This window comes from Acartia tonsa, chromosome 11 (assembly GCF_053477335.1).
Source record: "Acartia tonsa isolate MP-2025a chromosome 11, ASM5347733v1, whole genome shotgun sequence".
NCBI lineage: Eukaryota > Metazoa > Arthropoda > Copepoda > Calanoida > Acartiidae > Acartia > Acartia tonsa.
This window is the reverse complement of record NC_137270.1, coordinates 28,720,252-28,849,443: the sequence shown is the minus strand read 5'-3', so window position 1 is coordinate 28,849,443 and position 129,192 is coordinate 28,720,252. Positions and strand designations below refer to the sequence as shown.

The window sequence follows — 129,192 nt, the reverse complement described above, 5'->3', positions numbered from 1 at the left end:
AATATCTGTTAAAAAGTATTGTTAAATTGGACGGTTTTAATGTAAACATGATATAAAAACTATTTAAAAAACCCGTTATACTATAGTTATTAAATTACTAAAAATATTTTTATAAAAAGTATCGTTAAATTGGACGGTTTTAACGTAAAGACAATATAAAAAAGGATTAAAAAGACATTATTCTATATCCATTAAATTACTAATAATATTTGTTGAAAAGTATTGTTAAATTGGACGATTTTTAACATAAAAACAACGTGTAAAACGATTCTAAAGCCATTAAATTACTTACAATATTTGTGCCAAATTGTCTGTAATATGATGCATTTCAGTATGGCAGAGAACCAATTATAATCTAGCGGATATAGCCATATAGGTTTATAAAACTTTGGGTACCAAATGTAATTTACAGTCCAATGTTTACTAATGGTTATGAAACTTTGGGTACTGAGTGTAATTTACAGTCCAATGTTTACAAATGGTTATAAAACTTTGGGTACCGAATGTAATTTACAAACCAATTTTTACTAATGGTTATAAAAGTTTGGGTACCAATTAGTCCTGATTTAATATTGTTTGCCTTATTTATTATAGGTTTATTAATAGAGAGAAAATTGCCTGTAATATGATGCTTTTCAGTATGACTGAGAACTGATTTTAATCTAGCGGATATTTATCCGTTGCAAAGCTGTACTGAAAAAATAAAAGATCCCTCATTTATGGAAATATTTACAAGGTAGAACATGTTGTATAGTTAGGTTGCTAATATGGACCTCATTTATTGGTAAGGGGTAAGGGGTATACCCACATGGCAGGATTTATGCTAGTTTTCATTTACTAGGTTTAAATTTCGGATCAATTACTTTTTTCCTGTAACAAAATTTACATTAACTTTTGGTGCAAAAAAAAACCCACTAAAATTAAAGAAAGGAGTCTGAATTTTTTTGTGTAGATTCCTTAGACAAATAAGAATCGCAGTTCTATTATGCTTTGTGCCCGATTTTTACGTTAAAACCCCTATAGTTATGTAATCTTTGTCCGTAGGTTTTTCGTTTAAAGGGCGAATATAGGTTTGATATAATATGAGCTTATTTCAAAGGTGCCATTATATAGATTATAAATAACTTAAGGATATTGACATATCTAATTGTATAAGTCTGTTTATAGCTTAAAACCTTTCTAACTCAAGATAATATTATGTAATAAGTGTGGTTCCCTAAGAACTCAATTACCCTAGCATCACACAAGGCTTCGTAGCAAGGTTGAATTAAAAAGATTTTGTTAAAGGATAGTCGTAATAACGTGGAAACCAATTAATCAGGGGTAAATATACCCATCTTCTACCTTAATACAAATTATATAAAGTAAAATATTTAAAAGTTTAAAAAAACATCAAATAATGTAAAAAGTAAAAAAAAATAATTGATAAAATTTTCTTGGAGGAAGAATGATTTCAAATCCCTGTTTTTTTAAGGTTCGTGTGTGTGTGTGTTAAAATTGCGTACATCAGGGTTTTTATATTTTCCAGAATTAACCAATGATCTTTGTACAGAAAATAAACTTTAAGACGTATTATTTACCCTAGTCAAAACTTTTACGCAAATTATTTCTACGCTTTTTAAAAATTGAATTAAATAGTATATAATCTAAAATAATAAACATTTAAATTATCATTTAAGATGCGTGCCATTGTAATAGTCAATCAAACTTAAGCAAAATAGTCAAAAAAAAAAGTCTTGTAAAGGGCTAAAATAAACCGTTTGTCGTCAATCTCATTTATCATATGTTCAGTTGAAACAGAAAATTGCAAAATCTACTTAAGGATTTTTTTGAATTTTTAAATTTGGCATAGATATTCTAAAAGTATGAAATGGCACCTTTCATATAAGCTCATATCATATCGAACCTATATTCGCCCTTTAAATTTCGGATCAATTATTTTTTTCCTTTCACAAAATTAACGTTAACTTTTCGTGCAAAAAAAAAACACTTAAAATAAAGATAGGAGTCTGAAATTTTTTGTGTAGATTCTTTAGACAAATGACAATCGCAGTTTTTTCATGCTTCATGATCGATTTTTACGTTTAAATCCCTTTAATTTTGCAATCTTTGTCCGTAGGTACTACATTTAAAAAAGTCTTTTTTTATACTATTAAATAAAAAATGTTGATTGTCTTTGAGTGTCGTTAACTCGTTGGCCTTTCAATGTAGATCGATGAAATTTTAAACATAGCTAGTTAAAGTAGTTGGTAGTCTCTGTATGAAATTTCATTAATATCACATGAATACAAAAAAACTTATTACAATCGTAAAAAACGACACTAAAAACCAAAAACACCAAATGAAAATAAAAAAAACATTTTTAAAATAAATTATTTAAGACTGTTCACGTTATCGTCAGCTAAGGGGTTAATACGAGCCCACTTATTGAAACCATTTTTAAGATTTTTCATGAAAGCGAAAGTGTTCCCCATTTTCAGGCCATAAAGGGGGAGAGGGAAATGGCCACAAACCGGTTTCAACATATCCAACACAATATAGAATTAATCTATACTCAATCGGCTGGGGCATCATAAAGGGAGAGGGGTTTATGATAGGGATTCCTAAATCTTTTACTTAAAAGATAGGAAGAGTTTTTATTAATCAGCTAAAAAATCTCTTAATTAGTAAAAACAAGATTAAGATTAAGGGAAAAAATGTAGAAAACTTAAAATAGAATATACAGCCTCATGATAATTTTTAACGCCTCTAAGTCTAATGAAACTTTTCTTATATAACCCCAATTGAAAGAACACTAAGGGACGGGGGGGGGGGAGGGGAATGGTGAATGTTATGGCGGCTATTCATTGGGGGGGAATCGTTTGAAAAGGGTAGATGTGGAGGGGGGGCTGGCAAAGGAAGACAACTTAGAGTACCTTATATTGATATGATAGGTTTATGTAAGGCTAAAGTATTCCTATCAAAATCTTTACCTAAGCTTGACATTACTAAATTTAAGGGTAGACTATCTCCCCTAAACTAAAGTAAGGCTAAAGATACCCTTATTTTTAAGGGGTCCCTAATAAACCGTTTGTGATTAGCTTTAATGTTTTTTTAATTTATATGTATGATGTGTTCCTTTCAATTAAAATTATTTGTATTTTTATCATGTATGTTTTATTCCAAAAGATGAATAAATCATTTAAACACTTTAAAACAATCAAATGGGCACCTGATAATATAAAGGATGTTAGAAAAACCAATCGCTTCACTTTTTTCAATATAAACCCTACACTTTGGGTCAAAACTAATAAAAAATGTCAAAGTGAAAACAATGTTGAATTTTTAATCTACCCACCTCTCTAGAGTACTACAGCTAGAGACCTAGCCCTAGTAAAGAATTTTTGAATCATGGAAAGAGAACGAAGTTGAGGGTTTCATTGTAGCATCTGATAGGTTATTTTAGGTTATGTTAGGTAAATGTTAATGATCGCCCCGCAGAGTAAGGAAATTGGTCCCACAGTAATAGAGCTCCCCGCAGGGTTTAGGAAAAAAGCTACTGTGAAAATACAATGAAATCTGCAACTTTGTTCTCTTTCCATGATCCAAAAAAGGGCTAGGTTACTCTCTTCGAAATTTTACTCTACATGGAGATTAAAAAAGAACAAAACGTCTTAAGTACTTAAACATTGTAGTGTAGACAGACCCCATATTGCTTAACGTTTTTTATGGGGCATGTAAAGATCTTTCTGTAGACACCTGAACAAGGTTTCTAACACAATCCTAGCCAATTTGGCATAAAAAAAAAGACCTGTCAAACATAGAGAACTAGACAGAGCTGTCATGTCTCAATATTTGAAGGGTCTGTCTTTTTGATGATTAATTTGAAAGGATTGAGTTAGAAACCTGGTTAAGGTAACTATAGTAAGGTCTTTACATGCCCCATCAAAAACTTTAAACATTATGAGGACTATCTTCAAGATTTTAAGTAGATGGTTTGTTCTTTTTTCATCTCCTATCCACAAGGACTAGGTCTCTGGAGAGTTAAGTAGTTTCATAATTAAATATTGTTTTCTCATTGTCATTGCTTGAAAATGAATTGGATTATTTTTTTGACCAAAACTCTAGGGTTTATATTGGAAAAAGTATTGTTTTTAAAAACACCCCTTGGAAATGATTGACCTTTTTAAATATCTATTCTCTTTATAATCATTAATATATTCTTTTGCTTCACACTTTTCTATAATGAACATAATTGTCCTTGTTTGAATGAAAGAAAATATAAATTTCCTTGACGCCAGTAATACGTGTAAGACAGACGGACAGACATGTGTAAAGACATATGTTAAGTACATCTGGACTAGATATTAAAATTTTAAAAATTTAAAAATCCATATTTAGTATTTCTACATAACAGCTAAATATTAAATATTATGATTATTTTAGAGGCAAAGATATTCTGACCTTATAATAAGTCGGTAGGTCTGTCTAATTCTATCAGTAATGCATATTTAACCTAATTTTTACAAATAATATTGAATTGCGAAAGGGGTGTGATGTATGGTGTCAACAGTAACAAACGCCCTTCTTAAAATTTAAATGCCACTAATTATGGTCATACCTTAAAAAAATGAAAATAATAATTGGCATTTCAAAAGTAAACTTTCAACTTTAACGATGTTACTTGTGGCAGCATAGCTTTAGATAGAAAATTATAAAACATCACTTTTGTCTAGTAAAGTATAATTTTATGAAATGTTAGAACATATATGTACATTGTACACTGATACAGCTAAGCACATAATTACTTTTACCTTTTAAAGTTTTTATATACATTTGCCTATTAGTTAGGTTAATATATTGCAGGTGTTTTTTTTAGAAAAAAATTACAACAGATATCATAATTATAAAACAATTATAATAACAGGGATAACTTCATCCAAAGCAGCTAAGCTCATTGACAGATTTCAATTATTCAATGCCTAGAATTTTAAGGTAGTGAGATGGATCAAATAATTGATAAAGAATATAAAGTTGCTACTCCCCTAAGTAATATCATTTCTAATTTTGAGATAAATTTTGACGTACTTTATATATGTAAAATGCATTGCTCTTGATAATTATTTAAATTGTCGTTTCCTTAATTTTAGAATTATCATATAAGTACATGTAGGTTAAAAATGCCTGATCCTAAATCTGTGACAACAATGAGATTCAATTAACTTATTTTTTTTGCAACATATAGGCTGAAAAGTTCAATATTAAAGTAATAAAAGGTTAAATCAATGTCCGCATTGGAGATTTTTTACATATTTTCTTTTTTTGGCTACATGCACAGAGCTTTTTGGGTTCCTCGGAAATTAGTTTTTTCTATTTCTCTATTGCAAAGGCATTTTTCATAAAAAACCTCTTTTAATTCCATGCGCATAAAATAAAATAAAATAAATAAAACAAGTCACTTTTTAATTCATTTCAATATCTTAAAAAATAAAATGAAAATGTCGTTAAAAGTGCTTCTATTTATATCATATTAGATTAATATGTCAAACTTTCAAATCAAAAGGGATTAAGAGATTAGAAGGGGAGGGGTAGGAGGAACGGTTATGAGAGCATAATTGAATGATCATGATTGAATCGTAATTAAAGCAAAAATAAAATTGGTTATTTATTCTTTAGAAAAGCATTATTGAATTAGATTTTAAATGTAATTATTAGAATATTTGGTTGAGCATGCTATAATGTCGTTTTCAAGTAAAAAGAAGAATTTAATTGGACGTTATAGCCCTAAATTCTACAAGAATAAAGCAACACACATACATTTTGAATTCTTTAAGCTCTAAAAAGCGATATTGTTTTAAGAGATATTAAAAAACACCTTTTTATAAAATTGATCCATATTTTTATAGAGATTAAGAATATATAATTATTTCTTTCATACTCCTACTGGTTGTTTCCCAAAACTAGAAAACGCAGTTTTATTTGAAACACCTTGTATAATATAAAATCAATGTTAGTTTACTTTTTCCTTTATATAAAACTAGCGGCTACGCCCCTAGAGGCCTCTAGGGGCACTTGAGGAGAGAGTCGAATTTAATAATTCAATTTCTTATTTTAGATTTTAAAAGAAAAAGTAATAAAAAATTTTGGGGGGGGACGAAAAAAAAAAAATTTTTGTGGGAGGGGGGTGCCCCCCCCTCATTTTTAATTTTAGTTCAAAAAAATTCAAAATTTTTTTTTTTTTTGTGGGGGGGTATTTTTCATTTTTTGGAGCTTGGGGGTGTCCCACCCCCCCAAAAAATAGTTGTAAACCTTTCTGGGACCTATGAGAAGCTACCCTGCAAACACACAGACAAACATCCTGTTACTTTATTATAAGGACTAGCGGCTACGCCCCTAGAGGCCTCTAGGGGCACTTGAGGAGGGGGGAGTCGAATTTGATAACCCAATTTCTTATTTTAGATTTTAAAAGAAAAGTTTTTTAAAAAAATGTTGGGGGGTGGAAAAATTTTTTTGGGGGGTGGTTGCACCCCCCCCCCCCCCTCCCCATCATTTTTAATTTTAGTTAAGAAATAAAATTTTTTTTTTGGGGGGGGGGATTTTTCATTTTTGGGGGGGTTGGGGGTGTCCCACCCCCCAGGAAAAAAGTTATAAACCTTCCCGGGACCTATGAGAATCTACCCTGTTAAGGAGAACCCGATCGGTTCAGCGGTTAGCGAGATCCTTCGCTACAAACAAACAGACAAACAAACGAACACCGTAATAGTGTCTGACAAATTATCTTAGTGACGTAAAAAAAATAGGATGTGTCGATACTACTAGGATTTTTAAGAATTGTTAATAAAGGCCTGAAATCAAGATTTTTTGTGCTTTTAAAAAATATTAAAAATATTTCTAAAGATTCTTCATTATTTTTGCTCACTTTTAAAAAACAAAATCAACTTTTTTTTATTTTTTTTATAAAATTATCTTTCAAAATTGAAATAAGATCTATCAGCTGATATTGTACTTCTTACATAACTCAAGAGTTGACTTACAATGTGTAAATATTTTATAGATTATTTAGCAAAATAATAAAAAACCTAGATGTAATTTCGTGATTAATAATTGGCTTAATCTTACATTAAACATTGAATGATTTTAAATAATTTTCAAATATTTGCTTTTATAATTATACTTATTGTATAAACCCCTCATAAGTTAGCGCAAAATGCTATATATTTTATCACACATGAGCTATTTTTTAAGCCAGCTTTTTAGTCAAAATTTCAAACCAATAACAATTAAATCAAAAGATATTAGCTTAAAACTATATATAAACGAGAGTAAAGAAATAAGATATTGCTATCAACAACAACAAAAAAGGGTTTTGTCTAGTTTTTGGTAAAAATAATGCATATTTATCATTTTAAATTAAAGCTATCTTTTCAAGATTACATCTATAAATTCGTCTGTATTTTGTAACCTATACCTGTTACCATGAAAAATCAATTGATTTTCCATAATAATTTTATTTCTATATTAAATTTAGAGACAGCTAATTTTTCTTTAAATATAATGAGATGTTTATCAGAAATTTTTAATTAAGCATAATAATGTATATATAATAAAGACAATTACGAATAAAAACAAAACAATCAATTATTAGACTATTTATATCAATAGATTTAACGGAATTTGAACGTAATTGTTAAAAAAGCTAGCTTAAACAGTTTTGCCATTAAAAAATAACCTTCTTTATGAATGGTACATTCTAACAAGGGTAATGGTATCCAGTAGAGCAACATATTTAACAAATATGTCTTTAAATAATCAGTCTATTTAACAAATATCTTTTTAAAATGCATAAGTTATATTACCTCTCACAAGATTGTTTAGTCCTTTGACACTGTACATAATTACTATTTGATTGATCTATCCTTGATTTTTATTCATATTCAATTTTATTGTTTGTATATGAATATTTAATACCTGTATTATAATACGGTTATTATTTTTTTTTGCTATGTTTTTATAAAATAAATATCTAAGCAAATGTAACCAATTCTTATAATTATCTGGAATTGAAAAGAATTACTTTCATTCGGTTGCTAAAAAGAGGAGAAAAAGAAATGTATTGAGTCAGATAGTAGCCTTAACCTGTACAGCTTTACATTTATTTCATAGATAAATTGAAATTGAAATTAGATAAAATTATTAATTGATTTTAGATTATTAAACTGTTTTTAACCTATTTTTGAATGGGGGGTCAAAAATATACTAGGACACCTATAGAATCAGACTGCAGAGCCCAAATTTGAATTAAGTCCCCAATAAACTTTTTTGGGGGGATTTAAAAATTAATTTTTAGTGTTGCTGTAATCATTTTGACCGAAGCAAAAGCTTTTTTTTTACTTCGGGTAATATTGTGGCTTACAGAACATTTTTATACAATTCACTTTATATTGATACAATAAAAAAACATTACTATGTTCATTGGAAATATTTTTTTTTCCAAAACAATTAATTTCATTGAAAAATCTAACATTTACAATAAAACAAATAATTCTGAAATCTAACCAAAAAGAAGTCTTGTTTTATATAATTCTTTACAATTCAAAAAAAGAGTGTTTTCACAAAGTGACGTATTTCCAATGTAGTTAAATATTTTTTATTTAATTAAAATGAAAAGAATGAAAACCATACACATAAAAGATACATACTTTTTAGAATTATTTTAAAAAATAAGTTTGAATAATCTTATTTTATAACACATTTGTATATGGGACAAAAATAAATTTGTTGTATTGCATAAACATTTGTTGTCATTTAACCCTTTACAGCCATTTTTTATGTTTTTAAAATAAGTGAGAGAACACAAACATGTCAATGTTAATTCGTTGATATATTATAAAGAATTAACTTTTTAGTGAATTTTTATAGTAAAATCATCAGGCCTAATTTTACTCTATACCAGAATACAATATTTATGAAGCAAAACACTCTAAAAGCTACGAATTTTACCCAAATAAAAAAAGACCTTTTGCTTCGGTCAAAGTGATCACGGCAACAGTAAAAATTAATATTTAAATCCCCCCAAAAAAGTTTATTGGGGACTTAATTCAAATTTAGGCTCTGCAGTCTCATTCTACTGGTGTCATAGTATATTTTTTATATACATTTAAAAATAGGTTAAAAACAGTTTAAACAAGACATGTTAGAATTATCCTATCAATTTCAAACTCTTCATGATGATTCCTATGACAGTTAGGTATAATTTAGAAAGCAACTCTATCATTGTTAACAGAAAGTCAGTACGTCCATTTAAAACATGCTTTGTGTGTTTTTTTGGCTGCTATTGAAGAAAGACAACTGAAATTTTTAGTGAAAATGTCTTTTAAGAGGTGTTTTAATGTATTGTTTTTACAGTAGCTTTTGATGGATTATTTTAGGTTAGGTTAGGTGATTGCCCTGCAGGGTTAGGAAAATGGCCCCGCATGGATAGAGCCCCTCCCCCCCCGCAGTGGCTAGAAATAGGATAAAATCTACTGTGAAAATACCAAGAAACGTCCCTTAAGAGGCATTGTCATGAAAGGGACTATACCCAAGATATATGTGCATCTACTTAACGACTTCCAAAATTTGAGGGTGCCCTCAAGTAATTACTTCTTCCCCCCCCCCCCCTCCCCTGCATCTACTCTATACATTATTTTGTCTGTCTGACTGTCGGTCATGCTTAAAAAACCTTATTGTTGGAGAAATGTTATTTTCACAACTGCTTTTTTAGATAGCCAGCTGTAAGTTTTAGTCAAGATACCTTATATTTATACAGGTCTGCTCCATATATTTATTGTCTGTCTGTCTGACAGATATAAGTTTAAAAGAACAATTTAGTTTTAAAAGAAAAAAATTTTAAAAAATGTTGGTGGTTTTTTTTAAGCGCGTGAGGGTGCAGGTACCCTATCCTAAAATAGTTATAAACCTTCCCATGACCTATGACCTATGTCCCTGAAAAGGAGAAGCATATTAGTTAGGAAGATCCTTCCATATAAATAGACACACACACACAAACATTCTTTTACTTTAATATAAGGATTAGCATTTTGTTACTGTATTCTATTACTAGCGGCTACGCCTTAGAGGCCTCTTGGGGCACTTGAGGAGGAGGATCTTGTTAACCGCTGAACCTAAAGGGTTCTTCTTTACAGTGAAGCTTATTATAGGTATAGAGAAGTTTATAACTATTTAGGAAGAGGGCTCTCCACTCTCCAAAAAAAATAACACCTAGAAAAAAAGTACCATCTCCGCAATTTTACTTCTTTGTTTTAAAACTTAAATTGAAAATTGGAAGAGTGAACTTTCCCCCTTACCACCCTAAAAGCTTCTAGTGATGTGACTGCTAGTGATAATATATTATAGTTTTTATCAACATAATATGCGGATTTTAAGAAAAATTTAATCAAATATGCGGACTTTTTTCAACCTTTTTTTGACAACATTTATTAGACATATTAGAATTATACTATTGATTTCAAATTTTGCACGGAAGTATGTCCTTTTACTGTATGCTATATTTACGCAATTTTGCAACAAATGTATGTGCAATTTCATTTAGACTTCAAAATTAATATTCTGCTTATTAAGTTCTGACACTCAGTGGCGTGCGAACCGAAGGGGGCATTTGGGGCAATCGCCCCCCCCCTAGCGACCAAAACGCCCCCCCTGCCCCCCCTAGCCACCGCCCCCCCTGCCCCCCCCTAAATGTTGAAAAATGCCCCATTTTGCCCCCCCCTGGTCAATAAAATGCCCCTTTTTGCCCCCTACCCTACAAAAAGCAAAACTATCCCAGTTTCAAAAAAAAAGATCAAGAAATACTCCAAAAAAAAATTTTTTCACTGAACATAACAAACCAGGTAATAGGAAGTATTTTATTTTGTATAATATAAACTTTTTACCAAAGAAATTTTGTACATCCCCAATGATGATACACAAAATCACAAACCCTTATTTAGATTACAATTAGTGGATGAAATGTATGGAAACTCGACTTAATTAACCAACGAATAAGAAAATTTTATATGAAATATTGGGGACTAGTGTAATAAATAGCCCAAAAATCCCTCCCTTCCTGCATATTTGAAGAAAAAAATTTGCGCTTCGCGCCCTTCCAAACGGTTTCTGCTTTTTATCACATTGCATTGTATATTGTGTTTTTATTTCTTTAAAAACATGTGTAAACAACAAATATTTAATCAAAAAGTTATTTTATACATTATATAAAAAAGAAACAGCGTTGATATTTATCTAAGCCTTTTTCTCAACACTGTATGTCTGTCTAAATGAATAACTATATATGATGTCATTTTATTTTCAGGATAAGTTTATCATTTTTTTTGTGTACATACCCTTACAAAAAGACATGTTTTTTATGGCAATTTTCATTAAAAACCATTAAAACTAACTACACTCTATATTCCTAACCTGATCAAATACGCCACTCTTGTTGTCTTTAATTGATTCTAGTTCAAAGGGGGAGTAAATATTTTAGGTGCGCTTCACGCACCGCCCTTATAAATCCTTGGAAACACCACTTAATCAAAAATTAACAGAGTTTTAAAGTGCCATTTAAAGAGGGTAGGATATGTTGATATTACTTTTTAGCTTCTCTATAATTCACTATGGCTGTCAGTAAGTAATGCTAAGGGGGAAATGTGATTTTTTCAACTGCAATTAAAGATAGAAGGCTAAAACTTAATGTTAACATTCCCATCATTATGGAGTATAATTAACTATTAAAAATTCATGGAGGTTGGACTGCTTTTCAGGACGTTTTTGGCTATTTTTGTATCTTTTAAATTTCAGGTATAGTCCCTTTTGTGATATTGCCTCTTAAGGTGCATTTCATCGTATTTTCACAGTAGCTTTTCACCTATTTATAGCTCCTACGGGGCCAATTGCCTAACCCTGCAGGGAAATCACCTGACCTAACTTAACCTAGAATAACCTTTTAAAAGCTACTATGAAAATACGCCAAAATGCCATTAAGAGGCGTTGCCACAAAAGAGACTATACCCTATATTTCTAAGAGATTTTTATATCTGTAGATGAAAGGACAAGTAATTTTTTGTGGATTATAATATTTAAAAAAATAAAATTTCTCGCTGATTCGAGCATCCAGTATGTAATTTACTTTGACTGTCATCACACAACATACAGGAAAAAGGATTTGTGACTTTTTCTACCTAAAATACATATATATTCATTTCAACAGATGCTCTTTAAATTTACTTGTCTGTATTCTTATTCATGATTTTTTGTGCTTTGCTACTTAAAGATGTTGTCATCCTTGTTTTCATACAATAAATAAATATTTAAAATCAGTTTTACATATTAGGTTAATTTTTGGTAAATTATTTCCAAAATGAGTGTTTTTATCTCCCCCCCCCCCAAAATTTTTTTAATGAGGTTATTCATCCTTCCTGCTGAGATTTTATAACATCCCCTTCCACCCATAAAAAAATTTTGTGGTGGGGGGGGGGGAGGTTAAATTATTTTCTGTACTTTTTTTTCAAAGATGCTTTCTAGCTCCCTTCCCTTCGGTCATTGCAGGGTGGGGAGAAGGGATGGGGGAGAAGAAATGGGGGGGGGGAAAGATGTGGGATATAAATGGGAAAAAGGGATGGGGTAAGGGATGGGGAAGAAGGGATAAGAACTAGAAGGCCCATAATCAAATAATCCCACCCCTTAAAACGCCCTTATTTAAAACTTGTATATATAATCAAAATGCCCCCCCCCCTAAAGCAAAGTGCCCCCCCGGGGCACTTTGATTTAGGGGGGGGCAAAATTTTACAAAATCTTAAAAATGCCCCCCCCCTAGACAAAGTGCTTCGCACGCCACTGCTGACACTCTAGCTATTGTGCGTTTGTTCTACCTTCTGATTTTTGTGCTTCGTTTTTATGGATGTTGTCATCCTTGTCTAGAAAATACAAATTAATTAATCTATGGTAGAAAGTACAGAGAGTATAAATTATTTCCTACATTTTCTTTATCAATTATCAATTATCAATCACCTCTATTATCCATCTCTTTTTTAGGGGTTTCCTTTCCCACCTCCCCTCTAATCCCTCGTTTTTGTTACGTCACTAAGATGATTTGTCCGACACTATTACTGTGTTCAAACAAACAGACAGACAGACAGACATCGTTCTACTTTGTATTATAGACTAGCGGCTACGCCTGGAGATGCGACATCCAAATTTCAAAATCTCCATACCGTAACTTTTGGACAAGCGCCCCATTCGCACTACCACGCCCTTAGAGGCATCTAGGGGCACTTGAGGAGAGAGTCCAATTTAAAAATTAAATTTCTTATTTTAGATTTTAAAAGAAAAAGTAAAAAAAAATTTTGGGGGGGGCGAAAATTTTTTTTTTTGGGGTGGGTGCCCCCCCCCCCCCCCCTCTCATTTTTAATTTTAGTTAAAAAATACAAAAATTATTTTTTTGGGGGGGGTGTCCCACCCCCCAAGAAAATAGTTATAAACCTTCCCGGGACCTATGATAGCTACCCTGTTAAGGAGAACCAGATCGGTTCAGCGGTTAGCGAGATCCTTTGGTACAAACATACAAACACACACACAAACACACATCCTGTTACTTTATTAAAAGGACTAGCGGCTACGCCCCTAGAGGCCTCTAGTGGCACTTTCAATGCTTTTTTTTATTTCAAATATCTAATTAGAGAAATAAAAATAGTTGGTTTATGTTTCGATGAAGTCTCTTTTTTGGGAGGGGTAATTTTTTTCAAGGGGCCATTTCTCTTGGGAGGGTGGTGATACCCTCCCCCAAAATAGTTATAAACCTTCCCGGTACCTATGAGAAGCTACCAGGTTAAGGAGAACCCGATCGGTTCAGCAGTTAGCGAGATCCTTCGGTACAAACACACAGACACACAGATACACAGACACACAGACATCCTGTTACTTTAGTATAAGGATAAGGATTAAATTAAGTAACAGAATGTCTGTTTGTTTGTACCGAAGGATCTCGCTAACCGCTGAACCGATCGGGTTCTTCTTAACAGGGTAGCTTCTCATAGGTCCCGGAAAGGTTTATAACTATTTTCTTGGGGGGTGGGACACCCCCATCCCCCCCAAAAAATGAAAAATACCCCCCCAAACAAAAAGATTTAAATTCTTTGAACTAAAATTAAAAATGAGGGAGGGGGGCACAGTAACAGGATGTGTGTCTGTGTGTTTGTGTGTTTGTACCGATGGATCTCGCTAACCGCTGAACCGATCGGGTTCTCCTTAACAGGGTAGCTTCTCATAGGTTTCAGGAAGGTTTATAACTATTTTCTTGGGGGTTGGGACATCCCCCCCCCCCAAAAAAAAATTTTTTTGTTACTTTTTCTTTTAAAAATCTAAAATAAGAAATTGGGTTATCAAATTCAACTCTCCCCTCCTCAAGTGCCCCTAGAGGCCTCTAGGGGCGTAGCCGCTAGTGATTATAAATAGAAACAATTAAGATTAATTCGTTAGCTAAACATTTATTAGTAATAGTTTTAAATATATGCAAAAATATTATTAAATAATTACACATGATATTGAATAGCAATCTGGTTGCACAAATTGTAAAATGCATTATCATTATAGCGATCCCTCCACATGTATTTATCCAAATAACTAAAAAGAGTGGGAGGAGATTTCCTGGTCTAATTTGGTTCAAGATGAAGGAAGTTGTTTGGGGGTTTGAAGTTCTTTAGAAATGCCTAAAAAGCTTATTTTCAATAAAATTATAACTAACATTGTCTGCCTATCTCCTTTTTTTTTATCTCTCTTTACATGTTACTTGTAGGTTACTTTTTCACCCCCCAAAAGTTTTTTTTAACTTTTTTTTAAAGTCTAAAATAAGAAATTGGGTTATCAAATTCGACTCCCCCCTCCTCAAGTGCCCCTAGAGGCCTCTAGGGGGCGTAGCCGCTAATTGTTAATATTTTGATAGCATATTCTTATATTTATAAAATCACGAAACCTATTACTAGCCAGATTCAACAAAAACGCAAAATACAGAGAAAGAGAGGATTTTGTTTTTAGCGTAGCTTGTACCTATATATTTTACTTAGACAGTAGAATATTCGATCCTTGGGTAAATTTGTCATCTACAAAAGGGAATTTCATAAATAGACGACTTAAACTTTTTGTATGAGTTCCTTTCCTATTATTTACTAAGTATATTTGCGATAACTTTTATTTAATACAGCATGACCCTCGAAAAAGTATTTTTAAGCATCTGCAGCCCTTATTTCTCAATGAATTAATAAAAAATGCATATGTCCTTGTTCTCCATAGTATTCCACGTAAGTAGATATAAAAATATTTTTTTTTACCTCAATTAACACCGGAGATTTTTAGAGCTAAAGTTTTGAAAAAGTGACTGAGAAAAAGAATTTTTTTTTGTTATTCTTATTTTTTGGATGGTTATATTATGTTTTTCTGGCAATTGAATAATGAGACACAAAGAAAAACAAGTTAACTAAATATTTCTTTTTTATTCCACCAAAAAATATCAATTTTTAATGGCAAAAAATACTACTGAATGAATTGATTATTTGCAAATTTTAGGTTATTTATTAACCCTTGTTTATAGAAAAGGATTAATTATGACAGTTGCTCCGCCTACTTTTCTGACATCTCAATTATTTAATAAGGGGTAAATTAAGCTTTTTAAACTAAAAAATCATTATGTTTTATTTTTATTTTCTTTATAACTTTTTTGTTATTAAAGTTAGGATTGTGAAACAAAAACAATTTTCCTGCTATATTCATAGAGATTTATTTGGTTTTTTAATCTTAAACAATTTTGCCTAATAAGTAAGTTTTTCAAAATATCACTAAACTAAAAAGACTCAAAAAATATGTGTAAAAAAATGCTTTTTACTCAAAAACTAAATTTTTTATTTCATTTTTGTATAAAGTTTCTGCTAGTAACAAAAATAAAAGGATTTCTAGCTTAATTTTGCTAAAAAAGTCGTATCATGTTAAAAGTTACTTTTTCCTCAGTCACTTTTTCAAAACTTTAGCACTAAAAATCTCCGGTGTTAATGGAGGTAAAAAAAATATTTTTATATCTTCTTACGTGGAATACTATAGAGAACAAGGACATATGCATTTTTTAATAATTCATTGAGAAATAAGGGCTGCAGATGCTTAAAAATACTTTTTCGAGGGTCATGCTGTAGATTCTTCCAATTTTTAACATTTACAAAACAGCCTGCTTTATTGCTTCAAGATCCATGTCAGATCTGTATAGGAAATAAATGTCTATAAATGAGCTCAAGTTTTCCAAGAAATAAATGTTCAAAACTCATAGTGCTCCAATAATCCTCATTAAACTCTCATTGACCAAAGCGATAAAACCCTTATTCTATTTGTTTATGGAATGAATAAAGTTTTTCAATCCATGTTGATATTTGAATTACATTGAAATATTTAATCTTGATTTAATAAACAAAAAATATACGTTCATAATATAGAAAATCAAAGAAAACTCTGTTTTAAAAGAATTCGATTGTGGCGACACTTCCGTAGTGTTCAAATATTAAAACTAAAATTTTAATTATATTAACCCTTTGGTGATGGTAATGTAACTAAAAAATATAATTGAAGAAATCTTTTTAAAATCATTTAAAATATTAAATATTTACTTCTTTCTTTTAGATAGTAATGGCGAGGGAGGAAAATTGAAATAGATAAATAGATATGTACTTATAGTAAACTAGCCAATAGTGAGATAGTTATATCGAGCCAACTCTCGTATTATATAAAGTAGTAAGCTTTTTTTGTCGGTACCGAAGGATTTCGCTAAACCTTTAAACCGATATGATTCTCCTTTACATTAAAAGTACAGGGAAAGTTTTTAAATATTTTAGGGAGGGTAATACCTTCATTTAAAAAAATCTAAATATATAAACTGTTGCAAATTTTCTTTTTCATTTTCTTTTTAAATTCAAATTTAAAATGGGTAGGAAGTAGAGTTTCCCCTCTTGCACTAGAGGCACTAGAGGGCCGCTAAGTAACAATAAAGCAATGAGCATCTACTTTACATTTCACCTAAGGTATATATCATTTTCTCAGCAGCTACCTAGGATATGCTCCTAAAATTTCTTATCAAAATGATGAGCATCTGTTATAAAAATCACATTGACCGTTCGACTGTCTGTCTGTTTTAAGAGGGCAAATAAGGATTACTATGAAGCTGCACATAAGATAGAACTCTAAAATTTCTTTTGCAAAAGGAAAATTAGTATGAAATATTTTTTTTCTATGCATTTTTAATTCTTTTTTTCAGACAGCAGTCCGCTCCACTTCCTTCTCTTTTTCATTTTTCTTCACCCTCTCCTTGAAAATCAGTTTTACCCCTCTATTTTTTTCACAAGTGTGTGTCTTATCAGGAATCTGAGGGGATAAGACAATGGGCGATAAATTGATATACACCCACAATAATAATACAGAAAATTACCCCTTCTGTAGAATACAATTAGTAGTTTAAATTTTTGGTCACTCAAGATAATAAACAAACCAATCAAATTTCAATGAAAGTTTCCAATGTTGTAAAGTCAACAAATAAGATAACCTTATTTTGAAACTTTTGGGACCAGTGTAATATTAAGCCCAATGTCCTCTCCTTCCCTGGTGTCGTATACTTTTCTTTTTTTCCTTCCCTATTTCACTAAACAAGTTTCCTCCTTATTTCCAATATGTGCTTTCTATTTCAAAAGATAAATGCTTTCTTTATCTCAGGGGCAACACATTTTTAATCTGAACAAAAAATAAATCAATTCATTAAATGTTCTAAAAGATCATAATCCTTGTATAAAAGTAGCAGGATCTGTGTCTGTGTGTGTGTCTGTTGTTTGTACCAAATGATTTCGCTGATCTCTGGACCAAAATGGTTCTCCTTTACAATGTAACTTCTCATAGGTCCTGGGAAGGTTCACAACTATTTTGAGGGATGGTAACACCACCCTCCCAAGATGAATTGCCCGAAAAAAAGTGCCATTAGGCGGGACTACTGAATTTCTTACTGGACTTCCCTTCCTGAATGAGTTGCAAAACTTTTTTTGATAAAACTACAATTGAAAGTGGGAGAGGTCATCTTCCGCCTCCCTACACCACCTCAAGTGTCCTTAAAGGCCTCTAGGTATGTAGTCACTGGTTACAAGATATAAAAGTAACAGAATGTGTGTCTGAAAGTGTGTAGCTTGAAAACTACTAGAAAATTATGGTTCTTCTTTACAGTGAGGCTTCTCATAGAATTAGGGAAAGTTTAAAACTATTGGAATAAAAAGAATCTACCCACTACTTTATTTTGCTTTTTTGGTACTAAAATTGAAAAAATGGAAGGAAAATCTAACCCACCTCATCCCTTCCCTCAAGTGCCCATATTGGCCTTGAGGGGTATAGTTGCAAATAATAATATAAAGTATTAATTTTTATATATTTAGGATGTAAAAATTAGAGAAACACAAAATTGGAAATGATATTTTTTATATTGTAGAAACCTGAAACAATTAAAAGAAGGGAAATTATCTAATCCTCTATATCCCACTCAAATCTTTGTTTGTTTTTTCAAACTTAACTGAACTGCAAACTTAAAGAATTACCAAAAATTATTATACCTATTCTTTTTACATGTAAAATATCATTGCAATTTAAATCATAAAATGTCTTACTGAATATGATTCATTCAGCTGCTACTAGAGAGAGAAAAAGCTTGAATTTTTAAAAAATACTCTGATAAATGATCATCATCTGGTCTTTCAGTTCATCTGTGCTCTAGTAGATATCAAATTTGTTTATGACAGATGATTTGATTAAACAAATAAAGTTAAAAAAACGTATAAAATTGAAATGAATGTTTTAAGAAAATTTTATATAATTTATTTGTCACATCAAGAAAAAAACTTAAATTAGGTAAAGCAAACATCCTTAAAAGCAAAAATCTGATGGCAGAGCAAACATTACAATCAAAACTGTTAGTTAAATTGTCTACAAACTAAAAGTGTAAAAAGTAAGATAAACTAGAAATTAAATGTTTTTATATGTATGTGAACTTTAATAAGATTTTCTCGTATTCATTCGAATCCGGTGGATAGGAACCAGTTCTCATTCATATGAAAAAACTATGTCTAGCACGAATATAAAAATGTACAATCATATGATTAAAACCAGTTTTAGCTGGTGCCTTCGGCACCTTGGGGCTAAAAAAACTAGTTTTAATCTTATAATTGTATATTCTATATCTGCGGAAAGCTGTTTATAATACGATGCGAGAAATAACTATTACATAAAACTTTAACACTTATTCCAATTTTTTGGCAGTTTCTTAATTTTTCAAGTTGATATATATGTATTATTGTATTTATGTTAGTTTTCTCCATGGTTAGTTGGGTTATTTCTTGCTGATTATGATGATTGTTTGATTACTCCCATTGATTGATTGGATAGGAGCCAGAGATTATAGATACAACAATAGAACAACCAACAAAATTATATTTTGGTTAAAATTGTCTTTTAAAGATATTTATATTCACAATATTTTTGATGTACAATTTTATTTATTGTATTAGTTTTTGTCTGTTAGAGTTTTTATTTAGATAAAAGTAATGACTGTTTCTTATTAATCAAACCGTGCAATAAACAAAAAATTACAACAAACTATGTTGTCGATATGTCAATTTTATTTCAGCAATGACCATTATTGTTAATACCTTATAGTTGCCATAATTATTGTTAGAAAAATAGCATGTTGATATTATGTCAACCACAAATACTTTTAACTTAAGCCTCATAGTCAACATATACCATTATATTTGCATATCAATATAATTTTGATATGAGTTTTTCAGCAATATACAAGAAAGAAAATTAAGAATAGAAAAGAACCTTAATATTAACTCTATTACTTAAAGATATCAAAAAATGTTTTGTATTTTGAACACTCATCAATTCCTATGAGAATATAGAAGTAATTATTATTCTTATCAGTATAAGATAGGGATTCAATAGAGAAATATAAATTATGTGTCATCAGGCAATTTTATCATGAGTGTATTTTAGACATTAAAAGCAGGGATCTAAAGGAATAAGACAATGAGCAATAAATTGATGTACATCCCTGATGATGAAAACAAACCATCTGCAGATCACTATTAGTGGTTGAAACATTTGGTCGCTCAACTTAATGAACCAAACAACAAACAAGAAAGCGTTATTAGAATACTTTGGGTCTAGAGTAGTAAACAGCCTAATGTCTCCTACCTGCATAAAAGTCTATTCATCAGAGAAGATATTCTATTTAAAGTGTGTCCACTTGTCTGTACTTGATGGCATGGTTCTTTAATTCAGGCTTTTAGGAATGTCCTGTAGAGTTAGAATTTATTTGAAGATTCTTTTTTTAACAAATCATTAGCAACCAAATAATTTTTTTTTTGTTGTCAAAAATATACAATTTAAAAAAATCTTATATTAATAACCCTTCCAAGAATTTAAATTTATAAATTAATTTGTACAAAATAAATTGTGACTTCAAAGCGATGCTTAATTTTTAAAAACATAGGCTCAAGTTGAAAGTTAAAAAAATATTTTACAAGAAAAACCCCAACCATTTCCTATTTGCACCGATTTTCCTAGGGCAATAAAGTACGAAATTTAAATTCTTTAAAGGTAAGACTATTTAAAGGTAAGACTATTAAAAGATCCCTTTTTATGCATTTTTTAAACAAGAGCAAATTATATCTAGAAATCAAAAAACTTCATTCAATTCTAACTTTGCACGCCCCTGAACTCCCCCCTATTTTCTTTTTTATTCGTATTTAAAAACAAATGTGCTCTCTTTATTAATTATCAGAAAAGGTGTTTTAATCGGCATCAAAAGTCTAAAATAAAAAAAATTAAAAAAGATTGTTTCTTTCCATAGTTTTTTAAACGTTTTTTTAAATTTTTGTAAAACTTTGCTAGTAACTTGTTGCATCAAGAATAATTACCCCTTTTGTTTTATAACTTCTGTATATTAATCCGCCAACCCCTCTTTCCGTAAATTGAGAATATTTCTGCCTTATACTTCCGCCCTAATCTATTGGGAACGTTTTGGCATTCCTGCAAAATAAATATTGGCTCAAAGTTTACTTTTTAGAAGTTTAATTAAATAGGATACATTGACAAAAAAAACGGATAAATTTTTCTCTAAATTGCGTTGTGCAAGATTCTGCCATTGGTAGGATACATATATGTGGGCGAGGAAAGAATTGTTGATTGATTATCGTTATTGTTCTATCATTAAGATGTTTGGTTTAATTAGTTTTAAAGTTAGATCTAAATTTTGTTTAATTGTATAAATCCCTTTTTGCAAATCCCCCTATAAAGTCCAAATGTACAACAGATGGAAATATGCTACACAGGGGGCGTTTAATTGTGAGGGGAGGGGAGGATTATTCCGTATTCTATCTCATATGCAGGAAGGCGGCTTCAGCAGACCTACCCCTCCACCCCCATTATATTGTCTAGTTCCTAATATTTGCTTATCCTCCTGTTTCTAAATAATTATATATAAGTATTCTCCTTTTCTTCCAATGAAGTTCATACGAAGTAAAAGAATATTAATAAAGAATTCATTCTGCGAATTGTTTCATATTGTATATATTGTTTCAAAATGAAACACTTATGAAAAGACGGTCGGACGGACAGACAAGTATTTGGGAAAGGGGAATTGGACGATGGAAAAGTTGACTAAAGCATATTAATACAGTACAACAAGTCACCCGCCGCGATAGATAAGGGGTACCACCCCTCCCCCCCCCCCCGAAATATTTAGAGAGAGAAGCATCATATTACTATTAGGGAGAGGGGATAGCTTTTGGGGAGAAATTTACATTTGATAACTTGCGGCTAGAAAGACATACAAAACGGAAACATGAAATGAAAAAAGCTAAAAAATGAACAAAAAATAGCCAGAATAAATTTTCATTGATTATGAGATTTCATGAATATTCAAAAATTATAACGCCAGCATGCAAATATTATTATGTAATAAATTTAAGGCTTCCCATTTCTCATTTTGGTAAGTTTTTGATTTTGCAGACTGTAGTCAAAATGTCATTATATGTTAATGTTATTATATTTGGATAATTTATCAGCCACGGCCACTATTATCTGTTATTATTTTTATAATTCCAGTAGAAAGAAGGCAAAGTCATTAATTTTAAAAAAAATAAAGTCGTCAAAACTATTGAAGTCTAACAATTATTATTTTTATTTAACCATGAAAATTATGGGGAAAAAAGCTATTTTATGTTTCTAGAATTTGTGACATCCTATGGACACCGTGGCTTTAAAGGCAAATACATCTCTGAGAGGCATATATAGGGAGAAAATGGAGACATTCCCATACACTCAGAGAAGCATAGAAAGTTCTACACGGACGGACGGGCGGATAGAGCGTAGCTATAGAGCTGGGAATGGGGGGAGAGGAGGAGGGGGGGGGGGGTAATTATAAGGGAGAAATTTATAAATAGGAAAGTAAGCCATAGCGACTCCGAAGGGATAAGAAACTGGAAGGGGAGCGGGTAGGGGGACGTCTCACGTCGGAGATTTTTTAGGAGAAGGAGGAGGGGGGGAGACAGAATCAGTTTACACTTTACACGTGTAATAGGCCAACACTTCACACACACTCACACACACACGCAGCAGTATTTTCTAAAATTTTTAGTGCATGCATATATTTATATTATTTTGCTTGCCTACAGCTGGACAACCACACGGGAGAGTGATATTACAATAGTAACTCATACTAACCTAACCTAGCAAGTATAAAATCATAAATTTAAAAAATCACTAACTCAAATAAAATTCATTCAGAAGAACGTTTTAAGGATCAGTGATAAATTGCATCGCATAAAAAAATTGGACAAATCTCGCCACCAGAAAATTTGCACACAAATTAAAACTGATGTAAACTAGATAATTAACAAATACTGTTTTCAAGAAACTTATTTTATGTTTATGTTATAATAAACTGCTGAAAACAAGCTTATTATTGTGAAAATATCTTAAAAGAAATGAACTAATATAAAAAGAAGATTTTTCAAGAGTTTGAAAAAGAATCTGAATCGTTGATTTGAAGCAAATACTTTTTTAACGTGACATCAAAAGGTAAAAATTTTTTTTACTACTCTAACTTAATCTTGTTCGTAGATGGGATAAGGGATGGTGTAACTGACGCTTAAATATTTTACAACATTTCTTAGTACACAAAAATGACAATAATTTCTGATGTAATAATTCAAACAAATGTTAATGTAAAAAATAATGTTTAGTAGTAAAGTTGTTGTTAAAATGATTTATTCAACTTATGGAAAAAATCATAAAAAATAATAAGAAAAATACAAACAATTAACTAACAAAATGATACACAGATAGCAAATAATCATTAGTACAGTAAGTTAATAACAATGTTAAACAATCTCACAGTGAGTTAGATAGGTTCAAAAACGATAGATATGATAAGTTAGTTATGAGATTATTAGCAACATAATGTTATAACATATATAATATAATGACACATAGGTTATAATATGGTTAATATCATGATATAATAGTTAATGGATGATAGAAGTTAATGTTTTAGCAGCTAGATTCATATTTCCTCATTTATTGTAGATATTTATCCACTGACAAATGAAGTTTACTATTGTCACTTTTTACACTATATACATAATCCACAAAGACAAATGTCATTGCTTCTCGGTGCTGATTTCTTCTGCAGTATTACCATGACTTGAAATTTGAAGAGGAAGGTGTCAGGAAACTGCAACTCGTCGACAGCAAGACGCCAAAGTTTCAATTAAGAAACCCTTCATCCATAAATAAAAACGGCTGACGCCTGGCATGGATGTAACCAAGAGATTCATACTGAAAAATCAGGAGATATGTCAAAATAAATTAGTCATCTCCAACCTAATTTATTTAAATGTCCAAGATTTACCCATTGTGTGCGTTGTAGTGTTGTGGAGTTTGGTGTCAAATAGCACGCCAATTTGAATTGTGCGTCGGTCAGACTAGAGGGAAGGAAGGTAGGCTCAGGTTAAGGGAAGATGGGGAATTTTTGTAGATAGGGTGTATAGGGTAGGTGTAAATTTAATCTTCTTAGGCGGGAAAGAGATTTTTTCAATTTGAAAAAAAGCTGGCGTTTATTGAATGGCTTTGGTATGTGGAAATTTCTTCATGATGGTTTCAGTATTCTCACAACTCTATGCTTCACTGGGCTCTTATACATTTATTCAGCCCATATTAATTTTGAGCTGACTGCATAAGTAAGACTGAAAAAATTCAGTAATTCAGTCTTTCACTGGATAAGGTTTGTCAAGACGTCCACACTCCGCCATAGATGCGACATAACTCGTTTAGTAGTAAAGTATTTTGTCTGCCGTGCTAAGGATTTCGATAAGATTTTATTAAGTCTTATGATGGTTTTGACCTATTTTTCCCTTTATTACCCTTTCCAAAACAGAGTGTCTATGAGGGGCGCATCCGCTGAAGGTATTAATAATAATTAAAATTTACGCACAAACGATAAATAAGAAGCGCGTAGTTTTCTTCTTAAAAAGCAATTTCCATTGTCTTAAGTTTATTGATATATAAATAAGGAGAAAATATTTTATGTTATTTTGTTTAGATGGGCTTTAACTAACTTGCTTTTTTTATTGGTAGTTTTAAATAATCATTGACTGTTTGTACTTTACAGTATTAAAACAGTAGCTTGGTATTACTGAGCTACTTATGGACATAATTTTTTTTTTTTTAGTGTTTTCTTACACCATAAAAATATTTTTAAAATATAAAGATTTAAGAGCCATCATATATTTAAATATATTGAAACTATTATAATTAGAAGAAAATAAGATGCAATTATATTATATAAGTATAATAAAAATAATACTTGTATGTAAATACTTATATATAGATCAATAATTCATTATTTTCTCTTGAAACACCTGTTACTTGACTACTATAGCATTTATACTTTCCGCTATAAAATGAAGCAAGAACAATTATGTCCATAAACTTGCGGAAGGGTGGTGTATGGGTGCCGAAAATCCCCTCAAAAGTTAAATTTAAAGGCCAACCCCTTTTTTACGTATTATGTATTTTTCAAGAAATCCTACGAACAAAAAAACATTTCTTGTTGAAGCAATTTAGGTATTAAATGTTTGAAAACTGCTTAAAAACTAAAAATAACAAATAAGGCAAGAAATATTTATTTAAACTTTAGGGTTAAAGGTCAATTAACATAAAATTACAGATTTTATTACTTGGCATTTTAAAAAATAAATCACTATCTATTCTTTAAGCTATATAAGATTAGGGCTGCTTAAATGCTTAGGTTAGGCAAGATCCTCTAGATATAGTGTCCTGTATGATTTAGGTAACACTCATAGTTAGAGATCCAAGATGGATGTAAAATTTCAATATTGCTTTTAAACCGGCTGGATTGGAACCAGTTTTTCACGGATATTTAAATAGATATCATAAAATTAAAACCAGTTTTGTTTACCTGGGACTTCGGCCCCTCGTGGGTAACAAAACATAATTTTTCATTAATTTTATGTTGTATTTACAGCTATGCTAATGCCTGCCGCAAGCGTAGACAGTTCCCCCGCCCTCCTGGCCGCTCCTCCCGGCGGCGTAGGACAGGCCACCACAGTTCTCACACCCACATCGGTCAGCACTCTGCCAGCGGTCACCACCACCATCCAGGTAGGACTTACAGCTAACCGTTCGGCGAAGCTGTTTATAGTGTTTATTAAAAAGATGACGTCATACAATATAAATGACAAATGATAGGCCAATACTCAGACTAAATTACGAATGACAGGCCAGTATACATTTTAATTGACCAATGAATGTCTTATGTCGACATTTTTTATTGACACTATAAAAAGCTTCACCGTTCGCCCATATTTTAGTGAACGATAGTAGCTGGAAAATGTTATATTTTAAGTCAGAGAGGGCTAGGATAATTGCGACAAGATGACATTTTTGCGCATATTTTCCGTAAAGGCATGTGTTTCAAGACTTTAAAACAGGAGTAGAATGCTAAAATTTGTCACGAAAGTTGCTTTAAAATGGTACAATATAGACCTGTGAAGAAATGGCCAATTTTTTTTTGTGCTAAATTCGTCAAATTTGAATGATTCAAGACAAACTTATTTTAATAATTCTCCCTTTATCTAAAAGGTGGTTTATTATTTATCAATCTTGCTTCGCAATTTTGACAATATTATCCTTGTCTCATCAAGTAATTTATAATTATAAATCAAAATTTATAGAAATTTGCTTTGAATTTTCACTTTGAATAATAAAATTAGCTCTTTTCAACGTACATAGAATTTAATTTGATTTAAAATCTGTCATGTATAATGATACTATAAACATACTCTATTTAATTTGAAAATGTTTTTGGTGTATATGTATTATGTATGCATGTTATTTTAAAATTTAAAATGCTGTTTCCTTTTTTGATGCAACATACGTTGGGTTAAAATTGGACAAATTACATCAAGACATAATTATTAGCGAAGATGCTCTAAATGCCAGAAACTATGCGGCGTGTTTGTAAATAAAGTTCTTTAAAATATCTAATAATAGTTTAGGCTTTATAAAAATAAGATAGCAAAGTGTAAGGTAGTGATGATATATGATCAAAGAACGAAAGACAAAATGAAAGATATATTTTTAACTTCCCAATTATGATGAACTTATTTTTTTTATAAATTCAAAATGTTGGAAAAAATTTGAAAAAGTTGGACTTAATTCAACCCATATTTAATTAAAGTACCAATTAATTTAACGATTGAGATAATTTGTTAATAAAACGTTGAGCATCAGTAGAATTATGAGTCAACTGTCCCCTCCCTGCCTGCTTTAAGCGCATTCATGCATCCTTTGCTTTTCATCTCTTGGCAGATATTTTTATTTATACATACAAATTTATCTCAACAATTTAGGGATTAGAAAAATTATTTTGTCTATAACTTTTACTTAAAGTAAAACTTAAAGTTAAATAATGTTGTTTTTTACCATCTCTGATATAAGAATCACAATAGCATAGTATTGTTCTATAAGGTCACATATTGTTTTCAAAGAGACCATTCCAACATCCCTGAAAAGGAGATACATACTCAGTTTCTAAATTAAAGCTTTTAAGATAATGAAGTGAGCGATGTATTTAATTCATATGCTTCAATATCCCCCAAATAGATATTTTGGTCCCTATATCTACCCCCCCCCCCTTAAACAAAATTACATACATTCGAATCTTCATTTAGCATACCTAGTGTTTTACGTTTTAGAAGGGCACCATAAGGGTTAGATTTCCCTGCAGGGCCAAGAAATAAGTTTTTGTATAAAATATGAGGGGGTGCATGTTACAAAGATTTATTAAATAGATGTTACCCATACGTTTTAAGCAAAATTTTCTCACCAATTCTATTTAGAATCTTTTGAATAAATATACTTTGTTAATAGATTAAAAGATTACTAAATTTAAGCATATTTCGTAGTTATGAGCAAAGCCATTTTACAAGTCTTTTTTACTGTATTTAGTACATGTAAGATATGTTATATAACCTATGCTTTAAAGAAAATTACACTGTAGATGTAAACAGAGAGAGAGGGGACAATAGGCTAGTCCCCAAAGTTTTATTATAACTTTTTCTTATTAGTTGACTTAACAACTTTGGGGTTTTAAGTAAATTTTGATTGGTTGGCTAATTAGGTTGAGTGTTTAAACGGTTCAACCACTAATTCTGATCTATAGAAGTGGTAATTTTGTGTATCTTCATTGGGAATGTACATCAATTTATCGGCCACTGTCTTATTCCTTTTGATCCCTGAGATGTAAATGGCCAAATCAAACTTTAATTCAGTGTATTCTACCTTTTAAAAACTTTGCTTATTTGTCATAATTTCTTACTTATTATCAAAAAGTATTTTCATTAGACATTTTAAGTATGTACAATATGATATTTTATTTGATTGTTTCTTATAACATATACATATAATATAATGAAAGAACATAAGAAACATAAGGATTATAAAGATTAAGTAATTACCCAACAATAGCGGGGGTGCTACCATTTCCCCCAAAATTATAAAATCAATAAAACCAGAAATTAGTTATACATCTAAATTGCCGTTTCCTCTTTTTGTCAATATCATATTAAATAACTATAAGCAAACGATCAATGAGTATTTTTGCGATTATTAAACATATAAAAATATGCGGAGGTAAAGGTATACACTATAGGGATTTGTTTATATTTACAAAGAAAATTAATTTATATTAACAAAATAACATTGTATAGAATTAACATGTTTGTTTTTTATATTCTTTAAGATCATTACTTTTAATCAATACTTATTAATACATCCTTATATAAAGAAGTAAGAGTTTTTTTGTCAGAAGCAATTAGGAGCTCCTTAACTATTCTCTTCATTTTAGGTAAGCTTCACATATGCATTTTGATGGTTTCAGTCTATTTTATTTTCAGATTTAAGTCTTGGAATGGTTTTAAGCTATTTTTATATCCCCTCTGGAATTCAAAGCCCCCTAGAGGGTAGGAACAAAGTCGCTCGTATTTCTAAAAAATGCCCTTTCAGTGATACAATTTCATTTACAAAAATGTATCTACATATAACTACCTGATAGATCAATTTTGATCATTTTTGATCATTTTTATTCCCGGTACATTTTCAGAATATTCAGTCAGGAATTTTTATATCATATTCACAAAATTTTCTTTCGTGGATAAGGATGCCAACAAATTTAAAAAAAATAAATATGTTTCCTATTATATAAAGTAGTAAGCTTTTTGGTTGTTGCAAAGGATTTCGCTATCCGCTGAACCGATATAGTTTCCCTTTACAGTGAAGATTCTTATAGTTTCAGGGAAGGTTTTTAACTATTTTGGGGGATGGTATCTTCAAAAAATGCCCCCCTTCATCCCCCCAAAAAATTCCTTTCTTTCCTCTTAAAACGTAAATTCAAAATAAGAGTGTGTACTTTCCCCAGCCCTCCCCCCCACCATATATGACCATAGAGGCTTCTTTTGGCGAAGCCTTTAGTTTTAGTATATAAATCAATAATAACTGTAAATTAAAGTAAAATTAAATATACCAACACCTAAGAATGAAAGAATGTTACATATTTACATAGAAAAGTAAAGTATTTGAAGGTATAGCCAATAAATAACTAAATATGATAATTTAAAAGTTTTTTTAAATTTGGTATAACATTGGTTAACTTAGTTATATGTAGAGTAGCGCCATTTTTATGCCTTTTTGTAAAAAAGGCATCTGGTGTCCGGTTCTTTCACCAATTCTATTGCCTTGGGGACTTATTTTATATAGGTACCCAAAAAGTTAGTTTGTGTGAGTGTGCCTAAAAAGACAAAAGCCTTATTATTTCAGTTAAAAAAGCATCAGTTTCATTAAATCTATTCTTGTTTTCTTTGGCAACCTTGCTCAAGGGCAAAGTTTTGATAATTCTCAAGTGTCAGAACACATATTCAACTTTTTTTTCTTTAAATACCATTTTTACAACTTTTTTGACATAAAACAAGATATTAAAATAGATATAAAATAGAATACTTTGAAATTAACTAATTTCTTACTGATATACAAAAAAGTAGAGTTATTTATCGCATCGTATTGTAAACATCATTAGCGGGTATTTTTTGCTATTCCTAAGATGCCGAAGGCACGGTCTAACAAAACTGGTTTTAATATTATGATTGTACTTTTTTTATATTCGTAGAAAACTGGATATAATACGATACGAAACATAATTTTTCAGAATGGCTTAAATTTTGTTAACTTACTTTATCAAAATTTAGAACTGAAAAATAGTAACGTACAGCCATTCGAGAAATTTTAAGGAGAAAAACAATAGTTCATGCAATCGTTATCTTAGCAGCCAACAAAATTTAATAGTTAAATTTTATATTTTTTGCATTTTTCTGAGTTTAATATGTGTATGTGATTTACAACAATTTTATTTTTGATATATTGCGAGTTTTTTCAGACAGATAAAAGAGGGATAAGTTATCAGCTTTTTTGTGGGTTTTGGTTAATTTGTCAAAATTTAGTAGTTCAATTTAGTAATTTAAAAAATGGCTTTGTACCAATTTTTGTTTAATTATTTTTCTCGTATTCATTCGAATCCGGTGGATAGGAACCGGTTCTCATCCATACGAAAAAACTATGTCTAGCATCGTATTATATCCAGTTTTCTACGAATACAGAAATGTACAATCACAAGATTAAAACCATTTTTTTAATCCGCGGAAAGCTGTTTATAATACGATGCGATAAATAACTAATGGTGTATTATTACAAAATCCAATTACCCAATTTTTAAATTCTAAAAAAGTACAAATTGTGGAAAGATTAATTCATTGTTCAATGTCCTATCCCTGAAATATACTACATTTAAGATATCAAGAGGGGTAGAAATGGAAACGGGGAGGGGGGAGACAATGGGATGAGCAAAGCTTCCTCCCGGAGACGTGAAAGATAGGGGGTGGGCTTTTTGTAAAACAGCAAAAAATAAAGATAGTAAATTTTAAAAATAAATTACAGATCTAACCTAACATTTGAATAGTTTGCTTTAATCTTAACTGTTGTTTTCTCAGCTTCCTTATAGCATAATTTTACTCTTTTCCATTAATCTAACGATGTGAAAGTCTATGTTGCGCTATTATCTGTTGAAATACATTATGAAAGGAACACTGAAGGAGAAGGGGTTTAAAAATAGGAAGGGTAAAAGCCAAGTTGATAACAATTGATGAAATTTGACACTATACAGCTAAATTGTTACAAACCAGGAATGTGGGATAATGATTACAAAAAAAAATTAGCGCCAACTTTTCGGCAGCAAAATCTGCATTTTTCATTATTGTCTTTATTGGTATAAGGCTCTAAAAACATCGGATCATGGAAAGAAAGCGAAGTAGCGGGTTTCGTCGTAATTTCAGAGTAGCTTTTGATAGGTTAGGTAAATGTAAATGATTCCCTGCAGGGTTATACATTGGTCCCGCAGAGTTACCCCCCCCCCCCTAAAGAATAGAAGAAATAGGAGAAATGCTACTGTGAAAGTACAACGAAACACGCTACTTCGTTTTCTATCCTTGATCCAAAACATTTATTTTTTGCTTAATGATAAATAGTTGGGGCAGAGAATGGTAGGCAATTCATAGTTTTTCTTGAGATAAAATATTCTTTATCCCTGGTCGCAAATATATAAATATACATTTTAAACTGACAAGGGTTATATTCTTTAAGTATTTTTTACTCAGACCATATTCTTCAAAATTCATTTCTAATAATTGATTTATTAACTTTGTCTGGGGGTTTATTCCTGGATTTTTTTTTTTTTGGGGGGGGGAATTGAATTCTAAACATCTGTTTCGCCAAAATTTCTCAGCTGTTCTTTAAAAATCTATCAATCTAGCTAATCTACATTTAAATCTATTTAGTAATCTTAAATCTATATTTAATATGATTATACACATCATATATAATTAATTTTTGTTAAAAAATGTGGTTTATTTATTATATTTATTAAGTGTAAGTAATAACTTTTCTCGTATTCATTCGAATCCGGTGGATAGGAACCGGTTCTCATCCATACGAAAAAACTATGTCTAGCATCGTATTATATCCAGCTTTCTACGAATATAGAAATGTACAATTATAAGATTAAAACCAGTTTTTTAGCCGGCGCCTTCGGCACCTCGGGGCTAAAAAAACTAGTTTTAATCTCATAATTGTACTTTCTATATCCGCGGAAAGCCGTTTATAATACGATGCGAGAAATAACTATTATTTTATGTTTGTAATAAGTTTTCCATTTGCTACTTATGAACTTATTTATACTTGGCAAAGTTATCATTTATTTTTTAGTTTTAACTTAATTCAAAAATAATATTTTCTTATATTTGCCAAGACAAAATAAAAAAGATAAAACTTTAACTGATATTTTTGTAGACGTGCTAAGGCTAAAGCTTGGATGGAAGGGGGTGGGGGGTAACACTTGTTACAAATACTAGTTCAATAAGCGTTGCCATGGAGGGAGGGGGTTCATGAAGTGCAACCACCCCCCTACCTATAACGATTTCACAAGGTTAAAATCCCAAGATTCAGGAATTTATTTTCAATATACATCTAAAAACATTAATCTAAATTTTAGACTTTAGAAGGTGGCAACGACCCAAAGGCCCTCTTCAATCGCACGTCTCTGATTTTTTGTTCTAATCTTTTTTGAAAAAACTGCACATTATGTTTATGTTTGTATAGAATATAGATAGTTAGATATACAATACACGCTTTTTACAAAATAACCAACAAATATAAAAAGCAATTGAATTAGCCAAGTAATTTCGCTTACTTTTAGTTATTTCTTTACAACTTCAAATATTTCTTGTGTTATTATTGTATTAACATAAGACTGTAGTCATAATGTCTTTGTTAGATAATTATTTTCTTGTAGATATAGGATTCTATTAGTAACATTAATGTAGGCCATTAATCCTATTATAAAAAGCAGTGAGAGCTTTTATTTGAAGCTTAAGATCTCCATTTTATGTAACCTTCATTTAGGTCCTGTGATGGTTTTAGGCTATTTTATTTTCATATTTATGTCCTGGGATGGTTTTAAAATGTTTTTTTTTCTAGGCCCTCTGCCTCTTTGAATAAAGAGCTCTAGATGCCAGAACAATTCAGATATTTGAAATGATATTCTGTTAAAGTTATTTTTACTGTTTTATAAAACTAGTGATAGACATATGAGAATGATGAATAGACCGGAGCATAAAACGAATAAAGAAAAGTATTCTAGAAATCAATTTGTAGAAAACATTTAACTAAAGAATGATTTGTTCTTTACATATGTTGTTTGAACTCATGCATTTGCATTTTTATTGTTATTTTCAGAAATGGCCACTTTTATCTAATTTTATTTTGTCAAAATTAAGTTATCGTAAAAAAATATTTTTTGGTATATCAGCCATATCAAGTATTATTATATTATTTTTCCAAGTCTTTCTCTCTGTCCGTGGGTAAGCCAAAAAAATGAGATTGTTTTTATTTCATAGCATCAAATTTCTTAGACTTTAAAATATTTACAGAAAGAGTACATTAGTGGGGAGGGAGGAGGGGTTAAGTATCCAGTTCATATGAGAGTTCAAGCTTTAAATTTATGATTTAATTTGAAATCTTTAATAAAAGGTTTTATTAAGAAGAAACATTAATAAGCCAAAAGAACTACAAATAAAAATAGGATTTTTTTACAATTCTTATCTTTTAATAAAAGTTTTTTTGCAAGAAATTTGATTGAAACACATTTTTGATGACATAAAAATTTATGTTACATTTATGATTTCAAATAAAATAAAAAGTTATATAAAATATCATCAAGCAAATTTTAAACTTTTTATTAGAAAAAGTTGGGATAATTATATAATTTGATGTTAAAAAATTAGCTTATTTATATGAACTCTAAAGTTTAAAGTTATAGTTGTAAAATCTATCTAAAAAAATCACCTGTAAAGCATAAAAAACACTTGATCGCCATATCTTTTATTAGTTTTAGATCTTATGATAAAGTATAAATTTTATTTAATTAATTAGCTGATTTTTTCTTTTATTGAACTAAATAGGACATGTGGACATATCTATGCTGAAATATTCTGCCTTGTTGGCCTTAATCACCCTTAAAATATCATATATATATATATATTATATAATCATAAGAAAATTGATGAAAGGGGGGTGGATAAAAGTAGTATGTAATCTTTTTGAGGGAGTGGGTATCGCCCTCTCCCCCCCCCCCCTCAAAATCTTTAAAGCCCACAAAAGCTTTGTTATAAATGTCATTTATAAGTTTATTTAACTAAAGACTACGAAACATTGCTTTAAAAAAATACAAGTGATTAAATTAAATATACATATATATAATCATATATTTTATTAAAATAAACGAAAGATAAGAACATTTAATAAATATTTTTAATGGAATTTGGCTTGATATGAAAATATACCGGCCGGCAATTTATACAAATGTTTTTTTCATTTATAATTTTTTTGACTATTGACGTGTTATTCAGTCATAAAGGAATATAAAAAGTAGTAAAAAATTCGGATCATGAAAAGAAAACGAAGTAGCGGGTTAATGTTGATGTAATTATTAGACGTAATTTTAACACGGTGTACAGTACAGGCATGTTTGAATTTTAAAAAATTAAACAATCCTGAATAAACTGTTATGTTACACTTTAGAAAAATATTTTTAAAAGAAGGTTCTATCCTTCTAAAATTAGCCAATTCAGGTGTTTAGGTGCATGGGTGTGTGAGTGTGTGTGTGTGTTTATGGTGTGTGTTATCTGTATTTGAGACTTGCAAACACCTGTTTACATTATTTCACGAGTGGCCTATACAAATCTAAATCTGTGAAGGTTTTACAATGTTACAAAAATTAATTAGTAGGAAAACAGCAGATATTAAATTGATTACTCTTTCTATCAATATTTATCCTATAGTTTTTTAATATTTGGGACGTCTCATTGACAGAAATTATTGGTTTATTTACTTTTGAATCCAGTGAGAAAATTTTGGGAGAAAGGAATAGTTATAGATTAATTATCTACCATTGTATTTCCCTCTTTTGCATTTTATGTTTTACTATTTACATTTATGAGCAATTTTGTAAAAACACTCTACTTTCCTATCTGCTTGTATGCAATAGAGGAAATATAAAAATATGGGGGTTTCAGAAATAATTACCTCTTTATAAAACAGCTGTCTTTTTGTTGCAGCATTTTTTCATCAATCTTTTATAATTTAATGAAAACTGAAAAGAAATTTAAATTTTAATTATAATATGTTATAAAAATAAATGTAATTAAGTCTTTTAGAAATCATATTTTAAATAAGTGATATATGATTATAACAAACACGTTAAAATTAAAAGGAAAACTAGATTTTATAATATAATGTATTAATTTGTTCATAGACGTTAAAATCTTATGTAATATACCTAATGTGGACTGCAACTATAACTTTTTAAAGATGCAATTAATCAGCTTATTTTTTTCATCTTTCCATTTGCATTTTTAGAGATAAGTTAAATAAGAAATATAAATATGTAGCTTCTTAGTTTATTATTTATACATAACATCAAATAAAATTGTTTTAAATCAAAGTATCTGCCCAATGAAAATGGCATATTCAGTATTTTTTAGCAGTATCTGCTTTGCTTATTTCAATTAAATATTTTTGTTATTAATCTACTTTTAATTTACATCTTCCTTCCTTTATTTCTAATTATTTTATTGCATCTGCATTTACCGTATCTTCCTATCACCCCCCCCCCCCCTCCTTTTTTTTAAACTCCCATAACCTCTAATTTATATTAAAACCCCTATATATGTAGAACTAGAGTTGGCTCGATATAATTATCTCCCTATTGGCTAGTTTTCTATATGCATATCTATTTCTCAATAAATCTATTTTCCCGGCATTACTATCTAAAAGAAAGTAAATATTTAATAATCTAAATGATTTTAAAAAGATTTTTTAAATTATATTTTTTTCTTTACATTACCATCACCAAAGGGTTAATGATGATGATTACAATTTTAGTTTAATATTTGAACACACAAAGTGTCGCCACAATCGAATTCTTTTAAAATAGAGTTTTCTTAAATTTATTATATTATAAATCTAAATTTTCTTTTTTATGATTAGAAATTAAATACATTGATATAAGGTAAATAGCAACATGAAATTAAAGAAAGGAATTTATTTTTAAAAAAGTAAAATAATGGGTCTTATCGTTCTGGGCAATGAGAGTTTATTATGGATTATTGGAGCACTATGAGTTTTAAACAAATATTCCTTGGAAAACTTGAGCTCGTTTATAGACATTTATTTCCTATATAGATCTGACATGGATCTTGAAGCAATTAAGCAGGCCGTTTTGTACATGTTAAAAATTGGAAGATTTCATTAAATAAAATTTATCACAAATATACTTAGTAAATAAGGACAGTTTTAAATCTTTACTTCCGGTAAAATTGTAGCAGTAATCTAGTATTAAATACACAATTAAAATTTAAATTATTATTTCTAGTGTCATACAAAACCAATTTTTTGGAATAGCTAATGAATATTTTAAAATTTAAATAATTATTTCACGTATTTTTTTCTTTTTTGTAATAGTCTATTGATAGTTCATTTGTTTTTATGTTTTCTGAACCTTCCTACAACAAGACTTCACTGTTCTTTAGCATAAAAATATGGAGTATAATCCCTTTCGTGACAACGCCTCTTAAGGGGCGGTTCGTCTTATTTTTACAGTAGCTATTTCCAGCTCCTGTAGGGGGGGGGGGGGGGCTCTAATCCTGCGGGGCAATCACCTAACCTAACCTAAACTAAAAAAAAACATATTAAAAGGTACTGTGAAAATACGACGAAACGCCACTTAAGAGGCGTTGTCACGAAAGGGGAAAATCACTAAATATTTTTTTCTGATACAAAACTCCCCAGCCCAATGAAGAAATTAAGATATATATTATTAATTTCTGTCAATGGCAAGTGGGTTAAATTAAGTAATATTTTTGTCCTATTAAAAAAAACACCCTGTATTTTTAAAAGCGAAGCTTTTCTATAATTAGGGTCGGTCCGTACGTCCGTCCGTCCGAGATAGTTAGCTTTTATTCGTTAATTTAGGCATGTTAGAATTGTCCTATCGATTTCAAACTTTGCATGGAGATTCCTGTAGTAGTTAGGTACAATTTAGAAAGCGTAGCAACTCTATAATCGTTACCAGAATGTCCGTATGTCCATTTTAAACATGTTGATTTTTTTACTTTTTTAATAACAATTTTTATGTGATAAAATCATCCGATTAGTCTGATTTTTTGATTACTGATTCATATTACAACAAGGTACAATATTATGAGCGAAGCATCTCTATAATCAAGTATTAAGATGTCAGTATGTCCTTAAACAGAATTCTGTATTTAAGAAGTTTTGCAACACATTTACGTATAATTTTGTCAAATCTTATATTTTTATATTTTGTATATTCAGTTCTGACACTCAACAAAAGTTAATGTTCGTCTGTCATATCGTTTCAGAGCTTCGCTTTTATGGATGTTGTCATCCTTGTTTAAAAATAATTATAAAATTACTTTTGATTGATTAATTTACAAGTATTGTAAAGGCGTTTACGTTTTAAAAAAATCAATAAATAAGAAATTATCCACACACGCATAATCATAAAAATAAACATAAGAATAATGAAAAATTTTACGCCAATATTTCTATTAAAGAGGGAAGGGAATTCCCGAAAATATGCATGCATACTGGGTCAATTTCCATCAAAGTTTGTAGCGAATACAGAACCCCCCCCCCCAAAAAAAAAAAATATTAAGAAATGAATTGAAAGGAAAGTATTTACCTTATGTTATATTGGGTAAACGAGCCCCGGAGAGTTAGGAAACTGTAAGTATTTTCCCCGCAGGGTTATGGCCCCATAAAAAAAGAAGTATTTTTTCGGAGGGGGGGGGGGGGCGGTTGTATATTTATGTATTCCTTTATTTTATAGGAAAACTCAACCCATATTTGATTATTTATGTTTAAACTAACTAATACATATATTTGTCAAATAGAAAGCCTTAATTTTTACTTCCCTTTTCACTGTCTTTTTTACACACTACCTCTACTTTTTTTCGCATACAGACAAAGAGAAAAGCATAAAAGCAATACTTGGTAAGCGTAACTGCTTTATAATTCCCATTTTCAACAGTCAATATAACTAATATATTTTTTAGTTTATATTGTTTTATTTGTATAAAAAGTTATTCTTCTTAATATAACCAAAATGTTTAAACAAATAGTTTCTCTATTAAAGTATGTATAGTGATGATCGATAGATGGAATAAAAATGGCCATTTTACATTTTTACATGTATGATAAATCTATTGTTAATAGGGGGTAAAAAATAATCGATAAGTTCTCTAACATACACATAGAAAATACTTAATATGAATAGATAGTATGAATTAATTATGAGCTTCCTGTATGTTCAAATAATTTATATAGGGGCTTTGATCACTAATAAATTACGTTAGAAAGTTTTTTTTTCAAATTTATCCCCTTCACAAAACATTTTAAAGCCACCTGTCTTATTTTTTATTTAGAAGCGATTCCCATGGATATAAATGTTCTCGAACAAAATTGATTTTCTATTTTTTTATTAATTTTTGTCAACTAATAAAAAAATGTTAAAAAATGATTCTTTAAAGTTTTATTAGATTGCTGACTTTGACATTTTGCTCTAAGGAAGGAGGGGGAAATTTTCGAGAAACATTTTAAAATTCATTTCAATTTTTCTTTTGATGTTTAAATATGGAACATGATATTAGAGAGGATTTCTAAAACAATCGGACATATCAGTATTACACCAAATTGTAAAACTTTTGAATCCTTTAATTTGACTGTTATAGTACATTTTAAAACGACCAGATGGACCAAATTAAATTCTATTTCATTGAAAAGTTAAGTGGTCTCAACTCTTCTTCACTTTTTTTCTGATGACTTGTTTTTATTTCAAACATAACAACCATTGTCAAACTTTGGTGCTTTTATTATATCAACATAGAAATATAATTTAAAATTAGATTATAATTGTAATTATTATTAATGGTCGTAATAAAGAAGTAAATAATAGGCAAATTAAATCTTATTACTTTCTCCCAAAATTGGTATAAACCCTCCCAGGACCTCTGATAATCTACACTGTAAAGGAGAACCATAACGGTTCAGAGCTTTGCGATATCCTTCGTAACAGACAAACACAGAACCTGTTACTTTTATGTAAAGATAATGACATGTTTCCCTCTACTAATTTCCAAAAGCGCCATTAGGTTGACTAAGAGTATTAAAGTTCTGTATAGTGTATAACAACAAAAGGTTTCCAGGTTTTACTGAGAATAGTTCATTTTTAACATTACGCAACAGTTTAGAGTTTTTTTTCAGAGTTTCAAAATGTTTTTATGAATGGAAGCTCTTTATTGTACCTATAAAAAAGGGGATAAATTTTAAAACTTTTGGCCAAATGTCTCAAATGACGTTATATTAGAATAATCCAAAAAAGGGGATAAATCTAAAAATTTTTGGCCAAAGTATCCTGAATAATATGACGTCTTTCGGTACATTTCGGCCAAAAGTATCAAATTTATCCCATTTTTATAGACATTATAAAGACGCTTCTTATTTTTTTATTTTTTTTAAAGGTATATTAAGATTTGGGAAGAGATTAATAAATATACCTTACATATCAAAAATACTTTTTTAGAAGGCATTGTGTCTAAACAAATGTATTTTCCAAACTTTACCTCTGGATATAAATAGAGCAAAAATGAATAAATAATGTATTAGCAAAACAAAGAGGAAAGCAAAATTGAATGTGGTCATGGCTTTATATAAAAACAGAAGATTAGTAGAGCTGTAAAAAAGAAACAATCTATAATAAAAAGTAGAATGATGTCTGCTCGTCTAACCGTGTGTCTCTATGTTCGTAAAAAGCTTATGATATCTGTAACCGCTGGACTGATCGGGCTATACTCTTCAGGGAATATAGCTACAAGTCCTGCAGTGGTTTCAGGCTATTTTCTTGGGGGATGTTACACCCCCACCCCAAAAAAATCCCCCCACCCCACACAAAAATGTTTTTTATTTGTAAATAAAAACAAATAAGGGAGGTTGGGGAACCCCCTACCTCACCTTGAGATAAAACCATAATAAAAAAATATGTACCTTACATATATTTTATGGACATAATCATAGAGATTGTTCACACTTACCCATTCCCATTAATTCTTTATCCCCACATGTTTTACCCCCCCCCCCCTCCACAGTAAAACCCAGGGCACGCCAATGGATATTAATGTTCTTGTTCTCCACAAATTTTCCAAACAAATATATACATATTAATATGTATATGGAAAATCAATTCTGTAGCTCTGAATTATTAATTTGATATTCCGCTGGACATGTAGTAGAGCGACATTAATGGTTATTGGGGTTAATATCATTAACAAGGATACGAATAATTATAATACAGAATAATTAGTTTTTCTAAAAATCTAATAATTCAATTCAATATTATAGGGGAATGGTTCTTAATTTTAATACTATTCTAAATATTCGATTATCTCCCTATTTTTTTTTTCTAAAATGACTTAATAGAAGCTACACTGTAAAGGAGGACCATATCGGTCCAGCGGTTAGCGAGATATTTTGAAACACACTAAATACACAGATCATGTTACTTTATAAAGAGAAGTAAACATATACCTATTAAGTTAATTGTATTTAAGAATCACTATCCCAAAACCTAGTGATTAAGTTTTCTACGTATCTATGAATCATGGACAACTATAAATTAAGGGTCAGGTATCTTTTTTTTACATTTTACAATTTTACATGGTATTTCTTATTTTTCATATTTTTCATTATAATATTATTTTTTATAGGTATGTTTGTTCGAAAGATCATACTACGGTGAAACATCGTTAAGTAAAATAAATATTTTTTTTTAGATTTTTTGACATCACGAGTTTTTTCTTTCTTTTTTACCTTATAAAAGAAGAGTCTTTCTCTTAATTAAAAAAAGCTATGTATTAAAAATAAAGCAAATTTCTAATGTATGAAGGAATGGTAATTTTAATGTTAATATGAGAAGCCTAATGTATTAAAGTACGCTATGATCAGGGATTTTAAGGGATAAGACAATGGATGATAAATTGATTTTTATCTCTAATGAATCTAAAATTCTAAACAAAATTACTTGGATGGAGTATTGGTTGAAAAGTTTGCTCCAACTATTTAAGTTTTATAATAAGTACACAAAGTTTTTAAGCCAACGATTGGGAAAACGTGTTTTTAAAGATGTTGGTTTCTGCATAATTTACAGTACATTGTCTCTTCCCTCCGTGATGATAATGGCGTGAAAAAAAATAGATATTAAGCATCATTTACTCTTCAAATGTTTACGCCCCTAGCTTTTCAGTTTTTTCTTCTAGTATTTGCGCTTTCAAACTACAGTTGTCTATAAACTTATAATCGAACATATATAAGTTAATTTCTAAACTAGCGGCGCTCCGCAAAAAGTCTAATATCAAATATCTGACTTTTTTGTGTTTATTAATAATTTAATATAAATAACATTATCACATTAGCGTTAGTATGAATAAAGTGGCAAATAATACCACCGGGGAAAAGGCAAAAAAGTAATAACTTAGCTTTATTTGAGGATAGGTATCGACATTCGTAAAATGTGGACATTTGGGATAAGTATTAATTTTTGCAATAGAATTCTCATTTGATTGAAGAATTACTGATAGGCTTTATTTTTAACTTTCGGCTACGTTCCAAGGGCATCTAGGGGCACTTGAGGGGGGAGGGAAGTTTTTTTAAAATAAGTATAATCAGATTTCTTTGGGGGATCATTTCTTTTGTACCCCCAAAAAGAAACATATCGGTTTAACGGTTATCATGTGCCTTCAGTATACACAAACAGACACTCTGTGACTTTAATATGAGGATATAGTTAATCTTTTCCAATTATATATCTGCTATCTTCTTCAGAAACTATGTCCAATACCTTTCTATGTGTTGGTAGAGAGAGGGGACAATAAGATGTATATTACAATAGTCCCCAAAGTTTTATGATAACGTTTTCTTAAAATTTTGGGGACTTGAATTTTGATTTGTTGGCTAATTAAGTTGAGGGTTCAAACGTTTTAACAATCAATTTTAATCTACAGATAGGGTAGTTTTGTATATCCACATAGGAAATGTACAACAATTTATCGACCATTGCCTTATCTTTTTAGATCCATGATATGTTGGTATTTACGTACATGAATAAATAAAGGTGTTATGTATATGTGTGGACAAACAAACAATCTAGCTCTAACAAATACTTACTAATATGTACTGTTTTAATTATCTTTTTTTGGCAGCGCGATTTTCTCGGCTCTCTTTCAAGAAATAAGGCTGAAATTTGTTGTGAAGAATCTCTATACTACTATATATGATTTACTTCCTCAGTTTGTATGCTGGTCATGCAACAATAAAGACTTCATAATTATATACAAAGGTTTTGTTATTCTCTATTTTTCCATCCCGTTATGACCACTGAAAATCTGCTTTGAAATTTACATTGTCCTTTTGTCCAACCATGATTTGTGAATAGTCATCCTTGTTTTGTTACTTTAAAGTTAAAACATTATTGTATAAATGTTAGTAAAATCCTCGTATGTCTAACACAAATAAACATATAGATGTTTAATGGTATAATAAATGGTTTATGTGGAGGTAATGGATCTGATTGAGTTACGATAAATACCTCATTATCTACCAGGGCTCGGCAGCCGAGCTTTTATTTGAACGTCTACATCTGATGGGTTTAAGTTTTGCAGCTGTCATAGTCTTATTGGTACAACATTCCAATTAAGCGGATGGTTTCAGGGATTAAAAGGGATAAGACAATGGCCGATAAATCGATGTACATCCCCAATGATGACACACATAACTACCTTTTCTGAAGATTACAATTAATGTTTGAAAAGTTTGAACACCAACTTAATAAACCAACACATCAAAATTCTTAAAAGTCCCCCGAAGTTGTCAAGCCAAATAATAAGAAAACGTTATTATAAAACTTTGGGAACTAGTGTAATCAACAGCCCATTGTCCCTATCTCTCTGAATAAAGATACATAGTATTATGATAATGACGTAGGATAGACAGACAGAAAGACTGTATGATTGATAGAGGATAAATACTTGATTAGCCCTTTACTATGGTATATAATTGTACTGTTTATTACCCTAGTCCCCAAAGTTTTATAATAACGTTCTTATTCATTTGCTTAACAACTTTAGGGACTTTAGTGAATTTTGATTGGTTGTTTCAATAAGTTTAATTAAAATTACAGAATAGGTAACTTTGTGTATCATCATTGGAGATTTTCATCAATTAATCGGCCATTGTCTTATCCTTCTAGATCTCTGATTAGTTAGACTTTAGATAAATACAACTTTTGTCTGTTTACTAAAAAATAAGTACATATATAAAACCTATAGAAATTATTATTGACAATGAATACATAAAGTTACATCACATTCACTACTAAAATTACTGATAATTAAAAGCGAAGCTTTCTATAATTAGGGTCGGTCCGTCCGTCCGTCCGTCCGTCCGTCCGAGATAGATAGCTTTTATTCGTTAATTTAGGCGGGTTAGAATTGTCCTATCGATTTCAAATTTTGCATGATTATTCCTGTAGTAGTTAGGTACGATTTAGAAAGCGTAGCAACTCTATAATCATTACCAGAATGTCCGTACGTCCATTTTAAACATGTTGATTTTTCTACCTTTTTAACAACAAATTTTTATGTGATCTAGTTATCCGTTTGATCTGATTTTTTGTATATTGATTCATGGGACAACAAAGAACAATAGTATAAGCGAAGCAACTCTATAATCAAGTCCTAAAAATGTAAGTATATCCAGAAACATTATCCCGTATCAAGCAGTTTTTGAACAAATTTACTTACAATATTGCTTCGACTGTTTCGATTCTTTTATATTCTGATTATTCAGTTCAGACACTATACAAGTGTTAATGACCGTTTGTCCTACCGTTCCAGTGCTTCGCTTTTATGGATGTTGTCATCCTTGTTTAATTTGTAATTTGGTGGAATCTTTCTAACACTCTCCGACTTTGATTAATCTAATCACGGTCAGATAATCTGCATTTGGTTGGTCAGGTCAAAAAAATCTATAAATATAGAAGTATTACCAGACAACTACCTGGATCCCTATGTTAGGGACCTTTTTCGTCTGCCAGCAAATTGCTTTCTGCTATTTTGTAGCGACTTGGCTGCAATTGAAGGTCGGCACAGGTTTCTCTGGGTAGGGACATACAGTTATTATTTTAAATATTTTGAAAGGGTATCTTAAAATGGTTATTCTGCAGGGCGCTATTTTTGATAGTCACAAAATTATAAATGAATAAAGATAAGGGTTCATGGTGTTCCAGAGGCTATTTAAAGAAAATCACCAACAAATGTTTTATGTCTGCTTAAAGTTTATCTAGTTTATGCTTTCTAAAACTGTGCATTTACTTCCGCTATTATCAAGTTCGCATAGTGTTTCTTATTTGCACAGAAACAACAGAGGATATTAAATTAGGGATCTAAAGGTACAAGACAATAGTTAATGAATTGATGTATATCCCCAATTAAAGATACACAAAATACCCTTATTTAGATTACAATTGGTGGTTGAAACGTTTCGTCACTCAACTAAATAAAACAGCTAATCAAAATTTAACAAAAGTCCCCAAAGTTGTTAACCCAACGAATAAGAAAACGTTATCATAAGACTTTGGGGACTAGTGTAATAAACAGTTCAATGTCCCCTCCCTCCCTGATGTTTAAAAGTGAGAGTACATAATTTTAATTATTTAATATGAGACTTGTGTGGAAATAAATATACACCATTATTTACAACTTGTTTCAGTCTCCATACTAAAGGATCTGAAGGGATAAAACAGTGGCCGTTAAATTGATGTTTATCCCCAGATCCCAGAGTTGCCCAACCAACGAATAAGAAAATGCTATAATAAAACTGGTGGGGACTAGTGTAATAAACAGCCCAATGTCCCCTCCCTCCCTGCTACATACTGTTTATCTTATATAACTGAACTTGTATACTTAATATAACTTTATTTCTGTATTTTTTAACATTTTAAAAGGTTATTTGTATTTGTAGTTATGTACAGAAAGACATAATTAGAGTTTATCTTTAATTGTTTTATTTCTTAGGATACCTTGTTTTTTTATACTTACTATTTTAAACGCTTTACAAAAGTCAAACCAACAATTAATATCAAAGTACATCCACACTTTTCAATATTTGAAATAACATTTAATATTTTTCCAATTCATAAAAGTGTCAGAGGCAACTGTGTTGAACTGCTTGGAATTTATTTGTTTCATACTAGGTGATTAATTGTTACAGGGCTTTTCTTCTGTTAAGTAGTGCTGCTACACTGTAAACATGGTATGCAGATTCAGAGAAAATTTTTACATTCTAGCAATTATTTCATTTTCATTGTATTTTTAATTGTATTACACATTACAATTCTTTCTTCAAAGCTGTGATCAAGACATCTTTGTAAATGATTGACTTTGTTTTAAAAATAACTCTTTATGTAAATGTTTTGTTTTTCATCTCATGTTCAATAATTTTAATATTTATAATTTTCTTTTCACCAAAAAATTCATTAAAAACATATAATTGAAAACTTAGCAGACTTCCTAACAAAGTTTTTTTTGTTATTAAAAAAGATATTTTTATAACAATTTTAATTTTGACTTTAAATTAGTTATAGATTAGTTTTGCTACTAGTTATTTTACAACCTGTTGATGTAATTAGATAAAGTCTTGCTGAAACATGCTTTTTTTCCCGTCTACTCAATATAAAAAAATATTTTGAAGTAATGCACAAAAAATATAACAGTCTTTACCGTGCTTTTTTAACTAACTCTCAGCTCTATGTCTTATGTTGATATAATAACAGCCTAGGTATATCTTTATTTAAGATTTTGCAAAAGTTGGAAGGAATGGTCTTTTATTTTGTGCAATAGAAAGATTAAATTGCTGGTAAAAATACTCTAAAAAAGAAGGCCAATCATGTCCGTAAGTAACCAGGGATCTAAAGGGATATGACAATGACCGATAAATTGATGTAAATCCCCAATGATGATATTCAAAATTATCCCTTCTTTATTTGGACACTCAACTTAATGAACCAACCAAACAAATTCAATAAAAGCCCACAAAGTATTTAAGTCAATGAATAAGAAAACGTTATGTTAAAACTTTGGGAACTAGTGTAATAAAGAGCCAAATGTCTCCTCCCTCACTGATAAGTAACACAGCAGTAACAACTGGAAACAAAGGACATAAATTAAAATAAATGAAATCTCTAATTGAAGTTCAGTAGATGAACAACACCCTAAAATACTGTAGCTACGCTCATAAAAAAGGGTTTAAAACAAGATTTGATTATGTTTGAAATATTGGAATTTTCAACAATATTGACAATAATGTCAATAGATATTTTCAAAACAGAGACACAATATTACACTTTTTGCTAAACATATTAAAAGTATATAAAGGATACATATTCATGAGCAAAGCAACTCTACAAGTCTTGCTGTGTCGGTTTGTCGCAAAAAGGCTATAATAAAATAAACGGAAGACCATCATTGGAAAATTTTAAAGCAGCTTATAGTGCCTAATAGAAAATTACGTCATACAATAAAAATGGCCATTGATAGGTCAGTATACATTAAGAGATATAAGTTTTCCGGAATTTTAATGTAGGGAGTAAATTTGAAATCTGCATCAAATTTTAAGGATTTTTTATAAAATTCGTTTTTTGTAAAATTCTTTATCTAAAAGCGAAAATACATTTTAAGTTAATTAATTTTGACCAATAGGATAGGTGGATTTTAAACTACCTGCGCTCTAATTGGTTGAATGATGTACGACATCCAATCAGAGCGCAGATTTTTTAAATCCACCAATCACAGTTGCCAAAATTAATTAACTTAATTTGTATTTCCGCTTTTAGATAAAGAATTATACAAAAAACAAATTTTATAAAAAATCCTTAAAATTTGATGCAGATTTCAAATCTACTCCCTACATTACAATTCCGGAAAACTTATATCTCTTAGTATACATTTTACCATTGATTAATTCAAATGTATACTGGCCTATCATTTGTAGTGTATAATTATTTCGTCATTTTTACTATGCACTATAAGCTGCTTCGAAAATACAGGGTGTTTCAAGAGAAATGCGTTTTTTGAAAACTTAATTAGGCATAGAAAATGAAACAATTATATAAAATGCTTTTTATATTTAGAAAACCGATCCTTTTCAAATATTTAAAAATGATTTTTTAGACAAATTATGCCTTAAAACCAGTTTTTCTAAAGACCTTAATTTTGAAGATTTACGAATTTAAAGGTTGTGGAAAAAATGTGAACATTTTTAAAATTCAAATTGCGCGGCTTGTATTAATAGTAGAAAAACGTTATCCATACCGTTAGAATTGTCATAAACTCTATTTTTTTTGAAATATAATAGCAATTTTTGTGCTATTTGTAGTTAAGGAGCTACATTGAAAAGTGTGAGAAAGGTTGAAAAGTTTTAAGTAAGTTGGAACATTTTACTACGTAGCTCCTAAACTATACGTAGCACAGGAATGGTTCTTATATACCCAACTAGGGATTATGACAATTCTAACAGTATGCTTAACATTTTTCTACTATTAATACAAGCCGCGCAATTTGAATTTTAAAACTGAGGGCATTTTTTCAATAACCTAATTTAATTCTGTAAATCTTCAAAAATAAGGCCTTTGGAAAAACCGGTTTTTAGGGCATAATTTGTCAAAAAAATAATTTTTAAATATTTGAAACATAAATGTCCCAGAATAGGTTTTCCAAATATATAAAACATTTTATATAATTGTTTCATTTTCTACGTCTAATTAAGTTTTTAGAAAACGCATTTCTCATGAAACACCCTGTATAGTTAAGGTAGCCTACAAAAGAATCTGTCTTTTTAAAGACTAAAATAAAGACTTAGAAATAAAAAACTTTTAATTAAATGTTTTTTTTTGATTCGCTACTAACATAAAAAACTCCTTGTTTGAAGTGTATACTCGGCCTGTATCTTGTAAACGTATACAATAATACCTGGAAAACTAGGTAAAAGTAAGGATAAAGAAATATTCAAAAAACTTCTAAGATTTTTTTTCTATTTTGATGAAATTTTTTTTTAAACAATAAAAAATTCACAAACCGATTTTCATTGGACTTGCAAAAAAACAAGTTTACTTATGATATAAAATGTTCTTGTTTTATCTCTGTTTAACACTTTACTATTCATTTTATTATAACATTGTTTTGATTTCAAAGATTCAAATAATAGATATTTTAATCATTTTCAAGTTTTCCTTTGATTTGCCTATTCCTTTACTTTTTAGAGAAAGAAAAATAGAATGAAATATTCAGTAGTATATCTAATACTACATCTATCTCTTCAAGTTTAACCTGTATCTATTTGTTTCATACAAGAAAGTTTGTCTATTGTCTAAAGATTAAGACAATAGAAACATACTTATTCTACATACTTAAATATCTGTCTGTCTGTCAGCGTATCTATTAGTCTGTCTACCTATCTATTTATTTGTTTATACACCTATCTTTCTAAAAAAAGTCTATGTTCTATTAATATATCGACATGTCTTCCCAGAGAGAGAGGTGGCAATGGGCTGTTTATTACTCTGGTCCCCAAAGTCCTATAATTACGTTTTTTAAATATAGTTGGCTTAACAACTTTGGGGACTTTATAGAATTTTGATTGCCTGGTTAATTAAGTTGAGTTTTCAAACGTTCCAATCTGTCTATATATCAGTTGAAAGTTAAATCTAAATTATAAATGTCTTTGTTTGACCATGCCAGTAAATAGAAATAGAAACATTGTAAGTTTTATGAATATACTTTACCAGTTTTACAGTTTGATAGCTGGCTTTATTTTGTGCAAATTTTTTGTAATAGTTGTATGTTGTTAACTTTAAAACCAGTGTTGATACATATAGTGGTCAATAATAATTTTACATTGCCACCCCCCCCCCCCCCCCTCCCTTTCTTTCATAGTGATTCATATTGCACACATACACACACAAACACACACACACATACACAAGAAGTAAATGAAAAGCCATGATGTTATTAGGCCAAATTGGTTATATTGCAAAAAAGAAAATATATGAAATAGCTAAATTTTTATGGAAGAAATATTTAGATTTCTACTTTAACAATGGATAATGGATAAAAAATACGTAAATGGTCAATACATTCCTCCATGGTCAGGGGAGGGGCTGGGGGAATAGAGGTATCGTTATATTAGCCAGGTGGGAGAAACATTTTATCAGGGTAGGCGAGAATATCTCACAATATCCACGTATTCTATATCCATTACTATAACATTAAAGCTTTTTCTTTGGTAAAACTTTATATTTATAAATATACCTTTATCATTTGATTTATTATTTTTTGTAAATTTTTTGTAGAAACGTTAGCAAATTGAACATGTATGTATGGTTTTAAATAATTAATAAGGATTAATAAATTATAATTTATATTGGTTTAAAGCCCCTGTGGTCGATATGGTGTAGTTAATGGGGATATTTTATATATTTTATGACTCTTTGCTATTTTTGAGTTTTATGCACAAATTTCATTGCAATGTTTTTGCATTTTTTCATAGAATTTTCAGAATTAAAGATACATTTGTTTAGTTATACTTTTTATTTGAATTTTGCCGTCATATTTTAACATTTACAGTTTTCTTATTATTATGCGTTACGGCTAAGGATTCGCTATATTTCCAGCGGAATCAAACCGGTTCAATTGATGCAGTTTTTTTTAACAAGGAAGGTACATCCAAAAGATACCTAACTGTAATTTAGGGAAGGGCCCTCTTATTGGACATACAGTAGTCATAGAGTTAATGCATGATAAACATAAACATATGATAATAAAAATTGATGATATATAAGTGGGGTTAATTATAGCAATTAGTACCTAATAATTTTCCTAACCGGAAGCTAGATAGATAAATAGATATATAATTATAATAGATAGATAGATAGATATACGTGGACATTTGTCCACCTGTCATTTAACCGGGTTTAATTATCTTTCCAGAAAAATCAATAAATTGAATTTGTTCTTTTCACATGCTTAATGTATTTTTTCATATCATGAAATAAACCTTAATTTTGCTGCGTTACTAAAAATAAAAACTATGCTTTATTTTTCCAAGAAAATTAATAACCTTTCATATATTTTCATTTTCTTTTGATTTAATAAAAAATAAACAATGTCTTCACATATCGACTTTACTAAAAGATTTTATACAGAATTGAAAAAATTTTAAATGACGATTTCTTATTTTTTAATATTTTACTGTCTAAATCAAATAAGAGAGCAAAGTAAATTTTTTATTTTGATATTTGAATGATCTAAATCGGTTAAAAAACAATAAAGGCTAGTCAATAAATAAATTTTTGCAACTGTAAAGTGGTGACTGGTTGATTAACTATAGTTATAGAGTAGCTGGACTTCTAAAATAAGTGTGCCCAAATATAAAGTCTTTAAAAAATTAAATAAAATGAAGACAAAAAAGTGTACTTTTGAGAGTACTTCAAATTAGTAAAGTTAATCAATTGCCAAAAAAAAGTTATATAAAAATGATTGTATGTCATGAAGGGTAATGTTTTTACTACAAAATTAAAAATTCTTAGCATTTATGGAATGGTAACATAACAAAATATTTTTACTTTTGCTATTTTAATGATTTTTCAATCAATAAATATACTTTGGGTCTTAGGAAGAAAACGAAGTAGCTGGTTTAGTCGTATTTTCACAGTAGCTTTTGATAGGTTAATTTAGGTTGGGTAAATGTTAATGATTGCCCCACAGGGTTAGGAAATAAGCTCTACAGGGCTAGAGCCCCCCGCAGAGGGTAGAATTAGGAGAAAAGCTATAGTGAAAATACGACGAAACCCACTACTTCGTTTTCTTTCCATGATCCAAAGTTGCTTGTTAAAACTGCGATACTACGATGAACGTTATTATACCTAAATCCTAGGTGGAAAACATGAAGTTGAGAGGTTTTTATGTTTTGATGTACCTCACTTTATTTGCTAATAATAAATAATACACAGTGCAGTGTGTATCAACTGTATCAAGGAGGGAGGAGACAATGGGCTTTTTGTTACATTAGTCCCCAAAGTTTTATAATAAAGCTTTCTGATTCGTTGGCTTACAACTATGGGGACTTTTACTGACTTAATTTTTTAGTTTATTAAGTTGAGTGTAAAAATTTCAACCACTAAATGCAATCTAGCGAATGGGTAATTTGGGTATTATCATTGGGGATGTACATCAATTTATGTGCCATTGTCTTATCCCTTTAGATCCCTAGTGTATATTGTATATTCATATTAATCAATATAGAGTAGGTTATAATTTTATTAATATTAAAAAAGTTCTAAATATAAAATTTAACAAATAAAAAGCTTGTAAGTAAATTTAAAAGTGACAATTAAGTCAAACAAGGTTTTAAGGTCGTTACAATTAAACCCGATCAATTAAATATTCGACTATAACTAACCTTACTTTTTTTATTTCAGCCCCCTCACTCGAAGGACACAACCTGGACGAAATTATTCGTAGGAGGACTTCCATATCATACAACTGACAAATCTTTAAGGTAAGTCAGCTGCATTTCATATTTTTATATGCTTCTAGTCTAAAGTTGTTTAGTCCATTTGTCTATCTTTCATGTTTCAAAAAACAAAAACCTCATTTTTAAAAGTATCATGATTTTCTTTGATTGTTTTGCATCAAATTCTCTCTTTTTTCTTTATTATGACAATTGATCATCTACTCTATAACTCTCATTTCATAACTTTTAGGTGCTGTGCTACTTATTTATGTTGTCATTCTTGTTTAAATAATAAGATTGGCCACAGTGCATTGTTCCTTATAATTGCTCGTATATATGTTTTTCTACATTTTTTACTTTATATTTAGATGTTTTCATATTAACAAACCAAATATCCCCAATGGTCGGATGAAATTTAATTTTGTCAAGTAGTTTCAGAGTATGTGTAATTTCAAATAAATCAACAGATTGACTTTACTCCCCAAATTTTTTTCAAAATACATATTTGAATTAAATTTGATTAAAAACAAGGAACAAGCGTTATTTAGTGGAATAGCTGCTTAATAAAGTAATTCTGTATTAGTTAGGTATGTAACGCATTACATTATAGACAGCTTTTCGGGGATATTGAAATGAAAAATTCTAAGATTAAAACCAATTTTGTTAGACCAAAGGGACCCAGGCTAACAAAACTGGTATTGATTTTATGATTTTTATTTTAATATTTTTTGAAAATTGTCTGCAATACGATGATATACATGATTTTTCAATATGCCTATGTACCGGTTCTAATTCACCGGATATTAATCGGTTTCGAAGCCATACTGGAAAATATATAATATACCCTTTTCAAGATATCTATAAAAATATTAGTTTTTACTATCTCTTTAAGAATGTAGTAGTAGCGCCATCAAGCTTAAAGGGCAATCAATGTTTTAAAGAGAAAACAAGCAATAAACATGTTCAGTGCATAAAAGGGAAAACTCAACAGCTACGAGAGACAGACAAAAAAAATCCAATAGGTTAATTTTGTTATCTTTTAGGGAGCACTTTGAAGTATTTGGAGAGATTGAGGAGGCAGTTGTCATCACTGATAGAAGCACTGGAAAATCTAGAGGATATGGATTTGTAAGTATCTTTCTATCTATCCATTGTTATATCTGATTAATCATCTATTAGTTGGTATAACATACATTCATCCCGCTTTTACAAAATTCTATCAACACATCTATCAACCCATTCAGCATTAGTTCGTCTAACCATAAATTTATCAATTCACCTTTCAATATACCAGGGCTCGGCAACCGCTCGTCAGCCACGACTAAGCTTCGAATTTTAGCCCGTTTGGATGCTTTAAAAGATTTAAAAGAGGGATTGTCATATTTGGGCCAGGTTTAGACTTCCAGCTGATATTTAAGATTGTTAAAGGTTGATTTCCTTGAGGCTTACAGGCCGGTTACTGAAGCGCGGCTGCCGAGCCCTGCATTATGAAATATCCTTTTATTTGTCTATTCATCCATTTATCCCTTCACCCATTCATGTATACATTTATTTATCAATCCATCCATTTAGCAATTTGCCTATCTTGAAATATATCTACCTATGCTTTATAGAGTGTCTCATAAAAGAAGACGTCATACAATACAAATGACCAATGATAGTCCAGTATACATTTTACCATTGGTCAATTACAATGTATACTGTCTTTGGTCATTTGTATTGTATCTATTCATCTACTTGTTCCTAAAATGAATGTATATATCCAGGTGATAATGAGTACTAAGGATGCAGCGGAGAGAGCTTGCAAGGAGCCAAATCCAATTATTGATGGTAGAAAAGCAAATGTTAACCTGGCCTGTATTGGAGCTAAACCCAGAGGAAATCTTGCAGGTGAGTTCAAGGGAAGGAGGGAACATTGGACTGTTTAATACACTAGTCCCAAAAGTTTTATATTAACGATTTCTTATTCGTTGGCTGAACAACGTTCGGGACTTAAATTGAATTTGATTGGTTGGTTCATTAATTTGAGTGTCCAAACGTTTCAACCACCAAAAGTTATCTACAGAAGGGGTAATTTTATGTATCTTCATTGAGGATATACATCAATATTTCGGCTATTGTCTTATCCCTTTAGATCCATGGGTGCATTCCTTTGCTGCTTTCCCTCTAAGTGCTTATCAATACTGAATTCCCTCCGCTTAATAAAATAAGGAAAGGGGGGGGGGTTGTTTTTTCTTGCTTGCCTAACCCCCTGCAGGGGACCCTATCACTAAGATGCTCTTATCCGTCTGGGCTATAAAGCACCCAATATAACCTACACTAACTCGACAATAAATTTATTCTTACTTGGTTATTACACCATGTTATCATGTACTCTAATAAGGTAAAACTTGTAGCTGGCTAAAATAATAATTTGTTTTCATATAAGTCTTTGGATGGTTTTAAGCTTTTTTTCTAATCTATTTTAAACAGATCTCCTAGATACTAGAGAAGTATCCGTAGTTAACACATATTATATTAAAAACATACCTAGACAAAGTCTATGTAGATTGTAAAAAATGATAAATTAATATCTGAAAGAAAAACTTATTCACAGATGTGCCCTGCTCAGACCAGATATTTAAGTAGATGCTATCATTCACAATTTACTAACAGTATCAGAGAAATATACTAGCTTTGCTACAACAATAATATTTAATGTTGATTTACCATAGATTTAAATGAAATTAGAATGCTTTTATACTCTATTAATTAGAAGGCTTTCTCTGTCATTCCATATGTCCGTACGTCCATCTTTAAGAAATTGTACAAAAAAAACATGATTTGCTCAGCTACGTTTAAAGATAAAAGGCTGATGTTTTTTTTATTTGGAATAATTTTCACATTTTTCATGTTTTAAGAAAATAGTCTTAAGGTTGACGGAAAAATTCTATTTCAAGAATACCTCAACTGCTAACAATTTCATTATTTGGGTTTGTGTTTTTCCTCAATAGTTAGGAGCCCGCAGTGTTTGGATAGGCATAAGAAAAATAACTGGCTTTTTTAAAATAGATTAAAAATAAGGTGGTTGGGTGGATGTTCACACTTCAGTACTCTGTAGGATCTTAAAGGAAAAGCACCTCTAGGTTTTTTGTTCTAGATCAAATTAGTAAAGACTACTGGTCCTGATGTTTAAGTGAGATTGATTCTCAAAACTTTGGCAGCGCATCCTGCCCAAGCCAAAACTTTAAAATTCTTCCAATCAATTCTTATAAAGGATTTTCTCTCACAGCCAATTTTTCAAGAAGAGGCACTAACATTATACAGTTAACAGAATAGAGTAGCAAATGACTAAATGATGGTAATATGAATAATCATATCTCCGTACAGAATCCTTCTGACTAAGTTACACACCAAAATTTTCATTGCGGATATGAAAATTTTTTCACGGGTATAGTCCTTTCCACGACATCCCTCCATAAGGGGAGATTCTTCGTATTTTTCACAGTAGCTTTTCTCCTATTTCTAACCCCTGCGGGGGGCTCTAACCCTGCGGGGCCAATTACCTATCCCTGTGGGACAATCACCTAACACAATATAACCTAACCTAACCTAAAATAACCTATAAAAAGCCATTTCAAAAATACGACTAATCGCCCCTTATGGAGGGATGTCGTGGAAAGGACTATACCCGTATTTTGTAATATTGGTTAATGTGCATCAATTTAATTTACCTGGATTCTATGAAATAACATGAACATTTTTACCCAAAATATTATTTGTATATATCCAGGGATCCAAAGGGATAAGACAATGGCCGATAAATTTATGTACAACCAAAATGATGATACACAAAATTATCCCATCTTTGATTTAAAATTGGTGGTTGAAACGTTTAAACAGTTAACTTAAGTAAGCAACCATTCAAAAGTCCCCTAAGTTGTTAAGCCAACTAATAAGAAAACGTTATTATAAAACTTTGGGAACTAATGTAACAAACAGCCCATTGTCCCCGCTCTTTCTCTCTCTGATTCAAATTTAATTGAATTAATGGTTAGTTTCTCTATATCTAGTAGAATAACCACTGAGGAAATAGATAGTTTTCAACAAAAAGTAATGCATTTTAAATTCCATCAGTTTCATGTGCAATACATTATTAGAATATCACATTAACTCTTGGAAAACTATGTAAAATAAAAGATAATTTTACTGTAAGTAACTTTTTTTTACAATGGCATGTAAAATATTCTAATCTTATCCTAACTCTCTTAAAGCTTTTTGGTTTAGTTTTGATCACTCAAAATTACAGCTTCATCTAAATCCTTTGCACGCTTCAAGTGTTCTCACAATTTAACCAATAATACAATAAAAATTACTTGCAACATGTAAAGAGATAAGAAGTTTAATAATATCCATAACTAAAATAAAAATAATGCTCAATAATTGTGTAGAGAGATGGCAAAGAATTTGATAGTAAACAGATAATCATCAAAAGTCTTTTTTTTATGAATCGTTGCATATTGCATTTTTTTAAAAAAGATTCTTAGATTTTAAGATTCCGGAAGATGCAGAAATTTGTGCTTGGATTTTTCTTCTAAAAATAATGATATGTTTAGTTAACTCATTTTGACACCATGTTACAACAATATATGCATCCAAAATAGTGCATTTTATGATATATTGGTCCCAAGGATTCTGCTAAGTATAGTTTGTCAAAAAGGAGAAGAAAATGCTTAGATAAGTTGGGTAATCTCAGAAAATGCCTAATGCATAAAACATTTAATAACAGTAAAAACAACACAAATATAAATATATTGGACCATGGAAAGAAAACGAAGTATTTTCACAGTAACTTTTGTTATTTTTGGTTAGGCAAATGTTAATGATTGCCCCTCAAGGTTTGAAAATTGGTCCCGCAGTGTTAGAGCCCACCGTATGGAGAAAAGCTACTGTGATAATACGACGAAACCTAATACTTGGTTTTCTTTCCACGATCTCTTGTTTTATGAAAGACACACAACAATTATTATGAAAATGAAAACTATATAAATTTTACAATTTTTTGTTTAATACAAATTCTGCTCTTGATACTAATATTTATATTGCTAACGACCTCAATATTTATTCTTATTTGAAATATGAAACTTTCATTGGCGACACTATTATCAACAATCAATTTAAATCTAATTTTTTATTGAGGATCAAATTTTAATTGGACCATAAGATTAATACCTACAATTGTTTACAATTCAAATAAAAAATAGCAAATAAAATCTTAAGAAATAAAGATTGTCTGTATGTCTGCTAAAATATTGCAAATGGCTGTGCTGGTTTTTTTTCTTATTGTAAGCCCCTCCAATTCTTTCTATTTTAACATCTACGCCATAGCACTTTTTTTAATGGAAATTTTTACCCTAAATAGTATAAAATTGTACATTTCCTATGCAAAGTTTAATACAAAAATTATTTAAATTTGTAATGAAAATTATAAATAATTAAACTCAAGAAGATAACAAGGCTTTTATAAAAAAAAATGTACAATTTACATAACAGCAAGATTAAAATTGTTTGATTAGCTACTATAAATTATTCATTAAAGTAAAGATAAGAAAATTTATTAAATTTAGGTCATTTAATCATATTTATATAAATAAAAAGCAAATTAATATTAAAATAAATGTCTGTTAAAACAACAAAAATATGTAGTTGCTTAACTGTGGAAGGTGGCATCCATGCTTTACGCATTGTCACTGCATGTGGTGTGCTGTCTTTTCATGCTTAGTCTTCATGATAATTCATACACATGTGACAAATAACAGAAATGACTTTTGCATTTTTTCACATAAAAACATTAATTTAAATCAAGATTGGATATTAACAAATAAAAAAATTGAGAAATATTCCTTTCTAAAATTAAATATTTTAAAAACTAATAAGATTAAAAATGAAATTATAAAAGTACACTGCTCCCCTGAATTCCTAAATATCAAAACAAATATCATGGGCTAATATGTTTGCTCAATTTGATAAGGACTAAGTGAATATAAATGTGTGCACATTAGCTACACTGACAGGGACAACTGAGCTGGATCTTTAAATGTGTAGCCGTTGGCGTGGCTGTAGCCGTGGCCGTAGTCATGGCTGTAGTTGTAGCCACACTAACAGACTGTGGTCACTTTTAGCGTGGTTAACCACGCTACGACTACGACCACGCGTTGCCAATATGATTTAAAGATCGCATTTTTTTGTGGCCACGGCAACGCGTGGTTAATATGATTTAAAGATCGCTATTAGGTTGGTGGCTGTAACTCTGACCACGACTACGGCAACGGCTACGCTTTTAAGATCCAGCTCTGGTCTCATTATCAGATTGTATAACATAACACAAAGATTTTAACAATGGTTTTTTATTGGATTGTTAATAATATTATGAACAATGATGATTATGCAAGCTTCTAAAACACTATTAGCATTGTGATCCATCACTATCATATTTTCTTTTCTTAAAACTTGGGGTTAAAATAAATCATACGGTGCTATATCACTCTGGGGCTCTCCAAAGCCTCACTAGACCTAACATAACCTTGTAAAACATTTAAAATTTGTCGGACTATTCATAAACTTAAAGTAATCGGAGTAATATGGCTTGAAATGACCTTTTTTAAACCTTGACTTCAATTAGACTATTTGAATTGTGATTATTTTTATGTGGCATCAATATCCTTGTTCAATATTCTATACTTTAATATTTACAAACTGTTTCATAAATATGAAACAAATATCTATTTAAAATTAATTCCAACTTTCCTATCAAAAGCTATGAAAGTATATTGGCAACAAATTATCTTTTGAGTACTGTGAAAAGGAGAAGAAAATTCAATCAGTTTTTGTGGCAAATAGAAATTACTTTATAAAAAGGTTTCTTTGTAGATGATTATAAGAAAAGCTACTAGACTTATGACTATAGAAGAAATTGTTATTGGACAATATATAATAAATGTTTAATCATTCTTGGTACTTTAAATTTGTTTAAAATTTCATGTAAAGTTTTAATTGGTTGTGTAAGACTGTAAGTTGTTATCATATTTGCAATTTAGTACTTAAAATTTGATTTTCCCAATTGTTTATCTAAATCATTGTATATCTATTGTAAATTTCTGATCATTTTGCCTTGACAATATGTTTTAGAGGGGTAAATGTGTTGTGCATCTGAGGGCCACATAATAAGAGTATACCACAGCCAAATAGTTTATTAGAAACACACCGATTTATATGTTAATCCAATCAAATATTGAACTGTTATATTCTGATAGATATAGTTCTAGAACTTTCTAATACCTACACGTATTATACATTATGTAAAGTTGTAAACAGGTTGACAAGGTTCAAATTTTATTGATACCCTTTTTGAGATTGTAGTTTTCTTGGTTTGTAAGGAAACTTAAGTTCTTATATTTAAGATATACTAGGGACTAAAGTTATGCTGCTTTTTTCCATATTTATTCAAAAATGCTGTGAATTTATCAAGGTTTTGGATTTTAAAACAATGGGTTAATTTCTATAATTTCTTTGAAATTAAAAATTTCTATGAAGATTTCTATTAGGACTCACAGTTTTACAAGAAAACATAATTAGCTGAATATTTTTTAGGCATTTTTACCGCTAAACTTAAATCTTCTTAACCTGGAATCTCTGAAAAGCCAGGAATTGCATTCTTGGATTGCTTTACAAATCTGCAAAAAAACAGAATAGCATAAAATGTATTTATAATATGAAGAAGAAAAACTATTTTTATTTTTTTCCAACTAAAGTTTGCCAAAATTTACACAAAAAAAAATAAGAACTGTAAAATTTTTAAGCATTTTTATGCCGAGAATATAGAAAATGATTTAGCTTTTTTCCCCAGAATTGTTTAATTTGAAATAACTTATGATTTATTTATAGACTACATAGGAATCATTTTCTTTATAGGTGAATTTGTTTGGACACTAATTCCCAATTTCTGGGATTTGCACAGATTCGAAATTATTATATTATTAATGCCTTCGATCTTTTGTCTGTGTATATTTGTGTGTGTGTTTGTGTGTGTGAGTGTGTGTTTGTGTGTGTATGTGTGTGTGTGTGTGGTTGTGTGTATGTGTTTGTGTGTGTGTGTGTTTAAGTGGGTGAGAGAGAGTGGGTTTATTTGTGCGTGTCTCATCAAGTGTATGTATTTTTGTTGGATTTTCTCTAATAAGGGAATTACTAATACAAGTAAGACTATTTTTTGCCAAAAAATAACTCTTAAAAAGCAAGGCTTTTATATTATTAGGGTCTATACGTCACAATAAGCTCACGTTAAATGCATTTATTTTACTCTATAAGAAAACAGTGTATGTCCAAAAATCACTCACTTTTTATGGAAGTTTTAAATAATTGATAGCTAGATTTTCATGACCTATTAATTTATGCTTTTTTGTACAAAATTTGTTGGAACCATAGCAAAATAGTCTGAAACTTTCGCTCCAAAAAATGCTTTCTTTTCTATAATTAGGTTGTTAGTTACACAATCAAACGCTTTTCTTACATCTAATTGTGTTCCTTCTAATTAGGAAAGAAATAAGTTCTTTTCACTAATTTAAACTGTATTAGATTCAATTGGATTAGGGAGAACATTAAAATAATGTTATATTTTTATTTTTCAGCAAGCCTTCCTTTGGCCGCCGCTTACCGTCCTGGTTTCCCCACTATTATTCCTTCACAGTATGGGTAAGTTTTTTTGGTCTTGTGCGTGCTTGTTTTTTTTTGATTTTATATGTAGTCAATTTTATTATGTATTGTTGCTAACTGATGAATTTCTAGTTATTGGAAATGGCGTGGAGTCCTGTTCATTCTTTTTTTACAGTGTGTTTAAAATTAATTTGCCATTATTTTCAAAAAAATTTCTAGGTTTTAAAATTTCATTTCAATGTTCTTAAGAATTATTTTCAATTTTGATCATACTGTACTTATATATTTTCCAGATTATGATTTTCTATTTAATATGAAACTAAATAGCTAACTCCAATTAACGTTCCTTTGAAGAATTATTACTAATTGACCAAGAAAAAATAATTTCTTATTTTTAACTGAGCTGTAAACGTTTATATTTTGTGATATTGCACTTTTAAATTAGAGATTTTAGGCACTTTCATATATCATTTATTTTCCGTTCATAGTCATATTTTGTTTTTAGATTAGTGACTTATAAATTATTAGTAGTCAGGCTTTAGAACTAAATAACATATTTCATAGACATTTCACTAAACTTTTAAGAAAACAAATACAAAAAAGCCTTTGTAATTTTTATGAATTGTGTTATTATATTCTATTAAGTTAATTGATATAGCTATATTTTAACAACTATAAACAATTTCCTTTTTTTATTAGATGTTTTCTCTCTAACTAATGTCTTAAATAGATAGTTTTTTCGCTATTTTGAGTATAAAAATGCTGAAAGATTTTCAATTTGTCACCCATTTTTTTGCGGATATGTAAGACCAACTAGAAATGCAACTTTTCCATCCAATTTCTCTGTTTGGTTGCCAAAAAAGTGTATTTTATTTCATGTCCTTTTCTTTCTCTCTCCACTCAAATCACATTAACATGTCAAGACTACACAAGTTTCATTTAATTGGAATAAATTTATCTGGGTGGGAAGTGTTATAAATTTTGGTAAAATTACAAATAAAACTTTCAAATTAGTCAGCAATTTTTTATTAGTTTGCTGTTTTTTTAAATCCAAATGTACTTAAAAAGGTGGGGGGGGGGGGGGGCGGGGTGTCGAGATTAACATGATTTTCTCGGTTGTTGTTCAAGATAGCTGAATTTTCAAAAAGAATTCCTTAATTAACTAGCATATATGCTTTAGATCCGTTTGTCTTTCAGTTTGTTTATAACGCACTAGGGAAAAAATTTATTTGTTTTTGGCTACTATAAAAGATAAATGTTTGCATTTTCTGAATTTTTTTTTAAAGTCTTCGATACCTATCTTAAGACATTTTTTGAACCAAAATAGAGTTGTTAATGTGTATCTGTATCAATTCCGCTTCTATATTTAATTATGTTCTTGTTTTTTTTTCTCTAACTCACCGAGGCACTATTTCTCCTGTGTATATTTGCTTTGTCTTTACATTTATTAACAATTTTTTATTTAGGTGATTTTTATTTATTTTTGTAGTTTTAGGTTCAGAGCGAAGATTTAGTACCAGATCTTTTAGATTTAGTTTAATTTTATTTTGAAATGTACATTTAAGTCCCAGTTAAATTAATCTAGATCTCATTTTCCGCTTATATAACTAAATAGAAAAAAATAACATATTTTTCTATTCCTTGAATATTGTACATAAATATTATCAAATGCTTTGCAAAAATCAAACTACATAAAAAGCAATTATCCAAGATTTTTTTTTAAATTATGAAATTAGATTAAATTTAACATTAAAATTGAAAGATTTCACAGCGTTAATTGTTTTTAAAGCATTCTTAATGTATTTTTTGTCCAGTTTAAAAAACAAATTTCATGGCCAACTGCTTTTACAAATGATAATTTTAGAAAGCTTATGAAATTGCTTTGAAAAGAAGTTTGTAAAAAACAATTAATATCTTTTACTGTAAAAGAATGTCCTACTTTATTTCATTTTCCTTTTTGTGAACATTTTAATAAAAAAATAGTATAATTTCAAAAGTAAAATTTCTAGAAATAATAATTATGAATAAAATTTTAGAAGATAAGGCTCAAAATTTCCCTAATTCTAATTTTTTTTAAAGTATTGTCATTTTAGGACCTTTTAAGGTGCCTTTTAGATACCCAAACCTTTTGTTTTGCTATCTTTTGTTTTTTTCTAATGTTAGGTTTTTCTTTTACAATGATTTAATAAACCCTAATCTCATTTAACTTGTTTTTAAGCCATAGTACATTTTATTTTGTCCAATATTATCCTACAGTGCGAACAGGAAGCGTAGTTGAAAAACTTGCTAAGTGCAAGATTCTGTGTAAGACTGAGTAGGAGTGTAAGTTAGAGTAAGTAGGAAAAGTCTTGATTAAGTTTCCGGCTATGGATAGTGGTGTTCTTGCAATACAAATAAAAATTATAAAGTCACAAAAATCGAGGATCTAAAGGGATAACACAATGGTTGATAAATTTATGTACCTCCCCTTTATGATAAACCAAAAAATTGCTCCTTCTGCAGAATACAATGTTTGAACACTCAATTAAATCAACCAAAAATCAAATTCAATTAAAGTCTCCAAGTTTGTTCAGCCAACGAAGAAGAAAACGTTAGACTTTGGGGACTAGTGCAATAATTAGCAAAATGTCCCTTCCCTGCACAAAAATACTAAAAAAAAAGCTGGACGTTTGAATGTGTGAGCGCATAGACGTATGATGTTTGTGTGTGTGTGTCAAATAAAATCTCGAATTTTTCGATCGATTTATAGAATTTTTTACTGTAGTAGTTTAGCCCATATAAGAAAAATTAATGTAAATCAAAAACCTAGGTGTTGGGCTCCTAATTAAAGAGTTTTGTTGAAACTGCTATTAAATAAAGATTTATTGAATTTTGATGATTTACTGAAATGCAAGAACACCAAATATCCATGTATTCTTCCAACTAAGTGTAAAAACAAAAAATTTAACAAACTCGCTAAGCATTATAAGAATAAATAAATTATTTTTCTATATGGTAGTTGATGTTAGTATATAGCGCAGCAACTCTAGAAAAAGATTATTTATGGCCGATCGAGCGACAACAAGAAATTCCAGGTAGTGGGGAGGTAAAACCTCTGAAACCCCTCAAAATAAAAAAATAAAGTTCTTTATTACACTCCCCCACCCATTCCTTTATTTTTAGTTTTGAAAAAAAAATCAAATATTACTAGTCCCTACAGGGCCTATATTCTAACAGGGTGCTATCACTACGGGGATTTTCGAAATTTTACCTAACCTTTTAAATATTTTTTTCTATTGCTGTGCTACTTTTAAATATAATTTTATAACATTTATAACAAATCTAAAATTTTTAAAATCTTTTTAGAAATGTTTTTTGTGCATTTTTTCTTCAAATTAAAAAACTTAGTTAATTTTGTTTAAAATTACATAAAGAAACCATTACATAAAGATAAGTTTGAGTAAAATTAACAAAATTAATATTAAATTTACTTGCTTATCTAACTAACTAAAAAAACTAGTCTTAAACAAACTTTTTAAAATGTTCAACTTTTCTTTTACGGTTTTAGTTAAAATATGTAGAGAATGTTTTAGATTATATTTTCTATTCAAAACTTTACTTGCAGTTTAATTTTTAAATTTTAATGTTATTTAGAATAGATTGCTTTATAGATGTTATTTTAAATACTTTTTTTGTTTTAATGAATGAAATGAGATTCAAGCAGATATTCTGAACATTCATTACAAAAGAATATTTTTGTTTTCAAAAATTTAACTTTTAAATAGAAATTTGCTCTATGAATTTTAGATTTTTTTATCACAAATTTAGACACCACGAAGATCCTAGCTGGTTAAAAGAACCTCATAGAAGTAAATACAATAATTTTAAAGCAAAAAAACATGAAAACATTTCAATTTCAGCGACCTTTTGACTGCCGGACATTTGGGACTAACACCAGCTTCATTCACAGCCTCACCTGCTGGCCACGCGGCCGTGGCACATGCTGCGGGTCTACCAGCCGCAGCTGCAGGCCTGCCCGCAGTCTCGGCCATGTCTGGCCTGACAGGTGGTGCAGCGGCTGCGGCTGGTCTGGTGCAGGCAGCTCCCGGCGGCAAAGCTCGCTCCAGCATGAATCTCGGCCTAATTTCTGGGAGGTAAGCTACAGAAGAAAAAAAATATTCCTTGAAAAGAGAAATTAAAATGCGCAAAACTAAAACTGAAGTCTACTTTTTTTAAGTATAAAAATTAACAAAAATAGTTTTCATGTGCTTTTTTATTGACCTCAGTTTTGAGTTTTGCCATAATTATGTAAACTGTTAGCTATTTCTCAACCCTCTCTCCTTCCATTAATAAAAATATGAAACCAAAATCTCGACAATGGTTTATGAAATCCCATCTATTTGTAGTCTTAACAACAATCCAAAACCCTTCAATATATTAACAACAACTAGAAAAAAATACAAAATTAATCAACTAAAATGTTTTCAGGTCTTAAATGAGGACTCTAAATGCCTGAGTTGATACATCAAGTAGCTATTATACATATATATTTATATATTAATATTAAAGTTTGATTAGATATAACCAAGATTTGCTTGTGTCGCGTGTGTTTTTTCTTGTTGTGTTCTAGTGGAAATATTATATCTAATATTGATTAAAACTGCGCTGTATCCGCTGTTGTTTTGTTTTTTCTATCTTTTGTAATCTTAGCAAAATCTATCGCACCTATTTAGATATACTAACTCATAGCATTGTTATTCTTAAAATATCAAATATATAACACAATAAAAAGAAGCCTTTTTAAAATGATATTTTAAGATTAACCACGCTCATATTAATTTTAGAAAAATGATGAATTTATGAATTTGTATTTTACGGTGTGTTTTGGCCTTTTAATATTTTTAAATCCTTTTGCTGTGATTGATTGACGATTTTAGTCCAGTTTTTTCATGATTTCTCCATGTGAACAAATTTGCAGTGGTTTTTATTTCTAAACGTGGTTTTCATTTGTACATGTTTTATCTTTACTAGATTGACAGAAATATTAAAGAACTAATAACAATTAGCTAATAAAACGGGGACTTACACTTCTTAAATTGCTTTTTATGAGAGTTCAATTTTATAACCAGGGCATTTTTTGCAGATTAATATTATTTAATGATCTATTCTAAATTTTAGCTGAATTTTTAGAATCTCCTAAAAAACGAATTGCTTTTTACCATAGGTAACCGTTTTGCCAAATGCTTTTAGTGTTTTAGTTAGTATTGGGACTACAATATTTTTTGTTAATATCAAATATCGAAGCTTCTTATTGGTCTAGGGAAGGTTTGTAACTATTTACTTGACCCTACCAAGAGGCGTAGCCGCTAGTGATATCATTAAAGCATTTTTAATACTAAATGACAGAAAAATGACAAAGATAAAAATGTTAAACTATCGTAAAATTGTACAAGGATGATATTCATGGAATATAGGAATGTACCTAATCATCTCAGGATTCACTATGCAGAAACAAGTTGATAAAACCTTGTATAAAAAAAATCAACATTTTTCAAGATTAACATCTTGTACCAACAACGTAATTCATTTGGCAAAAAAATCACGAAACCTATACGTGATTTTCAGCTTTCGCAACACATAGTAGAATTGACGACATTTTTATCATTGAAATTTATTTAGCTTGTTGGCTATACCTTATTCCTGAAGATTGATTAAGAAAATCTTATGCAATACTTGAAAATTATATGAATATTCTAACAACCAGACACACGGATAGAAACAAATTGAAGAAAACTTTCGCCTCAAAAAATTATATTTGATATTTAGTATGGACAAAATAAAAAATGTTTTGTTATAAAATATTTACAAAAATGCAAAATCTATTTTGGTATGAAAATGTTTTAATTAAAATGTCAATACCTGTCTGTTTATCTGTCCATCTGTCCTCTATTGATGTCCAACTCTTTATACCCCGGGATTTGCATATTCAGACAAATCAAACAAGGACAAAGTAAATCGAAGTATAATCCAACGTCATTTTTATACCAATTGTCAAGGATAAAAATTTAATCATTTGTGGCCGAAAACTTATTAGTAAAACATTTCATATTATTTATAATAAAGATCTATAATAATTATAAAAGCCTTAAATAAAAATATAATCAAAGTACCATTAGCATAAAGAGAAGAAAGCCTAGTTATGTCCCCTGCTTAATTTTTAAAGTTTAATTGAATGCTGGCCAACAATCAATACACTTAAAGTAGCTTTGCTAATGTTTTTAAAAAATATTTAAAGTAAAATATGTCTGTGCGTCACGCTGATCTAAGTTATCATTCACGTTATTGCTGCGCTAATAAATGTAATATGATAGAAGTAACTCCCCAAACAACTACCTGGCCCCAGTCTTGAGGATCTTTTTCGTGTACTAACAAACTGCTTTCTGCTCTTTTGTAGCGACTTGGCTGTGTTGATGCTATTGGCTGATATTCCAAGACCCAATTGAAAGTCTGCGCGGGGTTCACGGGTTGGGGACATACAGTTATTTAACCCCTTCCCCTTTATTGTTTTCTCTACTGCTTTTATGAACGTTTTTAAATCTTTTCTTGCTATATGCATAGCAAGTTTAAATATTTATATTGAGAATTTAGGTTATGTAATCGGAGATCATAAAACTTTATTTTCAATATACATTTTTACAGTTCTTAAATTTACTTCAAATTCATAACAAATTACATACATTCCTTAATATAGAAACGTTGAATAATATTAAGTAAAAGTCAACTTTAAACAATAAAGTATCTACACATTTATAGATTTCTTTTTGGTGAAATTTAAATTGGTATTAGACAAATTTAGATACATTAAAAGCGACAAAAATATTTACAATACAAAGTTATATTGATAATTATAATCTTTTTTAGTTTTTAAAACATGGTTTCTATACATGGCATCCATTTTTAAATAACTTCTTTTAAACTAATGATGTAATACTTTGAAACTTGTTTTCTTACTTGCTTATAATTGTATTTGTTCCCCTGGACTATTCTTAATTACCCAAGAAAACTATGCATTTAATGTAAGTTTGACCATGGTTTTCATATAGGCTTTTATGACTCCTTATTAAAAAATGTTATTTAATCTCTCTATAAAGCAAATAATATTTCCTAATTTTAAGGTTGAAATTGTTTTTATTCAGGCTTTATTAATATTTGTGTGTTTATGTCCTTTATTTTAATATCCTTGATCTAATAAAACTTTATGATGTTTAGGCAAGCTGGTGTGCAGGCTGGAGGTGGAGCAGCCATGTCTCCGTATCTGCACCAGTTGTACGCTGCTAATCCTTATATTCATCCAAATATCCTCAACTTGGCCACCATGGGAGCTCAAGGTAAATTGAAAAAAAATCTATTTGTAGAGTAGCTGCGCTGTTGATAAAAAGAAACAAGGACGATTATTTCCATATCAATAACAGTCCAAAAATCTTAATGTATCATCAAAAGTAGTATAGGTTCTTGTTCTCTATACAATGTTACACCAGAAAAAGAGGGAAAAAGGGGAATGTCAAGTATTTAACAACGGAGATTTTCTAAAGACTGTACATAGATAGCAAAGAAAGGAAATTTATTAACATTACTTTCTTACTTTAGATCCTTATACTGGCAACCCGCTGCTTGACTTCTACAACCAGTACGCTGCGGCGGCCGCCGCCAGTTTTCCGCCAGGCACTGTGGCCGCAGCTGCTCCTGGCGGCCAGACCACCCAGGCAGTTGTACCTGTAACCGCCAATGGAGCCACCCTGATGCATTCAGCCGCCGTACAGCCATCAGCTAACGGTATTGATTCTAGCACCGCCGCAGGTTCGCACCAGAGTGTGTGTGTGTGTGGAAAAAATAACCATTAGGGATTGAACTAAAACTTTTACTCAAATTGTAAATTTTTTTAAAAACTTTCATTTAATTAAGTTTATTTATTAATCTTTATTTCAACAGTTTTATTTTGCATCAACCATCAAAGTAGCTTTTAGTTGGACAAAATCCTTGATATATTTTGAGGCATTTCTTCCTTAATGGTTATTTTTTAGGTATTTTATTTTGTTCGCGGATTTATCATCAAAATTTTATCGATAATTTAAATTTTTTTCATCTGTAAATTTGATCCAAAAAAAATAATTGTATAGCGGACAAAATAAAAACACCAATTTTTCAAAAACTATCACTAAGCACCAAAATACTGTACTTTTAATTTATAGATAAGGTTAGATTAGAATTATAATATAAAGGATTTCTTATATTTATATTTATTAATGGTATATCCCTGTTTTCTTTAACTATAAAAAATATTTGGAACTTTATTTTACAGTTAAAAACCTTTTAATAGCTAAAGCCAATAAATTACTTAGTATTATGCGAAATTTAAGCTTTAAGCTTTATTAAGTGAAGGAAGATATAGTGAGAGACTTTTAGACTTTTGATAGAACATAGGGAAGCTGAAAAATAAAATTTTGTTTTCTACAATTGGGGGTGAAGAATTATATATGTATATAAATATATGTACTATCTTTATTATAAAGGTATTTGTGAAGATAATTAAGAAATTACTCTCTCTGTCCTCTCTATAACCCTAAATTTAATTATCTACTTATCTTAAAGTGAATGCAATACATTCTTTCACTATCTGTCTATTTTATCTCCCCTTATTCTTAAAATTTGAAATAAGAATTTCAATTATTTAAGCTTTAACAATATAATTATCAATAGCTTTGCTAAATTCAAACTACATTTAAAGATAGTACAAAACTTTTGATTAATGTATTAACAATTGGACAGGCATAAATTATAGAATATCAGCACTACTTTAAAAATAATCTATAAAGAATTAAATTGGTTGGAATACAAAAACACTCATAGGTCCAATACACTTTGAAGGTGGGCTAATCTTAACTTTACCTAAAGTTACTTTTTCTCTGGTATACCAGTAAAGTTGAAGCCTTGCAAAGTATTAACTTTACTGTTACATTTCTTGTATATTTTTTCATGGAAATCACTTTTAGCCAGTTTTGCATTGACACGGTCCCTTTCATCTTTTTGGTATTTCAATCAAGGCCTAAACTTTTATTCATCTTATTTAAGCCTTAACACTTCATGAAAAATACATACTTATACTGACTAAAACCATACTGGACTATTTTATGATTTTAGGAACAATTGTCCACGGCTTCTAAAATGAAAATTTGTATTTTTAGTTCTTTTTTGTTTGCCTGTGGTACCAAAGCCTTGGGCAACGAATGGGATTAATTCTTCTTTCTAAAATAAGAGGAAACGATTTTAGATTGAAGATTTTTAATATAAATGAACAAAAATCCTTTGATTCATCTTTATTGCTTTAAGATCTTAATAAAAAATCTGACATAATTGTCCGTTTTTAATAGCTGGAAAGTTAAAGAGGGTTAAATTTTGGCCACTAGATTCTAGCGTCTTGTAAATCTAAAACTATTCCTTTTAAAATATATTCAAATTCACTAGTATAGTCAATTTTAAATTTATATTTATCCAATACAGCATACTGTAACTATTGTAGAATAGTTTTTCATATTAGCAATAATTTCTTTAATATATAAGCAAGGCATCGATAAAATTTTTAAAAATTTAGCAGCACTGATTATGTCATTGTAATGTAAAATGTATCCCCAGAAACCTCCCTTAGGAATTTAGGTGTCAATAGGTGGAAAGGAAAGGGTATGTGGGTGTCTTTATGGGTGTTTGTGTCTTGCCAAATAGAAAGCTTTTATTTTAAAATTGAAATAATAAAATTGTAATTTGGCATTATAAGTTTTTGTTAACAAAGATTTTGGTTTGTCCGTATAGATCTCGCTGTCCTAGTTGACATTTTATTATGAGTAAAAAGTAAAAATAGTTTCAAAAGACTTTTGTTTAAAAAAGTTTTAGCTTTAAAAATAAAAACTGCACTTTTTCTGCATTCTTTGTCTTTTTTCTTTCATATTGTTCTCAGAGATAGAAAATGTTTCTTTAAACTTTGGATAGAAATTACCAACTTCGTTACACAATTTCTTTCTATAAAGTTCTAATTAAAAAAAGCTAAATTCTACAAATAGTTGAGTTTTTAGTACTACGTATATTCACAAATTAAGCCAAATTTTTAAGACTTTTCTTTTAAGATGTTGATCAAAGTTAAAGTTTAAATAACTATTCTTTTAAAAAAGATATATTTGCTCTACTTCAGTTTCAAACGTAATAGAAAAAAAGGTGTTTTAACATTTTCCATCAATTTAATATTTTTTTTTCATCGCTTGTGAGATTTAGAAATGTGGTGTGAATGGGGGCAGGGGGGGGGTTCAATTGCATAAAAAGTAAGTTAGACTATCCCAACTATCAATATTTTCATCCATGTTTTAAAATTTCCTTGACATATTTCAATTGATTAGAATTCCTTGGTTTGGAATGTTAATAAGTTTTTCCCTTTGAACAAAATAAATTTTCAAAATGGATGTATTGAAACTGGACAAAACATCAATTAAACTTCCACCTAGCTCGAAAATTATTTATTGTTAATTCTGAAAACATTGCGCGACATTCAACAAAAATGTTTTAGTCAATTTTACATCTTTTAATAAAAGTGGTCAATTCTTTTTATCGCCCAATCATTACTGCTAGATTCCTATATTTTTTTATATTTCAAGGCCACTATAATACAAGTCTAAAGGGATGAGACAATTGCCGATAAATTGGTATACATTCACTAAAGTCCCCAAAGTTGTTAAGCCAACGAATAAGAAAACATTGTTATAGGAATTTTAGTGACTTGTGTAATAAACATCCTATTGTCCCCTTTCTGTCTGGTTTTTATATCCAATTCTCTTTCATATTAGTTGTGAATATTGGACTGTAGAAAATATTTTAACTGAGATTTATTATATCTTATCTAGACAACGGTTGTCATAGGACAACATGAACAATTATGTTCAGAAGTAGTGCAGCAAATACACGCTAACAAATTTTTTGAAAAATTATAACAGTAAACTATTATATATGAATTATTATAATTATGAAAATTAAGGAAACTTTAGTAACTTGGTATTTATATTTTTACATAATTAGCGCCAATTAACTAAAATACCCTAAGTTTCTTAATAATATACAATATTTATTTTATTACCAATAATATTTTATTTTATTATAAGTTGTTGAAAATTTATTTTCATTGAAAATTGGCCAAGTTCCAAGTAGATTAAAGAAAGCGCTGTTGATTTATTTCATGTATGGGAAATCTTAATTTCTTTATGTTTATTTTGCATAGATTTAATTTATTTATTTTTTACATCTTACAATGCGTACAAGTTAAATAGTCTTTAAAAATTCCAAAGAACATACTTTCAAATTCCCCGATAATTCTTTAACTATACGTAAGTAAAATATACATATTTGAGCAGAACCCACGAATATGACCATGATAGAGTAAGAAAGCGGACCATATGAAATAGTTTAATAAATTATACCTTCTAAAATTTATGGTTTCTTTTATAACTTTAATATAAAGACCTCTTAATTAAACCAGGTCTTTTAATTTTTGGATTTTACTAATAAAATTATCTGCCTTCTAACATAGCAAAATTTGTGGGTCCTTTAGTACATATGTATAATATATATAAAATGATTTTGTAGCTTTCTCTGTTTTTGTGTATGTTGTACACCCATGCTATTTATAAATATGCATGTATTTGTATCATAGGGTCAAAAATTTACAAACACAAAACATTAATCTAAAAAAACACTTGGAAAAAAAACAGATATCTATATATTATCCTTATCAAAATATAAATACTATGTGCTTAGCAGCCTTAGCCCCAATCATATAGGGGCTTTGTATTAGAGAGAGTGGACGCGAGAAAAAAAATAATCTTATTTGAAGATCCCTGAAATGGAGAACTCAATTGGTTTAATAAATAGTGATATTTTAAAAACAAGTAGAAGAACTTACTACTGAATATCATTTTTAATAACTTTTATATTGCTCTAAATATTATAAAACTATATCCTTTTTATTACATTATTAGTCCTATTTTATTATTTTGATATGATTACAGCCTATTTTGTTTTGTTTTTAACAATTCTTATACCCTGTCCTAGGGTCAAGAATTATAAATAAGCCTTTCTATCCCCCCATTCTATATAAACCGAATATTTTCCTTCATTTCTTATTCCCAAAAATTCTGATCACCCTTTTGTTTTGTCACATTTTGTATTCGGATTAGGGGGGGGGGGAGGTCATCAATATCAGGGAATAAAGAGAATTAGAATTAAATGAAAATATTAACAAAACTGGATAAATAACTTCCATTGGTAGCGCAGCTACGCATTTATTTATTTTTATCTTTAAATCTGTCGGTCTCCTGTTATGTTAAATTGTAAGACTTAAATAAAAGAATTAAAGGATTTTAATTTTGTTTTCTTCTGACTTTATTATTTAAAATATTTAATACGATACTTTTCCTTTTATTTTTGCATTTTATGGCTATTATGCACTTTACTCTTTTATTTTTTATCACACATTGTATTACTGTTATTGCTGTGCTACTTATGAAAATTAATTATCCATGATCCCTGTTGCTAATATAATACACATTAAGTTAATGAACATCATTCTATTATCACACGCTACAAACTTACATTAAAGAAATAAGATAAATAACAAGGATCAAAAAGTTTAGAGGAGTTGCATGCAAATTAAAAATTCATTAAGGAAAAGTAAAGGATGACATCATTAAAGCAAAAAGACTAATTGAAATTAAAAAATTTAACAAAAATGTGTATATAGTTGAAGCTTTTGTATAGTGCCTAAAAAAAATGACGTCATACTGGCCTACCATTGGTCAATTAAAATGTATACTAGCCTGCCATGGGTAATTTAGTCTGTGTATTGGCCTATCATTGGTCATTTGTATTATATGACGTCATACCCTAAATAGCTTCTATATAGTTAGTTTAAGAGTTGCTAATCCTGAAACCTAATAAAAGTGGATAAGGCAATTAAGCATGTGGTGAAAATGGATGCAATTTTGACGGGTTCCTACATTTTTATGTTCTTTAGTATTACAGATATAATCTATTGAATTTGTATAATCAATATACTGTTATATTGCTGTAAATTTACATCAGAAATTTAAAATGTCATTTGTGTACCAGGATACAATATATAGTATAGATTTAACAGTGGGACTTCTCAGAGAGAAAGAGAGGGGGGACAATGGGCTGTTTAAAACGCTTGTCCCCAAAGTTTTGTAATAAAGTTTTCTTTCTCGTTGGATTACCAACTTTGGTGACTTTTGGTGAATTTTGATTGGTCGGAATTGGTTTGAACCACTAATTTAATCTACATCAGGTGTAACTTTTTGTTTTATCATTGGGAAAGTACATTAATTTAAAAGCCATTATCTTATCCCATTTGATTCCTGGAGACTTATAGTTAATATATTTCATATTATTTGGGGTTAGTTTTAGTCTTTTTGACTTTATGACAGCATTTGATATTATTACTTAAACATATTGATTACTGTTTTTTTAGTAGTAAGTTCGAGTGCTGCTAAACTGTAAAGCTTTTTATAGTGGCTATAAAAATGACGTCATACCGGCCTACCATTGGTCAACTAAGATGTATACTGGCCTGTCATTAGTAATTTAGTCTATGTATTGGCCTATCATTGGTCATTTGTATTGTATGGCGTAATTGTTTTATAGGCACTATAAAGATCTTCCTAAACTATTATCCAAAGAATTTTAACAAGTTTCAAACCAAAAATCTCAATAATGATAACACTATACATAATACATATACATATAAAAATTAATCCTTTCATTGTGATAGAAAGAAATTCTTTACACATAATTAAAAGTTTTTGGACAAAGTTATGAAAACAAAGAAGACAAAAAAAACAAAGTTGCAAGGTAGAGAATACAGAATACGTATGTCATGTATGTTTTATGTGTATATACAATATTAAAAGTTTTTATAAGCAAAGCTTCTCTAAGATTTAGTTGTCGGTGGATGTACGAAAAAATAATTCTATTTTGGTAATTGATACAAAAATAATTGTTAATTTTTTCTTATTCAAAGAAAAAATTACATTTCGGCTGTTTTTTTATACTGTTTGGATTTTCATAAACAGACTTTATTGGTCATCATTTTATAGGCATGGCTAGTTAAGAAAGTTGGCATCCTTGCTTTATTGTTGAAGATCAACATAGGAGTATATAAGATGTTTATTTACATCTGTAGTGTGTAAGTGTTGAATTTAGTCAAATAGGGATAGGAAAATAGGCAACAAAAATCTTTCTCTAAAAAAGTTATATAACTTTAAATTATTTAACAAGGACTCTATTTCCTTAAGAAATGCAACAATCACCTACCATATTTAAATTTTATGTTATTATATAAACAGAAAAGTTTTAATCAGTTTGTTGGCAGTCCAATTAAAAAAATAAACTGACGGATGCACTGGTTAATGAGTAGCTCCGCTACCTATTTTACTTTTAACTTTATCCCTGTAACAAGACTTGGTATGTTTATATATAATTCTCTCTTGTTGTGTTCTTCATAAGTTAATACCAAACTTGAACAAACTTTTAATCAAAAGTAAATTGACAGTACTATATACTAGAAACTCCGGGGATCTAAAGGGATAAGACAATGGCCGATGACTTAATGCACATTCCCAATGATACCCCTCCCGTATGTAACAATTAGTGGTTGAAACAATTGGACACTCAACCTAATGAACCAACCAATCAAAATTCATTGAAAGTCCCCAAAGTTTTAAATTCAACAAATAAGAACGTTAAATAAAACTTTGGGGACTAGTGTAATAAACAGTCCAATGTTCCCTCCCTCCCTGAGAAACTGAGCAGTACAGGGATAGGACAATAGGTATTAATTGTTCTCAATTCTTGTTTAGGAATGTTTTTAATGAGAGTAGTAATTAGTTTGTGATGAAATTAAGAATTGTCTAAAATATCTAAACATATACACAAGCCACCTTTTCTTTGAAGGGGGGGGGGGATTATTTATGTTGTGGCCAATCCCTTTGTTCCTACTTTTCTATTGACTCACTCCCATTCCATCTCTCACTTTGCTGATGTTTTAAAAACTTTTCTAGCTAAATATCATCAAAACAAAACTTTCAGTTTTAGGTTTAAAATATATAACTTGTAGGTTAAAAAAGAAAGAAAATTTATTCAAATAATAAATTCTAAAACAAAAAAGGTCGAAAAAATGAGTTGTTGGTAAAAATTTTTAAACAAAAAAAGAAACTTGTTTAGATAAATTTAGATGTGAGTTTTAAAAGAGTTCTAATTATTAGACTTCAAAATGATAAAATGCTGATTTTTGTTTTAAAAAAAAACAAGGTTGAAATAATTCAAAATCAGGAATTATCTTATTTTCTTATTGTAGATTTTGGCTAGAACTGACAATTTTAATGCGGGAATATTCTCTACTATAGAGGTTGATGGAGAGAGGTAAATTGAGAACTGCTGCTATATGAATATAATCATTTAGTTTTCCCAGATTTGAGTGCTCCATATTAACAACATTTCATTTTTATTTTGCTGCTCTTATAATTATTGTCTGCTATGATAAAACAATAAAAGTGTTGGTTTTATATTTTTTCAGATTTTTTTTGTACTACAATATTTAATAATTGTATTTGTAAATTTAGATTCAGTTTTTGTATTTTTGAATGCTGGCTGAAATAATTTTTGCTGCATATAGTTTGGGAATTATTAAATTGGCGTTTTTTTTGATAATCTAAACTGCTTATTTATATATATTTGTTTTTCTTAATCAGTGTTTTACTGTGATTTATTTACAAAAAAAGGAGTGTTTTTATTGTGAGTTTGAGTGAGAGGATTGTTAGAGATATTTAATCTACATAAAAATTGGATGTTTTGTATGTATGTATTATTTTTGAAAATTTTATTTTATAACAGTTTTTGATCTAGATGCTTAACAAAAATTAGATTTACTCTCATAGACAAATGAAGGTTTTCAAAATATTGTATTTTGTTTTATCCATCCCTTTATCTTTGCGTTTTCAAAGGAAAAAACGACTTGGACTAAAAATGCTTATTTTTCAATAGATCTTAAATACTTATTTTAACATACACAAAAAATTGTTGGCTATTATCATAAAAATGTTTCTAAACTTTATGGGATTATCAACATTTTGAATTCTAACATAAAAAATTAATACATAGATGATACACTATTGTATCATTAATTTCCTTTTAACATTTTATGACATTCTGACTATTCTAAGATGCCAAATTAAAGCTGTTAGTCACGGAGAGACAAATACAACCTAAATGTAGAAAGCCTCACACAATGTTTTGCCTAAGGATAGAAAAAAAATGTTAAATTTTCGTCTATAAAATAAATTAATCTACTTTGATCTTTTTTTCCCCAAAATATTTGCACACCCTACTTCTAAGGGATACAGGGAAGGGACTTTTTTGTTATTTAATCTTCACCAATCCGGCCTTATTCAAATTAAAATGTTGGAAGGGGGTTTGGGAATAGATGAATAGTTATTTATCGCATCGTATTATAAACAGCTTTCCGCCAATAAAAAAAACTAGTTTTGATATAATAGATGTTCATTTTTATACTCGTAGAAAACTGGATATAATACGATACGATACATATTCTAATCCAGCGGATATTAATCGGTTACAAAGCCATACCGGTAAAAATATTCTTGCCGACAACCACCTAAATTTAGAAAAGCAGAATTTAATCATGGGATCATTAAGGTTTCACCTATTGTTCCCTTCTTCTCTGACTTCTACTCTTTGATATTGTTTTAATAGAAAATTAAGGCACAAAAAAATTCTTGTCAAAATAATTTTAGCTTTCCACTTTATGTTCACAAAAAAAGTTTAAAACAGAGTCCATAAAGGAATGATGCACTTTTGCTTATGTTTGTTAAAAAAGTTTTTGTGTAAGAGTTTTAGATAATCTATTGTATGTATTTTTTGCCTAAAGCTGAGCTAAATTTTAAAGAAGATTTTTTTTCAAGGCTAACTCCATTAAATCACTGTAAAAACTTTATTTTTATGCAAAAAAAAATAAAATTTGTCAAGATTATTTGTAGATTGCAGAATACGATTAAAAACAGGATTAAAAACAGGCATTTACATATATAACACCGAAAATGTATAAAATTAAAGAAAACTTAATAGTGTCCAATAAAAAATGATGTCATACAATACAAATGACCAGTGATAGGCCAGTATACAGTATACTATTGGTTAATTATAATGTATACTGGCCTATTATTGGTCATTTGTATTGTAAAACGTAATTTTTTATTGGACAATATACGCTGTTTCATAAAGTAAAAATAATATTTAGGTTAAAAAATAATAATCCAGTGGTGCTAATACATTTAGAGAGAGGATACGCCTCTGTAACAATAAATTCTGAAAGTTTCATTAATTACATTGAATGAAATAAAAGTTTTACCAATGCTGTGGCATGTAAAACAAAGGGGGGAATAGTTGAATATATCTGAGATTAGAAACCAAGGAGAATTATGTCCATAGGGAGCACAGACAAGCTGAAACTGTTATTTAGGTCAAATCAATATACTCTAACGTACAGGCAATGGAAGAAATAAAAATGGATACAACCCTAAATATAAAGTAACCCAATGGATATAGGGTTATTTTTGAGACCCTTTGTCCATTTGATTTAAATTTTTATCACTATTTTGTGTCAACAAAAATGTTCAACAATTATACAGAATTTTTTTCAGAGAAATGATCTGCATTTAATTTTTTGGGGGATTCTTTTAAATTGAATAAAGAGTGAAAAATATAAACTAGGCATAAGAGTTAGGAAAGATAGTGCTTTTACATATGTTCACTCATTCTTACCAATTTAAAGATATCTGAACAAGAACAATTATGTAAATAATTAGCGCAATTTTCTGTTATTTAAAGAAGATTTTTGTTTTTGATGCTGGCATGATTTGGGATATTTTATTTAAAATTTTAGTCTTGGGATGGTTTAGGGTATTTACCAACCTCCATCCCCTAGATGCTAGGAGAGCAGCCGCTAGTATGTATAAAAGTAACTACGTGCTACTTTAAAATATTTATTAGTTATTATGGACATGTAGGGAAAAAGTTGGTTTGTAGTTAGGCATACAGGGATTAGCCAATGGGAATTAGAATTAATATTTTTTTCTAATTTTAATTCTAGAAGTCTAACTTTAATTTGTTGGAAGATTTATTTATTTTTTATTGAATATCTTTTTAAAACTTACACAAAGATAAAATTTTTTTGCAATGGGTGAATGATTGATTCCTACTTGATGAACGTATTGGCCAATAAATGAGGTCCATAATAGAAGAAAAATTAAAGACAAATATTCCCCTGTCAAAATATCCTCGTATATCCCATATCCAATCTACTCCCCTATCCATGTATCCCTGTCCAGTAGTAGAGGTAGGTGTAACTAAACCAAACTAACTTAATGAAAAAACTTGTTTACAAACTTGGGATGCGGGCTTCTTTAGGAAATACGGTTGCGAGTGCGAAACCAAGCTTTTATATATCGGAAACTAGTGGAATGGGAAGATGTTATCATTGAGAAGGAGAGGGGATATTTACCAATTATAAAAAAAAATTTATTAAAACCTGTCAAGGATTCATACAATACTTCTCCAAAAATTTACACTAATTGGGTCAATTCAGTTGTTTCCAAAACTATAAAAAAAATTTATATTGATTACAATCTAAACTAGGGTTAAATGTTAGAACAATAAATAATACATATACATAACTTTGTATTACTTTCAAAAATAGCTAGCCTTAAAAAGTTCTATTCTAATATGTTTACAGTAGAGTAAGTTTCATGGGCCCTACTAAGATTGATACTACTTCAAACTATACAACATCTAAATTTAGTTTTGAAAAGAGAATATCATAGGAGATATTTGAAATTAAGAAGAAATCCACATTTAGTTATTTACAGTGATTAAATCAAAAATTGAATTAATATGATGAAGTTTTCTATTATTATGTCTTTTCTCATTTTCTTTGTAAAACTATCAGCACAACTATTCTATAACTCATGTCTTCATGGTGATTATTCACTTCAAAAATGTTACTTGCACTGGTGTCAAATAAAATATTACCACAGTAAAACATTTGAAAAGCCCTTGTAAAAAATCACAACGTATTTAAAATTAAGATTCGTTCAATGTAAGTTGTCAAGCTTGTTATATATTTACAATTTGCACTAAAAAGAACATAACAATATTGATAGGAAAATACAGACCAGTCTTTAGGAAAGGCTTCAATACTAAACTTTCACATAAAAGTAGAAACTTTTTGACGTTCATGTCAAAAAGCCTATTTATTTAATCCATTTTACTTTGAATTTATACCAATTATCAGTCTTAAAATAGAATAATAATAAATTTTGACTTACTCCATCTTTTTAGTAGCGAAGCTACTCTATAATTCACTATGTCCGTCCGTCAGTCCGTAACGCTATGGGGGAAATGGGATTTACTCAGCTCCTATAAAAGATAGAATGCTGAAATTTTTTGACAACATTCCCATCGTTAAGGAGCACAATTGACTATAAAACATCATTGGCGGTCGGACCGCTTTTTAGCAGGTTTTAGGCTATTTTTATATTTTTTACATTTTTCTCCATATCTTCAGTGTTTATGGTCCGATTTTCAAAATCTTTTTAGTTATAGATATCAAAATTAAATTTTCCGTCGTTTAAAGAAAACAACGATGAAGACTAGACTGCCTTTTTAGCAGGTTTTAGGCTATTTTTATATTTTTCACATTTTTCTCCATATTTTCAGTGTTTATGGTCCGATTTTCAAAATTTTTTCAATTATTGATATCAAAATTAAATTTCCCGTCTTTTAAAGAAAACAACCATGACGGCCAGACTCCCTTTTTAGCAGGTTTTAGGCTATTTTTATATTTTTCACATTTTTCTCCATATCTTCAGTGTATATGGTCCGATTTTCCAAATTTTTTAAGTTAAGGATATAAAAATTTAATTTTTTGTCGTTTTAAGAAAACAACCATAGCGGCCAGATTGCCTTTTATCAGGTTTTTGGCTATTTTTATATGTTTTACATATTTCCTCATATCTTTGTTTTTTTATCCAACTTTTTTGGGATATCAGGATCAAAATAATTTTCCCCATTGTTATGTGCATCTTTAATGTAATTTACTTTGACTATCGTCATCATACAAAATAAAACAAGGTTTCGTGTTTATTTTATCCAATAAATCTATTCTTGATTTTAATAAATACCCTTTAAATCTACTTGTACGTATTCCCATCTATGATTTTTGTGCTTTGCTACTTATGGATGCTGTCATCCTTGTTGATTAATGATTAATATTTTAATTTCTGATATTCTGCTAATATATTATATTCCCATTATTGTATGACTGATAAAAGTTTTACGTAAAGTGAAAGTCACTATTTGTTCAGGATTCATAAGTACGGATATTTGGAATAAGAACAGGGATGTTCATCAGGGGGGGAGGGGACATTGGGTTCTTTATTTATTTATTACGTTAGTCCCCAAAGTTTTTAAAGATTTTTTTATTTAATGGCTAAATAACTTTTATATAATTTTGATTGGTTTGTTCATTAAGTTTATAATACAAACGTTTAAACTACTTATTGTAATCTACAGGATGGCTAATTTGTGTATTAACATTGAGAATGTACATTAATTAATCGGCCATTGTCTTATACCTTTAGATCCCTGGATGAACATGGCTTTGTAAGATTAATTAATCTTCTCTTTATAGTTATTTGTTTTAACATTCTTTTTTGGGTACGGTCAAACATTGGTTTGATGTTTATTAGAAAAATTACAATTGACCCATCCCTGTACACAAAAAATTACAATGGATTTGGTATTAGAAAAAAGATATGTGTTTTAGAGACTGAGATAAAAACTTTTTTTATTCTGTACCCAAACAAATTCTCAAAAACTTTTTATGTTAAGATAAAATATAATTTATAGCATTAGATAGAAAATTGTTGAGGTCAAAGAAAAATTTTTTTTTTTGGGAAAAATATCTTATTTCTAAATTATAAACTAACCCTTATATAATTCATAAAAAAAGTCTATAGGTTAAAAAATCAACTAAAATAGTTTAAATGTGTATTTTTGTGTGAATACACCAACTTACTGATGTATCAGGATTAAAGTTTTTAATTTAAACTTTTATTTATTTCAGTTGCTAAACCTTTTTTCCTCAAAATGTTTCTCTCTCTAGCTTTAAAACTTATTTCCAACGTGTTTGGCAAAATTGATAATATAGTTTTTATTGAAAAATAATTTTAAATTCATAAGTTTGCATGTATATTTTTATATGTTTTGTTTTTTTAGTGTAAAATATACTACAGGAATAAACAAAAATAAAGTTTGCCATAGAATGTCCTTCTATTTTTGGATTTCACTAAGATTTTTTTCATTTTAAACACCTTAAAAACTGAATAATTTTATTATTTATATTTTTAGGTGGATATTTTGGGTACACTTATGCAGCTCCTTATACGGCACAGCAGCTGGCAGCAGCTGGAATTCCTTATGCAACAGCCGCCGCTGCTGGCGCTAATTCAGCCGCCAACGGACAGCAGCAACAAGCTGCACAACAGCAGGCCGATGCAAGGTAATTGTTTTTAAGCATCGAAGTTTTCTAAAAGTCTAAAGATTGGTCAGCCGATATTTAAAAATGACTCAATACAAGAAAAAAGTTTACTGAAATTGTCAAATAGAAGTGACATACCTATATTATCTCTAAAAAATAAATCTTTAAAAAATTGTATAACGCATAGGTATTTTAATTTAATATTTTTAGAAGGAAATTAGATTTATATAACCTTATTTAGATTTGATTCTTATTGGTCGTGATATCACAAGCAGAGCAACTCTATTTCTCGGCCACTAAGGTCTGTACGTCCTTTTATATTTGTCTTGTGAGAATTATAAAAAAAATTTTGCAAATTAAAATTAATGTTTTTGATATTTCAGAATTCAATAGATGACAAAATTTTTTGGAGAATTGAAAAGAAGGCGAAGATGCGCGCAAAACCTTAAAATGCCGCACAAAATTTCGCGCGCAAATCTCGTACGTTGTACAATTATAAATTGCGCAAATCAGGATGAAACGAGACAATTTCTAAAGAAAATGTTAATATTTCAACCAGTTATTATTTCATTAATTGAACTCTTATTTATATTTTGTATCGTTAATTATTAGTTATGTAATTTTGTATAAAAACGCAGAATTTTCTACGTTTAACTTAATATTTTAATACAATTTGACCATATAATGTTTATTTTAATGTTATGTTATTATTTTATAAGCATTCCTGTTTAATTACAAAGTTACAATAGATCAAAATCTCTACTAAGATCCTATATATGAAGCTTTAATTTTTGTGGCATTAATACAATTTGTAATCAAAATTCAATGGCTAGTCCTATAACTTTAGACCTTTATAAAAAAAAAATCTATAAGTTATTGTTACGTATAAACTTATTGTACATTTATTATTTTTAATTATTATTTAAACATCTACAGAAGAAAATCATATCACAGAAAAAATATTTTTGCTCTCTTATTTACAACGCTTTTTATTTACTTTTGCCATATTCAAATGTTGTAATTTTTATTTTATAGTTATGACTATAGTTGTCCTTCATTTAAGTGGCATTAAAATTGAAAAAATATTATAAAAGTTAGATCTAACTAATTTATTAAATTGTTAATCTAGTATACTAGTTAAGTAATAATATTAAATTAATATCATTAGTATTTAAATTACTAGATCTAAAGAGAATTTAAAATTTAACTAACAACTTATAAAAAGTTTATTATAAAACTTTTGGTAATTTTAAATGATCTTTGGATATTTCTAGTCAAGTATAAAAGTGCCTTATGTCTTTTTGTAAATATTAATTAGATAGTAAATACACTTTTGTGCCTTAATTCATATACATATGAAAATCTACATTGTAGTATATGTATATTCGTTGGAATAAAATTTGACGGATTTTTCAATTTAGAGAACAAATATGTAAAATCTTTCTGAACCTAATTGTGAATAAAATGAAATTAAAGTTCTGAATATAAAAATTCTTTTTAAAAATATTAAAAGAACTGTATTTATGAAAATTGTTAGTTATGGTTGATTAACAAGTATTTATAGTATCGAAAATAATCTAAAACAATATAGTTATGTAAAAATATTCAATTTATAGTATTGTATATTAATTTAATTTATAATAAGAGCAAGCATTTTCTTGCCATTTAATAATTTAGAAAAAAAACATTTTGCCAGAAAATTTGAAACAAAAAAATAAGAAAACTTATGCAATTTCTTTGATAATGTTCTAAAACAAAACATTTAATTAAATTTTTAAGACTTATTATATGTTAATGATTAAACTATCTTTTTACCCTTATGTTAAATGTTGAATTATTGTAAAATTATTTCTGTATCTCCTCAGGCCATGTTTCAAGTAAGAATTATTTTTTAAAAAGTTTGAAAAGCCTATAAAAACCGGTAAAAAATGTTTAATTAAGGCCTATTGTTGTCTCTTAGATAAAAAATAAAACTATTATGTCCAGCCCTTATTATTAATTGGCAGTATCTCCCTAATCTTCAGGTAGACCACACATAAACCCCGCTTTCCTTTCATTTTTTGATAGCTTTTCTCATCCTGTGAGGCCATGGTTCATCTAATCTACCCTATCATGTTAAAATAAAATTCTGGGAGGGGGAGTTATAGTTTGGTCCACTTTCTACTGGAGGGATACTGCCATATAATTAATCTAAATAAAAATGTACAATGCATGCAATGTAAAGAATAATTATTATACATTTAAAATTGTTTCATATTATACATTCTTCAAATAAAGCAATGAAAATAAAAATAAAAAATTTTCAAGTGTCAATTTATAACCTCTTGCAATCGTTTCTGTTCAGGTAAAAATTAATGAAAATAATCTCCTGGACGCATTACCTGTTTGGGATGGGGCTCTCTTTCGATTTCAAATAATCATCTAAAGAACCCAGAGCATCATCCGCTTGTAATGGGATGCGTTGTTTTAACGTCCACTTATAGGATATTAGGTTAAGTAACATACAATGAACCCTTTAATTGCACAAATTTTATACACTTATTAGTAGCAAAGCTTCCTCATCTTTGTATGTCCGCCAAACCGTCCGTAACACTATGGGAAAACGTGATTTTCTAATCAATTCAAGACTGACAGCTGAAATTTTTAGGGATTAAATAAGTTCACTTTCTTCATACATCTACCAAGTTTCATCAAGAATTGCCCATTAATTGGGAAGCTATATTGATTCCTAGATTTTTAAGTTTTTGTGATTTTCTCGGCTTATTTAAGATAGACGGCTGAAATTTTCAGGGATTTAATAAGTTCACATTTCACATTAAGTTTCATTAAGATTTTTGTATCAATTGGGGTGCTAGATCGATTCCTAGATTTTTTCCGTGATTTTCTCGACTCCTATTCAAAATAGGGATTGAATTAGTTTACATTCTACATACAGGGTGGGGCAAATAAGACCGGACAAATTCTAACTTCTAAACAAATGAACATAAAATCGTCAAATTTAAAGATTTTATTGAATTTTAAAAACTGGCAAGCAAAATAGGTATATGACTATTAGATTATTCAATAAAATCGCCGCCAGCCTCAATCACCGCCTCCACCCGCCCCCTGAACCGCCCGCAGGCCCTGGTCACCATGTCCTTGTCCAAGCTGGCGAATTTCTCCTTGATGGTGGCAATGAGGGAGATCTTTGTTGTATAGGCACGTCTATTGGTGCATGCTTCAAAGTAGCCCCAGGCCCAAAAGTCTATTGAATTAAGATCGGGATGCTGGGAGGCCCCATTTCCTTTGGAACGTGAGTAACCGCAGGATCCAAATTCACCCAACTTTAACGCTACCCTTTGACACGGAGGCTCTTATTTGGACCACAGTTGAGCTTGAACGACGTTCTATACCATTTTGGAAATGGCATGAAAATTCAGCTAGGGTTGTCAGCGCAATTCATAGTCTAAAATGAGTTTTTAAGTTTCATAAGGGTCTCTAACGTCGAGAACCGGGAAATTTTCACGATTTTACACAATTTTTGACATCTTAAAATCTGTCACGTTTCACTTTGCCGGAGTACTACAGCCAAGCCACTTTAGATAAAGAGCTCTAGTCTTTTCTAGTGTCCTATTTATGTATCTAACAGTATCCCCAGCAAGTTGCATAACTCTACCTCATCTACAGATGGGCTGAGATCCGATTTAGTGGTCCCTAGTCGAGAATCCAGATTATTCGACCGGCGCATTTCGAATCTGCCTTGTTGAACATAAGCGCGGCCAGCTCGGAGTACGAGCCCATCTTCGTCTAAAGATTTTTTTTGTGCTAAAAGGTAATTACCTAAGCTTTTTATAGTGGGGTCAAACGCAGGGAGGAAGGGAGGGGACAATGGGCAATTAATTCAATTTTATAGTTGTGACACTTTAAGGTTGAAAAACCAGATAATTCCAGATAAAACGAGTATTTCTGATAGTGCAACTTTTATTGGAAATTTATTCATTTTTTAATTAATTTTAATTCAAAATGCACCATCCCCCAAATTCTACTTTACTAATAGCCTCTGATTATCAAGATAAAGAACTTGGTAGCAATTCATTTACTAAAGAATATTAGTTTTAGAATTTAGCATAGAAAAATAGCATAAAACCATCTTAAGATTTTAATGATAAAAACAGTCTAAAAGGATTTCAGGACCTTTATGCATCTTCCCTAAAATGTAGAACTTAATCGGATCGGTAACCAAATTCTTAAGCTATAAATAAACAAAACTTACTACTTTTTATTGGATATTAGCGCAGCTTACTATATGTGTATGAGCATGTTATAAATGGACGTACGGATTTTCTAGTAACAATTGAGTTTTTATGGTTTCTAAATCGTAATAAATAATAAACAAGAATCAGTTAAAACAATTGTATTAAAAATTATTAAAATAACAACAAAATCTACTTAAATAATACATATATGTATATATCATATCACAATAGAATTGTTAGGTAAATATAAAACAATTGAATCAAAAATGATTTATGGGGATAGTCCCATCCGTGGCAACACCCCTTAAGGGGCGATTCGTCGTATTTTCAAAATTGCTTGGGGCTGGAAATAGGAGAAAAGCTACTGTGAAAATACAAAGAAACTCCCCTTAAGGGGTGTTGTCACGAAAGGGACTACCCTGATTTAATTACAACAAAATAATAAATAAAAATAAAATCAATTAGATAAGTAAAAACAAGGATGACAACATCAATAAAAGCGAAGCTCTGAAATGGAAGGACAAACGAATATTAACACTTGTAGATTGTCAGAACTGAATTAGCAAAATATTAATGCTTCAGTACAAACAATATTGTAAGTAAATTTGTTGCAAAACTGCATAAATAGATAATACTGTTTAAGTACATACTTAAATTTTTAGGACTTGTTTATAGAGATGCTTTGCTTATAACATTTTAAAATAGGAATCAGTTTTCAAAAAATCTGAAGAATCGGATAATTTGTTATCAAAAAAGTTAAAAATCGACATGTTTCAAATGGATGTACGGACATTCTGGTATTGATTGTAGGGTTGCTACGCTTTCTAAATTGTACCTAACTATTACAGGAATCATCACGCAAAGTTTGGAATCGATAGGACAATTCTAACCTGTTTAAATTAACGAAAAGAGTTAACTCTCTGTGACTGAGGTACGGACGGACGTACGGACGGACCGACCGTAATCATAGAAAAGCTTCGCTTAAAAAAAAAAAAAATTATGTAAATGTCAAACTACGGACCACCTCTACACGCTGCAGATACCCTCCGTGATGTAACTTAAATTCTTTCTTGCATGTTCGCACCATATCAATAACATCTTCTTTCAGGAAAGCTAATTTTCTCTTTGTTAGTCATCTGAAATAAATATTTTTTTTAGTATTTATAGGCTTAACTGAAAGGCAAAAATATTAATTCAGAACTAATATAAATACCAATGAAATTATTACCTACTGCTACCTAGTTAAACAAGGATGACAACATCCATAAAAGCGAAGCACTGAAACGGTAGGACAAACGGACATTAACACTTGTATAGTGTCTGAACTGAATAATCAGAATATAGAAGTATAAGATTCGAAGCAAAATTGTAAGTAAATTTGTTGATAAACTGCTTGATACAGCATAATTTTTATGAACATACTTACACTTTTAGGACTTGATTATAGAGTTGCTTCGCTTATAATATTGTTCTTTGTTGTTCCAGGAATCAATATACCAAAAATCAGATCAAACGGATAATTAGATCACATAAAAATTTGTGGTTAAAAAAGTAGAAAAATCAACATGTTTAAAATGGACGTACGGAAATTCTGGTAATGATTATAGAGTTGCTTTCTAAATCGTACCTTACTACTACAGGAATCATCATGCAAAGTTTGAAATCGATAGGACAATTCTAACATGCCTAAATTAACGAATAAAAGCTATCTATCTCGGACGGACGGACGTACGGACCGACCCTAATTATAGAAAGCTTCGCTTTTAAAAACCATAACTGGACATTACTTTTGGATATAGTCCCTTTCGTAACATCGCACCATATGGGGCGATTCTTCGTATTTTTCACAGTAGCTTTTTTTCTATTTATAGCCCCTGCGGGAGGCTCTAACCCAACGGGCCATTACCTAACCCTGTGGGACAATCATCTAACCCAATATAACCTAACCTAACCTAACCTAGCCTAACCTAAAATAACCTATAAAAAGCCATTTTAAAATACGAAGAATAGCCCCATATGGGGCGATGTTACGTAAGGGACTATTCACTATTCCCTTACTTTTCTCAAAATTAGGTACCTAATAAGAATGAAATGATAACCGAAAAGCAATCTTCTAACTGTTAATAATTAGTGGCAAAGGTACAGTATGATTAAAAATGTCAATCTGTATGTCTTTCCCTTCCTAACATTCCATTAATTACAACATATTTTCTTAATATTTAAATTTCTATGCTTTGGTAGTTGTCAACTTGGTTTTGATAAAAAATGTATATATACCGTAACCATTTTGTTGTTCTCCTGGAAACCTAGGCAGTATCACATTTTCTGCTTGTTTGCATTTTATACAAGATTTCATCTGAAAAATATTAAAGATTCTTATAGAGTTGCTTCGTTTTCCAAGTCATACCTAATTGTTATAGAAATCATCATGTAAAGTTTGAAATTGATAGGACAATTCTAATCTGTTTAATTTAACAAAATGAGCTAACCGTAATGGACAGACGTACGGACAGACCGACCCTTAAATTATAAAAAGCTTCGCTTTTAAAATTTTTATAAAATCATCACTAGACTAAATTTTATCTTGTAATGTAATGCCCTCTAAAATGGAGATCTATATCAACATACAAAAAATGTATTACTATATATAAAAGGATACAAATATTATATTATATCTTGTCAATAAAACATTTGAAAAAGGAAACCAAAAATCGCCACGTGTCACTAAATTTGTATTCAGAAATGTGTGTGTATATTGAGACGCTTGTTTGTGTATGTATTTCTTTCTAATATTGCCATACACTGAGCTATAATCAACAGCAGAAAATATATTCTATTAGCGTAGCTACTTTATAACTCATTTATTTTAAATTTGATTAATGAAAGATATCTAAAAGCAATTTAATTATTAATTTTAAAAAAATAAATACAATAATTTCTATAATCATAACTGCAAACAAATATTCCATAATTATTGTTTCATTATGATTTTAAAACAATTAAAGTAAAAATTTCCTGTCTGTTTGTTTATTGTTTACATTTTTATTATTGCGCTAGTTAGCATAAGAATGCCCCGTCATGTTGCATGATTTCTCGTGACGTCATTCATATTTTAGTCCCCAAAGTCAGTCAGAAACTGCTAAATTCATGCACATTCCCTTTAAGCCAGTCCCCAAAGTCTGAGACTCCTAAAATATGAATATTCGATCCATTGTCCCCTCCCTTACTCCCTGGGTCAAACGTCCTAATTGGTCAAGTAGTTTTGGCGCTATGGCCGTTTAAAGTTTGTCCGGTCTTATTTGCCCCACCCTGTACTTTCATCAAGTTTCATTAAGATTTGCTTATTGTTTGGAGTACTAGATCGATTCCTAGACTTTAAAGTTTTGTGATTTTCTCGACTCCTATTTAAGATAGACGGCTGAAATTTTCAGAGATTGAATAAGTTTACATTCAACATATTTTTTTATCCAGTTTAATAATGATCTGCTTACTGGTTAGGGTGCTAAAACGTTTACTTTATTGTCGTAATTTCCTTCAAAAGACTATTATAAATTTTGTAAAAAATTCGTGATTTATTTTATCAAGTTCAATTCATATTGTGTAAAAGTAAGCTGTTTAGATGCAATATTGTGCAATGAATAAATTCAGGGTCGGCAGCCGCGTCTTCATTCTCGCGGCTGAATACAGTTGCGCGGTTACAGATGAGGGCGTCTGAAGTTGTTTGATTAGCATATTATAAAGGAGATTTTAAAAATTTGTGAAATTATTTTTTTTTTATTCCAATGACTGTAATTTCTCCTATATTTATTAATTTATTATGAAATCTTATTTAGACACAATTTCTTGCAATATTCAAAATGGCTAGAGTAACAAATCATTCAGTAACAAAAATGGGATTATGCGCATGTTTGTATGTTTCATTTAGTAACAACTAGTCTTTAAATTATGTAAGACATGTGCTGCTGAGAAACTTGATTTTAACACTGATAATAAAGTTAATATAAATAAATTTTATTGTTAACTACTACTCAGAAAATTTTAAAAGTGAAGCTTTTCGTTTGATTGATAAAGTCAATCCTTTTTTTGTTAAAATTTTATTTTAATTGAATTGGTTAGTTTTAAATTTATGACTTCAAATAAAATAATTCTAACACAAGATTGAGCGTTGAAACTCTATAATCAATCGTGTATTTAAAAACTAAATTAAAATTTGATTTTGTGTACCAAAAATAAATTTTTTTTGACATATATGCTTAATTCGAGGAGAGCTCTGTAGGTGAAGACATTTATATTTTATTCATAACTAGAGCCACGCCCCTAGAGGCCTCTAGAGTTTTTTTTCTAGGGGCGATTTTTCTTAGGAGGGTGGTGGTACCCTCCCCCAAAATAGTTATAAATTTTACAGGGACCTATAAGAAGCTACCCTGTAAAAAAGTAGGATATCGGTTCAGCTGTTAGCGCGATCCTTACAGACAAACAGACAGATAGAAAGACATACTGTTACTTTATTATTTTTACATGTATTACTTTTTTCAGAAAAAAAGATGTATATAAGTAAATTGATACATATATTTAATGTCTTGAATATAAATTCTGATAAACATGAAAATGTAAGTTCAAATTTGTTTTATATATATGTGAATGTAGATACAAGGACGTCCAAGCTTTTTCTTTAGGGGGAGTAAAAATCTGGACAGATGGTTTAATTTTATTTGGAGGGGGGGAGGAGCCCATACTTTTGAGTTGAAATTCAAAATAATTACCTGAATTCGATTTAAAGGGCTTAAAATAGAAAAAGGTTTTTTTTGTGGTGGTTTGAGAGGTTTTGGAAGTCGTATTACCCCCCATCCCCACTCCTTAAAATTTTATGGAGGTGTCTCCCAGCAAAAAAAAAATTATGGTTGTGCATTTGGCACCCCCAAATTTGGGATAAAATCTTTTTTTCGCAAAAAAATTTCTTAATTAATGTTTATATAATTTTAGGTCAATAGCTTGAAATATGACATTATTGATGACAAGAAACCAGTAAAAACGTCCAATTTGCAATCACTGGACCCTGTTGATACTAAATATCTTAGCGTTTCTTTAGATAGGTATCCTTTGATAACGAAGATACACTACGATACATCGAAATAGATAGAATTTCTTTGCCATAAATGTTCTTTTCATTAATTGAAAACCCAAACAAAAAATTCTGTTATCTGTTTGCAAATCATCTGAAATATCCCTATCCTATAGATTGGAGAAGGGCGTTCTCTCCTCAAACACTTAAATTTGTATTTAAAAATAAATTAGGGGGGGAAGTGTAAATAAGATAGATATTCTACTTCTGTTACAAAAGGGAAAGAAATAGACTAAAATTTTTTTTTTAAGTTTCAATTTTGTGAAAATAATTCTTTTTGTTAAGTCATATCATCGGAGAGAGATGGAAAAATTTTGATTTTAAATCAGAAAAATTGAAGAATCTTGCAAGAGGCCTAGCTCCTGCGTACCTAAGGTATACATTTTAATGTTAGCAAAGCTACGCTATAACTTCTCTAATAGTGCTGACCTTTACTGTGTCACATGATAACATAAAGTTACTATATAATTTAGGTAGATTACAATAGGATTAAATGCCTTTTATCTATATGTATTTTGGGGACAACGGTCATAGGCTTAAAATAGAATTCATTACGATAACATGGCTATACAACAATTATCAGGATTTTCCATGGGAGCGCAGCTACTCAGTTTTAGGTCAGTCCACTACAATAACATACATGTCTATAACTTTTACTGTATGATACGTTAATTTTTTACTTTAATTCAAAAAAAATAATGTATAACTAAAATGATAATAATATTTTTTCTCGTATTCATTCGAATCCGGTGGATAGGAACCGGTTCTCATCCATACGAAAAAACTATGTCTAGCATCGTATTATATCCAGCACCTCGGGGCTAAAAAAACTAGTTTTAATCTTATAATTGTACATTCTATATCCGCGGAAAGCCGTTTATAATACGATACGAGAAATAACTATTCCAGTATGGCTCGAACTCGATAAATTTCCAATGGATTAGAACCAGTTCTCAGCCATACTGAAAAATCATGTATAGCTTCGTATTGCAGACAATATTCCATGAATATTAAGATAATAACATAAAATTATTCAAGTCTTTTTTTGCCGGTCCTTCGGCCCCTCGGAGCTTAAAAAACTGGTTTTAATTTTATAATTTCATTTTAATATCTGTGGAAAGCTGTCTATAATATGATGCGATAAATAACTTTGGGTATAGTCCTTTCCATGACATCGCTCCATATGGGGCGATGATTTTCTATAGCTCCTTCAAGGAGCTATAGCATAGCCTCTTATCATATGGAGCGATGTGATAGCCCCTTTTAAGGAGCGTTCATATCGCCTCTTATGATAAGAGGCTATGCTATAGCTCCTTCATGGCCTCTTAATAGCTCCTTTGAAGGGGCGTTAATATCGCCTCTTATGATAAGAGGCTATACTATAGCCCCATGATGGCTCCTTCATAGCCTCTCCATCGCCCCTCCATAGTCCTTTACCTCCAGTGCCCCTTCATCGCCCCTACATCGCTCCTTCATCTCTCCTTCTTGAAATTTATATTAAATTGTACTTTGATGGCCCCTACATCGCCCCTACATCGCTCCTTCATCTCTAATTCTTGAATTTTATATTACATTGTACTTTGATGGCCCCTACATCGCTCCTCCATCGCCCCTACATCGCTCCTCCATCGCCCCTACATCGCTCATACATCGCCCCTACATCGCTCCTTCATCTCTCCTTCTTGAAATTTATATTACATTGTACTTTGATGGCCCCTACATCGCTCCTCCATCGCCCCTTCATCGCTCCTCCATCGCCCCTACATCGCTCCTTCATCTCTCCTTCTTGAAATTTATATTACATTGTACTTTGATGGCCCCTACATCGCTCCTCCATGGCCCCTTCATCGCTCCTACATCGCCCCTACATCGCTCCTTCATCTCTCCTTCTTGAAATTTATATTACATTGTACTTTGATGGCCCCTACATCGCTCCTCCATCGCCCCTACATCGCTCCTTCATCTCTCCTTCTTGAAATTTATATTAAATTGTACTTTGATGGCCCCTACATCGCCCCTACATCGCTCCTTCATCTCTAATTCTTGAATTTTATATTACATTGTACTTTGATGGCCCCTACATCGCTCCTCCATCGCCCCTACATCGCTCATACATCGCCCCTACATCGCTCCTTCATCTCTCCTTCTTGAAATTTATATTACATTGTACTTTGATGGCCCCTACATCGCTCCTCCATCGCCCCTTCATCGCTCCTCCATCGCCCCTACATCGCTCCTTCATCTCTCCTTCTTGAAATTTATATTACATTGTACTTTGATGGCCCCTACATCGCTCCTCCATGGCCCCTTCATCGCTCCTACATCGCCCCTACATCGCTCCTTCATCTCTCCTTCTTGAAATTTATATTACATTGTACTTTGATGGCCCCTACATCGCTCCTCCATCGCCCCTTCATCGCTCCTACATCGCCCCTACATCGCTCCTTCATCTCTCCTTCTTGATATTTATATTACATTGTACTTTGATGGCCCCTACATCGCTCCTACATCGCTCCTACATCGCTCCTCCATCGCCCCTTCATCGCTCCTTCTCCAAATTTATATAACATTGCAACTTGATGGCCCCTACATCGCTGCTACATCGCTCCTCCATCGCTCCTCCATCGCCCCTTCATCGCTCCTTCCACAAATTTATATTACATTGTACTTTGATGGCCCCTACATCTCTCCTCCATCGCTCCTCCATCGCCCCTTAATAGCCCCTTACCTTAATTTATATAAAAAAGCCCCTACATAGCCTCTCCATCGCCCCTTAATAGCTCCTTACCTTAATTTATATAACATAGCCCCTACATAGCCTCTCCATCGCCCCTTAATAGCCCCTTATCTTAATTTATATAACAAAGCCCCTACATAGCCTCTCAATCGCCCCTAATAGCCCCTTACCTTTATTTATATAACAAAGCTCCTACATAGCCTCTCCATCGCCCCTTAATAGTCCCTTACCTTAATTTATATAACATAGCTCTTACATAGCCTCTCAATCGCCCCTTAAAAGCCCATTACCTTAATTTATATAACATAGCCCCTACATAGCCTCTCCATCGCCCCTTACCTTAATTTATATAACATAGCCCCTACATAGCCTCTCCATCGCCCCTTAATAGCTCCTTACCTTAATTTATATAACATAGCCCCTACATAGCCTCTCCATCGCCCCTTAATAGCCCCTTACCTTAATTTATATAACATAGCCTCTACATAGCCTCTCCATCGCCCCTTAATAGCCCCTTACCTTAATTTATATAACATAGCCCTACATAGCCTCTCCATCGCCCCTTAATAGCCCCTTACCTTAATTTATATAGCATAGCCCCTACATAGCCTCTCCATCGCCCCTTAATAGCCTCTTACCTTAATTTATATAATCCTTACCTTAATATATATAACATAGCCCCTACATAGCCTCTCCATCGCCCCTAAATAGCCCCTTACCCTAATTTATATAACATAGCCCCTACATAGCCTCTCCATCGCCCCTTAATAGCTCCTTACCTTAATTGATATAACATAGCCCCTACATAGCCTCTCCATTGCCCCTTAATAGCCCCTTACCTTAATTTATATAACATAGCCTCTACATAGCCTCTCCATCGCCCCTTAATAGCCCCTTACCTTAATTTATATAACATAGCCCTACATAGCCTCTCCATCGCCCCTTAATAGCCCCTTACCTTAATTTATATAGCATAGCCCCTACATAGCCTCTCCATCGCCCCTTAATAGCCTCTTACCTTAATTTATATAATCCTTACCTTAATATATATAACATAGCCCCTACATAGCCTCTCCATCGCCCCTAAATAGCCCCTTACCCTAATTTATATAACATAGCCCCTACATAGCCTCTCCATCGCCCCTTAATAGCCCCTTACCTTAATTTATATAACATAGCCTCTACATAGCCTCTCCATCGCCCCTTAATAGCCCCTTACCTTAATTTATATAACATAGCCCTACATAGCCTCTCCATCGCCCCTTAATAGCCCCTTACCTTAATTTATATAGCATAGCCCCTACATAGCCTCTCCATCGCCCCTTAATAGCCTCTTACCTTAATTTATATAATCCTTACCTTAATATATATAACATAGTCCCTACATAGCCTCTCCATCGCCCCTAAATAGCCCCTTACCCTAATTTATATAACATAGCCCCTACATAGCCTCTCCATCGCCCCTTAATAGCTCCTTACCTTAATTTATATAACATAGCCCCTACATAGCCTCTCCATCGCCCCTTAATAGCCCCTTACCTTAATTTATATAACATAGCCTCTACATAGCCTCTCCATCGCCCCTTAATAGCCCCTTACCTTAATTTACATAACATAGCCCTACATAGCCTCTCCATCGCCCCTTAATAGCTCCTTACCTTAATTTATATAGCATAGCCCCTACATAGCCTCTCCATCGCCCCTTAATAGCCTCTTACCTTAATTTATATAATCCTTACCTTAATATATATAACATAGCCCCTACATAGCCTCTCCATCGCCCCTAAATAGCCCCTTACCCTAATTTATATAACATAGCCCCTACATAGCCTCTCCATCGCCCCTTAATAGCCTCTTACCTTAATTTATATAACATAGGCCCTACAAAGCATCTCCATCGCCCCTTAATAGCCCCTTACCTTAATTATATAACATAGCCCCTACATAGCCTCTCCATCGCCCCTTAATAGCCTCTTACCTTAATTTATATAACATCTCTCCTACATCGCCCCTTCATCGCTCCTTCTCCAAATTTATATTACATTGCAACTTGATGGCCCCTACATCGCTGCTACATCGCTCCTTCATTGCTCCTACATCGCCCCTCCATCGCTCCTACATCGCTCCTTCTCCAAATTTATATTAAATTGTACTGTGATGGCCCCTACATCGCTCCTACATCGCTCCTTCATCGCTCCTACATCGCCTCTTCATCGCTCCTTCTCCAAATTTATATTACATTGTACTTTGATGGCCCCTACATCGCCCCTACATCGCCCCTCCATCGCCCCTCCATCGCTCCTACATCGCCCCTCCATCGCTCCTTCATCGCTCCTTCTCCAAATTTATATTACATTGTACTTTGATGGCTCCTACATCGCCCCTCCATCGCTCCTACATCGCCCCTCCATCGCTCCTACATTGCTCCTTCATCGCTCCTTCTCCAAATTTATATTAAATTGTACTGTGATGGCCCCTACATCGCTCCTACATCGCTCCTACATCGCTCCTTCATCGCTCCTACATCGCCCCTTCATCGCTCCTTCTCCAAATTTATATTACATTGTACTTTGATGGCCCCTACATCGCCCCTCCATCGCTCCTACATCGCCCCTCCATCGCTCCTACAACGCTCCTTCATCGCTCCTTCTCCAAATTTATATTAAATTGTACTGTGATGGCCCCTACATTGCTCCTACATTGCTCCTTCATCGCTCCTACATCGCCCCTTCATCGCTCCTTCTCCAAATTTATATTACATTGCAACTTGATGGCCCCTACATCGCTCCTACATAGCTCCTCCATCGCTCCTTCATCGCTCCTATATCGCCCCTTCATTGCTCCTTCTCCAAATTTATATTACATTGCAACTTGATGGCCCCTACATCGCCCCTTAATAGCCCCTTACCTTAATTTATATAACAAAGCTCCTATATGGCCTCTCTATCGCCCCTTAATAGCCACTTAATTTAATTATATAACATTGCCCCTACATAGCCTCTCCATCGCCCCTTAATAGCCCCTTACCTAAATTTATATAACAAAGCTCCTATATAGCCTCTCCATCGCCCCTTAATAGCCCCTTACCTTAATTATGTAACATAGCCTCTACATAGCCTCTCAATCGCCCCTTAATAGCCTCTTACCTTAATTTATATAACATAGCTCTTACATAGCCTCTCAATCGCCCCTTAAAAGCCCATTACCTTAATTTATATAACATAGCCCCTACATAGCCTCTCCATCGCCCCTTACCTTAATCTATATAACAAAGCTCCTACATAGCCTCTCCATCGCCCCATAATAGCCTCTTACCTTAATTATGTAACATAGCCTCTACATAGCCTCTCCATCGCCCCTTAATATCCCCTTACCTTAATTATATAACATAGCTCCTACATAGCCTCCCCATCGCCCCTTAATAGCCCCTTACCCGAATTTATATAACATAGCCCCTAAATAGCCTCTCCATCGCCCCTTAATAGCCCCTTACCTTAATTTATATAACATAGCCCCTACATAGCCTCTCCATCGCCCCTTAATAGTCCTTTACCTTAATTTATATAAAATAGCCCCTATATAGCCTCTCCATCGCCCCTTAATAGCAAATTTATATAACATAGCCGCTACATAGCCTCTCCATCGCCCCTTAATAGCTCCTTACCTTAATTTATATAACATAGCCTCTCCATCGCCCCTTAATAGCCCTCCATCGCCACTTAAAAGCCCCTTACCTTAATTTATATAACATAGCCTCTACATACATACAGACAAAGATCCTGTTACTTTATTATAAGGATTAAAATAAAATAGTTATTAACCTCCCCAGGACCTATGAGAAGCTACCCTATTAAAGAGAACGATCTCAGGACCTATAGGAATCTTCACTGTAAAGGAGAACCATATTGGTTCAGCGGTTAGCAAGATCCTTCGGTACAGACAGACATTCATACATACAGACAAAGATTCTGTTAATTTATTTTAAGAAATACAGATAAAATTGTTATAAACCTTTCCAGGCCTAAAACCATCTCAGGACCTAATTTCTGCCGTTGACAACTCGAGTTAAGTTACTATATTATTTTTACAATGTTTAACTTATCTGTTATTATTGGCTGACGAAAAGTTTGGGCAAAAAAAAAGATTTATCCTTCAATGAAATATCTCTCCAGTATAATTTTGGCAAGTGCTAATTTATTAAGAATAAAGTTTGCCACAAATTTACCAAAAAATCTCATTGTCATTTCGCCAGGGAGGATTAGGATAGTTACCAAAGTGTTATAAGTTGGCTTATCCAAGAGTGCTGTCTAGTCTCCAAAGTTTTATAATACCGTTTTCTTATTCGTTAGATTAACAACCTTGGGGACTTTTTATTGTTTTGTGATTGTTTAGTTCATTAAGTTGAGTGTCTAAATGTTTTAACCACTAATTCTAAACTAAAGAAGGGGTAATTTTGTGAATCATCAATGGGAATAATTAATATATAAACATACATATATATACAGTGTTTTTTTTTTATGAGAGCATTTTTGAAAGCAATTTTACCCTACTTATAGTTATCAGAATTTAATGAGTAATGGCTTATTCTCTTCGTTTTTTATAACCATTAACAGAAAAGCAAAAAAATATTTCAGTTTTTATTTAAAAAGTACAGTAAATTCAAAATTTCAAAACATGGGTGTCAACATCTAAAATAGTTATTTCTCGCATAGTATTATAAACGGCTTTCCGCGGATATAAAAAGTACAATTATGAGATTAAAACTAGTTTTTTTAGGCCCGAGGTGCCGAAGGCACCGGCTAAAAAAACTGGGTTTAATCTTATGATTGTACATATCTATATTCGTAGAAAGCTGGATATAATACGATGCTAGACATAGTTTTTTCGTATGGATGAGAACCGGTTCCTATCCACCGGATTCAAATGAATACGAGAAATGGTTTTAGCGCATTTTTCTTATGCTCAAATCTTCTACCCTTTCCAAGAATGGAGGGAGTACATTGGGGGGCCAGTATTCCCTCCCTGGTTGAGATATGGCCTTCAAATTTCAAAATGTTCTAGTACATGTCACAAATAGTATCTATATAAATTTTTAGCTCTATATCTCAACTTTGAAGCGTTTTGCAGCCATTCTTGCAAAGGTAGATTATAAGAAAAATGCACTAAAACCATTTTTAGATGTTGACACCTAAGTTTTAAATTTTTTAATTTACTGTACTTTTTGAATAAAAACTGAAATATTTTTTGCTTTTCTATTAAAGGTTATAAAAAAGAAGAGAATAAGCCATTAATCATTAAATTCTGATAACTATAAGTAAGGTAAAATTGCTTTCAAAAAAGTTCTCATAAAAAACACACTGTATATATGTATATATATCATTTTATCGACAATCGTCTTATCCCTGTAGATCTCTGATTATCAGAGCATTTTTGAAATATTTGCTGCTTATTTTTTGGCTGCCTTTGGCAAAATAATTTTTTTTCATAAAAAATGTATACAAAATTATCGTATTAATTTGGTAAATATATCATTGCACTTGAATTATTTTTAAGTCACTAACGGCTAATCCCATAGATGACCCTAGGAGTACTTTAATGAATAGATGTGGTGGAGAGGGGGGGGAGGGGGAAGGTTAAGAATTTAAGGGAAGTGATACCTTCCGGGGGCTGAAAGTGTTGGTCCCCTCCCCAAAATGAAAACTTTTCCTGCGAGTAAAATAAGCTTCAATGTAAAGGAGAAGCATATCGGTTCAGTTGATACTGATAAACATCCTGTTACGTTAATGTAAATATTAGTTTAAGGATAGTCTGTATAATCTCAGGGAGAAAGGAAACATTAGGCAATTTTTACAATAGTCTCCAAAGTTTTATAATGAAGTTTTCTTATTCGTTGGCTCAAAACTTTGGGGACTTTTGTCATATTTTGGTTGTAGTGTTGCAATTTTGTGTATCGTTATTAGGGATGGATAAAAATTTATCGGCCATTGTCTTATTCCTTTAGATCCTTGGTATAATCAACTGAATAACAGTTCCAACAACAAAAATTAAGATATTGCTTCGCTTTTTATGGACAAATATCCTGTTATTTTATTATAAGGAAAAAAAATAAACTATCTTAAAATCATCTCAGGACTCAGCGGTTAGCAAGATCCTACGGTATAGACAGACAGACATACATCATATCGGTTTAGCAGCAAACGAGATCCTTTGCTACAGACAAAAAAAAACTTTGTATATCGACTAGCGGCTACGCCCCCAGCATCTATTGGCTCTGTATTCAAAGGGGAATGAATTAAAGCCTAAAACCTTCCCAGGACTTAAAATAGAATAGCCTAAAACCATCCCTCGACTTAAAATAAAATAGCCTAAAGCCATTACAAGACAAATATTAAGCTTACCTGAAATAGAAAGCCCAATCTGTTTAGTAATTATTGAGATCTTAAGTTTCAGAACAGAAAGCCTTATTAACGTGGACAAACGCAGGATGTTTCGGACAAATGTCGGAGTGGACATTATATAAGTAAAACGCAGAAGTGTCTATAATATCTTAAAAATTAGGTTTCAACAACATTTGTTTAGTTATTTCTACACAGGTTAGGTTAGGTTAAGATATAAATATACAAATAAGCCCCCTGCAGGGGTTAGGCATATAAAAAAACATATTTGACAGTTGTAAACAATGTGAGAAAAAAATATGTTTTAGTTTAATGAAATGTTCTATCTGTTTCAAACCTTTGCCTTTCGATAGAACTTACCTACTTTGGAAAACTGTTAGACTGATTTTAAAATTTCAGTCTGTGAGAAAAGATATTCAAGATTTTTTTTTGTTTTGAAAGATTTTTATCTTATAAATAAAATAAAAGACACTCCTGCGTTTTACATAAGCAATGTCCACTCCGACGATTGTCCCATTCCTAGGTTTGTCCACTCCAACGTTTGTTTATGTTTTACTACTTTATATAATAGGATAATATGTATTCTTCTTTTATATTTCTCTTTTCTTATTCACTTGCAGCTGCGCTCTTTTTAATGTAAGGAGGCAGAAAAATAGCCTAAACCAATTAGGGGCTTAAATCTGAAAATGAAAAAGCAAAAAACCATCCCATGACCTATGTGAAGCTTCCCTTAAATGGAGAATTTAGTCAGTTTATGAAATTTTTAAGCTTCAGACCAAAAAAAATACTTTTTTTGTTAAAAGAGAGACTTTTCTACAATTAGGGTTAGTCCTTTCGTCATTGCTCTTCTCATTAAGTTAAGCACGTGGTTTTCTCTGCTATTGTTAAAGATAGACTGTTGAGATTTTTAGTGAATATTCCCATGACATATGTATATCCAGTCTATAAATTATTTTGTCTGTCTCTCAATTATGCTTCAAAAGACTTAGGTTTCGTGATAATCTTTGAGTAATAGCATATTCTCTTAAAGTCTGCTCTATAACTTACTTTGTCTGTTTGTCCATTATATGATCCTTATTCAATATTCTATTTAACTAAAAAATTTCATTCTCTTAGTTTATTTTTTTTTCTTTATTTCATTATGTTATTATATTATTTATATTTATTTTATTAATTCATTATATTTTCATTATAATTTTCCTTTTTAAATGCGAAACTTTTCTATAGTAAGGATTGGTTTGTCCGTACGTCCAAACGGTTTGACGACATTTTCTTTAATTTAGACATGTTATAAATATCCTATCGATTTCAAACTTTGCAGAATGATTTCTATAACAGTTGGGTACAATACTATATTCATTACTAGAAAGTATGTACGTCCATTTTTTTGTATAATATCATTGTCCCATTCATCTGGGTTTTGGAGTAATGTTTCTTAGGACAACAAGGTTTAGTATTATAATCAAATACTAAAAATAAAATTATGCCCTTTTACTATATTCTATACTAGCAGATTCGCCCCTAGCCTCTAGGGGCTTTGCCCCAAGAGGTGATAAAAATTTTTTTTGGCGAAATTCGTAATAGGACCAAGAAAATCTTCAGCAAAAAAAAAATGGGGGGGGATTTTTTTGTTTTTGGGGGGGTTGGGGGTATCCCACCCCCCAAGAAAATAGCCTAAAACCACCACAGGACCAGTAGGTATATTCCCTGAATAGTAGAATATAATCGGTCCAGTGGTTACCGAGATCTTAAGGACTGACAGACGGACAGACAGACGGACAGACAGACAGATTGATGGACAGACATCATTCTACTTTGTCTTATAGATTTACGCTAATTTTAACAAAATTTATGTTTGACCTCCTGATTTTAGAGCTTTGCTTTTGTGAATGTTGTTATCCTTGTTATCTTGCTTTTTTTTCCTTTTTCATAACCTATTATATAAAGTAGTAATCTTTTTTTTGTCTGTAGAAAAGCTAACCGCTGAACCTATATGGTTCTCCTTTACAGTGAAGCTTCTTTTAAGTTCATAGAGGGTTTATAATTATTTCGAGGGAGGGTATCTCCACCCTCCCAGAAAATTCACCCCAAGAAAAATATTACCCAATCCCCTCAAAAAATCTTTTTAACTTTTTAAAAGCAAAGCTTTTCTATATTAAGGATCAGTCCGTACGTCTGTAACGGTTAGCTATTTTCGTTAATTTAGGCATGTGATTCCTGTAGTAGAAAGGTACGATTTAGAAAGTCTATAATCATTATCAGAATATCCGTACGTCCATTTTAAGCATACTAATTATTAACTTAGAACAAATTTTTATGTATCAAAATTATCCGATTAATCTGATTTCTGGGATACTGATTCCTAGGACAACAAAATAGAATGTTATAAGCGAATCATATCTATAATCAAGTCCAAAAAATGTGAGTACGTCCTTAAGCATTTTCCTGCATGTAAGCAATTTCTCAATAAATTTACTTACAATTTTGTTTCGAATTTTAAATTTATGTTCTGACTATTCAGTTCTGACACTCTACATTATTAATGTTCATTAAACTTTTTTCTACCGTTTCAGAGCTTTGCTTTTATAAATGTTGTCATCCTTGTCATCCTTTTAAAACTTAAATTTAAAACTGTAGAGGGTCACATTCCTTCCTTACCTTAATGCCCTACCTTCTATAATGAAGGGGCAATACAATTACAGAGGCTGTACAGGAGCCATAAAGGGCCTATGTTATATAAATTAAGGTAAGGGGCGATGAAGAGGCTATGAAGGGGCTATGTTATATAAATTAAGGTAAGAGGCTATTAAGGGGCGATGGAGAGGCTATGTAGGGGCTATGTTATATAATTAAGGTAAGGGGCTATTAAGGGGCGATGGAGATGCTTTGTAGGGCCTATGTTATATAAATTAAGGTAAGAGGCTATTAAGGGGCGATGGAGAGGCTATGTAGGGGCTATGTTATATAAATTAGGGTAAGGGGCTATTTAGGGGCAATGGAGAGGCTATGTAGGGGCTATGTTATATAAATTAGGGTAAGGGGCTATTAAGGGGCGATGGAGAGGCTATGTAGGGGCTATGCTATATAAATTAAGGTAAGGAGCTATTAAGGGGCGATGGAGAGGCTATGTAGGGCTATGTTATGTAAATTAAGGTAAGGGGCTATTAAGGGGCGATGGAGAGGCTATGTAGAGGCTATGTTATATAAATTAAGGTAAGGGGCTATTAAGGGGCGATGGAGAGGCTATGTAGGGGCTATGTTATATAAATTAAGGTAAGGAGCTATTAAGGGGCGATGGAGAGGCTATGTAGGGGCTATGTTATATAAATTAGGGTAAGGGGCTATTTAGGGGCGATGGAGAGGCTATGTAGGGACTATGTTATATATATTAAGGTAAAAATTATATAAATTAAGGTAAGAGGCTATTAAGGGGCGATGGAGAGGCTATGTAGGGGCTATGCTATATAAATTAAGGTAAGGGGCTATTAAGGGGCGATGGAGAGGCTATGTAGGGCTATGTTATATAAATTAAGGTAAGGGGCTATTAAGGGGCGATGGAGAGGCTATGTAGAGGCTATGTTATATAAATTAAGGTAAGGGGCTATTTAGGGGCGATGGAGATGCTTTGTAGGGCCTATGTTATATAAATTAAGGTAAGAGGCTATTAAGGGGCGATGGAGAGGCTATGTAGGGGCTATGTTATATAAATTAGGGTAAGGGGCTATTTAGGGGCGATGGAGAGGCTATGTAGGGGCTATGTTATATATATTAAGGTAAGGATTATATAAATTAAGGTAAGAGGCTATTAAGGGGCGATGGAGAGGCTATGTAGGGGCTATGCTATATAAATTAAGGTAAGGAGCTATTAAGGGGCGATGGAGAGGCTATGTAGGGCTATGTTATGTAAATTAAGGTAAGGGGCTATTAAGGGGCGATGGAGAGGCTATGTAGAGGCTATGTTATATAAATTAAGGTAAGGGGCTATTAAGGGGCGATGGAGAGGCTATGTAGGGGCTATGTTATATAAATTAAGGTAAGGAGCTATTAAGGGGCGATGGAGAGGCTATGTAGGGGCTATGTTATATAAATTAGGGTAAGGGGCTATTTAGGGGCGATGGAGAGGCTATGTAGGGACTATGTTATATATATTAAGGTAAAAATTATATAAATTAAGGTAAGAGGCTATTAAGGGGCGATGGAGAGGCTATGTAGGGGCTATGCTATATAAATTAAGGTAAGGGGCTATTAAGGGGCGATGGAGAGGCTATGTAGGGCTATGTTATATAAATTAAGGTAAGGGGCTATTAAGGGGCGATGGAGAGGCTATGTAGAGGCTATGTTATATAAATTAAGGTAAGGGGCTATTAAGGGGCGATGGAGAGGCTATGTAGGGGCTATGTTATATAAATTAGGGTAAGGGGCTATTTAGGGGCGATGGAGAGGCTATGTAGGGGCTATGTTATATATATTAAGGTAAGGATTATATAAATTAAGGTAAGAGGCTATTAATGGGCGATGGAGAGGCTATGTAGGGGCTATGCTATATAAATTAAGGTAAGGGGCTATTAAGGGGCGATGGAGAGGCTATGTAGGGCTATGTTATATAAATTAAGGTAAGGGGCTATTAAGGGGCGATGGAGAGGCTATGTAGAGGCTATGTTATATAAATTAAGGTAAGGGGCTATTAAGGGGCAATGGAGAGGCTATGTAGGGGCTATGTTATATCAATTAAGGTAAGGAGCTATTAAGGGGCGATGGAGAGGCTATGTAGGGGCTATGTTATATAAATTAGGGTAAGGGGCTATTTAGGGGCGATGGAGAGGCTATGTAGGGGCTATGTTATATATATTAAGGTAAGGATTATATAAATTAAGGTAAGAGGCTATTAAGGGGCGATGGAGAGGCTATGTAGGGGCTATGCTATATAAATTAAGGTAAGGGGCTATTAAGGGGCGATGGAGAGGCTATGTAGGGCTATGTTATATAAATTAAGGTAAGGGGCTATTAAGGGGCGATGGAGAGGCTATGTAGAGGCTATGTTATATAAATTAAGGTAAGGGGCTATTAAGGGGCGATGGAGAGGCTATGTAGGGGCTATGTTATATAAATTAAGGTAAGGAGCTATTAAGGGGCGATGGAGAGGCTATGTAGGGGCTATGTTATATAAATTAAGGTAAGGGGCGATGGAGAGGCTATGTAGGGGCTATGTTATATAAATTAAGGTAATGGGCTTTTAAGGGGCGATTGAGAGGCTATGTAAGAGCTATGTTATATAAATTAAGGTAAGGGACTATTAAGGGGCGATGGAGAGGCTATGTAGGAGCTTTGTTATATAAATAAAGGTAAGGGGCTATTAGGGGCGATTGAGAGGCTATGTAGGGGCTTTGTTATATAAATTAAGATAAGGGGCTATTAAGGGGCGATGGAGAGGCTATGTAGGGGCTATGTTATATAAATTAAGGTAAGGAGCTATTAAGGGGCAATGGAGAGGCTATGTAGGGGCTTTTTTATATAAATTAAGGTAAGGGGCTATTAAGGGGCGATGGAGGAGCGATGGAGGAGAGATGTAGGGGCCATCAAAGTACAATGTAATATAAATTTGTGGAAGGAGCGATGAAGGGGCGATGTAGGAGCGATGGAGGAGCGATGTAGCAGCGATGTAGGGGCCATCAAGTTGCAATGTTATATAAATTTGGAGAAGGAGCGATGAAGGGGCGATGGAGGAGCGATGTAGGAGCGATGTAGGAGCGATGTAGGGGCCATCAAGTTGCAATGTAATATAAATTTGGAGAAGGAGCGATGAAGGGGCGATGGAGGAGCGATGTAGGAGCGATGTAGGAGCGATGTAGGGGCCATCAAGTTGCAATGTAATATAAATTTGTAGAAGGAGCGATGAAGGGGCGATGTAGGAGCGATGTAGGGGCCATCACAGTACAATTTAATATAAATTTGGAGAAGGAGCGATGAAGGAGCGATGTAGGAGCGATGAAGGAGCGATGTAGGGGCCATCAAGTTGCAATGTAATATAAATTTGGAGAAGAAGCGATGAAGGGGCGATGTAGGAGAGATGTTATATAAATTAAGGTAAGAGGCTATTAAGGGGCGATGGAGAGGCTATGTAGGGGCTATGTTATATAATTAAGGTAAGGGGCTATTAAGGGGCGATGGAGATGCTTTGTAGGGCCTATGTTATATAAATTAAGGTAAGAGGCTATTAAGGGGCGATGGAGAGGCTATGTATGGGCTATGTTATATAAATTAGGGTAAGGGGCTATTTAGGGGCGATGGAGAGGCTATGTAGGGGCTATGTTATATATATTAAGGTAAGGATTATATAAATTAAGGTAAGAGGCTATTAAGGGGCGATGGAGAGGCTATGTAGGGGCTATGCTATATAAATTAAGGTAAGGAGCTATTAAGGGGCGATGGAGAGGCTATGTAGGGCTATGTTATGTAAATTAAGGTAAGGGGCTATTAAGGGGCGATGGAGAGGCTATGTAGAGGCTATGTTATATAAATTAAGGTAAGGGGCTATTAAGGGGCAATGGAGAGGCTATGTAGGGGCTATGTTATATAAATTAAGGTAAGGAGCTATTAAGGGGCGATGGAGAGGCTATGTAGGGGCTATGTTATATAAATTAGGGTAAGGGGCTATTTAGGGGCGATGGAGAGGCTATGTAGGGACTATGATATATATATTAAGGTAAGGATTATATAAATTAAGGTAAGAGGCTATTAAGGGGCGATGGAGAGGCTATGTAGGGGCTATGCTATATAAATTAAGGTAAGGGGCTATTAAGGGGCGATGGAGAGGCTATGTAGGGCTATGTTATATAAATTAAGGTAAGGGGCTATTAAGGGGCGATGGAGAGGCTATGTAGAGGCTATGTTATATAAATTAAGGTAAGGGGCTATTAAGGGGCGATGGAGAGGCTATGTAGGGGCTATGTTATATAAATTAGGGTAAGGGGCTATTTAGGGGCGATGGAGAGGCTATGTAGGGGCTATGTTATATATATTAAGGTAAGGATTATATAAATTAAGGTAAGAGGCTATTAAGGGGCGATGGAGAGGCTATGTAGGGGCTATGCTATATAAATTAAGGTAAGGGGCTATTAAGGGGCGATGGAGAGGCTATGTAGGGCTATGTTATATAAATTAAGGTAAGGGGCTATTAAGGGGCGATGGAGAGGCTATGTAGAGGCTATGTTATATAAATTAAGGTAAGGGGCTATTAAGGGGCAATGGAGAGGCTATGTAGGGGCTATGTTATATCAATTAAGGTAAGGAGCTATTAAGGGGCGATGGAGAGGCTATGTAGGGGCTATGTTATATAAATTAGGGTAAGGGGCTATTTAGGGGCGATGGAGAGGCTATGTAGGGGCTATGTTATATATATTAAGGTAAGGATTATATAAATGAAGGTAAGAGGCTATTAAGGGGCGATGGAGAGGCTATGTAGGGGCTATGCTATATAAATTAAGGTAAGGGGCTATTAAGGGGCGATGGAGAGGCTATGTAGGGCTATGTTATATAAATTAAGGTAAGGGGCTATTAAGGGGCGATGGAGAGGCTATGTAGAGGCTATGTTATATAAATTAAGGTAAGGGGCTATTAAGGGGCGATGGAGAGGCTATGTAGGGGCTATGTTATATAAATTAAGGTAAGGAGCTATTAAGGGGCGATGGAGAGGCTATGTAGGGGCTATGTTATATAAATTAAGGTAAGGGGCGATGGAGAGGCTATGTAGGGGCTATGTTATATAAATTAAGGTAATGGGCTTTTAAGGGGCGATTGAGAGGCTATGTAAGAGCTATGTTATATAAATTAAGGTAAGGGACTATTAAGGGGCGATGGAGAGGCTATGTAGGAGCTTTGTTATATAAATAAAGGTAAGGGGCTATTAGGGGCGATTGAGAGGCTATGTAGGGGCTTTGTTATATAAATTAAGATAAGGGGCTATTAAGGGGCGATGGAGAGGCTATGTAGGGGCTATGTTATATAAATTAAGGTAAGGAGCTATTAAGGGGCGATGGAGAGGCTATGTAGGGGCTTTTTTATATAAATTAAGGTAAGGGGCTATTAAGGGGCGATGGAGGAGCGATGGAGGAGAGATGTAGGGGCCATCAAAGTACAATGTAATATAAATTTGTGGAAGGAGCGATGAAGGGGCGATGTAGGAGCGATGGAGGAGCGATGTAGCAGCGATGTAGGGGCCATCAAGTTGCAATGTTATATAAATTTGGAGAAGGAGCGATGAAGGGGCGATGGAGGAGCGATGTAGGAGCGATGTAGGACCGATGTAGGGGCCATCAAGTTGCAATGTAATATAAATTTGGAGAAGGAGCGATGAAGGGGCGATGGAGGAGCGATGTAGGAGCGATGTAGGAGCGATGTAGGGGCCATCAAGTTGCAATGTAATATAAATTTGTAGAAGGAGCGATGAAGGGGCGATGTAGGAGCGATGTAGGGGCCATCACAGTACAATTTAATATAAATTTGGAGAAGGAGCGATGAAGGAGCGATGTAGGAGCGATGAAGGAGCGATGTAGGGGCCATCAAGTTGCAATGTAATATAAATTTGGAGAAGAAGCGATGAAGGGGCGATGTAGGAGAGATGTTATATAAATTAAGGTAAGAGGCTATTAAGGGGCGATGGAGAGGCTATGTAGGGGCTATGTTATATAATTAAGGTAAGGGGCTATTAAGGGGCGATGGAGATGCTTTGTAGGGCCTATGTTATATAAATTAAGGTAAGAGGCTATTAAGGGGCGATGGAGAGGCTATGTAGGGGCTATGTTATATAAATTAGGGTAAGGGGCTATTTAGGGGCGATGGAGAGGCTATGTAGGGGCTATGTTATATATATTAAGGTAAGGATTATATAAATTAAGGTAAGAGGCTATTAAGGGGCGATGGAGAGGCTATGTAGGGGCTATGCTATATAAATTAAGGTAAGGAGCTATTAAGGGGCGATGGAGAGGCTATGTAGGGCTATGTTATGTAAATTAAGGTAAGGGGCTATTAAGGGGCGATGGAGAGGCTATGTAGAGGCTATGTTATATAAATTAAGGTAAGGGGCTATTAAGGGGCGATGGAGAGGCTATGTAGGGGCTATGTTATATAAATTAAGGTAAGGAGCTATTAAGGGGCGATGGAGAGGCTATGTAGGGGCTATGTTATATAAATTAGGGTAAGGGGCTATTTAGGGGCGATGGAGAGGCTATGTAGGGACTATGTTATATATATTAAGGTAAGGATTATATAAATTAAGGTAAGAGGCTATTAAGGGGCGATGGAGAGGCTATGTAGGGGCTATGCTATATAAATTAAGGTAAGGGGCTATTAAGGGGCGATGGAGAGGCTATGTAGGGCTATGTTATATAAATTAAGGTAAGGGGCTATTAAGGGGCGATGGAGAGGCTATGTAGAGGCTATGTTATATAAATTAAGGTAAGGGGCTATTAAGGGGCGATGGAGAGGCTATGTAGGGGCTATGTTATATAAATTAGGGTAAGGGGCTATTTAGGGGCGATGGAGAGGCTATGTAGGGGCTATGTTATATATATTAAGGTAAGGATTATATAAATTAAGGTAAGAGGCTATTAAGGGGCGATGGAGAGGCTATGTAGGGGCTATGCTATATAAATTAAGGTAAGGGGCTATTAAGGGGCGATGGAGAGGCTATGTAGGGCTATGTTATATAAATTAAGGTAAGGGGCTATTAAGGGGCGATGGAGAGGCTATGTAGAGGCTATGTTATATAAATTAAGGTAAGGGGCTATTAAGGGGCAATGGAGAGGCTATGTAGGGGCTATGTTATATCAATTAAGGTAAGGAGCTATTAAGGGGCGATGGAGAGGCTATGTAGGGGCTATGTTATATAAATTAGGGTAAGGGGCTATTTAGGGGCGATGGAGAGGCTATGTAGGGGCTATGTTATATATATTAAGGTAAGGATTATATAAATTAAGGTAAGAGGCTATTAAGGGGCGATGGAGAGGCTATGTAGGGGCTATGCTATATAAATTAAGGTAAGGGGCTATTAAGGGGCGATGGAGAGGCTATGTAGGGCTATGTTATATAAATTAAGGTAAGGGGCTATTAAGGGGCGATGGAGAGGCTATGTAGAGGCTATGTTATATAAATTAAGGTAAGGGGCTATTAAGGGGCGATGGAGAGGCTATGTAGGGGCTATGTTATATAAATTAAGGTAAGGAGCTATTAAGGGGCGATGGAGAGGCTATGTAGGGGCTATGTTATATAAATTAAGGTAAGGGGCGATGGAGAGGCTATGTAGGGGCTATGTTATATAAATTAAGGTAATGGGCTTTTAAGGGGCGATTGAGAGGCTATGTAAGAGCTATGTTATATAAATTAAGGTAAGGGACTATTAAGGGGCGATGGAGAGGCTATGTAGGAGCTTTGTTATATAAATAAAGGTAAGGGGCTATTAGGGGCGATTGAGAGGCTATGTAGGGGCTTTGTTATATAAATTAAGATAAGGGGCGATGGAGAGGCTATGTAGGGGCTATGTTATATAAATTAAGGTAAGGAGCTATTAAGGGGCGATGGAGAGGCTATGTAGGGGCTTTTTTATATAAATTAAGGTAAGGGGCTATTAAGGGGCGATGGAGGAGCGATGGAGGAGATATGTAGGGGCCATCAAAGTACAATGTAATATAAATTTGTGGAAGGAGCGATGAAGGGGCGATGTAGGAGCGATGGAGGAGCGATGTAGCAGCGATGTAGGGGCCATCAAGTTGCAATGTTATATAAATTTGGAGAAGGAGCGATGAAGGGGCGATGGAGGAGCGATGTAGGAGCGATGTAGGAGCAATGTAGGGGCCATCAAGTTGCAATGTAATATAAATTTGGAGAAGGAGCGATGAAGGGGCGATGGAGGAGCGATGTAGGAGCGATGTAGGAGCGATGTAGGAGCGATGTAGGGGCCATCAAGTTGCAATGTAATATAAATTTGTAGAAGGAGCGATGAAGGGGCGATGTAGGAGCGATGTAGGGGCCATCACAGTACAATTTAATATAAATTTGGAGAAGGAGCGATGAAGGAGCGATGTAGGAGCGATGAAGGAGCGATGTAGGGGCCATCAAGTTGCAATGTAATATAAATTTGGAGAAGAAGCGATGAAGGGGCGATGTAGGAGAGATGAAGGAGCGATGTAGGAGCGATGTAGGGGCCATCACAGTACAATGTAATATAAATTTGAAGAAGGAGCGATGAAGGGGCGATGTAGGAGCGATGGAGGGGCGATGTAGGAGCGATGGAGGGGCGATGTAGGAGCGATGGAGGGGCGATGTAGGGGCCATCAAAGTACAATGTAATATAAATTTGAAGAAGGAGCGATGAAGGGGCGATGTAGGAGCGATGGAGGGGCGATGTAGGGGCCATCAAAGTACAATGTAATATAAATTTGGAGAAGGAGCGATGGAGGAGCGATGAAGGGGCGATGTAGGAGCGATGTAGGGGCCATCAAGGGACTAAGATATATAAAATCGTGAAGGGGCCATGAAGAGGCGATATTTTATTAAATAGCCCCTTGGGATAAGAGGACATATCATCTCCTCTTTAGAAGGGGCAATAAAGGAGCGATAAAGGATCATTTAATCGCCTCTTAGGGCAAGGGGCTATCAAATCGCTCCTTTCAAGGAGTCATAACATCGCCTCTTGTTATATGGGGCTATTAAATCGCTCCTTTCAAGGAGCCAATACATCGCCCCTTGTCATAAGAGGCGATCAATTAAAATCATCGCCCCATATGGAGCGATGTCATGGAAAGGACTATACCCATAACTTTTATTAGATTAGGAGGAACAGCCGCTGATTTGGTTACATTTGTTCCAGATAAACCTCAGGTTAAACCTTATAAACCAAAGGACTATTAGTTGTTGCTAAATGTTTCATATTCTTCTTGATTTTCCTAAACAGTGGAGCTTCTTACAGATCCAGGGAATTTTTAAAATATATTGGGGGTGGGTATCTTCACACTCCCAATGAAATATGTGAAAATCACCCCCCCAAAAAAATATTTTTTACTATTTAAAAAAAACTCAAATCCAAAAGTTTGTGGGTGTGAGTGGCTTTCCCTTCCACATTAAGTGCCCCTAGAGGCTTGTAGTAGAGTAGCCGCTAGTTTTCTCATAAACGGCTTTACTTATTTCTCTTAATGTTGAATCTTTAATATCTATTTCTAAAAATCATAAGTTAGTCAACATACTTCAATACAAATTTAATTTTGCATAGCCCTGCTTCGCTAGTTTTGTTAGCCGTACCTTCGGCATCTCTGGGCTAACAAAACTAGTTTCAGTCTTATCATTTACATTTTTATATCCGCGGAAAGCTGTTTATTATACGATGCGAAAAATAAATACTCCTTGTTTTAGTTGGAAAAATTAGATGTTACAGAGACTCATAAATGGTGTGCTAACTCTAAAAATGGCTCAAAGGTAATGTTTCCTATATTTTAAAATCTTTGGTTACGTTTAGGTATTTGTATATGTAAAGACTAGCGGCTTCGCCCCTATAGGCCTCTAGTGGCACTTTAAATGTTTGTTTTTTGAAAAAATAATACGTAACTTTTCTATGTTGCGTTCAAGTCTCTACGATACCTATCTATGTTGCGTTGAAGTCTCTGTGTAAAAAAATTCGAATTTTTTGTGATTTCTCTTGGGAGGGTGGTGGTGGAACCCTCCCGGGACCTATGAGAAGCTAACCTGTTAAGGAGAACCCGATTGGTTCAGCGGTTAGCGAGATCCTTCGGTACAAACAGACAGACAAACACACATAGTGTTACTTTATTATAAGGATAATTATAGAGGCATATAAAAATATAGATATTCATTTGTTCTTAAAATTAGATAGATCAATTTAAAATTAATTATATGATAGTTATTTTAAGTTGAATAAAAGTTATATTTGTGTTTGATCATATGTAAAATTTGGAAAGGCCTGTCTTCCCCCTTTTAAATTGGTTACACGCCCACCTGGTAATCCCTGTGCTGCTATTGACACTTTGGGCTCTTTGGCGAAGAAAGTTGATAGAATCTTTTTCAATCTTTTTACATTTTGGTGTAGAAATCAAATTAAAAAATGAAGAAATATAAAAAAAAAATTGACTTCTTATGGACGAGAAAGACTAAACTACATAACTTTTGTGTCACTTTTGAGGAAGACGATTCCTGTGACGTCATATACATTTCGGAAAAGAAAAAGGGAAGGGTTAAAGAAAATCTCTTCAAAAGAGAAGGGAGAAAAGGGAATCGTCTTCCTCAAAAGTGACACAAAAGTTATGTAGTTTAGTCTTTCTCCTTATTGACAGGTTAACATTTTTTTAATGCGCCCCCTTCAACTTTCTTCTACGGGAAGCACAGCGTGTTGTTGCATAAAAGGGAAGCTTTTCTATAGTAAGGGTCGGCTAACTTTTAAACAGGTTAGAATTGTCCTATCCATTTTAAACTTTGCATGATGATTCCTATAAGGATTAGGTATGATTTAGGAAGCGTAATCGTTATAATCAAGTCCTAAAAATGTAAGTATGTCCCTAAACAGTTACCTGTATTCATGAAGTTTTATAACAATTTTACTTACAATATTTTGTTTCGACCTATGCCTTAATATTCTCCTTATTAATCTCTGACATAATACAAGTGTTAATGTTCGTTTGTCCTACCATTTCAGGGCTTCGCTTTTATGGATGAAGTCATCCTTGTTTTTCCCAGGCAGATGAAGATTTGGATGAACTGTACAAGCAGCTAAACAAATTTAACATGAGTGGAGATGATCTAATCAACATTTATAATTTCAGTAAGGAGGTAAAGTATTCTGGGATCCAAAGGGATAAGACAGTGACCGATAAATTGATGTACATTCCCAATGTTGATACACAAAAGTAACTCTACTATAGATTACATTAGTCAAACTTCCCTAAAAGTCTTCAAAGTTATTAAACCAATGAATAAAAAAACATTATCATAAAACTTTGAGGACTAATGTTATGATGCGGCTGTAAATTAAAAACAATGCGGATTCTTAATAACTAAGCTTTGTTTTATTGGATATTGTCATCCTTATTTTATTTTAGGTTGGCTGGACTTTGCTGTTTGATATAAATGTTCTAAAACGACTTCCAGACGGCTCTTGGGATAAAAGGTGAAAATTTTTCTGTAAAAGAATTATTTCAACCATAAGCAAAGTTTAGTTATGCAATAAAAGTAGTTTTTTTTCTGTAAAAATGAATAAAACAATTTTTAATTCTATATATTTATTTTTCTAACATTCGAAAATATATTTCTATGTCAATATAAATATTTATATTCTATTATTAACAAGTATATACAAAATATAAATTTGACTTTAACAAGCTTTAATCATAACAGAGACGCACTTTTTCTCTTTGACATACTCTGTGTACTGTACAAGCACAGGTGTGCATTCTTCTCTCTTTTCTTGTGTACATTCTGTAACGGGTACATCAGTACAAACCATTCTGGGAACAGGTCTACACACACTTTCTTCAACAGTATCGCATACATTCTTGTCAACTGTTGTAGTTTTATCAACCATGATAGTGTTGCAAGCTTGACGCTCCTTGGGCTCACAGATGTTGTTGGTGATGACTCTGGGGACCTTGTTGATGACTGTCTTGCAGGATTCTGTGGGCACTGGGTAGCAGAGTTGTTTTGGGACTAAACCACATATTTCTTCCTCTACTTGCTTAGTCATAGTTTTAGGAATATTGTTGCATACTTCTTTTGGTACATCTTTACACTCAAGTATGGACATTGTTTTACATTCTTCATTGTTAATAATTTTACAGACTGTATTCTGGACAGGGACATCTTTAGTTTTAGTGACATCTTCACAAACCATGCTGGGAAGATCATTACATTCTTCTTTCATGACACTTGCACATACTTCAATCTTTTCAATAACGTCCTTGCAAGTCTTCTCCTGAACATCAAAGCACTCCATGGCAGGTACAGTATAGCAGCTGGTGGCAGTACAAACATCTTTGTTGATAACCTTGCATTCTCTATGGGGTTGCTCCATGCATTCTTCCACAGGAACTTCTTTAGTTTCACATTTCACTTCTGGGACTTGAATACAGGCAGGCACTGTGGATTGTTTACATTCTCTGGTGGTATATGTCTCCTTTTCAATTGTTTCCTCAATATGACAGTCCTCTACAGGTACTTGCACACAAACTTGTTCTGGAACATCAACACATTCTTTATCTGTTACAGTCTTGCAGACTCTTTCATCTACAGTATATTCAACCTGTTTAGTAACAGTTTTACAGGACATTTCAGGGACCTCGTGACATTTTTCTTCCATGACAACGTTACATTCAACTGCCTCTACTTCATCAAATACAGTTTCCGTTTCAATTCTACATTCTTCTTCGGTTACTGTCTCACATTTTTCTTCAGGAACTTTAGTGACAACATCCTCAGTGACAGTTTTACAAACCTCTTTTGGGACAGTATAACATTCATCCTCTGTTTTGGTCTCGCACTTTTTCTCCAAACTTTCTGTGCAGGTCTTGACATCATATACTTTGCACTTATTCTCTGTCTTCTCCTTTGTAACGGGTGTGTCAACGTCCTTGCACTCCATGCTTGGCACCATAGGACAGGCTGGTGAGGGTTGTGTTGGATGGCCAAATGCCAACGCAATATTTATGACAAAACAAAATAGAAGTTTACTCTTCATGATTACAATATTGACTGATGAATTAAACTGTGCTGTCCCTATATTTATACTGCTTTGACGTGTAAAAGGACAGTTTGACCGCGCGCCAGGTTATCAAGAGAAGCACAGTTTTGGCCACGCCCACTTCTCACAAATTTGCTAGTCGGATAATTTTGGATTTGACTAAGCTATAACAATTGGGGGAAGGGGGGGGGGGATTAAGATTAAAAAGGTTGAAATCAGACATGAAAAAGAGAAGTATTCATTTGAGTTTTAAAGTACATATCTTAATTTGCTAGCAAGTAATAATTTAGAATCTAGAAATTGCAAATATTGAATTTCTTATAATCAGAAATTTAGATTTCTAATTTGTCAAACCATAGAAGACCTTCGAATGCACATACAGACTCCCATGTAGAGTAGCATTGCTACATAATGTATTTCTAATCTTTTTTTGCTAAGATCTCGCCTAGTCACTGAAGCGTTTAAGTTATCCGTTTTAAAAAGCTTTACATATATGGATTAAGGCTATTTTATATTTGATATTTGAATTTGCATCTTGGGATAGTATTAAACAAATTACCGAAATACTTACATACAGTTTCCTCCCGTGGAGTGCACAGGTTTTTGAAATGGGTAAAATACAGGCCTTCCAAATTCTACTTCAACAGGGGGTGTTGACGCCTATTCTGCACGTCCAATCTTTCAAATATGATAGAAGTCTTATAGGTTATCAAACTTTTAGATAAGGAGACGTACATAAATTTATTAAATACCCTAATTATGTGAAATTCTCGCCTTTTCAAGGTACAACAAGCTAAAGTACTCCACCCATTTTTCACAATCTTATGGCAGATATGAGTTAAGCTTGTGAGTATTCAAGCCAGCAAACGTTTGTTACAAAAAAACAAGGATGACTACATCCATTAGAGCGAAGCACACAAACGAACATTAAAAAAATAGCTTGACAGTGCTTTATATATTTAAGAAACATTTTTTCGAAATGAGAATAAAAATTTCTAAATCTTTTTTGTACAAATTTTTTGTTTGTTTTAGTAATGCTAAACAACTCCTTGACTTTGCCAGTGCCAATGTAAGTAATTTTAGATGTAGCGCAGCTACTCTATAACTTCCTTTTTTCTAACTAGCGGCTACGCCCCTAGACGACCTTTGATGGGGGGCGGGGAGGATATCGACCACCGTCCCCATTTTCAATTTTAGTTTTAGGAAGAAAAAGTTTTTAAAATGATCTTTTTTTTTTTGGGGGGGGGTGTATTTTTTTTCTAGGGTCGGTTTCTTTTTGTAGGGGTGTGATAACCTCCAAAAAATAACAGGACCTATGAGAAGCTACTCGTTGAAGAGAACCATATCGGTTCAGTGGTTTGCGAGATATCTTCGGGACACACACACACAGACAGACAGAGATCGTTTTACTTCATCATAAGGATAACCTAGCTATCTATTTATTTCCCGTATGGGTCCGAATCCGATTAATTTCCACTGAATTAAAACTACTTTTTAACTATTGTGGATAAAAATATCTATGGAAAATAAGATACAAATTAAAGGTTATCTTGTAGTCCAAAAACGGTTCATCGAAGTCAACAAAACAGGGATCTTTCGTGTATTCTTTAATACTATACATATAAAAAATCATATTCTAGAATTTAACTGGAATCGTGTGGCAGCTTGGAAATGAACCAAACTCATTTAGGAAATTCATTAGTTAAAAGTAAAATAAGTTTAGATTTAAAAGTTTGTATCTTTGCATGGATTCCTCATTGTACTTAGGCGCAGCTTTTTTTTATCTAGACTAACGTCTGTCTGTAAAGATAATTAAAATTTACCAGCTAACTGTTGCTGTGCTAATTATTAGCAAATTTGTTCTTGTTAAAGTAAAATGACGACTTAATCAAGCTGTTATCTAAAAAAACTATCTAATTATATAGAGTAATAATAAGGTTTTTATTGTCTGAAGCTTATGATTTTAATAATTACTAAACCGATTGAGTTATCCATGTTAGGGATAAGATTTAAATTGAAAAAAAAAACATTAGTTTGATGTTTAAATGTAGATATATACATTCTATTATCTTTCTTTTTTTTTTGGAGGGGGGAGGTAGTGGGGGGTGGGATGGGTTGGGGTTTGGGTGGGAGGAAGAGTTTCATACGGGTCTTATTGATGATTTAACAAATGAAAACTTAGACATGAATTTAATATAACAATCTCTGGTTCTCAGTTGGGTCAAGACTTTCTAAGGTTAAAATCTTATTATAGGATGTTTCCTAATTTCCAAGTATTTTAGATATTATAAATTCTTCATAAGTTAGAATTAGATTTTTAATTAAACTATGTATTTGTAATTTTGAGTAGCATAGCTACTCTTTATGTCTTCTTATCTGTCTGTATGTAAAGCTAAGATTGTAATATTTTTTTAACTAAGCCTTCGACATATATATAATTGCAAAAAAAGCTTGGCCAATGTTTTTTTATGCGATATTAGAGGATGTTCAAGCTTTTATTAATGGGGAGAGAGTGGAATGGGTTATAAATGAACACAGTAAAAGAGACTGATTATGACGTAACAAGAAAAATTAGCCAATAAGAGGCCATTATTGACCAATGGTAAAATTTATAGTGGCCTCTCATTGGCTAATTTATTTTTTTACGTCATAATCAGTCCGGCACTTTTACTGTGTTCGTTATAAATCTGGATATTTTTATGGGGTTTGGGAAAAATCACGGGGTTACATTTTTATGACTGTCAAAACTTACTACTATTGTACGTAATTATCCTTGTTTAGGTTGAAAGAGTTATTACAAAGTTATCCGTTGTATAATAATTCCCTACTTGTTGGACCTGATATTAATCAAGTTGGCAGGCAGATCAAATTAATATTCTTCATCAATAATTTATTACTGCAAGGCTAACCAGCGACTGTAGCTCAACACGTAGCGCATCCTCCCGTCGTCGGGGAGGTTCGAATCTCTGCCCGACACTGCATCATAACTAAAGACATTAAAAATGGTTCCTACTGCTGTTATGTCTGGTGACATAAATAGTTAGAGTAGGGGGAATGCCTTGGCTAATAATCCGGCGCAACTCATTACCATGCACAGTTCGTACTTCTCAGACAAGGGTCGTGCAATCAAAGAGTTAGTTGTCTGTTAGATGTTACTAATAAGGGTTAAATTGCATAGCTAGAATGCTATTATATTTTTATTTAAAGAAGAATATTTATTTGAGAAGATGTACACATCTGGTGGTAAGTTATTATATATTAAATTTTTTAAATGGGCGATAAGTTTATTTCAAACTTATTTTTAGCAATAATCAGAGATCTAAAGATTCTGTAGATTAGTGGTTGAAACGTTTGGACATTCAACTTAATGAACCAACAATTCAAAATTCAATAAAAGTCCACTGAGTTGTGAAACCAACGAATTTACGTGGACACTATCGTCATTTGAATAAAAAACATACATAAAATCATTTATTTATCTATTATATTACAGAATTGTGCCCCTCTTCAATACCTAGATGATGTTAATCAAAATTCAAACAGTATTCTAGGTAAAAAGTTTGCCAAGTAACTGGATGAGTTTTTTTCTGATTGTTTGTCGGTTAAATCTATATATTTAATCTATCTTACTCCTGTCCATCTTTTAATCTCTCTATCTATTTTTGTATCTATCTATCTATGTACATATCTATCTATCTAGATGCCCTAACGTGGCACCACTATTATGTTGATGGGGCCAAAGCTACTCTTCAACAGTTTCTAGATCCAAGAATGTTGGATTCACTCCAGGTGACGTGGCGAAGCTACTCTATAAGCGTTTGTGTGTCTGTCCTTCTGTCAGTCTGTCTGTAACGCTTTTGCTATAAGTACTAGTAGGTTTATAAATATGCATTAAATGGGAATTGTTACTGTTAGTCTCTTTCTTCTTTTTCAAACATTCTTATTTGTTGGCCGTATGTTTAGCTTACAATATCAAACAGCTTAGCTACGTAATCGTTCTTCACAACATAAAAAGACTAACTAAAGATTGAAAGATTTAAAACAGTAAGCTTTCATACAGTTTTAAAGAGAACAGTAAACTGATCTCCAGAAATTGTGTATAGAAGAAGCTTTTTACAGTGCCTGTAAAAAATGAATAAAATAAATTATGACCTATTGGTCCATTAAAATGGATACCAGTCTGTCATTGGAAATTCAGTCTGTGCATCATTGGTCATTTGTATTGTATGACGTAATCTTTTCCAAGGCACTATGCAGAGTTTATATAAAGAATAAAAAAGTTTATTTATGGTAAATTTTGCGTGCACCGTTTTTTAGGGGGATGTTAATCTTGAGATAGTGTAAAAAGGGGAGGAGAAGTTTAAGGAAGGTGTTGACACCCTCCTAAACCATTTTTTAAAGCAAGTTTATTATTTTTAGGACTTGTACATAACAATACAGAACTTTTCAGAATTTAGAAAAATTGATAAGCCTTTTTGGTTGGGAGAAACAAGGTATAGTAAATCAATGGAGGGGTAGGGCAATAGCAATAATTATTTACAACTTTTGTTTTCCCTCTATAACTATACACTATAAAAACAAAATTGCATACCCATTGCCCTGTCTTTGCAACTTATTGCTCTTTTTCTAACAATTTCTTTTGTAGCGCAGCTACTTTATAAATTGTTTGTTCTAATCTACTTATTATTGATAAAATCTTATTGTTTTTTTTTAGTTCAGCCTGGAGTGGAGGAGCGGATGGTTTATCAAACACGTAGGTTTTTTATAACTTTATTACAAAAAGAAATTACACATTATTTCTTCTTCCAGGTTTAATTTATTTATTATCGTTAGGTGGATGTGGGAGGGGGAGGGGGGGGGGTATCTTATGGGTGTAACACAGACAAGTTGAATGTCATAGCTAATCGCTCACCGTAAATATTAATTATTAACGGTCCTCCCTGGACATTATATACCTGTAACTTGTAGGTTTGTTGGTGGATATAACTGGATTGATAAACTGGGAATGTCTGCCTTGTATAAACATAAAGGTAAACTTAATAACATACAATCTTGTTCTTCGCATTTTATGTTTGGTGGGGTAGCAAAAATGAAAATAAACCCCCCTGAAATTTCACAAGAAGTGTGCCAGGTTAAATATATAACAAGTTATTCATCTATCTAAACAGACCAAGATAAATTTGCTTGATTCACTTGATTAAGAGATGCGATTGATAATGAAGTTTTTTCCCTTGAAATATATTTTGTTATAAAGCAGTAGTTTTTATTAATTTTAGATATTATGATTAACATAGATTTATAATTTTATAATGTTTTGATAGGAAATTACATTTTCTAAAGCAAATTTACAATCCCACTCACCCTAAGTTATGTTCGAAAACTTTGGCTTCATTTTATGTTTTTTTTTTTAGTTCTGATAAGACAAACTTTTTATCATGGTTGTTACAGGTGACTTTCATTTAAATATTATAATTGTGACTTGTTACTGGCCGCGGATGAAAACAAATGCAACCGCAGATTATTTGGAAAATCTTTTAATGGTTAGTTCATTTATCCAGTAGGAGGGGAGTAGTTGAAGTAGATGGATTGAAAAGGGGGAATCGTTATCTTAGCCCGCTGCAAGATTCACTTTATTAGAGTATGAAAATCTGGTGTAAGATCCAAGTAATATTATTTCCATTAGAAAAGGACAAAGCCCAAATTGTTCCGAATTTGTATCACTTTTGAAAAGTGCGACTCCAGTTACGTCATATTTTTCTTTCCCGAAAAAGGGAAAGGGGAAAGAAAAAAAAGGGAAGGGGGAAGAAAAAAGAGATGAGAGAAAAGGGGGTTTTCCCCATCTCTTTTGAAGAGATTTTCTTCCCCCCTTTCCTTTTTCGGGAAAGAAAAATATGACTGGAGTCGCACTTTTCAAAAGTGATACAAATTCGGAACAATTTGGGCTTTGTCTTAGAAAAGTAACCTATCAAACTCGTGACAATATGATCTATTTAGTTTGCTGGATGAAAATCTGGACCCAAAACCTGATTATTGGATATCACTACTGTATAAGAAGCTGGTTGGTTTGGTGCCTATTGATATTGGGTATATATTGATGGATAGATTAATAAGTTGATGAAGAAAAACACTGTTTAATTGAAAGAATTATTTTATTTAACTAAACAAAGAAAGGTAAGTTGATGGTCAGAAAAATGTATATTATATACACTTTCGTTTAAAAAGCTGAACGGTTTGGTAACTTTTGAAATTGGGAATCAACCAATTTTTGTATAACCCTTATATAGACATCTATAATACAAAGTAGTACGATGTCTGTCTGTCCGTCTGACTGAAGCTTAAGATCTCAGTAACCACTGAATCGATTGGGCTCTACTCTTCAGGGAATATACCTACTGGACCTGTGATGGTTTTAAGCTATTTTCTTGAGGGGTAGGACATCTCCCCCCCCCAATTTTTTTTCCTTTTTAAAACTAAAATTTAAAAAGGGGGTCGAATAACCCCCCACCAAAAATAAATTACCCCTCCCCCCCAAATTTTTTTTACTTTTCTTTTTAAATCTAAATAACACAAAAATACATAGGTTGATCAAACTTCTTGGAGAAAAGCTCCTAGAGGCTAGGGGCAAAGCCGGTAGTATGGATATATAGTAAGATGAACAGTAGAAGTTAGCTACATTGATACATATACATGTATTATTTGTAAAGAAATTTTATTTTCAAGGTTTCAAAATCGAGGAAAGAAATGTCGGCTTTATATTCATCAATCTACGGTAATATTCATAAGAGTTGGTTGTCTGTGATTGTCAGGATAATTTGTGTTCAAGTTATTATTATTCTTATCATATTTTATCATTTTTTGCATGTTTACATTTTGGGTTCAAAAATCCGTAAGAGTGCAGCTACATATTATAGTCTTGACCCCTCTTTCCCTGCCTTTTTCCTATTCTAGTGTAATAGGCGTAAGGTGCACATACGACGGACGGGGGCTAGTTGGTTACAATGGTATAGAAGCTTCGCTTAAATGCGATAATAGTTATTTCTCGTATCGTATTATAAACGGCTTTCCGCGGATATAGAATGTACAATTATAAGATTAAAACTAGTTTTTTTTAGCCCCGAGGTGCCGGAGGCACCGGCTAAAAAAACTGGTTTTAATCTTATGATTGTACATTTCTATATTCGTAGAAAACTGGATATAATACGATGCTAGACATAGTTTTTTTCGTATGGATGAGAAACGGTTCCTATCCACCGGATTCGAATGAATGCGAGAATAATAGATTTCTTCCTTTAACATATTTTTTGGGGAGGAATCAAACACACAATGGCTATACTAGTTAAAACTATAGTTTAGGCACATTTACAATACATTTATTATTAGAGGGAGCCCAGCTCCTCTTGCTATGGTCTGTCTGCTACACTATAACTTTATTTTATTTTTGTTATTATTGAACATAATTGTCCTTGTTTTGTAGGATGAACGAACTGTAACTGTATTTGGATTGAATATGGATCAAAACAAAACAGCAGGTACATTCATAGATAGATTATTTAAAAGAAAGAAAGATATATTGATTAATAGTAGGCGCAGATATATCATGTATTTACTAGAGACTGCTCCCCTAGCATCTAGGGTGTCAGTGTATTAAGAGTAGCCTAAAACAATCCAAAGACTAAATCTAAAAAAATGTCTAAAACTAAAATCTTTACTACTTTACTACTTTACATAATAGGACTAACGACTATGCCCCTAGATGTATGTGTCATATAGCAATTGAAGAAAGGTGATGTCGACCCTCCAATTTTAATTTTAAAAAGAAAAGTGAAAATATTTCTGGGTTGCTAGCTATTTTTAAAAAGGCCGATATCTATTGTGATGGTGGCGGTACCCTTCCCTAACACTTTTCCATGACATATAGGAAGCTTCATATCTGTATAAGAGGCCAATATCGGTTAAGTAATTAGAGAGTTCTTTCATAACAGACACACAGAAAGACACCCAGTTACTTTTATTGTTCTTATTCTTATGTTTAGAAGTTGTGTTATCTACCTATCATGACTACACTTATGATTCCTATATTCTTACACCAAAAGGTAATCATTAAAAATTATATTAATCACTACAGCGCGTCTAGTATCTAGGGATTCTATTAAAATGGGGTGAGGGATAATCTAAATCATCCAAATGAAGCTTCCCTAAAATTGAGAAGTCATTTGGTTCAGTCTTTAGTGAGATCATAACTGACAAACAAAAACCTTCTTACTCTATGAAATAGGTTTGGCATATCAACAAATCTATCGTATAGATGTATACACAGATAACTACCTCTCTTCATTTTTCAAAGACCTCTTTCGTCTGCTTCTACATTAGTTTCTGCTACTTGGCTGTGTTAATATTAGCGATACCATTGGTTGAATTTCAATGACACAATAGGAATGTTTCACAAGACAGTTGTGATGGGGAGATACAGTTATTTAGCAATTTTCTCCCTCTAGTGTTTTACTCTAATGGCATATCCCTCAAACTAATTTCCCATGTTTTCACAAAAAAAAGCTTTTAACTCATTTGCGGGTGCCCTAAATTTACATTTGGGGAAATCTTCGAAAATTTAGATCCTTGTATAATGGGATTAAATCATGTGTGACTAAATAATAAATTTTTTTTTGAATTAAAGAGTTTTTGTGTTTGATTGACCTTCTGAAGCAATAAATCTATAGTTTTTGGCGCGCCATGGTGGTTGTGTATTTTGTAATTGTAATGAAACTATTCAGGGATTTAAAGGGATAAGACAAGGCCGATAAATTGATGTACATACCTAATAATGAAAACAAAATTACCCCTTCTGTAGATTACGTTTGGAAACTCAACTTAATGAACCAATCATTCAAAATTCACCCAATGTTGTTGATCAAGAAAAAAATATTGTAACACTTTGGGGACTAATGTAATAAACAGCCCAATGTCCCCTCCCTCCCTGGACATTATTAGTGTGATAATACTATATTTGTGTTTAACTAGAAGGAAATATCCAAAGTACCGAGATCATGTTAAATGGACAACTTCTTCAGCTGGAAAAGGTTGGTGATTATTAAAAGCCAAGCTGTTATATTATTGGGGTGAGTATGTTCGTCCATTTGTCCGTAGCGGATAGTTCTCATCGCTATTGTAGGCATATTAGAATTGTCTTATTCTCCAAGATACTCTTGCCCTTTTCAAAATTCTGGGCGGTGATCCTAATCCGTTCAGGATGAAAATGCCTTTTTGGACCAATATTCTGAATCCAATTAATTAAATTGTTTTATTTTTAGGGTCAACTACCAATTATGAAGCCTCATACAGCTAAGGAAATAAAAATAAACAATAAAATTAGTAGAAGAACAGGACACACAAAAGTTTAAGAATTGAAATGTTTATTTTGAGAATAAAAGTTGCTCATGTTGTGAAGCTACTCTACAGTTTTATGCAAGTATTTATGATTGTTTTTCAATGAAGAGGGGTAATAATTGACCCAAAAATTGGTTAAGTGCATCTATAAAAGAAACTCATATACAGTCAAAATCAAATATAAAAATATACTTTGATATTAACTATCTTCGAATTGTCGTCGAACGGACGTAATGACTACCTGACATTATATCCTAGTTGTTTAGTAGCTGCGCTACTAAGATTTGTTTATTTTGATATTTGACAGGGAAAGAAACTTCAAATCCCAAGCTCTTCAATTGTTTTCTTTGTTTTTGGTTATGAAAATCCAAGAGACTTGCCCTTTCTCTCTGACTTTAAATAAATCGGGGGAAATATATGCATGAGATTACTTATATAATGATTTATAAACTTAATAAATTTCAGTTAAATTTAATGTTGTTCAATGCTTAATATAAATCTTCACAAATAAAACAGTTTGACAAACAAATATTGTGGAATGACAGTGGTTAATTTTGAAAAAATAGAAAATTAATGAAGAAAATCATTCCCTATTGCTCTATGGTTCAGCATTTAAAAAAATGCCACCTATTTTTTGATTGATTATTGACATTTTGTAACGATTACAAAGTTGCAATTTACGCTTCAAGGATGATACCTTTTCATCAGAGGAATCATCATACATACAAGGTTTGAAATGGATAGGACAAATATCTGAATGATCAAACAAACAAAACATCAAATCACTTCAGAATATTTTGTTAATAGTCATTTGGAGGTGGTAAAGCTTTTTTATCTATTCGATAAATTTCTAACCGAATAATAACTCCTGTGTAGTAAAGTTTAACATATGTTCAAAGATGGTTTTAGTCTATTAAATCTTATCCTTTATGTCTTATGAAGGTTTTTGGCTAAAGTTCTATCAGATTCTAGGGGCGTAACCAGTAGTATATAAATAATTAGGAATTAGATAATGTTTTGATGAATTGTAGAATATGTAAACACTATTTCTTTTAATCTTTCTAGTCCCTTCCATCAATTTCCTCTGTAATTTCCAGGTAGCAACTACAAAAATGCAAATAATAGTTATTTATCGCATCGTATTATAGACAGTTTTCTGTGGATTTTAAGGGTTAACAATGGTTAAGATTAAGTTTTATGCTATTTAAATGATAGTATAAGTGTACCACCTTGGAAATACATGATTAGGATATGGATAGAAGAGAAACACACAGTACACACATTCCCATGAACAGACGGTAAGGAGAAGAAGGACCAACAGACTAAAAATATAGCATAGCTTGATACTAAAATTGATCTTGCCTTTTTATGAAAGATCTAATTGTAGACTTACATCAAATGTTGAATCTCAATTCCTAGATTCTAAATTGTTTCTGGTAATTTTCATTTAAATAAAAGAATTTATGTTCTTTGGAAATCTATTTGATAAGATTTAATCAGTTAAGCCATTAAAATGAAGTAATTTTAAAAAGATTTTTCTGTGTCTAAACTGTCGCCAACTAAATTAGATGATTAACTGTTTTGTCGTCATAATTTAAGCGTAGCTACTTTACAACTCTTCTAAAAAAAAATACCATATTATCTAATTCATCACATATTTTGATAGGAAGATATGGGACAATTGATTGTAAATAAAACTGCATCCCTCCTCTCTCTCTTTTGCCCCCCAACAACAGTGGATAATTACGTATAGGTTTCGTAATTTCTTTCGAATTAAGATCTCGTTGTTGGTATAAGCTGAACATTTGATAGGATTGTATTCAGCTTATGTAGATTTTTAGCAATCTCTCAGACAGGATTTGAATTATAAAATTTTAACAAGAACAAAAATGACAAGGCTTTTAAAAAGTCAAATATAAAAATATTAGCATGATATCATTTTATTCCAACATTATTTATAGAAGAATGATAAATGGTGTTGCATTGTAGAAAGCATTCCACGGTTAGTTTATAAAAAAAAAGAATGATTCCATTTTTGTTGGCCCAACGTGACCAGAGGCATGAGCCTAAAAACTGGTATTAGTTTTCAGATTTTATTTTGTTATTCGTAGAAAATTATCTTTTATATGATACGATTTTTCAGTATTGCTCAGATCTGGTTCTAATGCAGCGGGTATTAATCAGTTTCAAAGCCATACTGGAAGAGGACTTGAAGAGTAGCTTGAATCTATATATGCTCGAGTCATCAGTGTTTTTCATTTTTATAAGCAAAGTTACCCTATAGTCAATACATGACAAACCTAACTGGGTTGGGGCACCACAGGTATAAGACAAGCAGGGTTATAACTCCCCATAGTAGTTAGGCATATAGAGAAAAATATTACATCCCCCTCTCCTATTTTTCAATTCATAGGTCATATTATGTTTATCATTTTCCTAGGAAGGAGGGGGGCAGGGGGGAGAATTTGGATACATTAAACTTGGAAAAACTGGTCATAGATGGGAAAAGGGGTTTCCAAAGCAAATTAGATTACAGGTAACCGACATTCCATCATGCTTAAACAAACTAGTTGTAGATATTTTCATCCTTGTTTAATTCTTTTCTGATGTTAAAATTGTAAAATGGACTGAGTTTAGAAAAAGTGCCCCGCTCAGCAATTTTATTCTCTTTTTGATAACACTTTATACAGTTGAGTTCCCACAAGGATTTAAAAAGACAATTTAAACAAGTACTAGCAAATCCATTAAAGCTATTCATCCAAAAACAAACAAAAATTTTTTTTTTGCATTTTTAAACACACTCAGGTTTCGTATTATCCTAATTATTCGCAATGTGGGGGGGGGGGTTGTTTAGGTTTTGGTACTTTCACTCAAATTTTATAAACTCTAGTCAATACCCTTCCAGTGCCTCTAACCTTCAGGGGTTAGTAGTATAATCCCTGCAGTGCCTCTCTAATTTTAATCAATCTTGAAATTATTATGGAAAACGCCAAGTAATAATTTGCGAGATACTTGAAAATCCCAAAGCAACTTGAAAAAAAATTTTAATCTAGAAAAATTAAAAATGCAACAGGAATAGGCTCGATGGAAAGAATTATTCAAGAATAATTAAAACTTAGGTAAATATGATTTATCATATTTCAAGTCTAGTCCACAACCTGACTGTAAAATTGGATTAAATTGGAAGGTTCCATCTTTTAAGTCTTCACTATTCTTAACTGTTCAGGGACTAGAATATTTAAAGACATATAATGTAATAAAGATTTAAAATAATGTAATAATAGAAACAATGATCGATGAATTGATGCAACCCTCATTTATAAGAAGAAAAACAGACTAATCCAAATTTAACTTATTAGGTTACATTGTACAAGCCAATGACAGAACAAGCTTATAAACTTCTATGAGCTATATTATAAACAGTCCATTTGCCCCCTTTACTCCCCAAGTAAAAATTTAATTCGGTAATTATATTTTAAATGCTTGATTAAAAAAAGTATTAAAAATCTTTAAAGTTTCAGTCCCCAAAAGTATAATTATGATATATTAAATACGAATAATAAGGAGGAAATTGCGATGAATTGTTGTATTTTATTTCAGTTATTGCAGTTATTTATAGCGAAGCAGTACTATAAGTCATTATCTCTGTCTGACTGTATTGCCAATTTTTTTCTTAAGAAGTGTAGATTAGTTATTTCTCGTATCGTATTATAAACGGCTTTCCGTGGATATA

General features: G+C 31.8%; 2 protein-coding genes and 1 long non-coding RNA gene across 12 annotated transcripts; 2 read left to right on the top strand and 1 right to left on the bottom strand.

Moving 5' to 3' along the window:
* Positions 1–22,639: 22,639 nt before the first annotated feature.
* LOC145331761 (uncharacterized) lies at positions 22,640–83,743 on the top strand. Of its 9 annotated transcripts, none has more exons than XM_080176594.1 (12): positions 22,640–23,163; positions 25,631–25,767; positions 51,431–51,510; positions 52,509–52,593; positions 53,232–53,355; positions 60,129–60,192; positions 64,053–64,286; positions 67,402–67,520; positions 67,780–67,989; positions 81,724–81,874; positions 82,095–82,154; positions 82,237–83,743. In XM_080176594.1, exons 2-11 carry the CDS (start codon positions 25,633–25,635, stop codon positions 82,114–82,116), a joined length of 1,224 nt encoding a protein of 407 aa, XP_080032720.1. In that variant the 5' UTR covers positions 22,640–23,163; positions 25,631–25,632; the 3' UTR covers positions 82,117–82,154; positions 82,237–83,743. The 9 variants fall into 9 exon arrangements, 8 of the variants coding, with proteins under 8 accessions (XP_080032720.1, XP_080032721.1, XP_080032725.1 ...); XM_080176596.1 differs by having other exon boundaries at positions 22,641–23,163; positions 67,780–67,965; XM_080176595.1 differs by lacking the exon at positions 82,095–82,154.
* Positions 83,744–86,231: 2,488 nt separating this feature from the next.
* On the bottom strand, positions 86,232–89,040 carry LOC145332030 (uncharacterized). Its single transcript, XR_013884008.1, has 2 exons — positions 88,366–89,040; positions 86,232–87,224 (listed from the first exon to the last, which is right to left on the bottom strand). It is a non-coding gene; the product is annotated as an uncharacterized LOC145332030 (long non-coding RNA).
* Positions 89,041–90,610: 1,570 nt separating this feature from the next.
* On the top strand, positions 90,611–125,934 carry LOC145331760 (heparanase-like). Of its 2 annotated transcripts, none has more exons than XM_080176593.1 (25): positions 90,611–90,698; positions 91,072–91,181; positions 91,496–91,585; positions 112,165–112,216; positions 112,745–112,807; positions 114,080–114,172; positions 114,442–114,509; positions 117,108–117,144; positions 117,716–117,765; positions 118,258–118,311; positions 118,857–118,934; positions 119,303–119,318; positions 119,569–119,626; positions 119,776–119,864; positions 120,495–120,568; positions 120,790–120,828; positions 121,044–121,105; positions 121,487–121,523; positions 122,070–122,159; positions 122,796–122,844; positions 123,550–123,604; positions 124,109–124,168; positions 125,094–125,152; positions 125,384–125,420; positions 125,768–125,934. In XM_080176593.1, the coding sequence occupies exons 1-25, from the start codon at positions 90,633–90,635 to the stop codon at positions 125,860–125,862; spliced, it is 1,581 nt and encodes a 526-aa protein (XP_080032719.1). In that variant the 5' UTR covers positions 90,611–90,632; the 3' UTR covers positions 125,863–125,934. The 2 variants fall into 2 exon arrangements, with proteins under 2 accessions (XP_080032719.1, XP_080032718.1); XM_080176592.1 differs by having other exon boundaries at positions 119,300–119,318.
* The last annotated feature ends 3,258 nt before the right edge of the window (positions 125,935–129,192 follow it).

Coding starts and splice junctions, on each gene's coding strand:
- LOC145331760 (XM_080176592.1), top strand. CDS start 90,633: ATGTATATAAGTAAATTGATACATATATTTAATGTCTTGAATATAAAT. Junction 91,182..91,495: donor CTTAGCGTTTCTTTAGATAG/GTATCCTTTGAT, acceptor CTTTTTGTTAAG/TCATATCATCGGAGAGAGAT. Junction 112,217..112,744: donor TTGTTCCAGATAAACCTCAG/GTTAAACCTTAT, acceptor TCCTTGTTTTAG/TTGGAAAAATTAGATGTTAC.
- LOC145331761 (XM_080176594.1), top strand. CDS start 25,633: ATGCTAATGCCTGCCGCAAGCGTAGACAGTTCCCCCGCCCTCCTGGCC. Junction 52,594..53,231: donor AATCTAGAGGATATGGATTT/GTAAGTATCTTT, acceptor GTATATATCCAG/GTGATAATGAGTACTAAGGA. Junction 64,287..67,401: donor CTCGGCCTAATTTCTGGGAG/GTAAGCTACAGA, acceptor TATGATGTTTAG/GCAAGCTGGTGTGCAGGCTG.